The 137,463-nt window shown below is 41.0% G+C and overlaps 8 protein-coding genes and 3 long non-coding RNA genes across 21 annotated transcripts in view; 3 read left to right on the top strand and 8 right to left on the bottom strand.

The window, feature by feature from the left end:
* Positions 1-1,753: 1,753 nt before the first annotated feature.
* Positions 1,754-6,494, bottom strand: PDE12 (phosphodiesterase 12). The gene is made up of 3 exons (XM_032120381.1): positions 5,227-6,494; positions 4,109-4,187; positions 1,754-3,368 (listed from the first exon to the last, which is right to left on the bottom strand). The coding sequence occupies exons 1-3, from the start codon at positions 6,463-6,465 to the stop codon at positions 2,926-2,928; spliced, it is 1,761 nt and encodes a 586-aa protein (XP_031976272.1). The 5' UTR covers positions 6,466-6,494; the 3' UTR covers positions 1,754-2,925.
* A 129-nt stretch (positions 6,495-6,623) lies between these two features.
* DNAH12 (dynein axonemal heavy chain 12) lies at positions 6,624-66,299 on the top strand. Of its 7 annotated transcripts, none has more exons than XM_032120968.1 (75): positions 6,624-7,083; positions 7,192-7,293; positions 8,075-8,276; positions 8,502-8,592; positions 8,869-8,895; positions 9,822-10,011; positions 11,309-11,387; positions 12,268-12,426; positions 12,864-13,059; positions 13,470-13,658; positions 14,470-14,620; positions 14,731-14,822; positions 15,067-15,245; positions 16,533-16,668; positions 17,427-17,552; positions 19,266-19,400; positions 20,205-20,398; positions 21,356-21,572; positions 22,105-22,290; positions 22,653-22,853; positions 23,942-24,136; positions 24,352-24,473; positions 24,605-24,887; positions 25,496-25,615; positions 25,989-26,145; positions 26,369-26,541; positions 27,862-28,014; positions 28,430-28,669; positions 29,147-29,392; positions 29,689-29,808; positions 30,511-30,620; positions 31,254-31,437; positions 32,186-32,326; positions 33,221-33,304; positions 33,388-33,576; positions 34,209-34,328; positions 35,124-35,312; positions 35,974-36,125; positions 36,828-36,966; positions 37,054-37,220; positions 38,290-38,545; positions 38,735-39,034; positions 39,748-39,926; positions 41,475-41,667; positions 41,756-41,917; positions 43,252-43,446; positions 44,271-44,404; positions 44,643-44,805; positions 45,252-45,332; positions 46,408-46,584; positions 46,969-47,100; positions 47,530-47,619; positions 48,601-48,741; positions 48,876-49,117; positions 49,457-49,604; positions 50,451-50,596; positions 50,993-51,207; positions 52,102-52,294; positions 53,126-53,318; positions 53,746-53,918; positions 54,416-54,556; positions 55,658-55,816; positions 56,820-56,964; positions 57,785-57,935; positions 58,201-58,454; positions 58,993-59,133; positions 59,930-60,067; positions 60,937-61,170; positions 61,585-61,770; positions 62,329-62,432; positions 63,547-63,751; positions 63,933-64,070; positions 64,537-64,628; positions 64,867-64,934; positions 65,773-66,299. In XM_032120968.1, exons 3-75 carry the CDS (start codon positions 8,113-8,115, stop codon positions 65,961-65,963), a joined length of 11,856 nt encoding a protein of 3,951 aa, XP_031976859.1. In that variant the 5' UTR covers positions 6,624-7,083; positions 7,192-7,293; positions 8,075-8,112; the 3' UTR covers positions 65,964-66,299. The 7 variants fall into 7 exon arrangements, with proteins under 7 accessions (XP_031976859.1, XP_031976862.1, XP_031976861.1 ...); XM_032120971.1 differs by having other exon boundaries at positions 8,113-8,276; XM_032120970.1 differs by having other exon boundaries at positions 6,624-7,293.
* Positions 66,300-66,561: 262 nt separating this feature from the next.
* ASB14 (ankyrin repeat and SOCS box containing 14) lies at positions 66,562-71,639 on the top strand. Of its 2 annotated transcripts, XM_032120977.1 has the most exons (8): positions 66,562-67,110; positions 67,542-67,625; positions 67,741-67,948; positions 68,455-68,510; positions 68,875-69,006; positions 69,103-69,261; positions 70,994-71,239; positions 71,505-71,639. In XM_032120977.1, exons 3-8 carry the CDS (start codon positions 67,824-67,826, stop codon positions 71,516-71,518), a joined length of 732 nt encoding a protein of 243 aa, XP_031976868.1. In that variant the 5' UTR covers positions 66,562-67,110; positions 67,542-67,625; positions 67,741-67,823; the 3' UTR covers positions 71,519-71,639. The 2 variants fall into 2 exon arrangements, with proteins under 2 accessions (XP_031976868.1, XP_031976867.1); XM_032120976.1 differs by having other exon boundaries at positions 70,994-71,639.
* Positions 71,640-72,892: 1,253 nt separating this feature from the next.
* Positions 72,893-77,785, bottom strand: LOC116449379 (PHD finger protein 7-like). Its single transcript, XM_032120843.1, has 9 exons — positions 77,478-77,785; positions 77,064-77,155; positions 76,878-76,979; positions 76,469-76,593; positions 76,230-76,392; positions 76,033-76,143; positions 75,708-75,817; positions 75,462-75,580; positions 72,893-75,306 (listed from the first exon to the last, which is right to left on the bottom strand). The coding sequence occupies exons 1-9, from the start codon at positions 77,518-77,520 to the stop codon at positions 74,369-74,371; spliced, it is 1,803 nt and encodes a 600-aa protein (XP_031976734.1). The 5' UTR covers positions 77,521-77,785; the 3' UTR covers positions 72,893-74,368.
* Positions 77,786-79,490: 1,705 nt separating this feature from the next.
* LOC116449381 lies at positions 79,491-79,946 on the bottom strand. The gene is made up of 2 exons (XR_004242360.1): positions 79,731-79,946; positions 79,491-79,529 (listed from the first exon to the last, which is right to left on the bottom strand). It is a non-coding gene; the product is annotated as an uncharacterized LOC116449381 (long non-coding RNA).
* Positions 79,947-80,523: 577 nt separating this feature from the next.
* Positions 80,524-86,587, bottom strand: LOC116449377 (PHD finger protein 7-like). The gene is made up of 11 exons (XM_032120841.1): positions 86,280-86,587; positions 85,866-85,957; positions 85,680-85,781; positions 85,271-85,395; positions 85,032-85,194; positions 84,839-84,945; positions 84,510-84,623; positions 84,264-84,382; positions 83,125-84,108; positions 82,370-82,771; positions 80,524-81,465 (listed from the first exon to the last, which is right to left on the bottom strand). The coding sequence occupies exons 1-9, from the start codon at positions 86,320-86,322 to the stop codon at positions 83,171-83,173; spliced, it is 1,803 nt and encodes a 600-aa protein (XP_031976732.1). The 5' UTR covers positions 86,323-86,587; the 3' UTR covers positions 80,524-81,465; positions 82,370-82,771; positions 83,125-83,170.
* Positions 86,588-88,135: 1,548 nt separating this feature from the next.
* LOC116449382 lies at positions 88,136-88,747 on the bottom strand. The gene is made up of 2 exons (XR_004242361.1): positions 88,532-88,747; positions 88,136-88,330 (listed from the first exon to the last, which is right to left on the bottom strand). It is a non-coding gene; the product is annotated as an uncharacterized LOC116449382 (long non-coding RNA).
* A 577-nt stretch (positions 88,748-89,324) lies between these two features.
* Positions 89,325-95,387, bottom strand: LOC116449378 (PHD finger protein 7-like). Its single transcript, XM_032120842.1, has 11 exons — positions 95,081-95,387; positions 94,667-94,758; positions 94,481-94,582; positions 94,072-94,196; positions 93,833-93,995; positions 93,640-93,746; positions 93,311-93,424; positions 93,065-93,183; positions 91,926-92,909; positions 91,171-91,572; positions 89,325-90,266 (listed from the first exon to the last, which is right to left on the bottom strand). The coding sequence occupies exons 1-9, from the start codon at positions 95,121-95,123 to the stop codon at positions 91,972-91,974; spliced, it is 1,803 nt and encodes a 600-aa protein (XP_031976733.1). The 5' UTR covers positions 95,124-95,387; the 3' UTR covers positions 89,325-90,266; positions 91,171-91,572; positions 91,926-91,971.
* Positions 95,388-96,936: 1,549 nt separating this feature from the next.
* LOC116449380 lies at positions 96,937-99,824 on the bottom strand. 3 transcript variants are annotated; one of them, XR_004242359.1, is made up of 4 exons: positions 99,809-99,824; positions 98,678-99,420; positions 97,333-97,415; positions 96,937-97,131 (listed from the first exon to the last, which is right to left on the bottom strand). It is a non-coding gene; the product is annotated as an uncharacterized LOC116449380 (long non-coding RNA). The 3 variants fall into 3 exon arrangements; XR_004242357.1 differs by lacking the exon at positions 99,809-99,824 and having other exon boundaries at positions 98,678-99,802; XR_004242358.1 differs by lacking the exon at positions 99,809-99,824 and having other exon boundaries at positions 98,273-99,802.
* Positions 99,825-100,373: 549 nt separating this feature from the next.
* LOC116449195 (dynein heavy chain 12, axonemal-like) lies at positions 100,374-124,417 on the top strand. Of its 2 annotated transcripts, XM_032120424.1 has the most exons (19): positions 100,374-100,767; positions 101,928-102,081; positions 102,526-102,683; positions 103,047-103,135; positions 105,940-106,027; positions 106,643-106,697; positions 109,742-109,833; positions 110,065-110,132; positions 110,970-112,307; positions 112,740-112,823; positions 112,939-113,146; positions 113,653-113,708; positions 114,073-114,204; positions 114,301-114,459; positions 116,192-116,437; positions 117,149-117,320; positions 118,186-118,729; positions 119,758-119,911; positions 120,006-124,417. In XM_032120424.1, exons 11-19 carry the CDS (start codon positions 113,022-113,024, stop codon positions 120,197-120,199), a joined length of 1,782 nt encoding a protein of 593 aa, XP_031976315.1. In that variant the 5' UTR covers positions 100,374-100,767; positions 101,928-102,081; positions 102,526-102,683; positions 103,047-103,135; positions 105,940-106,027; positions 106,643-106,697; positions 109,742-109,833; positions 110,065-110,132; positions 110,970-112,307; positions 112,740-112,823; positions 112,939-113,021; the 3' UTR covers positions 120,200-124,417. The 2 variants fall into 2 exon arrangements, with proteins under 2 accessions (XP_031976315.1, XP_031976316.1); XM_032120425.1 differs by lacking the exons at positions 100,374-100,767; positions 101,928-102,081; positions 102,526-102,683; ... (10 more) ...; positions 114,301-114,459; positions 116,192-116,437 and having other exon boundaries at positions 117,153-117,225.
* Positions 121,095-137,463, bottom strand: part of APPL1 (adaptor protein, phosphotyrosine interacting with PH domain and leucine zipper 1) — a 26,076-nt gene continuing 9,707 nt past the window's right edge. Inside the window, exons 8-22 of the mRNA XM_032120423.1 lie at positions 137,309-137,455; positions 135,801-135,883; positions 135,537-135,695; positions 134,579-134,767; positions 134,062-134,104; positions 133,373-133,429; positions 132,753-132,844; positions 132,013-132,195; positions 129,573-129,622; positions 129,034-129,208; positions 128,894-128,930; positions 127,428-127,574; positions 127,161-127,211; positions 126,720-126,809; positions 121,095-126,537 (exon numbers count right to left, since the gene is read on the bottom strand). Of these exons, the coding sequence (XP_031976314.1) occupies positions 126,388-126,537; positions 126,720-126,809; positions 127,161-127,211; positions 127,428-127,574; positions 128,894-128,930; positions 129,034-129,208; positions 129,573-129,622; positions 132,013-132,195; positions 132,753-132,844; positions 133,373-133,429; positions 134,062-134,104; positions 134,579-134,767; positions 135,537-135,695; positions 135,801-135,883; positions 137,309-137,455 (1,653 nt within the window). The 3' untranslated portion in view covers positions 121,095-126,387. The remainder of the gene's footprint in view (positions 126,538-126,719; positions 126,810-127,160; positions 127,212-127,427; positions 127,575-128,893; positions 128,931-129,033; positions 129,209-129,572; positions 129,623-132,012; positions 132,196-132,752; positions 132,845-133,372; positions 133,430-134,061; positions 134,105-134,578; positions 134,768-135,536; positions 135,696-135,800; positions 135,884-137,308; positions 137,456-137,463) is intronic.

A 137,463-nucleotide genomic window follows, 5' to 3' on the forward strand; every position in this document is an offset into this window, starting at 1 on the left:
CAGGTGTAATGGATTGCTACTTAAAAATGAGGAAAGTAACGTTCTTTCAAGTTACAAGGGGAGCTCAAGTAGCCAATGTAATACAATCTCACTTCCAAACTTCACAATTGCAATCTTACTGTTCCAAGTGACTGAGACATTTTTCTTGCCAGCCTACAAGCCTGCATTACTCAGTGGAATTTGTTATTTTTCCCTCTCAATTTTTTTCAGAGCTGGCAATTTGTAGGCCTCTATATTTCTGACTCAGCTGTAATGCAGTCATTCTCAATGTTTTCCCTGGTCTTGATACTGAATTTTTCTCTGGAACAGATCTTCCAATTAATCTTTCTGCCCTTTAAGATGCCATATGCTTGCAAATTTTACATCTTCAGGTGAAAGTGCTCCCTCCTTTACTAAATTAGTAAAAACTATTTGCCCAGATGGGGGTTTACAGCCTCCATTCTGTTTGCAAGATTTTCTCCTCACACCTCTATCTTGAAGTTTAGTTGTGAATCACTGATACTTTTATTATCAACTTTGCGGTCTAGAAGAATACAGACCTCAACTCATGCAAGACTGAATTACACTTTATTTTTAATTAGATTTAGAACAGTAACTGATCAAAGACCCCACCCAAATTATTTAGGGTCCAATTTTTCGGGAAGAATCCACTAGTGCAGTGATGTAACATCCTTCATTGCCACTTTTATTGCCACATTCCATTTTGCTTCCCTTTTGTATCCAAAGGTGCTTAGCTGAAGTACTGACTTAACAAAACCAGAAATCTGAGGGTTTACATATAAGCCTGGCAAAGCTGTTGGAATAAATGAGGACCCTTTCATTGAGGTATTGTGTTATGTTTTGAGGTGGAGCTGCTGGAGCAGGTTTTTGTCTTGCTTCAAGCTTGCATCACCTCTTTCTACCTCCAAGCCTGTATCTTGTTCTTTGGGCACAAATGGCTTTAAGGTAAGTAAGTTCAGGACATAAAGACCCACTAAAATGTTAATACAAACAAGAGAACTAAAGACCCTGTATTTTTAACAGGATCATGTCCCTGTTTTAGTTTGGTGTGGCATGAGCAGGAACAAGGAGAGCAGGATCAGGTAAGAGAGTTTGGGATAAGAGAGAAGGTTAACTGCTTATATTGCTGAAAAAAAGCTACTTGCAGAGGACATTCACATGAGCTCTTTAGCAACACAGGCTTCTACAGACTCAGAGTAGTGGAATTTGTCCATTTCCCTTTATCTGTGTGCAGAGTTGGTAATAAAATAGGGGACAGTTCATGAGCTTTGTCTTCTCACATCATGCTGTTTGAAACACATTTGGAGATTTATGGGCCTGTATCTTTTTAACTTTGTATGATCTCTGAAGGTAAACCTGCCTTGAGGGCTTTGCTACTGCAGTTACCAGCATCATGTCAGATGCCCAGGCACTACAGTAGCAAAACACAATAGTAATTGTATTGGAAATAACAGAAAAGAGCAGATATTTACAAGCTTCTACAAAGCACCACCCTTCACAGCATAGCAAGTACTATGGCAAGAGACAGCACCAGCAAGCCTCAGAAATATCCCACTTGAAAGTGGCTGCCTGGTTTGAGTAGCATTTAAACAGTTGAGTGAGTCCCAGCTACAACTACAGTGCACCAGAATGCAGGGGAGGTGAGCAGGTGTGCAAGTAGAGTACACAGCTTTTATCAACCCAGGCACACTTGTTTTGCCATTAAAGACACCAGTAACTAGAAAAGAACCCCAAACAACTGACAACAGTGACAGACAATTGATAAAGAGAGTTTTATTAGGTGAAAGAGGAAGATCTAGTGAATGGTTTCCAAATGCTCTTTGTTTCCTGTGGACTAATGATGCAGGGCAAGAAGCTTGTTAAATGATTAAGCCCCCTCCAACACATTCAGTGAAGGTATGGATAAAATACACTTCCCCACATTCTACAAAATAGGGAAAACCAGGCTATTTATAGAAAGAAAAAGTGCACGTAAAAACACTTAAAAAGTCGGGTTGTCTTTGCACGAGAGGAACAAAATACAACCATTGTGATAAAGGTTTGCAAGTCACTTGTGTTTCTTTGTAAAGATTTAGGCACAGATAGCTAATGCACCACACTATTCTGTATCTCTCCCCACCTGAAAACAGATGATATTGGTAAAAAGCTCCTTCCCATCCAAAGCTGGTTGTCCTAAATTCCAGTATTTCTCTTCTTACCGATGACTCAAACCAAAAGGAGCAGATGTTCAAAGTAGATGCTGTTTCTTCATGTAGTCCAGTTTCACCAGGCATTAACATTATCCTCATTACCCATGTTACGTGGGCAGACAAATTCCTTCCAAATCAATTACAGCCTTGAATTTAACATGGTTGGCTATTGACAGTCTATTCACTGATAATTAAGAACATCTTTTCAGAAGTTGGTAGGTACAAGTACATTGTTCATGCAACTTACCAAAAGTTGGGCCATAGTAATGGTAAGTGAACAAGACAATTTCTGAACTTAAATTATCATTACATTAATTACAGTGAAGTTGAGTCAACTAGATCCATTTGGGTTTGGGTTCTGTGTTTGGTTCTGAATTAAGCAGGGTTCAATGTGTACACTGTCTTACAAATCAGATTAAATTCATATTTTTTAAATAAAATAATTATTAATCCTTTAAAAACACCACTAGAAAGGTATATGATAATCCAATTTTTAAAACCCTGTCTCAAGTATATTTTTTCCCATTACCATATAAAAAAGGAGGAAATTGTCATGCAAATATTCTGAGTAGTGTCATAATATTCAGTAGAGCCATTAAACAAATGAACTCTTCATTAATCGTTTTGGCTTTCCTTTTAGTAGCATACAAGTCAGGGTCTAACCTTAGCTCCCCAGCAGTACATTAAATTAAATTTCTTGTTTGAAAACCTCCAAAAGCAGCACGCCAGAGCTGCTCTATTTCCACTTCAAGTCACATATTAGTGCTATATGATCAGAAGGATGTGAAACACTTGGCAAAGCCTGATGGGTTGTTATTTCTTCATGACTTGGCAATGGAATGACTTGTTCAACCTCTAGAGCATTTTTGTCAATGAAAATGTAGTCCAGACATCCATGAAACCCACCAACATAGTTTGTATAAGCAGGTTCTCCACAAGCACTTAGCAGTTTGAAAGGATGGCTTAGAGACATACTGCACCTTTCTTCCTCGCCATTTGAGACCCAGTCTTCATGATCTTCAGCAATGCCACCTCTGCTGATAAAACTGTAAGTTCCTGACGAAGGTGTGCTATTAAAATCTCCACAGAATATGACTGGGATATTGGGATACAAGTCACATGCTACATGCTTGATGTGAGACATGGCTACAGCAATTTGGATCAGACGGATGTTCCCACCTAAGGATATAAAAAAGTATTATTTCAAATAGTAATTTCAAAGTAATATTTCAAATAATGCAGAACAGCACTGGAGGTGCTCACTGGATTGCTCATTTAAGCATATATAGCTCTGAAACAGCAATCTTGCATTTTAGAATAGTTTTCACAGATTAAGAAGCCTTTAAAGTTTGTGACTATGAAAGTTTTTGAGAGGCAGACAATTTTAACTTAAACTTGCACATGCAAGAACTCTGAAGTTTTAACACCCATACCCATAGTACAGCAGTTTTCCATTTCATGGCAACCATCCTAATAATATTCCAAAAAAGGCACAGAACCAAAAGAAAACTAATTGAGAAGAGAAGAACTCTTCTAACAGCTTCTGTAGCCCAGTCTGGTTGCCCTCGTGGCAGTACCCCAAGAGAGCTTTATGTTCAACAGGCCTGGGAAACCACAAGCACACACAAAGCTCTCTCTATTTTATGGTCTGCTTTTTGGGTGAATTGTGTGTAATGTGACTTGCCTTGCTTTCAGCTGCATTCTACTGAATCCCAGGCAGACTAGAAAATAAAAAATAAATATATAACCAGACCTAGGAGTCTGGCTTGATTTCATCTAGATAAGAAGTAAGGCAGGAAACCCTCAGTTCCAGAAGAAAAGGCTATAGCTGCAAAAGAATGGTGGGAAATCTGTTCTCCCAAAGAACAAAAACCTTTCCAAACCCAGTTATCCTACATGTAGGAATGTGCCAAAATTACCTTTGGGATGCCAGTATAGGTGGGTATTTGCTACACATAGCTTCCTGGGAGGATCAGTTGTAGACTGAAGAACCGAAACCTTTAAGAGAAAAAGCAGTCTTTGTTAAAGTCTTAAATAGAGAGCTTATATATTTTAAAATGCACTAGTCAGCTTCTGCCTTTATGGCAATCCAGTTCAAAGAATCTGAAGCTCATAACAAATAAACTCAATTTAGGAGCTGTGCTTTTCATTAATCATTTGTATAAGGTCTGGGTATCAGCCAAAATATTACCACTACATCCAGGTATTTCACAAACATTCTTTTGACTGTGTCTGGTTTGGCCGTATTTTTTCATAAGTTCATGCTGTACCATTCTTAAATACGTTTATTTTCTATTCACCAGTTCTCTCTGCAATAGAACTGGAGCTAAATCTCAATTTTTGGCAAGCAAATGTGGCATTCCATAATTGTTAAATTGAACATAAATTTGGAGGTGATTTTAGTTATCAAGGAAATCCTGTAAGTCGTACTCACTCCACAAGTAGGAAACTTTTACCAGTGTTTCTGCAATTCCTGACACAGCCTTCTATCTTACACACTTGTACTTGCACAACAGCTCTGTGGGCAGACCCACTGGCATTAGGAAGCGCACACACATGTCCAACCTTATTTGTCTCCCTACTGTCATTTCCTAAAGAGGCATTATAAAGCATACTCAACTTATTTAAAAGTGATTTATATGATTTAAGTTTCATAAAATACATTCTGATATATGAGAGTAAGTAGTGAAAAACTTGGCAGCCAAAGGAATCACTACCTGGCCCAGAATCTCAACAGCTATCTTCATTTTAAAGCAAAATAATATTGCCTTTTTTAACCAAATTTTGGTAATTCCATATATCCAGTTCAGTATGGTCTCAACGTTTTGTTCTTGTTCCTAAGTTGCTCTTCCGCTGTATCCATTACCCCAGCTAACAGAGAACATAGTTCCATGTTTCAAATTGTTAATCCCCCACCTCCCTTCTTCTGCTTAAGGCTCAACAAAGCTGGCCCGGCTACACCTGACTGGAGATAGTGGGAGGAGGAGAAAAAAAAAAGAAAGAGGGAAAAGAGAAGAAGGCATGTCAAAGCTGGTACCTGAAGCACTGATGACCTCTGCAGCACCTTCTCCTGCACCACGGGGTACTTGGCCAGCTGCTCACACAGCTCCTTGTGCAGCGGCTCTGAGAGCAGGGCTTCGCTGAAAGTGATGTCATGCTGGCTGAGGAGGCTGAACTTGTCCCTTCGATAGAAAGTGGCCAGGCCTTCGTGCTGCTTCTCCTTAATCCTGAACAGCCCTTCCAGTCCAAAAGCATCTAGGGCCGGGGCCAAGCTGTCAACGAAGACAGATTTGTCCACCTCTTGCAAGCAGATAAGGTCGGCGCTGTAGCCCGCCAGCTCCTTCTTGAGCAGGTTCTGGCGGTAGTCGATCTCCAGGGCGTAGGGAGCGCAGTAGGGGTAAAGCACAGTGCGGGAGAATTCCGTCTGCGCGTAGGTGTCGGCCAGGATGTTGTAGGAGACGGCGCGGACGGAGCCGTGGCCGCAGACCTTCTTGGTGTAGAGGTGCCGGGCGTCGAAGGTGCAAGCGCCGGGCCCGGCCTCCACGGGGCCGCTGCTCTCCACCTCGCGCGCCGGCCCGTAGCGCTGCTCCCCGTCCCCGGGCGTACAGCGCAGCTTCAGCCGCAGCCCCACCAGCGCGTTGGACGGCGTGAACACGCGCTCGGCCGCCGCCGTCTCCACCCAGGCCTCCCCCGCCGCGTCCCCGCTGCCCGCGGGGCGCTGCTCGCGGAACCAGCGGAACAGGCAATGCTGCGGCGCGGCGAACTCGGCGCTCACCTTGGGGCACACGGGAAAGCCGGCGAGGAGAGAGCGCGGCAGGCGGAGCTCGGTGAGCGCGGGCGGGTTACGCTCCACGCGGTACCGCGCGTCCCCGATGTGCAGCACGGCGCCGTCCTGCCAGGCGGCCGCGTTCGGCACCTCCTCCGCCACTGCCGCGCCGTCGCGGGAGAAGAGCCGCACGGCCGGCACCGCGGCCTCGCCCTCCGCGCCGCCCTCCGCCCGCGCCTTCTTGCTCTTTTTGCTCGCCTTGCCGTGGCCCTTGGCGGCGTTGGTGGCGATGCGCGCCAGCGCCCGCCCCAGCGGCTCCGCCTGGTCGCGCTGCATGTGCCGGGCGCTGCCATCGGGCAGCACGAACCGCAGGCTTAGCTTCGGCTCGGACGGCACGCAGCGCACCACGGCGCGCTCCATGGCGGCGGGAGGGCGGCCGCCACTGCCGGGCGGGAGTACGGCGGGGGAGCCGCGGAGGCTCCGGAGGGCGGAGCGGAGCCGGCGCCACATGGACCCGGTGGCGCTGCGGCTTCCGCGGGGCGCGGCCGGAACCGCCGGGCGGGGCGGGGCTGCGCCGTCACCGCGCGCGACGGGGGGCGGGGCCGCGCGGGAGGCGGGAAGGGGGCGGGCGCGCGCCGCTGGCCGTGAGGCAGCGCCTCCTCCCGGTGCCCCGTGCCCCGCCCCGGGCTGTCCGCTCGCCCCGGTGCGCGCGCCCCTCTCCCGCCGTTAACCCGCCGGCACGGCGTGAGTCAGGCCGACCGGGGAGCCAGCGGGTTCTGTTCCCTCAGCAACGAAACCCCCTCTCCTCAGCGCAGCTTCCTGGCCAACAGGTGTCCGAGGCGTGGGCGGGTCTCCCTTATAACGTCCCGATGCTAACTGCCTATGGATAAATCCTTTAACGTCAAGGGTTTGGGTCTGTGTTCTGTTCGCGAGAAAACATTTCATGTCTGAGTTGAGACTTCACGCCGAATAGTCCCGAGCTGTGACAGCCGCGCTAGGAAAGTGCCCAGGACTTTGGAAAACACACATAAAATTCCGTCCCGCTGCTTCCGCAGCCTCTGCGCGTGGGGCTCTGCCCAAACAGACACTAAATTAGGGTTTTAAAGCCTCTTTGTCAAGTGTGGGCAGGTGAGTAGCAAATCTCTGGAGTTCCTTAAAATTTCCATTTATAGCTGTACAAAAAGCAGAAGCTTAGCAACAGCCACCTGATGCTTGAGGGTATTAAATTTTCTCAAGGATTGTTGCTGTGATCCGCTTGGTGCAGGCAGAGGCTGGAGCAGAGGGTCTTTCTGACTCGTTCGGGTTGTGCCAGTCCTGTGGCAGACCGGGACGGTCAAGGTAAGGTTTTCCAAGTCTCTGCTTGTTTGTTTGTTTGGGGGTTTTTTGTTTGTTTGGTTTTTTTGTTTGTTTGTTGGTTTGGGGTGGGGTTTTTTTGGGTTTTTTTGTTTCTTTTTTTTTTTTGTTTCTTTTTTTTTGTTTGTTTCTTTTTTTTTTTTTTTAATCGCGAGAGGCACTGATCTCGGCCAGGCAAAGCCCCGAGCCCGCCGCCCGGCTCCGGGCCAACCGCGCTGTTGTCCTGGGGGCGCCGGGAGAGGTGAGAGCGGCGGGGCTGAGGGAGCGCCGGGAAAAGACGGGAGAACGTCGCGGCTGTCCGTAGCTGAGCTTTGTGTCCTGTGGTGCATCCACCACCGCCCGATTTAGTGCGTTTTTAGGACATACCGCTGATGTAGGAGGTAGCTTTGGCTTTCTCTTCCCGTGTGGGAACCTGTTGAAATGCACTTGTGAGTTTGTGCATCATGTTTCCAGGGGAACCCGACCGTCTGTCTTTGGAATAGCCATTACTCAACCGCTTAAACCGCCATAGAAGGGTGGTTTTTTAGTTGAAGCTTAGCCCAGTCGCACAACACAAATTTGTTGGGCTTTCTTTCTTTCTTTCTTTCTTTCTTTGTATATGCACACTTTCCCTTGAACTTTGCAATTTTATAATATAAACTATTGTTCTCTTTTTTTGAAAGCTGAGTTGTCATACCTAAACTGTGGAGATCCCTGAGGTGACCTCATTTTATGTCTTATGTACATTCAACTTAATATATGTCTCTGTTAAATTCCTTCTGGACAGGATTGTATTCTAGAATCTTGGTTTGGTTATGGTTTTAGATGGAGCACTCAGATGAAGCAACTTCCAATAAACGCACTTTGAGAACTTTGTTTCGTCCCGCTGCTTTACCTCCACCAGTCATATCTGAAACGTCACCATCACAGAAAAAACTATTCGCATACCACAGAGGCAAGGAGCAGCAAGAGGTGCTTAATCAGTTACTGTGAGTTTCATGTAATTCAAGACATGTTGAAATTCAAGTGAAAGAGACAATGCACATTTGACATTTGACAAATAATAATGGTGTTTTTTTAATGTAATTATAGTGAGATTTAGTGATCAAGGAGTTGGTAATGAAAAAATAGGTTGGATTGATTAAAGTGTTAGCACTATTTTTAATATATTATTTGTAGTTTTTCTGTGCTTCTGATTCTGTGTTTTACTTTAGAATTGATCGAGCTCTTGAAGTCTATTACATAACCATGGATGAAACAGATAAGAGAGATGCTGCATCTCCTATCACAGAACTGCCTTCCACTGTGAGAAAGTATTTCTTTATTATTTTAAGTCTCACCTATTTAGTTCTTAGTTATTGGGACATTTATTTTACTTCTTAGAATCTGCTTTAAGATACTTCTTTCATTCCTCAGTAATTTGTAAATGTGTTTATATACTCAGGTAATCCAACTGAAATGTATACCTGTATATCTACAGAATAAAGTCTTTGTTTAGGAATAATATTTGTAAAATTTTATATTTCTGGTATTTTTTTTTTGTACGTTCTTCATAACAATTTTCTGTTTCTTTTTATACAGATGGTTGATAAAGAAAGCCAACAAAGAGTGAGTTAAATTCTTTCATTTGCTTATTTTGGTGTAGAAGAGTGAATGGTCCTTATTCAGAGAAGTTGAGTATGTCATGTGGAATTATTGTTACTAAACAAGAAAAAGTAGTCTTGGTGGGGAAAAATGGAATAGGAACGAAATAGGAAACTTGTCTTGTGGTCCTGTAGAGGGAAATTATTTTTCTGTTATAGAAAGTACGTCTATCAATATTTAATTTAACCTTAGTTAAAGATCATTACTTAGGAAAAAAACCTAACAGGCTTGAGGATTTTTTCAGTTGACATCATAGATTGTAACTTAGCCTGTACAAAAAGTAGTCTTTGACATCGTTCCCTTAATCCTTAGAACATGCACTAATCCTGAAATTTGTGTATAGCTTTTAAAGTAAGACTTCATCTCTGAAAGCCAGTTGAAACTCAAATTAGTATTGAAATATTTATATTAAGTAGCCTAAGGTAACACCAATTTTGCTTAGCTGTTGTGAGATAAACTCATCTGTAGACTGTAGAGATTTTATAACAAAGCTGTCAATCAAAAGCAGAAATACCTATTTCTTTGGCCAAGACCCACTCCCCTTATGGGGGATGTTTGTCCACATTTTTTGCCAGATAAATGTTTGTCCAAAGAGCAATAACCTTAACCTTGAACTGTTTTATTGTCAGCCATAAACTTCAGCAGAGAACCAAGGATAATGCCATACTGACAAAAACAATATTTTATATTTAAACATTAAGACAAAGAGAGACCATGTTACCAACCACAGAGTAGCTTTGAGGATATTAGTCAGCGAATACTGAAAAGATTAGATTAAATACCCTACCCTTAAGGATTAAAAATTGTGAATAAAAAGAGATTTTTGCCAAGCCTAACACAAAAATGCATACATAGGCAGTTATTGACCTCTGACAATCTTGTCCTTTCAGGCAGACTACCTCTTTATGAAGACACGTGTGCAGAGGAATCCGATGATTCCCATCCAGCAGCAGTGGCTGAGGTCCATGCTCGCCCTGGTGCCACAGTCGCTCATGGAGGGCAGGGATAGAGAGCTGCTCACTGAAGACCTTTTAAAGGAGATAGTAAGGGATTATGAAAAGAGCATGCAAAGATGTGTGTGTAAGTACTACAAATTCCTCAGCACTTATATTAATGTCAGTATATATATTATAAGCTCCGTATTCTCCTGCTGAAAATAATTGTTCCAGTTTGTTCTTTCAGCCAGGCGTGATCTTTGTAATTAACTACTGATTTAGCTTTTTTTGCCTCATCAGATGTGTGTTGGCCATAAGGTTTAAGGCAAAACTTGCTTATTTTATTTGAACCAGTAAAAAATTAACCAGCTGAAAGTACAGTTCAAGCAAAGACAGCTATAGACCTCAGGTCAAAAAGGTTGATGGCTGCTGATGATATTTCATTATGTCTTTAACCTGTTTAGTTAATTTAAAGCAAGAATGTATTGCTGTCTACTGTTAAAGAAAGGAGAAACTTGTTATGTACTAGTTATTCTTTCTCCCTCTTCAGGAACAGCAGCTTTTTTAAGATGTTCATGTACAAACACATCCATGAGTTTTCTAATGGTGCTACTGTTGCATGAAGAAGCTTTCAGTAAAAGCCTGCGAAGATAATTACTGTTTTCAGATATCACTCATACAACTCACTTCTATTTTAAAACCTTTTAAAAAGAGTAATGGACTGGAATTTCGAAGGTGTTTTCCCTTGAAATCATGTCTTGATTTCCTTTTATTTACATTTCTAGTTTCTGGAATCTGAAATTGAGCCCAATTTTGTTAATATTTTAGTGGATGGCTGATCTTTTTAAAATGTAGATTGAAAAATACACAAATTAACATGGGACTAGCCTCTTTGCAATGTCATCAGTGGGATAATTATAGTTTCTTACTGTAATTATCTTAAACAAAGTTGCCGTAGATTCTTGCAATCATCGAATATATCAAGTCGGAAGGGGCCCGTACGGATCAGAGTCCCACTCCTTGCTCCTTGCAGGGCTATCTAAAACTCAACCATACAAGTGAGACCCCTGTCCTGATGGTCCTTGCACTCTGGCAGGCTTGGTGCTGTGACCACTTCCCTGGGGAGCCTGTTCTGTGACTGGCCATCCCCTCAGCAAAGACACTGCCTAAGTATTTAATTATTTAAACACAAACCCGTCTGAAAACCTTCAGGAACAGGGGCCAGAATTGGAATTAAGGCACCTGAATCTGTATAAATATTTAACAGAAGCTGTTGATTTTGAGTGACCTTTAGGAGAATGTGTTTTGGAGGCTAGGGTGACACAATTGCTTTTTCTTCCTACTGTGTGCTTGGTTCAAGCACCTGGAGAAACACCAAGGAAGTACAGTGACTATTGAATATGGCCTAATTTTCTTCTAACATTCATGTATTTTTTTTTTAGTGAGAAGAATTCTTGTTAAACCAGACATAAAAGAACTTGATAAATTGGAAGAGGAGGCACCTTTGCCTGTGTTACCTCTGTAAGTGGATTAAGTTACCAAGTAACCCTCTGGCAAAACACACTGAGTTACATGAGGGAAATTCTTGTTGAGCTGTGTGAACAGAGTTATGGTACAGTATTAATTCTGGAGCCCTTCAATGGGACAGTTTTAAATCTCTGTAGCAGATCTTGCATTTGAACACCTCTTACTTGAATGCTCTACTAAGTTTGAAAGCTCTTACTTGAAAGCTCTAGTGCACCGACAGTGTTTCATTACTGCTGTTACAGTTACATAGAGCAGTGCTCATGACTGCAAATGAAACCTGGCTCTGAGTGCCCAGACGCTAAAGTCATAGTGCAGCTGCCTTTGGAATGAAGTGTGTGTGTATGGGGAAGTTTTCTGGCTAATAGCAGCATTGTACAGCACTTTGACATCCTAAAACTGCGTATAATGCCAAGGTTTCATGTTATTTTGGTTTTATGAGGTGAAACCTTTGAGACTTTAGGCAAATCTATAATGCCCTCCCATCATGGAAAAGGAATTCAGGTAGATAGAATATAAATACCTGAACTGCACAATTTGCTGATGCATCAGAGTGTGTGCTATCAAAATGTGGTGATAAATGCTTCCTGATAGCAGCTGGTGAAGTTCGGAGTTTACATTGAAAGAGCTTCTGGAAGAGCAGGTGATCTGAAAATACCATGGAGGATAAAGGATGTTTTGTAAGACAGAGTGTCCTTATGACTTCGACTGCATGATAGTTAGGACATGTGTGTGGCATTTAAGTAACAATTCATGCTAGAGAATAAGCTTTTGAATACTATCTTTTATATATAGTACTTTATTCAAGTGTGCTTGAGCTCTTAATTTTTGTTTGTTTATTTGTTTTGGTTGGGTTTTTGATGTTTTTTCTTTTTAGAGGCCTGGATTATTCTAGTACGTGGCATAACAGTTATATGAAAGCAAAACAGCAAATCATTTCCAGCTTACATATTCTTCACCCCACAATGAAAACTCTACTGGATTTCGGTTATACAGCATTCTTTAACTTTCTTCTAGTGGGTTTCTCTAGTTCCAGGTAAAGTCTGTTCTGATGAATTATTGACCCATATAGGTTTTTGAAGCTGGCAAAGATGAGTTTGTTCAGTTCTATTATTTATCATAGGGGATATCATAGGGAATTCTGTACTAATCCTGAAGATCAGTCTTCTTGCTGGTTTTCATCAGTTGAATTTTCTGTTTAATCTTGGAACTTTACATTTTTGTAGTTTTCAAAAAGATAATATTCAAAATATTTTTCCTCATTATTTTTTCTGGTAATTGTTCTGTATTTCGTGGAGTTTGAGGTAGGCTTTTTCTTTCCTTTTAGTCTACTGAAGCAATGCTTAAGTTCCCACTCTGCTTTCTGGTAGAGAAAGACTGGGTTTGTAATACAAAAGTTTGTATTGTTACCTTACTCCATGTTTGGTTTGTTTAAATTTTGTCTATGAAGTTGCAAGTAATTTTCTTTTCTAGACTGAAAGGACCAATTGACTGTAAATCTCTTAAAACTGATGCATCTCTAAGCTGTTCAAAAGCAGAAGAGGAGATAATGAGTACGTGGTACCAAAGAGTTGTTGGCCTCTTTAGTCAGTCAGAGGCCTTGGATGGTGTAAAGTTGGATCAGCTTGAGTCTTTCTATAACTGTGTGGCTGTTCTTATGTCTAATCAGGTAAATATCTTTCCTCCCCATGATAAATTTAATGGGATTAAACCACTGCTTACTTTGTAGAAAAATAATGGAACAATAGTCTAATCAAATCATTGTAATTTTTAAAAAAAGAGAGGAAAATGCTTTCAAGATATTTCATTTCTACATACATGTATTAGTAATAGACATACTTTTGTAGCAAAAATAAATGCATGGACTTTACTGAAATGTTTACTTGTTCATTAGTTTTCACCATTTAAGGGTTTGAACTAATACCCACTGGAGTTATTAGAAAAATTCACACTGATTCAGTTATCCATGAATCAGACCAGAAGTACTAAAATGAATGGAACTCCTGTCTTACTGGATGAATGGAAAATGGGTTTGGCCTTTGTTATGTCAACTAATAGGTGATCTATGTTATTACCTAGCTGAAAGGATTACTGCAAAGAACAACTGAAGTTTTTGTGAAACTTTTTGATCCTGAAGACAGAAGTCGTCTGCCGTTATTTAAGATGGACTTGACTTATGATGAAAATAGAATGGAGTTTTATCCAAGCTTACAAGACTTGGAAGAAGCAATTCTGTTTGTAGTAGATTGTATAGGACAGACTCTCCAGGTGTGCATTTGTCTTTATTTAAATACATTATTGTTAAGATGCTCAGTATGTGAAAATATTTGTGATTTAGGAGTCTGACTACCCTGGCAATGGGATCAGAATGCAACTTGTATTTATTTTCCACAATTATTCTACAGGTCATATCATGAATCTTGATGTCCAGTGGCACTCCAGGCTCTGAAAGTAATTTTGTAATTCCTTGTTTTTAAAAAATTGGTGCACCTGCTAGTGATGGTTTTAGTTTGCTCTTTGCATCTGCAATTATAATAATTACATCTTTAATTATATGTGTGATGATTTGCAATAAATTTGCATTCAAGTTAAGATCTCCAGAGAAAGACAAAGAAAATTAGAGTTGATATTCCTTTTCTTTCTAAGAAAAAGAAAATACTCAAATCTCTAAAAACTAATATGTACAATATCAAAAGATTGATGTCTTGGGAACCCGTCTGTGGTTCCAGGCAAGAGAGCCATTCTGGGGGCCTTAGATGTGAACTGAGTATTGGTCACTAGTCACATGTGATGGTACTTTCAGAGAAGTGTTTTGGGGTTGGTTTTCTGTATTTGCATATATGATGTAATTTAATCTTATGCAAGGCTGGATAAATTTTTTTTCCTTTTACATATTTTCTGTTCAACTTTTTGCTTCAGGAAAAGTCATTCTACATGTGTATGAAGCACCTGAATTTGGTCATATTTAGGGTCTCATTTTGTGATCATGTCTTCTGCAGATTGCAACTTACTTTTAAAGTATATGTATCCTTGCACCGCTTTTTAAAATCTAAATAATCAACACTTGCACTTCTCTTAGAACGTCCAAACGATGCGTTCTTGGCTAACAGGAGGCACTGCAACTGTGGATGCTGAGCTTCCTGCTCACACTGCACAATGGGCCAAATCCACTCTGAAGAAATCTGTCAGAGACAACTTAGAAGGCCCGAAGGAACATTTTAAAGGCTATGGTAAGTGATGGAAGAGTGTGTAAATATCTGTTTCACCTCTTTGTAGTGAGTAACTTGCTGTTATGACATGCATATTTTAGTAATATAAATATGTTGTAATTGAATTGTAGTTGAAAGTTATGGCTGGCTTGTAGATGGAACTGCAGAGGAACGTATAAACAGATTTATAGCAGAACAACCCAGCTTTGATGAATACACTACTGTAAGTTTCAATTCTATACTTCATAAATAATTTTTACTATACATACAGCAATAATAGAAAGGTAGCAGAGGACAACAGGTGCTTAGCTTTTAGCTAAAAATTATATGGACTACCTACAACATAACTTGATTTTTCCCCTAAAAATGTGTGGTAAATAGAAGAAATACTACTTATTTTCTTCAATGTCTAATACTTACTCATGTAGCAACAGCTCTGAGCTTTAAAGTCTAATGTTTTTCTGAAGTTCATAGATGAATTCTTCACCCTCAAGAAGGAAATCATGAGTTTGCCAGAGGTGATTTATTTCCCTATGATCTGTTTGAATTGTGAGGATTTAAAGCAAGGTTTGGCTAATTGTGCAAACAACTTTGCAAAAATGCTAATGGACAAAATATTTACAGATTACAGAGAAGAAAATGAAAGGTAAGTAGAATTTTGCTGCTTGTGAATGCTCTATGTTTAAATGCGTAGTAGAAACATGTAGAAGAAATGCAAATATACCATACTTTTGTTTACTGAAGGTTCTTGGCTAACTAATGATCTAATGCAGTTTGCACCAGCTGTTGTATTTTTTCTGCTGTTTCAGTCTCAAAAAAAGGTAGGAGAACATTTTAGTATAGACTTGAATAATGGAGGAGCTAAAAGATCAAAGAACTAAGATCAAAGAACTTCATTACTGTTCTGGATTTTTAAATGTGAATTACGGTATTACTGCACTGTCAAAGGAAAGGCTGGTTAGACTCTCTTATTACCTAATAGATACCTCCGCAGGGCTGCTCTCAAGCCATTCCTCCCCATTTGTGTTTGTGCCAGGTGTTACTCCATTCTGGGTGCAGAATCTGGCATTTCAACTCATTACATTGCATCCCCTTAATCACAGTGAAATGTTTCATTCTGCAAGGTGTCCCATCCTTCAAGAGAGTCAGCAGCACCTCACAGTTGTATGATGAGCAAACTTGCTGATGATGCATTCAACTCCTGCATCCAAATCATTGATAAACACATTGAACAGAAGTGGCCCAGAAGTGAATCCCGAGGAACACTTCTGGTAGCAGTCACGAGCCATTTGCTACAAGTCCCTTTGAGCTCTGCACTTCACCAGTTTTTCACCCAGCACACCATGAACCCACTCATCCCACACCTGGACAACTTGTCTAGAAGGATTCTGTGAAGGACAGTTATCAACAGCCTTATTAAAACTGAGAAAAATTATATCCACCACCTTCCCTTCATCCTCTACATGGGTGAACTTATCATAGGATATCAATTTAGTTAAACAGGAGGTTAATTTGCAGGTATGGATTAAGTCATGAGGAAACTCTTACTACATTTTTTAGTTAAAATGAACAGTTGTGGCCAAGTTATATAGTGATTCCACATTACCAAAGAGAGAAAATATTTACTAGAGTAGTATTTGTGTGTACACTAATGATACTTTTCTGAAGTCCTTTTACTAACAACAGGTAACCAAAGCATTTCTTTCAGAAGAATACCCCAAAATCCAAACAAAGCAATTATTGCAAGTCAGAAACCAGTATTTGTCTAGTCTGACTTGGTCATATTCCCTTTCTAATTTCATAAATAATGGAATTTGTGTGGGGATAATACTTAAAGAAGTAATTTGAATTTTTAATTATATTAAAGCTGAGCTTGAAGCCAGTCAAACTAAAATCTTAAAATGTTGGTATTTTATGTAAAATAAAACTATAGGATATGCAGTGAATTTGAAACCATTAAGGAATGGGCATTAAAAGTTCCTGAGTCAACAGAAGAAATGGTAGAAATAATGGATTACATAAAGAGGGTCAAAACCAAAGATATTTGTGACCTGGCGCAAAGGAGCAAGGTAAATGACTATCCTTTAATTCTTGATCTTTTATTAAATATGCTGGCCTATACAAATAGAGAATTCATTCTGGAGTGCAGACTTTTGTCTGCCTGTGTGAATAAACTCAGTGTAACTTCAGACAGAAGTGGGAAGTCCAGATTATTCTTTGCCATATGCCTTTGCTTCTTGTTCCCATTCCCATGTGTTCTGCATGTCCGTGAGAAAATGCAGCTTTTAATAAATCACTCAGTTTATTTTTTGTATCTTACTTCAGTACTGCTTAAAAATCTATTTGTGAAAATGTAACAGACAAGTATAAGGAACACTTTATATGTAAGAACAGTCAACAGATTTTGAACACATGAGAAACAATTCGCTCTTTGAGCAGAGTACAGGTGATGTTACATTAGGAGTAGTTTGTGTGTGTGTGTGAATATGTATCAGATTTTCTGTTATGGTAATAGGTCTATAAATATAACATGTTTATATCTGCAGAAATTATATTTTGTATATTTTTAATAACATTAGTGTTTCTGCATATAGATTTACAGACCACAGGAGTCATATTTAGAGAAACAACTCATGATCAGGGGAAGGATTTGAAAAATATTACACATATATTTTGAACGTTAATATTCTATTGGCTGAAGTAGCTCTGAATTCTGAAAAGTTCATGAAATGTAGATTTCTATTTTATCTTTGTGGATAATATTGTCCTACCCCATATTTTAAACAGACCTATGATACCTAAAGTTTTGTGAAATCTCTTTTTGTAGGAGTGCTGTCGGCAAATGAGTTACTTGATAGATGTTTTTCCATTTGCTCCTGAAGACATTGAACTAAATTCAACAGCTATATTATGGCCAAAGAAGATCAACCTCATTTTTAAAGAGCATGATATTGTAAGAGCATTTTCTTAGTTTGTGGTATATTTTGGCTTGCTAGACTTCTCACTTTCCTTGAGCTATTTGTTTCCTCAGCAAAATGTATATACACATATAACATAACATATATAATGTATGTACACATATAACATAAACCATACTAATTTAGACATGCATGAATAACATATTTCCAGATTTTTGTAACAAAAGTGGACTTTTTGTGGATAAATTCTAAAACTGTCACTGTAACTTAAAAGCTTCACCAAGTCTTGTTATCCTAACATGCTTGTGGTCAGTACTAGGTTATATGTAGGTAGATGAAAATTCACTACACTGCACATGTCTAGTACTGAAAATGTATTTGCCAGGCCCTTAATGAGACTGAGTGTCTGGACAGGAAGTTATTTAGTTAAAAAGGTATTTTATCCTGTCAAAAAAAGAACAGTGGGAGCAATGTTTTCTAGCAATCATCAACAGAAGATACACAACATCTCATTTTCTCTGTGTGACTGTAGATCAGTTTTCTTCCACGGTCTGTATTCATCTTGCTTGGCATGCTTTGTCTCTGTCTATGACGCAGTCAAGCCTTTTAGGGTTCTCTTGCCTCTCTGTAGTAATTTAGCATAGATCTAATAATTTCTTCTAAAATTTTTAAAGAATTAATAATTAACATTTAAAAAAATCAGTATCTTTTAAATATTACAATTAAGGATTTCTCCTTTACTAAGTTTTGTTTAGATACCAAGGCATATGTCCAAGGGTAGTAAATATGCCTCTGACTGAAAAGATACCCAGCTTGGGAGACTGCTTTGTCTGTAAAATAATTTGTTTGCATGTTATCCCCATGCAAACAAAGTATTCTTTTAACCCTCCAAAAATAAATCAATAAAATTAATTTTCTACTTCTGCACAGAGAGTCCATGATGCTTGTTCTACCTCTTTTTAATGAAAATGGTAGTACAGAGTGAATCTCACTTCTTAGTTGGAGTCCCTCAGCAGTGGGACCCTGTAACTGGCTGTCAAGTGACTTCCATTGTCCTAGAGGTTGAGGACAAGAAAAGTTTCACATGGAGTTTTCATGAGTCTGTATATTTGCATTCTATGCTCTCAGATATGAGTCTGTTCTTATTCTAATGCAAAAGGAAAATATTGATTCCTCCTTTGGAGAAGTTCTGTTTGTCTGCTTCACAAATTTTGCATGGCAAGTAGGTGTACTTGTCTTAGGAGATCTCCTCTCTCTTGACTGATTTCTTTCTTTGGTACCTTAAAAGAAACCCTTGAGTGTGCAGACTCAGTGCTATAAGGTGGTCTTATGTTGTAGAATTTCTGCCTTTTACAACCACAGGTACATGTGGGATAGCATTGGCTTTCAACAACTGTAGGTGTCCTTTTTGACAGTAAAATACTGAATCCCAGAGATGAGAATATCTATTTTTTTTCTGTAATGCTTTCCTTTCTGTTGTCTGACTCCTGAAGGAGGCCTTTAAGGCAATCCTGATTGTTCTGATTGAGATGAAGGTTCCATGCTAGCATATAGAGGTTGCACACACTTAAGTGGGACATACGAAAAGAAATTTCAGTTGTTGTAAGGATAATAATTTATCTGCATTGTTTGTTTTCTGTCTGTTTGCACTAAATGTTTAGATGGTAGTGTGTATGTTAATCATTGAAAGAACTTACAACTGCCTTTGCATTGCTTTTTTGTCATGAAAAAAATCAATTCTTTTGTAGCTGATTGAACAGTCTAAAACTAAAGGAGAACGAGAAGCGGTACAGAAATGTGATAACCTGCATGTTGAATTAGACAAGCTTTATAATTCTGTAATAGAATTAGAAGAATACTCAGAACTGGATCGCATGCAACAGGTTTGATTAATAGTATAAAATCGGTAGAAATGTTTTCTGTGTTTAATACACAGGGACCATGGAAAAAAATTATAATTAAAAGTAATCAGTTTAGCAAATGTGAACTGAAACATTTATTATCCTCTTGCACAGGGAAGAAGCTCATAAAATTACACTTGTCTCCCTCCCATTTTTGTTTTTCATTGTCAATTAACATTTTATTTAGAGGAAAGTTTGCTATAAAGTTGTGCTTGAATTAGCTGATAGGTAATCATAATAGCAGTTCAGAAAGAGTGTTTGGTAGCCTTTAGATATTTTTTTCCTACAAACCTCAAAACTTCATTGTTATGCTAGTGAAGAGCAGGCCACTGACTCCAAAACTTTGTGAATTTCTAGCAGTATTTTTTAATTTTTAGAGCATGTCTTGTGCTTTAATTGGAGGATATTGCATAGTAAGAAATTTTGTCTTTTAAAAAAACAAAACACTTCAAAGCACAAAACAGAAATCCTAAGCTAATAAATCCCAGTTGCCAATATGATTTGCCAGGTAATAAAAAAATATGTGCCTGCCTCCTGGAACAGTGAGTTTTAAAGCACAAACAATTTGGAAATACTCTAGAATTCAGTAATGAGAACCAATTTTATTTTTCATAATGTTCATCTGGGTTCTTCACAGTTTATGTACTCATCAATAAGCAGACAAGTTTTTTAATCTTGTTTTCTAAAATTTTAATATCAAAGTTTATAATATTTTGATATCTTATTTTGATAGCTGTTCAGAGCATAATTTTGTTATTTCTCAAATATACTATTATTTGATTTCAGTATGTGACTGACCTGAGGACATTGCAGAAAACAATACAGGACACTGATGAAACAGTAGCTGCTCTTAATAAAGAAGAGACTTTGCTTGGATGGAAACCAAGTGAATTCTCACTCCTCAACAACTTAAAAGCTGAGATAGAACCATACCAGAAACTCTTTAATCTTATACTGAAATGGCAGCGAACAGAAAAAAGGTAATTCCACTCCTAATTCTATAAGAGGGAGAGTGAGAAAAATGCTTATGCTGGTCTCCTCCATGTCAGATGTAGAATATGGATTTGTTTTCTTGTTAACGTGTTTTTAGCAAGTAAAATAAAAGGGTAATACACGTATCAGGCTTGCTACTTTTAATTCAGCTAGAAAAAATGTTGATTAGTTTTTATTTTAAAAATGTAATCATGGAATCATAAAATCATAGGATTTCCTAAGTTGGAAGGGACCCACAGGGATGATTGAGTCCAAGTCTTGGCCCTGCACAGAAGAATTACACCATGTGCCTGAGAGCAGAGGAGCATATCTCAGACTAGGTTCTAATTGTATTGGTCATGCTGGTGTAGCCTGTAATAAGACAAGCTCTGTGAAAGAAATGTATTAAGAGAAAAATTGTTTTATGAGCCATTTTGTGTTCCAGAAAAGGAAGAAATTCAACTAGAAAGCTCATCATCTATATGTAACCAAAACTGGTTTTAACCTAGCAGCTGTCCAAAATGGTGGGTTCAAATTATTGTGTTGCTGTCTGGTGGCTAGATCCTACCACAAAACTGTGCTCTGTGTATAAATTAAGGGAGATTGTTTATCATTTAATGCATTCTTCAGAAGTTATAATGTGCTATGGCTGAAAGTGGGGGGGGTTTGAAAATACAAGACCTAGTGTATTTTTAAATGTCATATGTCGATCTCTATCCAGAGGTTAACTTAAATATTTCCCCATTCATGCAGTTACTCAGACTTAAGAGAACTACACAAATACACAGAAGAATGTGGTTGAGCCACTTCTAGTTGGGCATTAGAATTTTGCGAAGAATAACAATAATATGGAAGGAGAGCTTTGCTTTAATTTAAATTGCTATTAATGTGTTGCAAAACAAAGTGATAATTATTTGTGGGTTACATTTGTTATTCTGTTTTGTGACCTTATGGTTTTTTCTCAGATGGATGGATGGGACCTTTTTGGAACTAGATGGGGAAAGCATGGAGGCTGAGATGGATGAGTTTTACAGAGAGATGTACAAACTGTTAAGACTCTTCCAACAAAAGCAGAAGAAAGCAGCATCGGACAAGAAAAAGATGCTGCGACGCAAAGCTGTAAAGGGTAATCCAACTCTTACAATGTGTTCTACAGTTCTGGATCAGATTAAAGATTTTAAGGTAAGAAAATGTGAGGGATATTAATATCTGATGCTGAGGGACAAACGCTAAATTCAGGGCTCAGTACATGTAAATGATGCGGTGTCAGAAAGAGAGAGAGAGTGTGTTCTGAATCCTCATTTCCAGATTTTACTGTCCCATTCATTTTAATAAAATTGGATTTTTTAGTATTTTTTAAATAGTTTCTGGAATTGTTAATGACTGAACACATACAGGAGAAAAGTAATTTTTGGTTTGCAGAAAAGGATGTAGTTGGGAATTTTGAAATGGGACTCTGTTAATAGAAGCAAAGTTTAGCATCACTGAAAAATTATACTTATGCTTAATAGTTTTCTATATTTCTTCTTTGGTAGTTAATATAATTATTTAGAAATGGAATGGATAACTGAATGGAGCCATCTGCACTTTTTGGAAAAGATTTTCATGTCTTCGGCTACTGTAGCAGAATTTTAAATGCACATGAAAGGTTATTGAAAAATTAAGAAATAATGTATATGAGAATATTTGCCTTAAAATGTCTTTTCTGAATTAGGAGAATATTCCGACTGTGGCTGTCTTTTGTAACCCTGGCATGAGAGAACGTCATTGGCAGCAGATGTCAGATATAGTAGGGTATGATATAACACCAGATGCTGGAACTACCCTGAGAAAAGTTTTAAAACAGAATCTATCCTCTTACTTGGAACAGTTTACAGCAATAAGTGTAGCTGCAAGCAAGGTAAGCACAGAGATTTGATAGTGACAAACACGACGTCGGGTCTCTTAGTGAATATTTTTATGACTTACTGGCATTTTTTGTCTTTGCCATTATGCAACAGAAGAGATTTGGTGAGACTTTGGCCCATTATATGTCAATGATGAGTGTAAGCATTTGTATCTCATGTGACATCATTAGTATTTCCAAAGCATGCTGCTTTCTGTGTGCAAGAAAAGGATATACTGAGGAAAAGTAATAGCAAGTAGTTAATTTGTGCTGCTAGAGCAAAATAGCTTATTCAGCTAGATAAGCTTATATATTGAATTAGTGAGTTGGAAAAAACCAATTCAGTCACTAGACCAAGCTATTTTCTTTTTAAATAGGAATTTTCCTTGGAGAAAGCAATGCATACCATGATGGAAACCTGGGATTCAATTTCCTTCAACACAAATGTGTATCGTGAGACTGGTATTCATATTCTGTCTTCAGTGGATGATATTCAGGCTCTTCTCGATGATCAGATTATGAAAACTCAGACAATGAGAGGATCACCTTTCATCAAACCATTTGACAAGGAAATCAGGGTACAATGACTACTTTTTTCAGCCATTTTTATTTGTAGGATAAGTGTAGTGCAATAGTATACCAACTGTTTTACAACTTTGTTGTTTGAGTTGTTAATGAAATGCTTTCATTAATTTTTCAGCAAGAATCTTTTGAGTTTATATGAGTCATACTTACCTTATTTCTGTTTTGGAATTCCATCTTCCATTCAGATTCAAGTGCAACTGAGAGAACATGATTATTTTTTCTCATATTTTCCAAAATCTTTATTTCCATTGCCCTTGCTTCCTAATAACTGGAAATTATATTTCTGTTATTGCTAATAAGAACACTTACTAATTCTTGAGTTTTGGACTCAAATTTTGAACTACAGTGTTTTCCTCTGGGCAAAGAAACTTCTTGATGGCTGGGAGAATGTTTGTTAATCAGACCTCAGAGCAATGATGGCAGCACTTTACACCTGATTTTGAATTTCAGGGCTAGAGTAGTCTTTGTGGTGCTCACACCATGGCTATTGACAGGAGAGAAGCTGGTGGAATTGCTTTGCAGTTACCCTCCGCAGTTCTTTGTTAGTTTATGTGGGAAATGTTCAGGCTCAAGCAGGCTCAGTGAACATATATAGTATTTACACTTTACAGGCAGCCTCTCCAGCCTGCTCCAGTGGTATCTGCTATTGTCCACTTAAGGAACAGGATGGTGGACTTGCTGGATCTCTCCTATGAGCTGAGGTGGCTTTTCTGGTATTGTGTCCCTGCTGCCATTCAGCTACAAGAGCCCATGCTGTGGGGAAATGAAACAGAATTTATCACTGGTAGCCTCCTGGCTATTGCTTAACAATTAAGTTGTTCATAGCAGTAAAGTGATAAATGCATTTTGGAAAATAATTTCCAAGTAAGTAAAAATGCCTGAGGTCCTTTGGCCATCTGTATATGTGGAAGAACTTAAATACTCCTAAATATTTTTCTTTCATTTTGTTTATTGGTAGACTTTTTTTTTTCTCTTTGGGAGCTAGAATAACACAATGTCTACCTTTCCTGAAGGTTGTTTGTTGTCTCTAACATTATTTGCTTGGAAATGTCAAGTTAACATTCTTTAAACATTTATTAAGGAATGGGAAAGACGCTTAATTCAAATTCAGGAGAACATTGATGACTGGCTGAAAGTGCAGGCCCAGTGGCTGTATTTGGAACCCATCTTTTCTTCTGAGGATATTATGCAACAGATGCCAGAAGAGGGGCGGCAGTTTCAGACTGTGGATAGGCTGTGGAGAGAGATTATGCAGTTTTGTGCCGAAGACCCAAAGGTAAGGGAAATGGCCATTACTAACAGGAAACAGTAGCTTCCCTTCCCATTTTTTTGAGGGGCGGGATGCTTAGTTTTCAGAATATATACAGTGAACTACAATTTCAGTTCCCTAGGCTTTCTAGAAACAAAGTTATGTTGTTCCTTATTTGATTAACTTCTACTGTTTGAAATATCTCATTTATAGCTGACAGTTTGCACATATTTGTTGTACAGGTTCTCGCTGCTACTTCCTTGCCAGGATTAACAGAGAAGCTTCAGACCTGTAATGAGCTTCTTGACAAAATCATGAAAGGGCTTAATGCTTACCTTGAGAAAAAACGTCTCTTCTTTCCCCGGTATGATGAGCTTTGGTTATTTAAAACCCACAGATTCTGAATGGTTTTTTTGTTGTGAATAAGTTCAGTCTTAAAAATAGCTTGATAATGCAGTTGTATTTCCTTTTTTTTTTTTTTTTCTAATTTTTTAGCTTCTTTTTCTTGTCTAATGATGAAATGTTGGAGATCCTGTCGGAGACTAAGGATCCTCTTAGAGTTCAGCCTCACTTGAAGAAGTGTTTTGAAGGCATTGCTAAACTGGATTTCCTTCGCAATTTGGATATTAAAGGAATGTGTAGTTCTGAAGGCGAGCATGTACAACTGATTTCAAACATTTCTACTTCTGAAGCTCGAGGTGCAGTGGAGAAGTGGTTAATTCAAGTAGAAGATATTATGCTGAAGACTATACGTGATGTAATTGCCAGATCAAGAATGGTATGGGGTTTGTGATAATTTAAGATCTGTCGCACCTATCTTTGTCTTATGGCTGTCTCTTGGCTTTCTAAAATTCTTCCTCAACACAGGAGTTGATGAAGTTATGGGGCTAGGACCAAGTTAACATGACTTGTATTTATAGGCCAGTGATATACACTAGAGTTTAGTTTGAATAAGAAGCAAGTCGTTTTCCTCTAACACTGAATATAAATTCTTCTAAAAGTTTCTCAGCAATACTATTTTACAGGATATATCACCTGATGTAATAGTTCAGGTTTCTTATGAATTAGAAATACGACATTTGTAATATGCTTACTTCCTCCTAAAAGAAAATCATTAGACAGAAAATGTTTCTTTGTATGAAGTTAACAAGTTGTGAATATTTCTGTAATATGGAAGGATAATTCTGAGAATATTTTAAATTATTGGGTAAAAAATGGTAAACCTAAGGGGAAAAGAGCATTTAAAGCTCCATTTGGACATTGCAAATAGGAAAATAGTATTCTTTTAGCAAAGAATATTAATAGGATTACATTATAAGCTTCTGTATTACATTGTGATAAACATACCCAGACACTGTGTTTCTGTAATGTATTTACCTGTTTCAGGCATATCTAGAGACTGAGAGAAAGCTCTGGGTTCTGGAGTGGCCTGGCCAAGTAGTGTTGTGTGTGTCTCAAATGTACTGGACAAGTGAGGTACATGAAGTTCTTCGCGATGGACCCAAGGTACTGTGTAATGCATAATTTAAAAAAAATCTTTCTTATTGTTTCATTTCAGCTGATGAATTTTGTTTAACCAAACAGTTTTTTACAGTCAAAATAAAATTTGAAAAATTATGAGCATGTGTGTTTGACATCCATAAATTAATGTACAGTGATTATACTTTTCATTCAAGTACTTGAATATTCTTATGTAGAGCAATCATAGTTTAAAATGTAGCTTTGCAACATAAATGCATAATTGTGGGTAAGAGAGACGTTGATGCAAAACTGTGACAATATAAAAGAGTAGCTTAATAAGCAACCTCTGTTAAGCTATTTAGTCAGAATGAAGAAGCCTGAAACACTTGAAACTGTGATATAACCTCTTCTCTCCTAGGGCTTAAAGGGTTATTATGATACACTTCAGCTTCAACTTAATGATATTGTAGAGCTGGTGAGAGGAAAACTGTCAAAGCAAACAAGGACTACACTGGGTGCCTTGGTTACTATTGATGTTCATGCTAGAGATGTCATCAAGGAAATGATTGAAAGCGGTAATTATATTTTAAAACATTTTTCTTAACACGTAGTTAATGGAAAATTGTTCATCAATCAAATTTTACTGCCTAAAACAGCACAGTACTAAGATGGGTTTGTGAGTATTTGGATACGAGCATCAACATTAATAATTTCAAAGCTGTTTTAAATTTAACCATAATAGAAAATCTGGTTATCTGCAACATCTTTTATGATTCCTGTCAACTCTGTGTTTGTCAGGTGTGCAGAGTGAAACAGACTTTCAGTGGCTTGCACAGCTGCGCTATTATTGGCAGAATGAGAACGTTCGTGTGTGCATCATTAACTGCAATGTGAAATATGCCTACGAATACCTCGGGAACTCCCCACGCCTGGTGATCACTCCTCTCACAGACAGGTGTTACCGCACCCTGGTATGAGCTCCCTCCTGGGCTGCTGCAAATTGTATTTACTGTGCTGTAGTATTGCTTACACTGTTCAGTGCAGCTGTCCTTTTAGGGCTTATGGTTATTGTCAGACTCTGCTATTTCTGCTAGAATGAAGTTTGTAATTTTTACAGAATGCTAAACTAAAAATCACTCATAACAACAAATTTGGACAGCCCGCCAACGTGGCTGAAACATTAGTGGGTTGTTCTGTTGTGGCTGTGCTTTTTTAAAACACACAGGAAAACCAGACAATATTTGATTGCTGTACAGATTATGAGAACCCAAAGTGCTCTTCTGGTGTTCTGTGGCTGCTAAATTAAGTGGAGAAGGATGCACTTGTGATCACACTGTTCCTAAGAGTAGTACAAATTTGGCAACCTGTTAGTATCTCTGCTCTTGGCAGAGGTGTTTATTATTGTACTGGTTTAACCTCAGCTAACCTGACAATTGAAAGTTACCAAAGTCATCTCAGGTACAGCTTTTCTCATTATCATTTACTGCAGTCTCTTTGCTGGAGTAAGTTTTGCTAGGCACCCATGGTGTGGCTGTAGCTGATGCTTGGTAGCTGTTTGTCAAGACATCGAGGTACATTGATGTGAGAGGATGATGCAGCTGCTAGTCTGTTTCGGTTTTAGGCTCACAAACCTTGAATCAGAGCACAGCAGGTGGAAGCCTGGCATTCTGGCAAATGGAAGTCTTGTTCTTTGCCCACCAATGTCTTAGTAAAGTATTCCCAGAACTTGTCAGTCAATGTAAACGTGGCCCTGTAACTGTTTGGTTAAAGCCTGCAAACTGGACTGTTTGTTAAAAGTCTGCAACTTTTTTGTTTTCTGTCAGATTTCCTCCTACTTCAATAGAATATAGGAGAGAATATGGAATTGTCAATGGAATGCACATGCTACAAAGGGGGATGGTGTGGGAAAGAAAAGAAAAGAGGAAAAAAGTATATTAAAGGACAAACAGAGAGAGCAAGGAGTAGCAACAAGTAACTGCAACAAATTTAACTTGAAAGGTGTATCTAAACAAGAACTGAAAGATTGGGTACAATAAAGTTTGAGTAACCAATCATGGTTATGATAGTAATAAAACTAAACTCTGTTAGGGTCAAAATTAAATTCTCTTGCATCTTTTTCCCAGCTGTAAGTATATTTCAGATTCTTTTTAATTAGTAAAACCATACCTTTTATGTTAGATAAAATGAGTGTATGAAACTATCAGGTGCAATTTAATTTTACCATTTTCATTCAGAATAATTTCATATGAATGAAGTACAAATAATTTCCATAAACTATTTCTGTGCTTTAGATTGGAGCCTTTTATTTAAACCTCGGTGGTGCCCCAGAGGGTCCAGCAGGAACAGGTAAAACGGAGACCACCAAAGATTTGGCTAAAGCTCTTGCTGTTCAGTGTGTTGTCTTTAACTGCTCTGATGGCCTTGATTACCTGGCAATGGGAAAGGTAAATAGAAAATAAATGTATGCTGTATTTTTTTTTTAGCCATGAAAATTTTAGGGTCCCTACTTTGCAGACACAAATAAATATGGCACCTGTGCTCTGCTACCCTTGGATGCTATATGCTGTTCTCTACATGTTTCATTTTCTGTGCTTTATGAAAGCCTATTAAGTTGCTAATTAAAACATGAAAGAAACAAGAGTTCATGGGATTGGGAGCTTCTGATTTAGCTTGCTTTAGAACCAAGAAAAAACTTTGTTCTTCAGTACATCACTGATCTATGATCTAAACAGGTTAAAGCATTATTATCATAATTGTATTTTTTAAATCTAATTAAACTTCCAACATGACAGTCTTAATTTCTTTTGAATCTTCTAAGGTTCTGTTAGCAATATGATTGGTTTCTTTCTTCATTTGCAGTTTTTCAAAGGTTTGGCTTCCTCAGGTGCCTGGGCATGTTTTGATGAATTCAATCGCATTGAACTGGAAGTGCTGTCTGTAGTGGCACAGCAGATCCTTTGCATCCAGAGAGCCATACAGATAAAGCTAGAAACATTTATTTTTGAAGGAACTGAGCTGAAGCTTAACCCCAACTGTTTCATAGCAATTACTATGAATCCAGGTTATGCAGGACGTTCTGAACTTCCAGATAATCTGAAGGTAAAATAATAAAATAGATGTGTCTGTGACCTTTGAGATGATTGTTTTTGACCAGATGAGCTGTTTCCATAAGGAAGCTTTACTAACTGAAAGCAGAGATAGTGCCGCATGAGGAGCACACCAACTGCATATGCTTAAAGAAAGGAAGTGCATTCTCTCACCTGCCATAGACCACATTTTCCTTCCTTACTGCTGCCTGTATCTGTGCAAGGGGCAAATGGCATTTTTGTATTCTGGAGACACTGCTGAGGGAAAAGAGCTGAGAGGGACAGTGTCTTTTCAGCACTGCATTGTACATTGAGATGGATATTGATGGTAGCTCACTTAGGTTAACTTCCTAGGGAGTCATAAGCTGCAAGTATTGATAATTCTGTTTCGTGATGGGATGGATACTGATCCATCACCTGTAAAAGTTCTGAATTACTTTCCATTCCTAAGTTAATTATTTAAAGATATTTCTTTGGGTGTGTATTTCAGGTTCTTTTCCGAACAGTAGCCATGATGGTTCCCAACTATGCTCTGATAGCAGAAATTTCCCTCTATTCATATGGATTTTTGAATGCTAAGTCACTGTCAGTGAAGATAGTCATGACCTACAGACTATGTTCAGAACAGCTTTCCTCTCAGTATCACTATGACTATGGCATGCGGGCAGTCAAAGCTGTGCTGGTGGCTGCGGGGAATCTGAAGTTAAAATTTCCTACAGAAGATGAAGATATATTGGTGAGTTCCCGAGGGAATATTTGTTTAAGGAATTTCATAGATGCATGCCATTCTGAGTTCTGAAGGCAGTTCCAGCCCATCTTCTCACATCACTGATCTGTGTTTTGTGATTTGTGAAATGAAGATAATAAAATACATGCTGCATTTTCCAGGGCTGTGCTGGGAATCGCACAGTTCTTGTCAAAGGCCCCATTTAATGAATTCATCTTTGTTACATACTAGGTTATTTTAGTCGCTGAACACCTTATGCTTTGTCTCTTAATAAGAACAGTAAAATGCATATTTGTTTCTTTTAGCTTCTTAGATCAATTAAAGATGTGAATGAGCCCAAATTTTTGTCACATGATATACCTCTGTTCATGGGTATAACTAGTGATTTATTTCCTGGAATCAAGCTTCCTGAGGCAGACTACAATGTAAGTAGTCTTGTAATTTTTCCTTGGTCATGATCATTGATTGTTTTGTGGTGATTTGCTTTTTAATCAAGTGCAATTAATGCAGTGAGGTATTTCAAGATGAGGAAAATTGCTGAATGCTTGCAATGAAACTTTGTAGCAAAGGGAATTCTTTATCTCTGCTGAATATAATCCACATCTGAGTTCCCTTACATTCTGAAGGGTTGTGCCTTACAGATTGGGAATTGACCTGCACATTTGCCAAATTTTAGGCTTTCTGATTTCTTTCTTAATTTTTTGACATAATTAAATGAGATTAAGCTTTGTGCTTGTATTTTATTTATAGCAACACTTAAAGCATCCTTTGTAGGAGGATGGCTGGAAAGAAGGATAAGTATGTTGGAAAAACAAATTGGATTAACTTTTAAGTTTTAAGTAAATACTGCAATCTTGATAAAAGTGTGTGGTTCCAAAGCACACTTCTGGTTTCCTGAGGGTGATACACCTTCTACTCAAGATAAAAATTGTAGTTAAATCCTGTTCTAGCACAAGGTACAAAAGCGTTTTTTTTTCCCGCAGGAAGTTTGCTATATTCTGACTAATAATATTTCACTTACTAATTAATTTGAAACCCTTACTGATAAGCACAAACTCTTCTACTGTAGTGCAGAACAGTAATTTAAATTGTAGCAAGAATAAGATTATGATTTGTTTTGATTTTAGGATTTTCTGGAATGTGCCAATGAATGTTGCACTCGACATAATGTCCAACCTGTAGAAACTTTTATGCAGAAAATGATACAGACATATGAAATGATGATTGTTAGACATGGGTAAGATTCTCATCACCGCACTATCTGTTGTAATTCTGACTTATACTGTAGCAATAATTTATATGAAGTTATAGAAGGTTTTGAGGGTGCCAAAATACTCCTCTTTGTATTGGAACAATTGATTACTGATACTGCTTTTGCCTGTTCCAAAATTCTTGTGGATGTATGTCTGGGGAATTGTACTCTTTCTGGTATCAGAAGTACTCTCATATGTATAATGATTTTAGGTGCTGATACCAGTATGGTGAAAACTTAGGACTGTAAAAGCTGATTTGTATTAAAATATTGGTTGTCAGATCTGTGCCATTTTATTCCTAGCTTTTATTACAGAATAGCAACTGTGTGCAGAGAATAGGTACAATATGACATTAGCCATATGATGGTTAATATTCAGTTCATTAATTAATTCTCTCCATAAGACATCATGCAATCAGATTTGCATGTGCAAATAAACTAGGTTTGTGGAAAAGATGTTTTATACATACAAAGAAAATTTACTTGCTTCCCTTTTTGAAAATTAGGTGAAAATTAGCTTTAAACATATGTTTGATACTGTTGGCTTTCATGTGAGCTGTAAAAGTCTAAACTGCAAGACAAATGTGTTAATAGCAGGATTTTTTTTCCATCTAACAGCTTCATGCTGGTGGGGGAATCGTTTTCTGGGAAGACCAAAGTTCTACACGTGTTGGCAGATACGTTGTCTCTTATGAAGGAGCGTGGTTATGGTGAAGAAGAAAAAGTCATTTATAGAACTATGAATCCAAAATCAATCACTATGGGCCAGCTTTTTGGGCAGTTTGATCTGATATCCCATGAGGTAACGTATGTTTAAAAAATAATGTTCCCTGTATATTGTGTTTCTATTATTATGGATAGTAAACTGTTGAATTCATAATTTTATGATTTAAAACACAGATAAGAACACAACTGTAAATTTTATTTTAACTAATGCATTTATGGTCTGTTTTTAATTAAGATATAAAAAATGCAGTACCATGTGTGTATGCGGTTATATAGGTTTAAATATACAAAAAAAACCAGTACCATTTTGAAGGTCATTGTCCTCTTATAGTTGCATCCATGCTAGGAAATCATATCAAACATAACTGCATTCATTTCTCTGTCTGTTCTTAACCAGTATAATCAAAGTAATGCAAAAACTATCTAGAAAAATCTATAAACTCATGAGTTCCCAAGTGTGAAACTTAGGCTTGGAGAAGGAATGATATGAAGTAGTAAATGTGAAATAGTGAAACTTAGGGTGACTCTGGAGAGAAACAGATGCAAGACAGAGCAGAAATGCTTCTAAGTTTCAGTAAAATGAATTGCTGATCTTTTTTGTTACAATATTTTTTTCAAGTGAAAAAAAATCTATTTTAAAATTTGCTGATGTTTTAAGACCCTCGGTGAAACTCCAAAGTTACATGTGCTCTCTGCAGCATAAGAGGAGAATAATTAAAAGTGAGGGATAGTGGAAAGCAAAGAGAAGGGTTTCTGTGACTGGCAGTTCAGGTTGTACTCTGTGTTCTTTGTCTCGCCCCCCATTCCCACATGTACCCTGTCAGTGGACAGATGGGGTCGTCGCTACAACCTTCAGGGAATTCGCGTTGTCCGAGACCCCCGAGCGCAAATGGGTCATCTTCGATGGCCCCATCGATACACTGTGGATAGAAAGCATGAACACAGTTCTGGATGACAACAAAAAGGTATCAGTCAGTGAAATAAATGCTTGAATAAAATTGTGTGACATTTTGCAAATACCCTCCTACATGTAAAACCACAAATACAAGCTGCAGTGCCTGACTTTTGAAAAGAGCAAGTGCAAGGTGGCATTGGTGACAAGTCGTAAGGGTTTTTTTTAGAGGTTTTTGATTGAAGTTTTTTCGTTTGTTTTGTTTTACTTTATTGGAATCATAATCACAAAATCAACTCATTGCTGAAAGACATGAATTCTATAGTATTTCCTGATGTCATAATGTAATTTTCTAACATAAATAATTGAAATTTAAACATCAGAAATTACAATTAATTATATATTATAAACCCCATCATTTCTAAGCCTTGCATTTCAAAATAATCCCAAGACACAAAGGTTTGCATTTTCAAAATAATGGCTTCTGCAGTCAAAATTGTAACACCACTTTTGTAAATGGGCCCTAGGAATCTCAAAGCAAATATAAAAATGAGAGACAACATTGGGACTTTTAAGTTCTGGATGATAATGTTTCAAAATACTCAAGCTGCACTCTTACTTTAATATGAGAGGGTAGTGTTTCTCTGGCTGGAATGCTTCAGCATTAGCAACAATATCTGCAGGTATCTTTTGTCCTTTCTTCTTTTCTTTATCCTGTTAAATGCAAGATTGATTGTAATGAACCTACTGGTAGGTTACTATGGAGTGCTATGGTTTAAGTGAAGAATTTAGCTAAAACTTGATAAAAATCTATTGCTACAAGTGGTTCAACATTTTATCTAGTTGACCTTACCTTTGATTTTACTTGGTTTTGCCAATTTTCATACAGAACTCTCCTGAGATAGGAAGTGTAATTTACAATAATTTTTTTTTTTCTAACCTTGCATGTTATTTTTTATCTTTCAAGCTTTGTTTGATGAGTGGGGAAGTCATCCAAATGTCCCCTCAGATGACTCTTATTTTTGAAACAATGGATCTTTCCCAGGCATCAGTAAGTTTTGTATTTAGTGAAAATATGAAACAAAATTCAGTACATTAAATGCACAATAAAATGAGTTTACCGTTTTTCCTTAGCCTGCTACGGTCAGTCGTTGTGGCATGATTTATTTGGAACCTTCTCAGCTGGGCTGGAGGCCACTTGTTACCTCTTGGCTGAGTAAACTGCCTGAACCTCTGAACTCAAAGGAACATCAAGCTCTTCTGCAGGGACTTTTTGATTGGTTGGTACCGCCAGCATTAAGAGTCCGTCAGAAACAGTGCAAGGTATTATTTGACATTTTTTCCTGCAGTAGTTAGTGGCTATGTCCATTCTGTTACCCTTGGTAGGAAGTGACTGTTCTCTCATGAAAAGCACAGTTGGAATGAATATGTGGCTCTTGGGACCAGTTTGGAAAGTTAAAATGAGAATGTCAGCTAAGACTTGAAACTTGATCATCGTTTTCATCTTCTTATTTTTGAAAGTACAGTTTGTATTTAAAACACTGATTAAAAAGTATTCCCAAGAGAATTTTGTACATTTTTTTTCTTTAAAGATCTCGTGTTGTATAAGGAAGTGCTTTTTTAAGTTTTAGGGGAAGGTTGTAGTTCCTTGCAAGCTCAGTGTGGCAGTGCTTAGAATTTTGCTCATGTTTTGCTGCAGTTACTTCTGTGGGTTTTGGTTTGGTTTAAGATGTATAATTGTAGTGGTCACGTGGTAGCCATGAACATGGTTAACAAGCTAAAGGTCTTGACATTTCAATGATTGAAGGGGGCAAATGATCTTTTGGGTAAAAGTCAGTGTATACCTTGCCTTCTAATATGTGTTCAGAATTAGCTAGTGATCTAATTAATTTATCTCCAAAAGATAAATTAGCTAAAGATGTAAAGTATGACATCCAACCTTTTGAATCTCTTAGGAACTGGTACCTACAAGTGATATCAATGTTGTAGTAGCTCTCACACGGATTTTTGAAATGTTGATTTGTCCAGCTGTGCAAGAAGATCCCACCAACAAAAGCATCCGTGCCTGGATTATGGTTGGTTTTTTAACATGTAGTGAAATGTATATTTATTTCTGTATGTGCTGGTTTTCAAAACAATTGTACTAATCAAAGTAACTTTAATTTGTGAATGGGAGACGTGAAACAATTTTACTACCTCCTTGCTCTCTCTCCCCACACTCTGGAGGTGTCCAGATGAGATGGAAGTCTTAAAAGTGACAAATATGATTAAAAATTCTCCTATTTTTCCAATTAATTGGGATAGTGTTTTTATTAAATGTGCTTTTTAAGTAACCAAGAAGTTAGCTGAAGCAAAGTGTCGTATTTCTCTTAAAGGAAATAAATATTCATGCAACACCGATTGGCTTGTTTGTTTGAGCAACACTTCCTTGGGAGAAGGTTTTCTGACAGTTATATTAGCTGAATCCTCTGTCTGACCTTATATGATTGTTCTTATGAAAAACTGAAGAAAATAGAATATGAAAGTAGTTATTTAAAATTGAATTATAAAATTCCTAGATCCTGGTTTGTCATTAGAACTCTTCTCAGGCTTTGTCCTGTGACATACTGCTGTAGTCAGTGGCCTTTATTTTTTGTTATCTCTCTCTTTCTCTTTCTCTTTCTCTTTCTCTGTCCTTGAGTAAGACTTTTTTGTGTGCTCTGTCTATAGTCAGATTTCTAAATCTCTTTAGGCCAGGGATATTGAAGGGCAATTTCTAACATCTCTCTGCTTAACAATATTTTTTAGAATTATGTTTGCTAATCAGACTGTACAAGGTTTGTGTAATATGTCAATTTATGAGACAGTTACTAATTTTTTTGTTCTTGCAGGGTTGTTTTGCTTTTGCCACAATCTGGTCCATTGGTGGGACTTGTGATGGTGACAGCAGGACAATTTTTGATAATTTCTTGAGGGAAACTTTGTCTGGAAAATCTAAAACAAATCCTGTACCGGAGAGTTTGGGAAAGTGGGAGTGTCCTTTGGAAGAGAAAGGCTTGGTCTATGACTACGTGTATGAGGTAGGATTGGCTTCTGCATCCACTAAATAGATTATTACTGTCATAATAGAAGGAAAATGCAGCCAGATGGGTATTTTAACTTTTTGAAGCCCGTTGGATGTTGTAGAGTGTTGGTTGGATTAAATCCTACAATGCATTTTTATTTCCTTTTCAAATACCAGTGTACTGACCATTTTTTTAATGAAATACCGAGATGTACATTTCAGTTATATTTGTAATACTGCCACAGTATAGTTCTTCTGTAACTCAAGCTCAGTTGGCAGATTAAAAACTGCTTTTGTATAGAAGGAATAATGTGGACTGTTCAGAAGGAAAGCAGAATATTAAGCCCATAGGCGGTTTGCTTATGTTACAATTTTTGTTTGTAGTGTCTATTAGAAATGTTCTTCTCTTGGTTTGTTGTTGTGGTTTTCTCTGTGTGTGGGTTTTTTTGTTTGTTTTCACTGAACAAAATTTTAAAGAAAAGAAAGGATTCTAAGTTTAGGTATGTACTTTAATACTTCATTAGTGAGGTAAAACAAATGAAATGTGTGATCTTTTGAAACATCAAATATTCATTAATTTATTAAAATCCATTATTTTAATTTTTGAAAGTGAGGTAGTAGAGAAAACCCTTCATATATATAACACCAGTCTGTTCTACATCTGTGCTTCTTCCTAGCTCAAAGTCAAAGTAGGTTGGGCTCACTGGAATGACTTTATTGAACAAATTAGTTACAGTGATAAAAATGTGAAGATTCAAGATATTATAGTCCCAACCATGGATACAGTTCGCTATACCTATTTGCTAGACCTGTTCATTACCCATGGAAAGTAAGTTGCTTCACTACAAATTTCTAAAGTGAAATTTGATCATAGGCAGAAATATCTCCTTTTTTTTGAGTTCATTGTTTGTATCAAACCCTCAGTTTATTCGGCTGTTTTAAAACAGATGTTTACTACAAACAAAAAAATTTGCCCAGCAGTCTGGTTTTATTTTTTTTTATGAAACCTTATTATAGTCTAACTTTTGTATTCTCATTCTGATGATGATGTTAGGACAGCCCAAAATTTTTTGCATCCTCTTTCTACTTTGGCAATTAAATACATATTTTAATTTATTTTCTTTGATTAATCCTATCAAAATCAGTTATATTAGCCATGATCAGATCATATAAGAGAATGAAATAAAAACCAGCCTCAGGTTCCAAGGCTGAAAGATTTATGAAGTTTGAATCAATGCAAGACCTATCACAAGAGCTTTAACTCCCATGTGTTCATATACTTCAACACCAGTAGAATGAGGGAATGAGAAATGTTTATTTCCCCTCCCATTTTCTTGGTGGTGGAAGCAAACTAAAATTATGAGAGGGTTTAATGAATGCATTAGAACACTCTGGTTTCTTCTTTAGGCAACTAATGTTTTTAGAGGTAGAAAAAGAAGGGCCAGCTAGTAAAACCTTGGACTTCCAGCTGCATTTAGTTTACAGTGTTAGGTTTCTGCAGTCTATGTGCTTTATTTCTCTCTTTGTGAAGACCACTGCTTCTAGTGGGACCAACAGGAACTGGGAAATCTGTGTATGTCAAGGACAAGTTAATGAACAACTTGGAAAAGGAGCGCTACTTCCCCTTCTTCATTAATTTTTCAGCTCGAACAAGTGCCAATCAGACCCAGGTTAGTAGAACAGATCATTTATGTCTCAAGGAGATTGTGGATATGAATATTTAATCTGTGTTCTGAATGATCCTGTTTGCATTGCAGAACATTATTATGGCCAGGCTGGACAAGAGGCGCAAAGGAGTCTTTGGCCCTCCAATGGGAAAAAAATGCATTATTTTTGTAGATGATATGAATATGCCTGCTTTGGAGAAGTATGGGGCACAGCCTCCTATAGAACTTCTGAGACAGTTCTTTGACCATGGATTTTGGTAATTATTGGAAACACAACTGAAATTTTTTGTTGCTGTATTTGCTGTTATACTTATTTATTCCTTAGAATTTTATTTTCAAAACTTTTTTGAAGTGGTTTGTAAATGTTAAGGTAGATTTAGTTTATATAAAAATCCATTTTTTAAACTTGAAGCAACTTGTATATTACTTTCTAAGGACTTCTCAGTTTGGGAAATTGATGATCAAATTTGGTTTAAGTTTTTTAGAATGTTCTATTGCTAAACTTTTGCAGAGTTAGTATACATTAAATAAAATGAATCATTTATGCCTTTACTGTTTTAGTTTTTTTTCCAGTGCAGTTTCTTGTTCTTTTTCTTTCTCTTCCTCCTTAGAGTTGGCAGCTTTCTGTACACATCTATATATATCCAGTTATATAAAACTTCTGATTTTATTTCTTATGTTAGTTTTCCCTATTATCCATTATTCTGTTAGTCATTAAAAGTTTTTTAACAAGATTTCAAAATGTTTTTTTTAAATTCACAATGAAATCAGATCTGATAATAGGCATGAAATAAAATAAGTTGAGAGTCTTCCCTGCTTTTGAGGTTTTTGGCTTTGCTTAGATTGGAAGACTGGAGCAGGTGTTTTCCTGAGTCTGGATCATTCTACAGTTCCAGGCACTTCTCAAATACAGCTACTCTTGTGATTCCAGGCACTGCTCAAATATCTGTTGCTCTTAAATAGAGATAATATATCTTGACAAGTTACACTTTTAATACTCATGTCAAAATTTCATATCAGGTTTTATGGAGTGCAATTTAAACAATCAATCTTTTTTTTGGGCCAGCAAATGGTATGTTAAGATTAACTGGTACACAGTTACAGGACTAGTTGTTTTTTGTTTTTTTAGGGAGGAGGGATTGTTTGTTTTTAAAAATATAAAATATATAGAAATACATGTTATATTATGTAATGCCTATTATTTTAAAAAATATTTTTAAATACTTTTTTATGCATGCAGAGAGTAGTCTGTCATACAGCTGCATTGAAGGTGTAACAAATGTGTTGTATCCATATCTAAATGTCACATGGCATTTTATTTTGAAGGTATGATTTTAAGGACACCTCTAAAATCACCCTTGTTGACATACAGTTAGTGGCAGCTATGGGGCCTCCAGGCAGTGGGAGGAATCCTGTCACCCCTCGGTTCCTGCGGCACTTCAACATTTGCGCCATCAATTCTTTCAGTGATGAAACAATGACGCGCATCTTCTCTACTGTAGTGGCTCTTTACCTAAGGACTAATGACTTCCCTTTTGACTTCTTAACAATTGGAAATCAAATTGTCACTGCCACTTTAGAGGTAAGAGGCAAATACCTTAATGGAAGTTTCCTTCAATTTGTTCATTAATATTCCTTTGGCTCTACAATAATGTAGTGTGAAGGGATTTTTTTGAGAAATAACATTTTAGAAGACATTTAGGAGTTATGGTAATAATGCAGTCAGTGTTAATTTTTTTTAAATTTTGTTCTCTGTTCTTTTTGTCTGAAGGTGTATAAGAAAGCCATCAAAAATCTTTTGCCCACACCAGCCAAATCTCATTATACCTTCAACCTGCGTGACTTTTCACGGGTTATCCATGGCTGTTTGCTCATTAAGAAAAGTGCAGTTGAAAACAAACATGTGATGATTCGGCTGTTCGTGCACGAGGTGTTTCGGGTCTTCTATGACCGTCTGGTGGAAGATGATGACAGAGCCTGGTTGTTCAATCTAGTGAAAGATATTGTGAAAGAACATTTCAGAGAAGCATTCGATAAAGTTTTTGCACACCTGAAGGAAGGATCATCCCCTGTGAGTATCATGTTTAACCTGTTGCAAAATAATTCCCGTATTGCAAATTTAGGACTAGAAATTTAATCATAGGTGAAATTCTGATTCAAATGTGCATGAAAGTTTGAGTTGAATTTGGCAAAATGGCTTAATGAGGAAAAAATGTAGAAATGGGAATTGTTTGGGAGGGTTTAACTGTTGTATATAAGCATTCTATTCAAAAAATATTACATTTAAAATGTGAGTAAACTTACTAATTTTCCTTAAAAGAAATTTGGGCATCTGCATCCTGTTATTGTTACTAGATTTTACTATCCAAAATCCTGTATAGTTGTGTTATATTTTATGCCTTGTCTTCCTTTTTTCTGTTGTTTTTTATGTCCCTTGTAATTTCATTGAAGTATAGAAGAAATAACTTTGTGGTCTTAGTTGTCCATTTCATAATATACATCTGTATGAATTTGGTGTAATCTGAAGGTCATGATTATGAGACGGTTAGTGGCTATTATTTGAGCCAGTTGTTTTCCCAGAACAAATTAAGAATAAGTGTATAGTTCAACGCAGGAAACATAATTTTGAGGGGGGTGTTGTTTGTGAGTCAAAATATTTTGGAGTGCTTATTCTTTTGTCTGGGGTATTTGTCTAAATTCTCCTTTGTTTTCTAAAGTTCCAATGAGGAATACATTCATTAAATATTAAACTTGACTTCATAATTTGTTGAATATTTACCATAGGTAACAGAAGAAGACATGAGAAGTTTGTGTTTTGGTGACTACATGGTTCCAGAACTTGAGGGAGACGAAAGACTTTATGTTGAGGTTCCAAGCATTGAGGAGTTCAGTGATGTTGTGGAGCAGTGTCTGGATGAATATAATCAAACCCAGAAAACAAGAATGAATCTTGTCGTTTTCAGGTGTTTATGATCTGTGTTATTAAGAGCTTTAAGCAGTAGTTGATAATTCAGTATATTCAATTTTGTGGACTGTGGTTTTTGGTATATCTCCTCCCCTTCATGCATCCTTAAAAGTGTTTGTGGTGTAACACCTTTTCGGATGGAAGCAAACTGATTTTTCTCTTATGCCTCTCCCTATCTGAAAGTAAATAATAAGAAGCTTTTCTCTTAAGCGGCTTTGAATATTTGTCTTAGTTGTTATGGAAACATTGTGCACTGCCTCAGGTAGTTGCTGTACTTCTCCTAGGCCTCTGTCACCAGTGAAGATGGATGTCACTGGACTTTCATTTCCCAAGGACAAGCATCCCAAGAGTGAGATGTTCACAATCATAGCTGTTTGTCTACTTTGTTGTTACTCAGCACAGCTGGTGCTGCAGCTAATCCCGTGAAATTTTAGACTCTGCAAGGCATTATTGTTACCTTAACTTGTGATCATGCAGAGCTACAACCGAGAGAGATTAGGAGGTCAAACTCCTTCCTCCTCCCTTTTGCTAGAGATTACTGCCTCTTCATATTTGCCAGGGTGGCTTGACACATAAGTATTTCGTGAAGGTGATTAGGATTACTTAAAACACTTCTAATATCAGCTTATTTTAGTCTAGGTCATTTTGCCAAGCTGGATTTGTGAGTGCCTGTATATACTGCTAGGCTGGGACTTTGAAGAGCTGGCAGCCTCTGATCACAGGCCACTTCCTGGGTATAGAAGCAATATTGCAGTGACCTCACTGAACAGCAGCCAGGAGAGCATGTTTGACTGTAGCCTTAAAGTTCAATCTCATAGATAACATCTGAATTTGTTTCCTTTATTTATCTAACCAATAAAAATAAACAGAGTTTATCTTTCTTGAAATGCTTGGAAGTTTTTTTGAGACCGCTTTTGATACTTGCTCAGCTTGCTTTAATTACCCCATGTCCTATGCCTAAGCAGGTGAGCTCCTATAGGCCTTGCTGCATATTCTGAGATAAATCAGGCTTGAGTTTTGACAAGGACTCTCAGTAATGTGCAGATACTGCTTCCTGAGGATGTTCCAACGTCAATTCCACACATAAGTTATAAATCACTGTCAGAGGTAGAGGGGAGGGAAATGTTTGTTGATAAAAACCATGTTCTCCCAGTGGTTACTTTAAAAAGCTGTTTAGGTTGCTATACTTCAAGAAAGTTAAAACTGGTAATACTGCTGTGATCTTGAAGTAGAGAATTAATGTTTTTCTTTGCCTTTAAGACATTTATCCTTATAGTGCTCCTGTTCTTATCTCTGCACATTCCTTTTAGTAATTTGTAGTAATTTAGCTAAATACTGGTATTTGTAAAAGAGAAGAATTGTAAGTTTTACTTTATTTTGTGGTTCATGCCCACTCTCTTTCTTCCTCTTCCTCTCTACCCTGCCCCACCCTGCATTCAGAGATTTGTTTTGGGGATGCTACTCCTTGATTTGTTTCCCAGGTTTATAGGTGCATAAATGTACAGGTATTTCTGCTCTTGTTGTAATCAACATATTCCCAATGCAGGTACATGTTGGAACACTTGTCTCGATTAAGCCGCATTCTGAAGCAGTCAGGGGGGAATGCTCTGCTGGTTGGAATGGGAGGAAGTGGACGGCAGTCTCTGACTCGCCTGGCAGCGTTCATGGCAAGAATGTGTGTTTTTCAACCAGAGATTTCTAAGACCTATGGTACAAACGAGTGGAGAGAAGATCTGAAAGTGAGTATTAATAACCTGTCTACATTTTGACTTAATTTTGAGGAAGGATATTTTGGAATGTACAATTTTAACTGTCTTGCATTTTCAGAGACTTCTGAAGAATGCAGGTGTAAAAGGCTTGAAAACTGTATTTCTAATCACAGATGCACAAATTAAAGAAGAAAGCTTTTTAGAAGATGTTGACAGTCTCCTCAACACAGGGGAGGTACCCAATCTTTTTCCAGCAGATGAAAAACAAGAAATTGTAGAGGTATCTTTAGAAACTCTCTTTAATTTCACCTCCCTTTTAATCTACTTGGACAGTTCAGTGTGAAATGTGGCTTTTGTATATTTGCACGTAATTCTGTGACTTCTTTTTGAGACCTTAGAAAAATAAACCAGTTATTAGTAAACTTACGCAGTAGCTTATGCCAGCTACAAGCTTTAATTCTGACCTAGCACTCTGTTCACAAACACATTAAGTTGTGCAAGTAGAGAACTTGGGTTGTCCACAAATACCCTATGGCTGTAGTTATTTTTGTAGGATATTGTATAGGAGAAGAACGTACATCATAATGTTTTCCTTAATCAGTGAAGTGCGAAGATGTGATGTTTTTATTAGAAAACATGGCCTGCCTTTCTCAATAGACTCCTACTGTCTGAGGCACTAGGGCATTGTTAGGCAGAATTTCAGTGTTCTGACACTTCTACTCAGAGACGAGGTGGGCAAAGGTGCTCCATGAATCTAGGATTAGAAGTAATGATGCAATGTACTCAGGCAAATTTAAAAAAAAAAAATTAACTGAACTCAGACTGGGATTTTCACAATAGCAGTCACAATTTGGGAGGGAGGGGCATCAATCTTTATACATCAAGTTGGAAACTTAATGTTAGCAAACAATATTTGGAAATGTATGCTGTGCTGTCTTCCTATCTCTGTGGTGTTTTTAATAAATTACTTAAGTATGCTTCTAGTTGACTTTCAAAGTGGTTCTTAGTACACACAAATTTTCTTTATTGCAATATCTGTATCACTTGATAGATGTTACTACATGGTTTTTTTGCACTTAAGTTATGGAGCATGTTGATACCTGGATTTGTGTATCTTTCAAAGAAGTTAGATTATAATTCTTGTGATCTTTGTCTATTAGTATTTCATTCTTGCCAGGTACATAGTGAAAATATTAAAATAATTTGGCTCTTTTCCAATTTTACAGTTTGTGTGAACATATTCAGTGGGTGTATGCTGGAACTTGGTAGCTATCCACAATGAGCAGCTGGACCAAAGTTGGTTTTTACTCATTTAAATCTGCTCCCTTAAAAGAATTCTTCTTTTACTATATTGTTATGATTTACTCTCAGTTGCTCAGAGCAGCAGATGATCATTTCTAGACTGAGTTGTCAGGGCCACAGATAAATAGTGCAATCCTGTTCTCTAACAGTATTTGCTACTTGTTCTGGCTTTCTACTTTATTTTGCCTGTTTCATTTCCACTAAAAAATTTTATTTCCTGGTGATGCTACCATTAACAGAATTGCTACAGGACTTCAGATGTGCTTAATGACAATTTATATAACATTTTTTATGCTATGTATTACTCCTAAGGGTGTTCGTGCAGCAGTTCAGGCTGGTGATAAAGGTGAAGAACTCAGTCCCTTGGCCTTGTTTGCACTTTTTGTGAACCTCTGCAAAGAAAATCTCCATATTGTGGTGGCATTCAGCCCAATTGGAGATGCTTTCCGCAATCGTCTGAGACAGTTTCCATCACTCATCAACTGCTGTACTATTGATTGGTTCCAGGTATGGGAAAATACTTACATTATTTCCTCAAAAATCTGCTTCAGTTTTCTAACACTCTGTATTTCTAAGTGCCATCAGATTTTCTTTTGTCTTCCTTGTAGAAGTACTCGTTGTTTTTCAAAATTTTAAAATTCCATAGACCTTTTCTGTAATATTTTGGGAGCTCTTTGATGTGTGATCTCAACATTTCTACAACTAAATAAAGTTAAATTTTTTTGCTGTAAATTTCTGAAGTGTGAATAGTCTTAGTTTGATGATGGCAATTTGTAATTTTATTACATAATGTGTATGTTTTAAAGGACTAGAGAAAACATTTCATTGTGACTGTAAAATGATTTTAATTGTGGCTGCTTATTAAGCAGGTAATTATATATTCTTCCTTCCATCCATTATAGGAATGACTAGCAAATACAAATCCTGTTGCTTATCAGTAGATATTTGATAGCAGAATAGAACTTGGAGAAGCAGTATTGGTGTAAGCAGTATTGCTCTCAATTAAGCACAGTTAGCTCTATAACTTGGCCTCGTGCTGATGTCAGTGAATTTTTCTGCCAAAGGATGAAATAGACACAGAACTGTTTAGATGGAATGTTAATGTGTAGCTTTGAACTAGAAGACCAGCCAGGAGTTGCCAGAAAATATTGCATGGGTGGTGACCTTGCTGCCTGAGCTAATTGACCTTTAAATCAGTTCATTGTTCTTGTAGCACACCTGGGACTAGTGTGTCTCATTCTGGTGGTTTGAATGGTAAAAACTGATTTTGACGTTTGAAGACTGCTAACAGTTGAATTTTACAAATTCTTCCCTCCTCACTTCTCCCTCAGCCATGGCCTGAAGATGCCCTTGAACATGTGGCTAGTAAGTTCTTAGAAACACTTCAGCTCACAGACATCGAGCGTCAAGGAGTTGTGCCCATCTGTAAATACTTTCATACTTCAGTTTTGTCACTCTCTGAAAGGTCAGTCTATTGCTTTTCCAAACAATCATAAAATAGTAGGTGATTGAGTTTCATTATTACTCATTTATGTATTAAAAGTTAACACAACTATTTGCCTCCATAGCAAGGATATAAGTCTGTTGAAATTGTTAACTCCTATCAAACAGTTACATCACTTTGCTAACATTAAACTAAGAAAATAAATCAAAAAATAAATCAAAATTTAAAGTTACTCTTTCTTTTATTTCTTTTTTAATAGGTTCTTACAAAGTCTGGGACGCCATAATTATGTTACTCCTACTTCTTATCTTGAGCTTATTGCTGCATTTCAGAGACTTCTTACTGAGAAACGAGACAGCGTAATGAAAGCCAAGAAGAAATATGTGAATGGACTAGATAAACTAGCTTTTGCTGAGTCACAGGTGAGTTAGGACAAATATGGAACTGAAAATGGAAAATATTTGTCAAATGCAGGGTTTTTTCTGGAGAAGTCAGTCAAAAGTGTTACTTCGGGTTTTGTTTCGCTCAATCTGCAACAGTAAAACTAAGAAATGTATTTCACCTGTTCTTTCCTACAATCACAGAACTTATGCTAGAGGCCATCTCTAAGCATATATTGTTAGGTAGATATGAACAGAGCTTCCCTTTCCTTGGTGGTTAACAGGGGACTGTAAGTGAGCATAGTTCTTAAAATTAGACATTGTAAGTAGGAGATAAAAATAAGTCTTGGAAATGTTTTAATTTGAAACGGAATGTTACATCCTTCTATCAATAAATTAGTCATTAGGGAAAATCTAGGTCTTAAAAAAATTGTTGGAAATTGTGCTTGACCCTTCTGATCCCACCTGATTCTTTTGCATATGCCTAGGTTGGTAGGATGAAAGAAGAATTAATTGAGCTACAGCCCAAACTGGAAGAGGCTAAAGTGGAAAATGCAAGCATGATGAAGGTAGAGTTGTACAAATACAGCTTTGTGGCTTTTAATGTAAACATGTGTCTTATTTCATTGATGTGTGACTTTCAGAAAGTAAGAGTTGAGGTTTTTGAGCTCACTTCTTGTTTACAGAGGTTTCCAGTATTGTGAAACTTGCTATTTATGTTTATATCCTTAGAACAGAAAGAAAATTTCATTCTTTAGATAAAATACATTCTCTGGATATACAGTCCTTGCCTAAGCTCCATGCTGAAGAATGTTAGAGGAACTTTCATGCTTATAGTGGTTAAATCAGGTTTCCCAAGTTGATTCACAAACAATGTGAAAACCTCAAATAGTTTTTCCATATGCCCAGCTATGACAAAATAAACAAGAACAGTTTTGCACAGTCTGTCTTTGCATGCACAGGGATTATATGTTTGATTTATAAAAGGACCCTAAACCCAGTTAATTTCATGGGAATTTAGTGGGATTTAGGATCGAAAATCTTGGGTGTTTTGAGAATTCTGTTATATGAAAATATACACATACTTGTCTTGTAAAACGTGACTGTTGCATCACCAAAAAAGCATGATTTAATTGACATGTTATGCACTTGTTTCTGATTCCTAAGTGTTTTTACAGATACAGTGATACCTCTTCTACCTCTAAGAAAACTAAATCTCACTTCCCTAGAACTGCAAAGGGAGTTGGATAAAGGCTTGACTTATCCCTGAAAAGAAAATAAATTTCAATAATCAATGTTAAAGGCTGTGAAGCTATGAAAACTCCCTATAAAAGCTAGTCATTTTTAGTTACAGCCTGATGCACAAACATGAAGAGTTTCTTGTCTCCTGAACTTCAAACATATTTTAAATAGCTTTTATTGAGAGTAATCTGATACCATGCAGTTTATCTACTGTTGAAACCACGATGTTGCAATATGCTAAGAAATTTTTCCCTTAACATAAATTGAAATTATGTTAAAATATTTTAAAACTTCAATATTCTCTTTATGTTTTACACTATTCCATGAGTCCTGTAGTAGCTAATTTCAATTTATTTGACCATTCATGGTACCATATAAAGCTCACTCATGTTTTTTCTTTAGACTATAGAAGTAGAATCTGCAGAAGTAGAAGAAAAAAGAAAAATTGTAAAAGTGGATGAAGAATTTGCTACAGCAAAAGCTGAAGAAGCTCAGGCACTGAAAAATGAATGTGAGAGTGACCTGGCAGAGGCAATACCTGTCATGGAGGCTGCAATTGGTGCTCTTGACACTTTGAAGGCAAGCTGATCTAAATTTCAGCATTTGAAAGTGTTGTTTAACTCTCTAAAATGAACTAGGAATTTAGAAGAATATGAGATAACTTAGATGACACAGAAGTGTATAAAAAATATTCTGACCTGGAATTTTTAAAACATAATTTTATTTAATCATTAGTTTACTGTTTATTAGCATTTATTTAGTTTTTATTTTCCCTGCATAAGGGATATTGATGGATATTGTTAATCGTGATGGTAACACTGTATCATCCCTTCTAAAAGTCCTCTAGTACCACTCGTTCATTGGTAATGGTGTTATAATTCCTCTTTTTTTCTGTCAGTTCATTTATTGGGTGCTGAGACATAATACTTGTCATAATTTTTTTACATGTATTTTTTATTTTAGCCTTCTGATATAGCAGTTGTCAAGACAATGAAAAATCCTCCATCTGGTGTCAAACTTGTCATGGCTGCTGTCTGTGTCATAAGAGAAAAAAAACCTGAAAGAATTTTAGATCCTTCAGGATCTGGAGGCAAGGTAAAATGGCAGACAATTCTCTGAAATAAAAATTTAATTCATGTTCTTCTCAACACTTATCCAAAATACAAGATAACCCATGGTCCATTAAAGTAGTCAAGTACTTATAGCCTCTACCCAGGATTTTACTGAAAACTTTCAGAATTCCTTATTTTCCAAATTTTGTAATGTGCCAAATTTAATTTGCTGTACTAATTTCTTGAGGATAGATAATACATAACTTCCCTGAGGCACTGTTTACTTTTTGGCTTTAAGTATGATTGGAAGGAAATGTTTGATCTGACAGACTTTCTGCTTTATTGGCTTCTCAAGGAGATACCAAGTTATCATTATTAAATATTAATGAGTTTTGATTAAAAGAGGTTTGTAATTTTTTGTATGTGTATTTGTTTTAAAGCCTGAAAAGGTATTTCCTACTATGTTTTGTAGATTTTGGATTATTGGTCTGCGAGCCAGAAAATGCTGGGCAACATCAATTTCTTAAAGGAGTTGAAAGCCTGTTCCAAGAAACCCATTCCAGTAAGGCTTTTTCAGTAATTTTTACCATGCAGACACTTTCTTGCAGGGGAAGAAAAAGAAAATGAGAAGATACTATAGTGGAGAGATCATTTGTCCAAATTCAATTAGTTTATTCTGAACCTGTGTCCTCTTAGCCTCATTTCACATATTGTGTTTTGGGAGTTGATTGGGGTTTTTTGGTGGAACCAGTGGACGTTTGATCCACATCCACCCTTCCTATGCCTTTTTCTTTTGCTAGTTTTTCTAGATCAGTCATTCAGCATTATAAACTTCTTTTTGTAATTGACTGCCCATTGCTGCCTTTCTTAACATCTTTTTCTAATTGTATTCTTTTGATTGAATGAATGATGACAAAATGGGTAATATTTTGTTAATTATACTGAAAGATATAATAAATGCAGAAATGTGCTAGCTATATAACCTTTCAAATATGATTGTTTCTCCCAAAGGTCTTGCTATCCAAGAGTGTGATTTGTGCTCTTTGCTGAATTCACTGGAAATGGAATATGCTTTGTCCTTAATAGAATATGCTTTGCCCTTTATAAAACTGATCCCCAAAAGTAGGCACAAACAGTTAAATTTTGCATTACATTAGGAGAAATGAATTTTTATAGTGATCCCCAAAGTTGTGTATTGAGAAGGAGATAGCAAATATTGAAATTGGTGTGTTTTACACAAAGGGCTGTGTAAATTAAGGCTTCTATGTGACTGTAATGCTCTTAGCACTTAGGGAGCTGCCACATGGAAGATACAGCAAATGCGTGATTAGAAAGGATAAGGATTGGATTAGAAAATGAAAACGGAAAAAGACCATGAAACATGATAGGAAGATCAAAAAAATCAAATGAGCTGTGATTTCTACAACAGTTAATGCTGAATAGTTCTTTCTTATTTCATTGTGTAGAGAAATGGCAATCACTCAGTTCAATTTTGAAGTGTCAGCCACGAGATCTGATGGGCTATAATGCTTTTGTTATCCAGGAAGCTGTCATGCAGAAGATTCGGACTGAGTACCTGACTAATCCAGAGTTTGATCCACAAGTGGTGGCTAAAGCTTCCTCGGCAGCAGAGGGTTTATGCAAATGGATTAAGGGAATGGAAGTGTTTCACAGGGTGTCAAAGGTGTGGTTTTGATCCTTGCCCCTCGGTGCTATGGAATCTTCCTTTGCTCCATGTATTCACCCTAAGCATTTTAGTTAATAATAAAGCTACAAAAATGTACTGAAAGCATTTGTTTATTGGTTGTGATTGAATAGGAGATTGAACCCAAAAAAGAACGTTTAAAAGTGGCAGAGGAGTCCTTGGCAAAGACAGTGGAACTATTGAATCAGAAGCGAGAAGAACTTGCAGCAGTTGAAGGCCGTTTGGCTGCTTTGCAACAAACCTTCGCTGAAAAGACGGAAGAAAAGGCTCGTTTAGAATTCCAGGTTGATTTGTGTGCTAAAAAACTGGAACGAGCAGAGAAGTTGATTGGAGGCCTTGGTGGAGAGAAAACAAGGTCAGGTTAAAGTTCAAATATCAGATAAAACAACCACTGTAGAAATAGAATTTGAAATTCAGTTCTCTAAGCCTTTAATGCTGTATTTCTGTCTGAGGACTGTAACACTAAAGAATGTCTGGGCCCTTGAAATATTCCTAATTGTTTGTAACATAAAAATAAGGGCAGCAACATTGGGAGAATTGTAGAGAAAATCTCTTCCAAATGAGGTTTTCATATTCTTCACCTATTCTCACCTAAAATGAACAAGGTAATTTTTAACAAGTTAATTTTTAACATCAATATCATTAATGTGGAGGTTTCAGCATGACTTTTTTCTGTATTATCTGCTTGTCATAGATGGAATCAAGCTGCACATGATCTTCAAGAGGAATATGATAATCTGACAGGAGATATTCTGATATCAGCTGGTGTAATAGCATATCTGGGAGCTTTTACTGCTGGCTTTCGACAAGAGTGTACCAAAGATTGGAGCAAACTATGCAAGGTTAGAAGGTTATCTTAGAGTTAAATAAATGTTTGGGTTTTTTGAGACTGCTGCAAAAGGCTTCAAAAATCCCTTGTAATTTCTTTTATATGAGCCTAATAAACCTCATGGGTAAAGCAATGGGATCAATTCTGCTGATCCAATATTTTGTAGATTTGAATTTAATTAAATCAGCGAATTTCCCCCACGCTTAAAAGTAGGATATCAGAAAACTAGAGACCATCATTGATTTTGTAAGGCTTGATTGTTACTGAAGTAAAATCTCATCATTTTCTGTATTTTGCCTTTAAATGAAAGAATTAAATTTAAAATGCAATTATGTGTAATGTAAAATGTTCTATAACTTAACCATCAAATATTTTTTTGTTAATTAGATGGTTGATTGTGCTGTTTGCAAAGGGACTCTTCCAACATACTTATATGAATGCCATAATTCATCAATCAAGTGATTTGGAATCACTTAAAAATGCATTAAACAGTAACAAATCAGCATTGGACTGCTGTACTGAGTTAATAGAAGATACAATTAGATATTTCCAGCTGTGTATGAATTTCTTGGGTCATAACTTTATGTAACAAACCTCCCACATTATGAATGTACCAAAAACTGGACAAATCTTACAAAACTTGAGGAGAGAGTAAATATTTAGTGGGAAAATGTAGTTAATTATTGAAGGTATGGTTTTATTTTCCCCAAGATTTTTACTTACACATGACCTATTTCAATCTCTTAAAAGAAAATGCACATCGTCATTTTTGGGTTGAAGAGGCATTTAATAAAGATGCAAAGAAACACAGAATAAAGACAAATGTTTATTTTGTGGGTTTTTTCCCCCTCTTTTTCAGGAGAAAGATATCCCTTGTTCTGAGAATTTCTCTTTGAGCAAGAATCTTGGTGACCCAATAAAAATAAGAGCCTGGAATATTGCTGGTTTGCCAACTGACGTATTTTCTATAGACAATGGGGTCATTGTTGACAATTCAAGACGTTGGTAGGTGACAAAAAGGTTTAATTTTCAAATCCAAATAAATTCCCACTTTAAAAAAGAAATCTCAAAACAATGTAGCTTCTGTAGAGCAATATAATTGAAAAAGGAGTGGGATCTTTATATTCCAGGGGGGAGGTAGAGCAATATTTTACAAGAATTCTGCATTCTGGTTATTTTATGAAAAATGTTAAACGTTTTTTGCAGCTTTTAAAAGTATTTCTGCTATTACTTTTCAAATTATTTAAAAACACTTATGCATCCATTATTCACTGATGTCTTAAAAAACCGTAATTAAATTGTATCACTTCTTCTTGACAGTCTGATACAGAAACATGTTAAATCGTTTAAAATTTTGAAAAATGCCTGCAAGCACTGAGAAAACTGTCCTGTATTTTCTAGGCCATTAATGATTGATCCTCAAGGTCAAGCAAATAAATGGATCAAGAATTTTGAGAAGGACAACCGTCTGAATGTTATCAAGATCAGTGACACAGATTATATGAGAACCGTGGAGAACTGCATTCAGTTTGGGACTCCACTGCTGCTAGAAAATGTTGGAGAAGAACTAGACCCATCTCTTGAACCTCTGCTGCTTAAACAGACTTTTAAACAAGGTACAGCAGAATTGACTTAGAAGCCTGAAGGAGAGGACATTGATGTTCAGTTTACAGTCTCTGGCACTGCCTGATGTATTTCATATTGCTCTTCTCTTGCCTTACTTCTGCCTCTGGTAAGAGCAGGGTAATTGCACAAGAGCCTGAAGTTTTACTTTTTAGTAAATGTCATTTGTGTCTATCATGATAATGGTTTTATGTGAAAACCTTCACCATATCAGTATAGGAGACTAAAGTTCTGCGAAGGGAACATTGTCAGTGAAATTGTTTTGCTTGTTCATTTTGATAATATTTAATTATTAGCATTAATATTTGCTAAATTTTGCACAAATCAAGAAAATCTGTCAAGGCATTTTGCTTAAGGCATCGCTTTCACTGTACTTAGCAAGTACTATGAATTTGGTTTTCGACTTTTCCTCCTATTAGATGACAGAAAAGGGCACAAAAAGAAAAGTATTCCTTCCTTCTTACCTAGTTTGTCTTTATTGGTTTTCTTGTTCAGAATTAAAAACAAAAGGAAAGTAAAGCTCAAACACTTTTTTTTTTCCTTGTGGTTTCCTCTTTCAGACAAGTAATTCAAGGAAAGAGTAGTCTGTAAGAATATAATATTTGGGAATAACTCCACAGCTCTCTGTTGCCATCTCTAGTTTTTCTATATGCAAATTGGAAATACAGTAGTAATTGGATTGACTTGATTTCATCTGCCAAGGGTGATCAGTGGCCCCACTGAAGTCTGTGAGAATTTTTCAGACTATCAGATATATTTACTTATTTTTACTTTTCAGGAAATTTGTCATCAATGAGATGTTTGCTTCTATTTAATGACAAAAGTATTTTTTGTAATTAATAATTGGAGTAGATAAGTTTTCTTAATGTTTCTCTTCTTAACTTTAGGAGGTGTGGAGTGTATTAGGCTTGGTGAGAGTGTTATTGAGTATTCCCATGATTTCAAGTTTTTTATTACCACAAAACTAAGAAATCCACACTATATGCCTGAACTTGCTACAAAAGTTTTATTACTCAATTTTATGATAACACCAGAGGGACTTGAAGACCAGCTGCTAGGTATTGTCGTAGCAGAAGAGAGGTAAGTCTCTCTTTATGGTAAACAGCCATTAAAGGTTTTTATGGCGTAATTCCAAGGAAATGAGAAATTAATTTATTGTATAGAAAAATGAATGTTACATGGTGTAAATGTTGCTCAGAAACAGCTTTAACTAAAAATGTAAAAGTTTATTAGGGAAGTGTTAGGGGTAAGTGTCCACAAGTTAATTAAAATGGCAGATGTGAAGTAGTTGTTTTTTCATGGCAATTTTCTCCTGAAATATTCCTTGAATGCTAGAAAACTATGTAAATATTATTTGGAGTTTAAATCATTACTGTTATTTTTCGATGTGACTGAACTGCCAGACAAGGGTGCAGAATTATGAGGATTTCATTTTAATTTTGTATGAAATAAATGCAAAGTACCTCTGAAACTGATTATGGATCATACGTGAACCCTCACAGAGGCACAGAGAAGTAATATCTGGGTTGAACAGACATGTCTGTGCAATTGGGCTAAACTCTGTTTGCTAACAAAAGTGTTTCCAGCAGTAAACTGGCTCTGCATATCACTTGGTGGGTTTTTTTCAGGCAGTAGGGATATAGTAAAGGAGAACTAGGATGCACTGTCATTTGCAAAATGCTAAGATGTTAAAGAGTAGATCATAATTTCCAAATACTGAGTAGAAGTCATGCAAAGAAATCTGTACTCACCAGTATAAATAGATGTTAAACAGTAAAACCCTGCTTAAACTGAAAAGAATATTCACAAATAACTTCTTGTAGGAAGAGGGAATAATTTTCATGGGCTTCTTTTGTAGCCAGTGCAAGATGAGCATTGACTGATTTTGGGTTTTGTGTTTTTCTTCATTAGACCAGATTTAGAAGAGGAAAGAAATGCTCTCATTGTTCAGTCTGCAGCCAATAAAAAGAATCTACAAGAAATTGAGAAAAAAATTTTAGAAACTTTAGAGTCATCTGAAGGTGATATTCTGGAAGATGAGACTGCCATCCAGGTCTTGGATTCTGCCAAAGTCATGGCTAATGAGATCACAAAAAAACAGCAGGTAAGGAGTGTGTATGTGTGCTTCCCTCAATAATACTGAGAAATTAAATGTTAAAATTTGCAGCCAGCAGAAGGTCTCTGAATTAGATGCATAGCACAAGGAGCAAATTCTGTACTTGTGAAATGGGAAGAGAAATAAAATTGGATCTGTTCTAGAATCTTCACTGCTAGTTTGTTCAGCCTTTAAAATGTTTTAAAGCATGTGCATCTGTAGTGCAGGTAAATAGATCAGGCAGTACTGGGGTAGGGCCAAGTGCTCATTTTACCTACTGGGGTGGTGCCTTGTGGAGCAGAAAAGTCACGTTACTCTGGTGTGACCATGCTGTATAGAACCGTTTCAGTACTATTACTAAATAGTAATGTTTCTGTAGAATATTAAGAGTATTAAGACTATCAAAAGCTGTTTGTCCCCTGCTGTTGATGTGCAGATTGCAGAGAAGACGGAGCTGAAGATCGCGGAGTCGCGGGAGGCGTACCGGCCCGTGGCACAGCACTCGGCCGTGCTGTTCTTCAGCATCGCAGACCTGGCCAACATTGACCCCATGTACCAGTACTCCCTCAGCTGGTTTGTTAACCTCTATGTCAGCTCCATTCATGACAGGTAAAGAGAGTCTGCTGTAAAAAAAGGGGGTTTTGTTCTCTTCTTATGAATAGTTCTCTCCATTTGGAAACAATTTACCTCCTTAAATGCAGGCTTTTGAAGGGTTGTAATTATTAATGAATTAATTGCTCTTTTTAGTTACTGTTAAAGTAAATGATGAACTGTAAGCACGTGCCATATTTAAGTATTTTTAAGAATGTGACTTAAAATGTGAAGTCGGTTTCTGACATAGGCTCCATTATGAACACTAAGTGCCAGCATTTAACTGTGGCAAATTGATTTCAGCTCATTATTTTGCTTGGGACTCTTAAAAGTCTAAAGTCTTTCAAAAAGACAGGGAGTATAGTTGAAATTTTGGAAAAATTGGCACCTAAGTCCCTTGTGGAGCATGTGGATCTAATAGAAATCCTCCACAACCCTAAAGAGATGAGATTTCTCAAAAGATTGCCCATGTTACTCAGTTTGAAGTCTCAGTTTCTCACTTCTTCTCTTCTTAGTAATAAATCCAAAATTTTGAAGAAGCGACTTCAGCATCTAAATGACCACTTCACCTACAATCTGTACTGCCAAGTGTGTCGTTCCCTGTTTGAAACAGACAAGCTGCTCTTCTCATTTTTGCTGTGTTGTAATCTGCTCATGTAAGCTCATTTTTGTGAAGTCTCTTACTAACAGAAATGAATGATTTTCTTATCATGGAAGCAGGTACTGATGAGCTGGGATGTTATTGTGCACACTGATAATAATGCCTTTGAACTATGGTCATGAATACTTTGGGTTTCCTAAGATGTGTAATATTAACAAATGGAAGGATATCTGCATGTATCACTACTAAGGACACATTATGAAAAAAAAGTGTGTCAATGGTTCTGTCAATGATAAATCTGTCTTTAAAGAATCTGGGTAGTGTTACATAGCATCCTTATGTCAAAAACAATTGCTATTATTTAAGAAAACATTTTAGAATAGGCAGCAATGTGCAATGCCAACAACTTCTAGGTTTTTGTTTTTCATTTTTCTCTTCTCTCTCTGTTATCTTTTTGCAAAACATCATGAGATCTCAGATGGAGTCTTCTCCTTTCCACCATCTTTTTAGTTTTCTCTTCCTAATTTTGTGTGAATACATTATGAAAGGAATGATATGCTCAAAATTGCACAACCATAATGTGCATACTTAATTAATTGCAATGTGTACTCATCTGTACATGGATGTTCTTCCTGGGCCAGTTTGTAAGCCTACTGTAATTGCAGAACACATTATTTTCTGCAAAGCCTTTAAAAATCAGGAATAACTGCACTTAAAAAAAAAAAAAAAAAGGCAAGCATTAGGAATAAGTTCTTCACCAAAAGCGTTGTCAAACACTGGAACAGGCTGCCCATGGCAGTAGTGGAATCACCATCCCTGGAAGGATTTAAAAGCTGTGTAGAGGTGGCACTGAGGGACAAGGATTAGTGGTGGCTTAGTAGTGCTGGCGCAACAGTTGGACTTGATGATCTTAAAGGTCTTTTCCAACCTAAAAGATTCATTGATTCTAAGATTTACCTCTTGAAACCCTTACTTTAGTCTGAATCAGACATTTTTACCATGCAGTTTTTTAATAATATAGAATATTAAGATCTGATCTCAGCTCTTACTGAAGTAGAAACATTTCTAAAGAGCAGTGAAGTGTAATTAAATTAACAACTATTCATATTATGTAAAATTGTATCTCAATTACTGATTTTTATTTTTTTTAATATAGGGCTAATAATGAAATAGAACATCAAGAATTTTTGTTCTTACTAACTGGAGGTGTGGGTCTCAAGAACATTCACAAGAATCCAGATCCATCTTGGCTATCAGATAAGAGCTGGGATGAATTATGTCGTGCAAGTGAATTCCCAGCTATGGAAAGACTGAGGTATAGTAAAATACTGATGTGAATCAGCCTGAATTGGTTTTGACCAATACATATGTAACGTGCTGAAAGAAATGTTTGCTATATGTTTTCCAAATCAATGCCAGAATGCCAGTGGGATAAAACCAGCCCCCTTTTTTCATTATCATGTTCGTTTCACTTACTCCAATCAGTCAGATCACTAATGATAATATTATTTAATAAAACTATTTTTTCTAAATTATTGAGGCATTGCCTAACGAAACTTTTCCTTTGAAATGTCTTCTTGATAGGGGAACAGTGTTTTAGGGGTTCAGTGAAAGCCAGAGGTGGTACATGTAGCAGAATTCCACTGCAGTTCTGGGGAAGGAGTTTTTCTAGTAAACTCTGTTCTCCTGAACTCAGTACAATTTCACCCTGGGTTTAAATAGGATTTAACCCTAAATGCTGGAGCCAGCGTGGCTGTAAAAGACTTCTATAAAACAGCTAACTGAGTGCAAGTATTTGGAGCATTTGGATCTGAGTGCAGTAACACTGCTCTGTTAGAAGTTCTTTGAGGTTTTGTGCTTTGCCCCCTTTGGAGTTTTAGTAGCAATGTGGATGATGATCCAGCCTTAAAATAGCCTGAGGGTTTTCCCATTGCAGAGGACATATTCTGCATGTTGCATGAAGGAAAAGAATTTTTTTGCCTAGTTGAATTTCCTGGTAATTTTCTTCAGTTAAAGTGTGGTGTTTTCCTGAAAAAGTGTAGGCATAAAATTCACCCAGACCTATGAAGGTCCAAGCAGTCCTGACTGGAGGAACAGACAGAACTTATTGTCAGCTTGGAGCCTTTCAGGTGGAGTCTCTCCTCAGCAGCATGGTGGAAAGAGATTTTTCACCGTTCAGTTAGGAGAAGCTCAACTGTGGGATTATTTTCTGATACAGATATGAGGTGGCTTAAATGACAATACAGTGTAGTTTGCCTTTGATAAATGTAAAAGAAAAGACTCCAGGTATTTATAGTACTTGTGGTTTTTTTCTCTAGGAGTCATGTCTCTGAAAATATAGGTGAATGGCAAAAAATGTATGATAGCAAAGAGCCTCACAACTTTCCTCTACCAGCAGAGTTGAATGATACATTAACTGAATTACAGAAGATTATAGTTCTTCGGTGCTTAAGACCAGACAAGGTAAAATGATCCATTATGGAGTGTTTGTAGACTGTGCCATGCCTTGTAGCATAGTTTGCACTGCCTGTTCCAGTAACTCATCTGCTCTTCATCATATTTATTAAGGAAGTAAATGCTGTTCTTATTTTTCAAGTAACCAATACAAACACAAGCATCAGCTGAAATCTTTTTTTCTGATGTAATTTAATGAACCTTTTGGAGGATTCTAATTTTTATAGTTTTCTTGAAGTATTTGTTTGTGGCCAGGCTGTTCCCTGGTGCACCCAATATGCTTGAGAACAGGACATACTAGTCTGAAAAAAATACATAGGGTACCTACTACCATGTGCTTTCATACAAAGGATTTTTAAGGCAAAAAGAGATAAAGTGTGTTGATTCCAACAACCAAGATGAACTTTTAACAAATTGTCTTTGGTGCACTTAACAAATTGTGTTGCGTTTTCTTTATGAACTATCAGTGTTAGAATTTTAGGCATGTTGCAATTGCTCTCTAGAATTAATTAAAAATAATTACATTAATATTTTCTAAGGGAGAATACGCTTGTCCTCCACATCAGGAAAAGCCTGAATCAAAGTCTTAATGTTATTTGAAGTACATTATTCTTTTTTTTCTAAAAGCATTATTATTCCTATTGTAAGGAAAAATTAAGGGGGGAGGTGTCAACAAGAGGTGAAACCTTTGCTTCTGGATCATTCTGCAAGACTCAAATCTCTGGATATCAGAGAAGTGTCTGTAGCTTTAGGAATTTGGCATAAAAGATGGTGTCAGATTTGCAGTTATGTCTATGTTAACGGTTTGTATTTGCCTTTTTTCTACCAGATTGGTCCAGCTATAACAACATTTGTTACTGAGAAACTGGGAAAGAAATTTGTAGAGCCACCGCCTTTTGATCTAGCAAAAAGTTACTTAGATTCAACTGCTACAGTCCCTTTAATATTTGTGCTGTCTCCAGGAGCAGATCCCATGTCTAGTAAGTATACATAGAAAGAGAGAACAGAAATGTAGCACAGCTTTTCAATTTATAGGCCTGAAATTCCCCTTCAGTGCACAATGAGGATTATTTTGCACTTCTGCAAGTAGATTTGAGTGCATTATGTCAGAGTGGTAGAATTCTGTGCCCCTTAAAAATGGGAATTTGTATGTGCGTGTAAACAAAATAGTAATAGAAGCTTTTCAATATTTTTTTTTCTGACATAACTTCTTTTTAATGAAGAATCTTGTGCTTTCTGTTCAAGGCCTCCTGAAATTGGCAAATGACAGAGAGATGGTAGGAGATAAGTTTCAGTCCATCTCATTAGGACAAGGACAAGGACCAATAGCTACAAAAATGATTCAAACAGGAATGGAAGAAGGAACCTGGGTTTGTTTACAAAATTGTCATTTAGCTGTCTCCTGGATGCCAATGCTGGAGAAAATATGTGAGGAGCTTAACAGTGAAAAATGTCACCCAGAATTCAGACTTTGGCTTACAAGTTACCCTTCACCAAAGGTATATGTATTGCCCAATAATCTCTGTTTAGGGAAAGTTGATGGCATTTTTAGGGAATTTTTATATACCTGAATGAGCTGATAATACAAAACTTCTCTGAAATGTAATGAGGCTTTGAAGAGATAATTTAACCAAAAAAGGAAATTTAAAAAATAATTACAAACATGATAATATCAAGCTTCCTTTGTAATATTTTGATACTGTGATGTGCAATGTTTTGTGTACTACTCAGTGGAGCTGCAATCTGTCAGCATATATGATTAAGAAGGTTTTTTTGCTCTCACACAAATTCAAAAATTTAATCTTGCGTTTCATTTGTGAAGTGTTGAACACCAATAAAACATTCTAAAATACAGGTTTGTTATTTACAGCAGAGTCTTAGTTTCTTGATGCCTTGGAGAATTTTTTATAAGCTGTTGATCTTTAAAATGTAATTTTTTGCAGATAATTGTTTATGTAAAACAGAACAATAATATCTTTTTAATATAGAATCTGTTCCATGCTTTCTGAATGCAGTTTTGCTATTTTTTATTTGTAGTTTCCAGTAACCATTCTGCAGAACGGGGTGAAGATGACAAATGAACCTCCTACTGGTCTCCGGTTAAACCTGCTGCAGTCATTTCTTTCTGATCCTATTTCTGATCCTGAATTCTTTGCTGGATGCCCTGGAAAGGAGCTGGTAATGTGCTTATCTCTTGAGAAGTTTTTGGGGTTTGCGGTTTTTTTATCCACATATATATTGATTTCTGTCCAGTGAATAATTGCAAACTAAAATTTTTACTATGGTTTTGGAAATTAGGTTTTGCAGTGATAAAGTTAGTTAGTTAAGAGTTACCTCTGCCAGGTAATTTAATGTAGCAGTATTTAAAATGGTTTCTTAGGCTTTATTAAATCACTTACATGTTACACACACATAGTACACAATGTACATGGACTCTGAACATTGATGACAAGGGCATGTCTGTCATTATTGAGGTGATAAGCACTGAGGAGACCTTTTCTTGCTACCAGGGACCAAGTACTGCAGTGCCCATACATCTTATTGATCCCTGGTGAACCACTTAGCTAATCATTACCTGTGAAGGAAGTGAAAAACGGTGGGATCAGAGATATGAGTTATCAATATACATAGGTGTGACTGCACCTAAGGACTTGCATCAAAAATACATTTGTACTGTGTGTTTGTCTAATGAACCTTAAAAATAAATACCTGGTGCTATTGGAATTCTTATGAAGTCAGTTGTCCTATACAGGAAAGAACATCATGGTACTTGAGGAACTGGTTAAATGTACTTGCATATGTGGCACTGTGTGTGCACTTGTTCCCAAGGCAAAAGCCACAAGGTACTTAGTGGTGGCCTGGATTTATACCTGGATGGAGCGTGATAATCCAAAGGTGCTCTCTGCACAGCTTACACACTACCATGAGCTTATAGACTAGTTAATAATGATTTTCTCTTTTGCTTTTCTCAAAGATATGGGAGAAGCTGCTCTTCGGAGTTTGTTTCTTCCATGCTCTTGTTCAGGAGAGAAGGAAGTTTGGGCCCCTTGGTTGGAATATACCCTATGGATTTAATGAGTCTGACTTGCGAATCAGTATCAGACAGCTGCAGGTAAAATCATTGATTACCTCCTAAACTCTGATCTTGCCAAGCACAGCTGGGAGTCACAAGGAGCAATACTGTGAAGTGTTCATAGATATTCAAGACTTCAGCTGTAAAGGCAAGGAATGTCAATCATATTATAAATATTTTCAAAATTACAAATGACACAAAAAATTCAGATTTCTACAGACATATGGAATATAATGAATGTATGTGAGTATTATAAAAGTTAAATTAGTTGTGTACAAGAGCTCACTGTTGCTCTACTCACTAAGTAGCACCATGTTAATGACAGTCACCTATTAGGGTGGTTAGTAGGATGAAATATTTTTTACATGTGTACTGGTAGTTAACAGAACCTCAGACTATTCTCCTTCCCTGAGATGAAATGCTGAACACTACTTGACCCTGAACCTATTCTAGGCACTGTGTAGAAAAGTCAGGAGAGTTAAAACTGAATGACAGAAGTTGAGGCTGAAGATTGGAAAGTTACCAAGAAGTTAATGAAAGAAATTGGAGGGTACTGAAGATTAAAAGATAAATTAAGTGAAATGCATGTTTATTTCTGGTGCAGAAAAGTGTCCATCTACAAAGCTTAAACTGGATAAACTATCCACTTGTAAATAAATCAAGAATGACTTGGATGACTGAGTAATTTTGATATTCATAAGAGGCTTTTAGTATTAACTCCTCTTGATTTTAAACAATAATTTAACCTGAAAATAAGATTTCAGAATTTGAATTTCCAACAGCTAGGGAGAAAACTCCATAAACTGCAGCTTACACACTCTATAGCTTCCAGCATTTCAGTCTGTTAGGTCACACTGTTGTTCTGCAGATGTTGCAAGTCTCTAGAATTGCTCATATTTCTGTTTCAGTTATTCATCAATGAGTATAGCCACGTTCCTTTTGAAGCTGTCTCTTATCTAACTGGGGAGTGTAACTATGGAGGTCGAGTGACAGATGACTGGGACAGACGTTTGCTGCTGACAATGCTGGATGACTTCTATAACCCAGATATAATTGAAAATCCTCGTTACACTTTTTCTCCCAGTGGCAACTACTATGCTCCACCCAAAGGCACATATGAGGAGTACATTGAGTTTATTAAGGTAAAAAGTAGCAACGAGATTTTGCGCTGTTTCGATGATGTGCTAAGAAAGCAATCCTTAAAGGCTTCTCTGCCTTAAAAAGGCAGTTTTGCAGCACATTAAATTGTGTGCTCAGGTTCCTGCCTGACATCTTTGTGTGATCCTTGCTATGATCTAGAATGTTTCTGAGAGGGGATTAATAAATAGATTGGAGGACATGTAGCATAGACAATTGAGAATTCCTTGGAAATGGCTTTCTGTATGAGAGGTGGTGGCTCAATCAGCAGTAATTCTGGCTGCAGATACCTGCCACTAAGGTCCTCACTCACCTGCAGTTGAAGTCAGTGGTAGTTTTTCACTCGACTTCTTAAAGAAACCTTGGATCAGATTCCTGCTGCTTAATGTCACACAGACTTCTTTTTTATTTTGTCCTAGAATCTTCCCTTTACTCAGCACCCAGAGGTATTTGGCTTGCATGAAAATGTGGATATTGCAAAAGATCTTCAGCAAACTAAGACCCTCTTTGAATCTCTGCTTTTAACACAAGGAGGAGGCACTCAGGGAACTTCTGGGGGTGTTGACAGCACTCTTTATGCAATTGCAGATGATATTCTCAGCAAGGTATTGTATTATACAAATGACTTCAATTTCTCTTTTTACAAAGTAGAAATTCCTTAACTTGAATCTTGTAAATTCCTTAACTTGAGTCAGTGTAAAGTAGATTTCATGTTGAAGGAAAAGCATTCTGGAAGGAATTTAGTGCAATGTGAAAGTAAGAACTGGTGTGGCTGTAACAGACCACAGCTATATTTCAGTTGAAAGAAGTTTTATTAAATAGGCAGAAGACAGGAGAAGGAGAGAAAACAGCAAAAAGAACTTGAAAGAACAGTTCATTTGTTCACATGAACAAATTTAAAATTAATAAATTGAAACATATTTATAACTTTTCATGATATTAAAAATTCTCAGTTTTTTCTAAAAGATGAACATTAAAACCCCCATAACTTTTATTTAGATTGAACTACTGAACACTGTATTGATAAGATACTAATCAGAAAGTTTAGTGGTATCTAGTGCTCTAAAAATCTTTACATTTGCATACCTTTAATGTAAAATCATAATGATCTGTGGAATGATTTCTGAATGTGTTGTCATTTCTGAATGTGTTGTCATTTCCAGCTTCCAAAGGATTTTGACATTGAAAGTTGCCTAATTAAATATCCTGTGAGATATGAAGAAAGTATGAACACTGTGCTGGTGCAAGAAATGGAAAGATTTAACAAGTAAGAATGTTCTATTTTATTAAATGTACCAGAAATCATTCCATTTATAAAGAAAAATTTCCTACAAATCATATTCTCTAAGCCCTGTTATGTGAAATATTTTTTTTCTTCCCTTCTAATTGCCTGCAGTGATATCTGCAGTCCAAGCACCATTGCTCCTTGTAGACAGTCAGAGTGTAGGATAGATGTCAGGGAAAATGAAGTGGCAAAATTAACTGAAAGATAAAAGAAGGGAGTATGAGGAAGTACTGGGAAAAGAGAATGCAAACAATATTTTATATGCTTTTTCTTTTAACTTCATTTTCCCTTTCACAATCTTTATCTTCAATTTTATTTTATTTTATTTGTATTTCTGGTCTATAGAGTAATAGGGTTAGAAATTGTGATACATGCACAGTTATACTTTATGAAAGCTTTTCCATGATAGACATATTTCTGTGTATTTCTTTATTGTCTCATATGTGCTCTGTTTGACGTTTTTACTTTTTTCCCCCTTTTTCTTATGCCTTTTTTCCTTATGCCTGATTTTCACAATTATTCTCCTAAGACTACAAACCTAGAATTGCATTTATTTTTCTCCTTGGGTCCTCAGTCTCTTTTTTGACTTGTTTTCTAATTTTCTTTCTTATCTTCGCCTGCCTCTCCATTCCTTTTTCTGGTTTTTCTGTGTCCTCCTTCTTTTCCATTTGTCTCTTCACATCTGCTACTTAATTTTCTCCCAAATGCTCTCTGGCCATAAGTCTCCAAGTTATCCTTATTGCAGACCCTACCCACCTCTTCTTTTGCAATCTAAACCTTTTTCCTTCATCTAGTATACGGTGGATACATTTGGAGTTCCAAATTTATCCTCTTGCCAAACAATTCAGAGGATATCAGAGATAACAAAAGAATTTATTACTGTTCCTAGTCTTAAATAAATCTGCACAAATGCACAAATCCATGACTTTACAGACATGGCTTATTGTGCATATATCTATAGAGGTATATAGACATAAAAGCTGTAAAAGTACGTAGATGCCTCCATAATCCACTTCTTTTATTTCTTTCCAGTGACACTGTAATGTTTAACAAATGGGGCAAAATGTGTGAAAATTGTTTTGTTTTTTAATTCTAGTTTAATCCGAACTATTCGCATTACTCTCATTAACCTGAAGAAAGCCATTAAAGGACTGGTTGTTATGGATGCTGACCTGGAGGCTCTGTCTGGAAGTCTCGTTGTTGGAAAAGTTCCTGAGAAGTGGGCACAGCATTCATACCCAAGTCTAAAACCTTTAGGGAGCTATGTTGTAGATTTGCTAGCAAGGCTGAAGTTTTTACAGGTAACGTACTAGTGGCAGGGCTGCCAATTATTTAATCTACTTTTCCATATAATTTTTCTTTATTGGGAAAGGAGTGATAGGCTTTGTTTAGATTTTCTGAGTACAATTATGTAGAAAATAGTCAAAGAGTATGGGATTCCTGTCTTTCTGATTATTCAATGTTTTGCTTTCCTCTCTCTAGGATTGGTATGAATTAGGGAAGCCTGCAGTTTTTTGGCTGTCGGGATTCTATTTTACTCAAGCTTTCCTAACTGGAGCCATGCAAAACTATGCTAGGAAGCACAGGATCCCTATTGACCTTCTAGGATATGAATTTGAGGTATGGACAAGTTATAAATTAATATTTTATTAATATGACTCCTGATGTGGTGAGATGTAGTAAGTAAATCCTAACTGAAAAGTTCATTTTGCAACTGACTGCAGTCTGCAGACATGCAATTAATTATTTGGTAAGGCTGGCAGGACTAAAAAAAACATCTGTAGAAGAGGTATTCTTGACGTGATTAATTCTATCACTGGATACAGAGCTCCGCTCAAGAAAACAGCCTATCCAGTGTGTATTTTCCTGTGTGATTAAAGCCTCTTTTTATAACCTACAAGAAAGGTGATTAACAAACCCAGAGAAGTCTGCTGTCTCTACAGATATGTTTAAAAGTAGCACTGAAAGGAAGGGTTACTGTATTATTCTCAGTTTGGATTGATCTGAAAATTGGCAATTGGCATAATAGTTCAAAAAGCAAAAGAGCTGTGAAGGTTTAATGATGTGGAACACTTATTTCTTGCAGGTTATTCCTCAGGATACTGCTGATCCTGCACCAGAAGATGGTGTTTACATCCACGGATTATTTTTAGACGGAGCTCGCTGGGACAGGGCCAAGTCAGTAGCCAAGTGTTTTATTGTGGTTCTGGAAAGTTTTTTTCAGTGCTCAAACAAGACTGGTTTAAATATTTTAACTGATACTTTTCATATTACTGGAATAACACACCAAGTTAAGTCCTCTTTCATGCATGGAAAATGGGCAAGAAAAACCAAATGAGCAAGCAAGTAGCAACCAAAAAACACCCACCAAACCCCTCAAGCCACAAACAATTGCTTTGTTGCTTTCTCTCTCCAGGGGAATGTTAACTGAGCAGTATCCCAAAGTGCTCTTTGATGCCATGCCTATCATTTGGATAAAGCCAAGTGAGTATGATTTCTCTGATGCCTGAGCTATTCAACAAGAAAGTGCAACAGTGGTTTCCTTTTCTTACTGAAGATCCCTGAGGAGTACTTTTGACTGACTTACAGAGACTGAGTGTTTTACCTCGTGTGATGTAGCAGGGTTTGCTCAGGTTATTTGTAGCTCTGTGATAGCTGTCTTTCCTACTAGGAAAATAATTTTCACAACTCCTGTTTTCTTTGATTGCGAGGACTAAATCCCTGTTTTTATTTATGCACAAAATCAGGACTTACTACTGCAACTGTTGCAACTTAGGTGTTAGCAAATAGGCAGTATTAAAATTTGCTACTTTTTCTGCTTGAGCCTTCTCTTGAGGTTGGATGAATTTGTTCAGACCTGCATGATTTTAGGCTTTTGTACAAGTTCCATGTAAGCAGTCTGGGCATACAAAGAGTTCCTGCAGAGTTCTGTCCTTGGATATCACATGACTTGAATTGCAGTGAGGTTCTCTGGCAACTGGACCAGAATTGTTGTAGAGCTATGAAAAACTCATGCATAAGCCATGTATTAACTAGGTAACTATTCAGATTTTACTGTGTGTTGGAGTATTGCAAAGCTGGTAGAATCACAGGAAGGCATTGAGTCCTGAACACAAATTGTAGCTAAATTAGTTGGGTTTAAGAACCAAACAAACCACACAAGAAGAAAACCAGGTAATTTTGTTCTATTGCTTGCAAAACCATTTTGCATTTTTATTTACCTGTAAAGGTGTTACTGTAAATACTTAACGTTTGCATGTAGATTATGTTTCTGCCAAATCGATCTGCTGAATGTAATGCATTATTTTGGGTTTTTTTGAAGCTGTAAAATCGGACATAAAGGAGTCTAATGCCTATGTTTGCCCACTCTACAAGACAAGTGAGCGCAAAGGGGTCTTATCCACTACTGGGCATTCCACCAACTTCGTCATTGCTTTGAAGCTCAACACGGACCAGCCAGTCCAGCACTGGATCAAGAGAGGCGTAGCCTTGCTGTGCCAGCTGGATGACTGACTGTGGACAGTTCACATACAGACTTCACAACATCTTGTTCTCTTTGTTGGCTTAGAGAGGAAGTGGAACTTAGTGTGTAAAAGAAACATCTGGAGGTTTTTGTATTGTAAGAGGGCATACAAATACTTTCTGACCCTCAAGCTTTTGACTTGAGTATGTATTATTATTATGACCATCTTTAAAATCTGTAAGCAATACAGCTGGGATTTTAGCCCTTGGGAATATTATTAAAGTGTGAACATCCATTTTGTGCATTAGTTGAATATCACAAAACATATTTTCATGGAAAATGAAAGTAGCCTGTCCTGAGAGAAACATTACAGGTAATAAACTTGATTCTGCACTTTTGTTTTCTTTAAAAATAGTTTTTAAAAATTACTGGAGCATTCTTTCCTGATCTCCTCTAGCAAAGAACTGTTTCCACCTTGCATTCAGATACAGCCATCATTAATTCTGTGTATGGATCCCTCCATAAAATACGGTAGGAATAAGTGAAGCCCATGAAGGTCCCACTCCATCCTACCATCACTATTACAACTGGGCATCTGTGTCCCCCATTTCCCTGCTTTTTGGGTGTTAGACCAGTGTAAGTCTGGCTTTCTGAAACTGCTTTTCCCTTTAAAAACTCTATGTTTATTTTTCACTTGCTTTTTTATTTATATTAATGCAAATTGTGATTAAGGAATCAGAAACCTGTAATAATTTTAGTAGAGTTTTTGTTTGATTTTTATTTGCTTGTTTATGTTTACTTTTATTGTTTTAGTTTTTCTGCTGTCTCACTCTTAAGCAAGCTCTTTACACCACCTTCAGTTTGCTCTCCTAGGACAGCACTAAAGAATTTTCTTTTCACAGTGTAGTACTTACTGCTATAGTTCTGAAATTCTTATTTCAAAAATCAAAAGCATTGTTGCAAGAAAACTGGACTTTAAATTCCTTCTTTTGCTGGCACCACTTGTTAGGTCAGATTATTAAACATAACTGACGTGTGTGAAAGAAACGTGGAGAAAGTCCCAGAGTATCTTATGATCAGGTATTTATAGTGAGCTATTAATGGACATGGGCTCTGCAGAGGTTGTTTGCAATCCTGAAAATGTCACTTTCAACTTAATAATCGCTTCTTCAAAGGCTGAGGTCTTCCCTCTTTCAGGTGAGGAAACCCAGGGTATTTTCTCAATTCATAGGAAAATTGGTAGTATCTTTAGGAAAAAAAAGTCGTCTAGATTTAAGATGTTTATGTACTCACTGAGCCATAGTATAATCAATTACTAACAGTTTCTTGCTGTATGTGTTGCTAATATATTTCTCTTTTTTGCTACATGTGCAATTACAGAGCAAGGCCTTGTAACCACATTAGGTGGATCAGGTAACAAATTAAATGACGCAGGTTTGCTGTGAATTACTGCTGCCCAACTTTAAGATGTTTCTAGAATTATTCCAAGCTTTGTAGTTGGCATGTTGACAACTTCCTTAAATTTCCTGTGCTCATTCGTTTTGCCACGGTATTTATTTGCTTCCAGTTTTACTTTTTTTTTTTTTTTTTACCTTGCCCTGTAGTTTTGTTTTGTTTTGTTTTTTCAGGCCAACTCTTTTGAAAGACAGAAGTGGAAGCTTTGATGAGGTAAAACAGATGAGAGGTTTGAGCCTAACAGAACATCTGAGATTGTGAGTATGCCAAGAACAGCATGACTGCTTAAGCATATAATAGCATAGTCATTTATTTAACTGCTTTTCATTTCTCTTTACACTGACACAGTGATTGCTATTTCTATTACTCCAGATCTAACCTGAAGATTTAACATCTGCTTCTAATTAAAAAGCAGTGTTTCCCTACAAAAGTGATCCATGTTGTGCTGATTTGCAATGAATACTTCTGTGTATATGATTGGTGATTCTGATGAGGAAATCCCTACCCAACGAGCTATTCAGGAAAGCTTACAAGATAGGTATAAAATTGAAACAAGTGACAGTGCAACAGAGATTGAAAGGTAGTAAGTTATTCTTTCTATTTGGGGTGTTTTCTGGTCATTATTGTAAGCATTTAGTAGACCTTATTTTCCTTTGTAACTGCATGTGTTGTATTGTGCTGACCTTGTCTCATGGATACTGGAAAGCACTGGTACCCTGAAAAGTGTACCTGTTTCCTTGAAAACATGGGATGTATGAAACTTTCAGATGATGTTTTACATCAATATTTAATTAGTATAAGGCTTTATGAAAAAGATAAGTAGGTGATGTAAAATTAGACTGGTATGGGACCTTCCCCTCATTTTAGCATTTAATTGTTGGCTTTTGTGTGAAAAATTCAGTATTTATTGTGTCAGGAAAGACCAACAAAAAAAGTGTTTCAATGTGTTAAACCCTCACCAAACCAATGTAACTTAGAGAAATCTAACATGTCTTGTAAATCTGAGTATTTAAATTAAGGTATAATTATATCCTGAACTTCACATGAATTTTCACTTCTCATTTTATTCTTGTCCTGTTTATGCAGTTTCCAGTATACTGCAAGCAAAGAACATGGGCAGATCATTGCAGCAATTCGGACAGTTAAGTACAAATACACCACTCTAAGCCTATATCCCAGGAATGGCTGAGCAATGCCTACATTTTATTTGATCACCTGATTTAAGGCCAGGTTTTCTTTATATAGTCTTGGGAGGAGTATGGAAACTAAAACCAAGACATCCAAAAGCTAACTTATTAGATAGGATCATGGAAGTGGGATGGGTTCAAGTGTTACCCCCTTCAGAAATTCCAGTGCTTTGTCTCCTGAAATTAAGGGAAAACTCCAGGCCTTTCTTTTAAAATGAGCAAGATACGCTGGTGGGATAAATGGCACTCAATGTATTAGTTGCCTGAATTTTGTCTTGTGATGAGTAATGGGATATGTGTCTGTGTTAAAATATAACAGGCCAAGAGGAGGCCTTGAAGAAATTGGTGAGGCACAGTTCTGCTTTTGAAGAAGCAGATCAGCAAGGCTGGCTTCCTGTGCATGAAGCTGCAGCACAGCTAAATAAGAACATCCTTGAAATAACTTTACAAGGTACAACGTCCTTCTAGTTTTCCACCAAAAAGTTCTACAAAGCAAAGTTTGATGAATCATTCAACTTCAAATGTGTTCTGCTTTTCTGTATTTCAGCGTCCCGTGACATTACGTGGGAACAGACCACTCTCAAAGGGGAAACACCTCTTTTGGTGGCAGTAAGAAACTGTTTTGTGGACAATGTCCACTTTCTCCTGCTCAATGGCTGCAATCCCAATGTTAAAAATGAAGAGGGAGATTCTCCTTTAGTTATAGGTGAATACTGTTTTTAGGGGTGGAGAGGTGAGGGAATGAGGTGAGAATATAGTTACACATTTTAGGTTTCAGTGCGACATATTTGACTTCAATGCCTAAAATATTTTGCTATAAGGAGAAAAAAATTGTTAATCTAAGCACTGAATGTGTCTATCCCTGTCTGTTTTTCTCACATGATAATTAGCTTTCTCCATGAAGTGCAGAGTGTCATCCTCTGTTTTGCTTGGCATCATTTCTGCAGTGATGCCAGGTAACAAGTCCTTCTGCTTCTTCATGCTATCACTGCTCTTCATGTCTGCAGGCATAAAACATTGATATTCTCTGTCCACATGGTATCTCCTTGATTGCATCAGCCTCCCTTTCTCCAAAACCCGTGGTAATTGGCTTTAATTTTCAAAAATTGTAGCCAACCAGCCTCATGTATCTGCAGTATGTAGAGTGCAAAGTCTCTAAACAGTCCCTATTTAGACATTGCTGGCATTAGTCCAAAGCTGACAAGTGAAGGAGACAGGCTGACATTCTCTGTTTGCTTCTCTTTAATATTTTGTAATTTAGGAATAAGACCCCATACCTAGTATAGTCCTAGTATAGTCTCATACCCACACTCTTTGTGTGAATGCCACTTTAATTTGATCATGCACAAGAACTGTAATTCTTGATTTGTCAAAGAACCATATTTTCCCAAAATGTTTTCCAGAAGTGTTCTGTGTTTATTTCTTCTGCTTCCCTCAGTCTGGGTTATGATGCCTTCATTCTTACTGAATCTAACTGAAAAAAGTAAAGTGTGTTCTCATTGTCTGAATTCTAAAGGAACACTCTTAAGTTTCTTGGATGATCCCATACATTTTTCTGTATTGGAAGGGTGTTTTCTTTTTCAAAACTATTGTTAAAGGAGGAGAAAAAAGCCTACCAATCATCTGTAGGACCCTCAGTCCATCCTTCTGAAATGGCTGCAGCTTCAAGTCAGGGCCATCTGCTTAAAAAAAATGTAGGGAACTCCTAGATACTTTTGAAGTGCATGACATTAAAATGCACCATCCCCCAAGAAGGGGATGCATGGGATTTATCTAAAGCAGCTGTGCAGGTTACAGATAATGGGACATCACAGTTTCTATCACAGAATGCTGTCACTGGTGTTCAAGCAGCTGTGGCACGTGAAGCTGCTCAGCCTAATCTGTCCTGCTGAAGGACATTCTCTATCCTGCACAGCCTGGAAGATCGAAGGGAGAAGGAGGGAAGGGTATTGCCTAATCATTCCACCCACTGGAGCTAATGCAAATTTCTCTTTTAAGATCCTCACTGACTTAAGAGTTCCGGCTTATTAAGCTAAGGCAGCATATGAAACAGTCAGTATGAGCTTTGTTTCACATTATGGTGACTCTTATGGAGATTAAACAGAGTCTGGTGGCAGCTCCTGAGCACCAAGGCCCTGGATGTGGTCTCCATCTAGTGGCAAGGAGAGCTTTGTTCCATTACCAAATGCAGCAGAGAAAAAATGTACAGAGAGAAAAAGAGATTCCCATGAAATTATTCATTTGTATACTTAGTGCTGTCCTGGAAGCAAAGAAGAGACTTGTTGATGAGTTAAACCCTTCAATGTAGGGTGGCATTTCTCCTTGTATAAATAGCACTGCCAGGAACAGCTTTCCTGGGCTGCCATGTAACAGCAGCCATTGTGCACAGAATAGCAGTGAACAGCATCCTGTCTGATTCCTTGCTTGTTGTCCTACAGCAATTAAACTTGATTCCTATGACATTGCCTCCTTGTTGCTACGATCTGGTGCCAGAGTGAATTTGCGCTGTGTCCATGAGAGAACTGCTCTGCATGAGGCAGCCAGACTGGGCAGGAAGGCTCTGGTGCAGCTTCTCCTGGATTCTGGAGCAGATCCTGACCCCCGCAGTGGATATGGGCTCACACCCCTTGCCCTGGCTGCACAGATGGGACATACAGAAATTATGGAGCTCTTACTGCAAAAAGGTGAGACTTTATTATATAGGAGCTCATAGGAAGAGAAGGCTTCAGATACCCCTTCAAAAACAGCAGCAGAAGTAACTCACCTGACTAGAGAAAATTAAATGCTATCTGCTCTGAGGGTTGTTGTGATGTAGTGAAGGCCTGATAAATATCAATTTGTATAATATTAAAATAATATATTAATATGTAAATATTTTAGTGAGCACTTGTAATTTTTTACAAGTGCTTGAGTAATGTTTTCTAAATGCACTATCATTTTCTCATGTAGACAGGTCACCTTAGGGCATGCCTGAGAAGACTTTTTTGTGGGGAATTTTACATGATGGTTCAGCAGCCCTGGAACTGGATTGCATGAACTGTTTGGATACTGGGTTCTCTCACGTTTACAGTTACACCTGTCTGGTTTTTGTAAAATAAAAGAATTGAAATGTATTGTATGTAAGCCAAAAGCAATTGTTTTGATGAATAAGAACCAAACTCTTTGCTGGCCCAGTCCTAGGAGCAATTCTGACTGGATTCAAAGCAATTTGGACCTTCTTGTTCCCAGGATTACATAAACATATCTAAAATCAAGGATCCAACATGAAGGTTTATGCTCTCAGTGGTTCTATTGGTGAAGAATAGAATTCAAAATACCATATCACTGTGGGGTCGGAGATATTAATTACAGATGGATATTTACAGTGACTACTGTGAAAATCCTTGCTGCTTCTTCCCAGGTGCAGATGTTCTTTCACAGGCAATGTGTTGCAGGGGGGGTGGTCCTGGGAGCAGGGGAATCCAGCCAGAGTCACGATACAAACACCAATACAATTTGAGCATTGTGCTCCCGTTTTATTGTTCCGTTACACCACGTTATACTTTTTCCCAAAGTTCACGCCCCTTTCCCATGAGAAAGCCTCTAAGCAGCGGGGGAGCTGACCAGTGTATACCTTTTCCCAAGGCTGTTCAAGGCTGCCTGCTAGCAGGTCCCTTGCAAGCCTGTTTTCAGCCTGAGGCCCCGTCAGGGGTACTTCTGCAACAGCCCTGGGATGCCCAAGCTCTCCTGGGGTATCCTATATTCCACAAGGAATCCCTCTACAGCAATGGATTGTGCTTCTGTTTTACAAGGGGGATTACTGTAACACGACATATAAACAAGACGCCCGTGGAAAAGAAATATATATGGACTGATTCTTGATATATGTTTCAGAGAGATGTTTATTTCTCCAGCCACATGGCCGGGGCTCTGCCGAGGAGCTCCTACAGTCACGGGACCCGAGGGTCCTTGCCCGCACAGGGGAACACGAAACAACCAATGGGGAACAAGGCTGACCAGGGGCAGGGAAACCTCGTGCCTCCCCCAAGGACACCTCTCCCAGGACCACATGGCGGGGGGAAGGGACTCCAATGGCCACTCTGACATCAGCAACGTGCACCCAAAATAGGGGCAACAGTGGCCTCAGTCCCACGCCACCTATTTGAAGGCAGATTTAAGGAGGACAGAATCTTCTCCCCTCAGATTTTCTGAGGTAAATCTCTGCTCCAGTATTTTCCACGTTGTTCTGGGGATCCCCTACGTATTCTTAAACCCCTATGGCTGCATTCAGAAGACACTACCTACCTTCTGAATTCAGCAGAAGTGGGGGGGGGGGGGGGTTGTTGCCGTGTGTTGTTGCATTGGGGTTTTTAATCTTTTGGACAGCTTCACACAGTTTCTTTTCTTTCCTACATGACTGTGGCTTGATTTAATATTGTTTCATCTTAATTTCATAAGGCCTCATTTTATCTGAGGTTAGGACTCACCAATGATCATGTGTCATTCAGTTTCCATTTTCTAAAGGTCCAAGAACAGAATTCAGTAACTAATAAAATGTTCTTGAATCTTGGGGTCAGCTCCAGGGTTTTGCTCTTCACTCTACATTAACACACATTTTCTTTGAAATCTTGTCGGGTTCTGTGAAACTTGCCATGACTGGTGTGTCCCCTTTTTCCCTGTTTGAGAAATTTAGGGGATGACAACAAGCTTTTTCACCACTCTGCAAAGACCCCACTGCCTTCTCAAAGCACACCTTTCAAAACTCCTGAGATGCAAGCACGAGTTACCTCTCGTTAATCTACCACAAGCCTGGCAAGTAGAAATGAAGATCAAAATGCTTCTGCCTAATTACTGGCTTCTGCCGCTGAAAATCCCCCGGATCCTGACCCTCTTTACACCGTATTGCTCTGCAGTGCCTGCCCTAAGCTCTTCCTAGAAACGGCACCCTTAGAAGGGTTCTGCTGTTAACCTTCGTTCATGCCCGACTCCTGTGTGTCTCCAAAGAAGGAAAAGTGAAAGCGCTCGACTCCTGAGCTACGTCGTTCGCAGGCAGAGGTCCCAGATGGTCAGCTGGGGCAGAGTCCTGCGCATCCTCTTTGTCCCAGAGTATGTCCTCCGTTTTTTCTGGTTTGTTCTTTGAAAGTCCAAACAAGTCTTTAAAATCAGCAGCAATAGTCCTCCGTTTTTTCTGGTTTGTTCTTTGAAAGTCCAAACAAGTCTCTTAAATCAGCAGCAATAGTCCTCCGTTTTTTCTGGTTTGTTCTTTGAAAGTCCAAACAAGTCTCTTAAATCAGCAGCAATAGTCCTCCGTTTTTTCTGGTTTGTTCTTTGAAAGTCCAAACAAGTCTCTTAAATCAGCAGCAATATCGCGATCGATGTCTTCAGACACTTGAGGCAATGTCTCACTCTCTTCTTTCTTCTTCCTTTTGGCTTTCCTAAAATCAGATTGTTCAAGGATAGCAACACAGCACATGTCCTTTTCAAAGACAGCTTCCCTAAGAGCCTCCTTGCTCTTCGTGTCTCCCTAAATGTATCCAAACCCATTAAGGAGTGGTTCCCTATCAAGGGGAAAGCAGTGGGGAAACATCTGAGGTTTGAGTCTAAAGGCAGGAACAAGTGTCCTTTTTTAATTAGCCACACCCTTAAGTGACTTCTCACTTAATACGTGGTAACATAGAAATCCAGGTATTTAGCACAGATTTCTTTCCTGCCAATAGCAATGTCAAGAGCTAATACGCTTTTCTCAGAGACCTGCAAATCTCAAGGTCCCTGTATTGACCTTCCTCACCTTCACTTTTGGCAGAGAACAGGAGGACTAGAAAGAAAAGATGACACTACATGCTGCTTTTCGAGGTCTGAGTTGAGGCGCGACGTCGCTGGCGGGAGCGGTTGCTCCTGGTGGATGTCCCTGATGATGTCTCCCTCCGCCTGGGCCTCTCAGCACTTGCTGCTGTCCTGCGGCCCCCGTCACGGCGATTCCTCGACCGGACAGGTGGATTTGGGGCCGGACCTTGCTGGCGGGAGCGGCTGCGTCTGGGGGATGTCCCCGATGATGTCTCCCTACACCTGGGCATCTCAGCACCTGGTCCTGTCCTGCGGCTCCTGTCTCGGCGAATCCTCGACCGGACAGGTGGATTTGGGGCCGGACCTTGTTGCCGAGAGCGGTTGCATCTGGGGGATGTCTCTGATGGTGTCCCCCTGCACCTGGGCCTCTCAGCCCTTGGTCCTGTCCTGCGGCTCCTGTCTCGGCGAATCCTCGACCGGACAGGTGGATTTGGTGCCGGACCTTGTTGCCGAGAGCGGTTGCGTCGGGGGGATGTCTCTGATGGTGTCCCCCTGCACCTGGGCCTCTCAGCCCTTGGTCCTGTCCTGCGGCTCCTGTCTCGGCGAATCCTCGACCGGACAGTTCGATTCAGGGCCCAATGTTGCTGGCAAGAGCGGCTTTGCCTATGGTCAGGTCCAGGACTTTTAGGACGGCTGCCGTCCTCAGGGTCTGGGGAGCTGCTGTCTGATGACCCTGATGTTGCCTCACTTTCTGTGCCAGGGCTGCTGCTCTCCAGCGAGGAAGATTCCAGCAACGGCTCCAATGCTGCATGGTTGGTGCTGCTGCGTTTTCTGCTCTCTCGAGATGGAGATGGAGGAGACAGACCTGATGGCACCGGGCTGCCAGAGCTGTGGCTGATGGCCTCGGATTCTGCGGAGCCATGGGCCGGCTCCAGTTCTGACTGGCTGGTCAGGCTGGGGCCATTGAACTCTGCCTCATGGCTGGAGGCTGAAAAGGGAAGCAGGAAGGTCAAGGGCCTGCCAGGCCGGGGCCAGGGCCAGGCCAGAGCGGTGCCCTCAGCCCTCCAGGAGCGCACGGGCTCTGCCAAGCCCAGCCTGGGCACTGCCCCCAGCCCAGGGACACCCGGGTGCTTTGCCTCATACCCGTGCCCAGACCAGCACAGCTGTCACACTCCCAGCTGGCTGTGCTGTTTCTCAGGCCGGAGCAGCGCCGGTGGCTGCCCTCAGCAGCGCAGGAGGAGCACAGGAGCAGTTCCCAGGGCCTGGGAAAGCAAACAGGTTCATGGCACTGAAGGCAAAGTCTCCACAGCTCGGGATTGTCCAGCTGAGCTCTTCTAGTTCCTTCTCCTTTGAGCCCTTGCCGAGACGGGGTGCAGCTTCCCGACTTACCCCTCTTCCTCTGCCTCCTCCCTGCCTCCTGGATAATGGCACTCTCTGGCATTGCACCGGCTGTGCCTCTCTCCTAATTCAGCAAAGGAATCGTTGTCCTCCCATGTTGGCTGTCTGATGGAGAAAGGAAAAGCCGATTAGCTTGTGCTGCTCCGCCATCCTGGAGGTACAGGCTGTCCCTGCTCTTCCTCCGGTGCTTTTGCAAGTCGTGCATGAAGCTGAAGCCCAGACTCACGGGACAGGGCAGGGCCAGGACTGCCGGGGCGGGCCCTGACACGGCACAGCGCCTGCCCCTTCCTGTGTTGTGAGCCAGGCAGAAGGACACCAACCTGAAGGGGATTCGGATCCCCATGATGAACATTCGGGGAAGAAATGCTCTAATGTCTCTGCAGAGGGGGCAGTGGAGGCATAAAAGACCAGCGCGCAAGGCCTGTCCCTGCAGGCCAAACAGCAGCAGTGTGAGTGAGGCCCCGGTGCTGCTGAGCACCTGCTGTGCCCCGGGGCTGCGGGAATGGCTCCTACCTGGATGCAGTCCCGGTGGAACCAGGCCCTTTTGCACGCTGGGCACACCATGGTGCCATAAGTCTCTCTATCGTCCACGGTCTCCATGCAGATGGCGCATTCGGTTTCCGGCTCCGGAGTCACCCCCAGCTCCAGATGTGGGCGGTGCTCAGGGCAGTAGGCGCTGGGGGAAAAGGAATGGGCAAAGTGAGAAATGCTGGGTCCTTCTGCAGGGGTGACCAGAAGGGGAGAGGAGGTACCTGTACTGTGCAATATACTGTGTGACACAGGCACCATGCTTGGCACAGGGCAGGTGGAACCATCTGTCGCAGTCTTCCTGACAGCACATGATGGTGGCCCCAGTCTCCCCACAGACGCAGCAGTGCTGGAAAGAGCCAAGCAGCCCCATCAGCGGCAGCCTCAGGGCCTCGCCAGGCGGTCCCACGGCTCCGGGCAGGGCGCAGGACTGTGGCCGCTGCTGGGTCTCAGCCCACAGACCCGCCTGGAGGAAGAGGCTCCTGTGCCAGAGGCTCTGTGGAGCCGCTGGGAGCCAGACTTTTGTCCCACAGCTGGTGGGAAGGGAGGGCCGGCCTTTCTTTCGTGGGGTCTGGGCTAAGCTCTGGCAAACCTCGCCTGGCACAAATCTCCCTGCTCTTGTCAGGCTCTCACCTTCTGAGCCGCTCGGCTGACTGCAAGTTGGATATCGCGAGGGCGAAAGCCCATGAGTCCTGTCCGATTATCGTCTTTTTGAGAAAGGAGGCTGGCAAAATACTGCGGAAAAGGCGAGGAGCTGATGAGGAGAGAGTGGCAGGGGCTGCCCACTGCAATGCTGGAGGGAGGCCCGGTGCAACTCACCAGGCAGAAGACGTGGGCACGGAGCCCGTGCTTCTCCCGTTTGTCGCCACAGATGTCCGGGTCAGCCTCTGCGCGGCGGCACAGCAGGCACGCTGCAGGGGACAGAGCCAATGGCACCGGGCACGAGCACCTCTGCGGGGCTCTCAGCCCGCAGCATCGGCCCCAAGGGCTGCTCTGGCCCTGCCTGCCTGGCTGATGGGCAGGCCTGGAGGCCTTGGGGAGCAGGGGACAGCGCGGGCACGGCCGTCCCCACAGCTGCCCCCGGCCCAGCTGGGCCCCCCTTGGGGAGGAAGGAGGCTCCCAGCCCCAGCATGGCTGGGCAGCTCCTGCCTCCCCCTGCCTCCGCTCCGGGCCCCACGCTGGCTGCCCCGACAGCCCCTGCGCCAGGCTGCGGGAGGGCTGCTTTGCCCTCACCTGGCTCTCTGGCATCAGGGGCCTCCTGTTTCCTGTCTGCCATGGTTCTTGTCAGCAGTGAGTCCCTGTGCAGGAACACTGCGGTCTCCTCCAGGTGCTCGTCCTCTCTCTCTATGGGAGAAAGGAGAGTGTGGGGTGTTTGCAGAACAGGCCCAGAGCCACGAGGGCACTACTCCCTGGTGAGCCCTGCTCCTGTCCTCCTTTTCCTCCCGTCACAGCGTCGAGGAACACTGCTGTCTCCTCTGGATGTTCCTCCGCTGCCTCTGGGAAGGGAGAGGCAGGTGAGCCTGCAGCACAGGCCCAGAGCCCCGAGGTGTGGGGCCCCTCTGGCCCCTGGGCAGCCCCGTCCCTGTCCTGCCTTCTCCTCCCGTTGTCAGGCGGCACTGACACACGGCCTGAGCCCAGCGTTCCCTCTTGTGGCCTTGGTCGCACGGGTCACAATGGCCATTCTGACATCAGCAACGCGCACCCAAAATAGGGGCAACGATGGCCTCAGTCCCACGCCACCCATTTGAGGCTGCCCAATTGGGAACCGAGGTTCTGAGATGGGTCCGAGCCTTTGGTCAGAGTGGAACCAGGGCAGGGGTTCCTGCAGCAAGTGCAGGGTCAAATGCCAGGCCCTGGGGCAGCCATCGAGGGTGGCACTGTTGGCAGAAAGGGGCTGCTCACGCAGTGCCACTCCAGGGCTCCTGGCCCTGGCAGTCGGCTGCCCAACTTTTTACACTGACTCCGATGGAAACCCAGAGAATTCAGTGGGAGTTTTCTGTGTGCATCTGACTGGGAGAGCTTGAAACAGTCCTCCACTCAGAAGTCAAATGCAGGAGGGATGCTTTTCCCACATGAAAGGCACTTTTGCCAGTTTGGTCCATGCTTTCCTACTAGCAAATAAATATATTGTAAAAAACAACTAGAAGAGAAGCACAAACCGTTCCTTTGGCCTTTTCTCATTCATGTCTTTGCAAACATGCTCCTGGAAAATCCAGATCAATGGCTTCTAGAACAATCAGCGAGACCCTGGGAAGCAAGGGGTGACGAGCAGGGACACCCTGCGCCTGCCTGATGCCGGGGCAGCAGGAGTTCATCAATTTTCCTGTCTCCATGGGAGAGGCACCTTGGGAGGACAAGGATGCCTTCACTGAACTAGGAGGGAGGCACAGCTGGTGCAATGCCAGGGAGTGCCTTTATCCAGGAGGCAGGGAGGAGGCAGCGGAGGAGGGCCAAGTTGGGAAGTGGCACCCAGAGCTCTGTAGTGATCCCGTGTCTCGGCAAGGGCTGGAAGCAGAAGGAGCCAGAAGAGCTCAGCCGGACAATGCCGAGCTCTGACACTTTGTCCTCAGCGCCATGAACCTCCTTCTTCCCCAAGCCCTGGGATCTGCTCCTGTGCTCCTCCTGCGCTGCTGAGGGCAGCCACCGGCGCTGCTCCGGCCTGAGAAACAGCACAGCCAGCTGGGAGTGTGACAGCTGTGCTGGTCTGGGCACGGGTATGAGGCAAAGCACCCGGGTGTCCCTGGGCTGGGGGCAGTGCCCAGGCTGGGCTTGGCAGAGCCCGTCCGCTCCTGGAGGGCTGAGGGCACCGCTCTGGCCTGGCCTGGCCCTGGCCCTGGCTTGGGGGGCCCTTGACCTTCCTGCTTTCCCTTGGAGCCCCCAGGGATGAGCCAGAGCTCAATGGCCCCAGCCTGCCCAGCCAGTCAGGACTGGAGCCTTCCCGTGCCTCCCCAGAAGCCGAGGCCATCAGCCCCAGCTCACAAACACTGCCGAACAGGGTTTGCCCAGAGTTTTTCCTATTAGATCTTGGAAAGGATTTCCAAAGTAACACTGTTTGGCAGCTTCTTCAAGGAAGAAACATGACACGCTTCTCATCAGAAAAAAATGTTTATTGCTTTACTTTCACTTTTTTTTCTTTTGGCGTCCTTATGCTTCCTTCGGCATTCCAGAAAATAGTGAAAATCTAACGTCTTATTCGGAGAAGTCTCTGAATCCACTCCTAGGAGAAGTCTCTAAATTCACTGTTTCTCTTGAACACTTTCTTGACATGCAGTTAAATAGCTGGTCCTGTAACATACAGAGATTTAGTGGTTTACCTGAGTGACATCACAACCAGTATACTAAACCACTTTTGTTCTCTGGTAATTACAAAGTTTCAGGCTCTTGTCCAGGTCCTGAATTAATTTCTCATGCAGATTCATAGCCGTGTTCCCTCCTCATGCTCAGCTTTCAGCCACAGTTACCAGGGAACAAACGTTACCTACTCACCTCAAGCAACAATCTACGTCTGTCTTCCCAACCGTCTTTCTCTTCACTGGGCTCTGTTGATCTACAAAATAACTTTGGGCCCTCTGCACAAAACAAAGAACCAATTATAAGCGTTAGGCACTTCTGATTATGCTGCTGCTTGGAACACTCATGAGCAACACAGCAATAAAGTCAGCAGCCCTATTCTTCGCGTCCTTCCTATTCTCTTCCCCCCCCCCCCACCACACGTGGGCTCCAACAGAAATGGTCTGTGTTACAGCCTCGTGTACTACGAAAAATGAAAGGCAGCAGCAGTTCTCCTGAACGTGCTGAAATCTAGATTGCAGTGAAATAGCAGCTGTTCCAGTAAAAGCTCAACACCGGGATCCCACATCTCCCCCCAAAACTGATGGCTGCGGACGACTGGGATCTCCGTTTTAACACGCGCTGTAAATCAGACAGGCTGGAAGCACGCGGAACAGTAACTGTATGAACACATCAGTACATTGCATCAGAGTTACCTAGTAAGTCTCAAGAAACAAACATCCTTTAAGCCTGTCCTAATGCTATATTCTATCACATGTAACAAGCCATCCTTTTGGTGGCCTGTGGAATGTTTTAGGGCTGTGTATGTTTTCTTTTGTTGTTGTTTTCTTTGTTTTTAAATACAAAATTTCACTGGATTCAGAAGAGAAAAACCAAGATTCGCGAGGGCAAAGAACCACACAGGCTGCATACGTGGCTGATAAGAATACTCAACATTCTTAATGATGACAGCAGAAAGACAGGAAAAAGTTAAAGATGATATACATGCCTGAAAGGAGGGTCCGAAATGTCTAGGCAACTTGTCCAGTGACTATTTCTTTTGTAAGCTCCAGAAGTCCAGACACTTATTAAGCAATTATCTGGAAGAAAAGAAAGCCAGACAGCTGCTCAGCCTTTATTTTGCCAGGACTTCCTCACGGGCTTCTACCACAGCCTAGACCCCGAGTAAGGATGGCAAATGTTGACTACAAAACATTCATAAGCGGGCGGCATTTTTTCCTCACTGAATTCCAGTAAGAGTTTAAAAGGAAAAAAATACAAAAGGGGTGAATAAGTTCTGTTGTACCTCTTGGGCGTTCATCATCTTTGGAGAAGAAGAAAACTCTAGCACTTTCCGTGTGGGGTAAAGAAAGAAACCTAGACAAGTACAAAGGGATTTTAGCATCCTAAAAGACACTATCAAATTCCATGAACGCGAGTTAAAGCTGTAGCGCTTCAGAGAAATGGTCAGCCTTGAAGAGCTTTACTCCGCAGTAACCAAATACAGCCTTCTATCAAAAACCCCGCTTTTTAAAAGAAAACTGACTGTGTCTTTGGCTTTTGGCCAAACTCCGTTTGGTTGTGGTCAAACCAAAACAACCCAGTTAATTTCTTGTGCTCCACTTCTCTCTTTTCATATTCAACTTCACACCAAATGGGCTGCTGGGAGTTTTGACTCTGTGCAGCACAAAAGGTTTTCCAGGGTGACTTTCACCGCTCAGAGGTGTGCAATGTCAGTTTCCCGTTTCCTGAGTGCTGCTCTTAATATGCCCACAGCATCCAACTACTGCAACCAAGGAGACAACAAATACAAATGGAACTTGCATTTCTTGGTCCTTTCCAATTTCTGATGTCTCGGGCTCATCATCACCCTCGGAACTGCTGTCTTGGAAACGTGGATCCTCTTGCCATGTGACTTTTACCGGTTTTATTGGTCCAAGTATGTAAGGCTCTGCAATAACAGCACCAAAAAAGAAAGCAAGCTGGAATAACCGGGTTATTCCTCTACTTGCAAGGAGAAATTCCCCCTTTCAAGTGAAATACTTCTCTTGGAGAAGGCAGATTTAAGGAGGACAGAATCTTCTCCCCTCAGATTTTCTGAGGTAAATCTCTGCTCCAGTATTTTCCACGTTGTTCTGGGGATCCCCTACGTATTCTTAAACCCCTATGGCTGCATTCAGAAGACACTACCTACCTTCTGAATTCAGCAGAAGTGGGGGGGGGGGGCTTGTTGCCTTGTGTTGTTGCATTGGGGTTTTTAATCTTTTGGACAGCTTCACACAGTTTCTTTTCTTTCCTACATGACTGTGGCTTGATTTAATATTGTTTCATCTTAATTTCATAAGGCCTCATTTTATCTGAGGTTAGGACTCGCCAATGATCACGTGTCATTCAGTTTCCATTTTCTAAAGGTCCAAGAACAGAATTCAGTAACTAATAAAATGTTCTTGAATCTTGGGGTCAGCTCCAGGGTTTTGCTCTTCACTCTACATTAACACACATTTTCTTTGAAATCTTGTCGGGTTCTGTGAAACTTGCCATGACTGGTGTGTCCCCTTTTTCCCTGTTTGAGAAATTTAGGGGATGACAACAAGCTTTTTCACCACTCTGCAAAGACCCCACTGCCTTCTCAAAGCACACCTTTCAAAACTCCTGAGATGCAAGCACGAGTTACCTCTCGTTAATCTACCACAAGCCTGGCAAGTAGAAATGAAGATCAAAATGCTTCTGCCTAATTACTGGCTTCTGCCGCTGAAAATCCCCCGGATCCTGACCCTCTTTACACCGTATTGCTCTGCAGTGCCTGCCCTAAGCTCTTCCTAGAAACGGCACCCTTAGAAGGGTTCTGCTGTTACCTTCGTTCATGCCCGACTCCTGTGTGTCTCCAAAGAAGGAAAAGTGAAAGCACTCGACTCCTGAGCTACGTCGTTCGCAGGCAGAGGTCCCAGATGGTCAGCTGGGGCAGAGTCCTGCGCATCCTCTTTGTCCCAGAGTATGTCCTCCGTTTTTTCTGGTTTGTTCTTTGAAAGTCCAAACAAGTCTCTTAAATCAGCAGCAATAGTCCTCCGTTTTTTCTGGTTTGTTCTTTGAAAGTCCAAACAAGTCTCTTAAATCAGCAGCAATAGTCCTCCGTTTTTTCTGGTTTGTTCTTTGAAAGTCCAAACAAGTCTCTTAAATCAGCAGCAATATCGCGATCGATGTCTTCAGACACTTGAGGCAATGTCTCACTCTCTTCTTTCTTCTTCCTTTTGGCTTTCCTAAAATCAGATTGTTCAAGGATAGCAACACAGCACATGTCCTTTTCAAAGACAGCTTCCCTAAGAGCCTCCTTGCTCTTCGTGTCTCCCTAAATGTATCCAAACCCATTAAGGAGTGGTTCCCTATCAAGGGGAAAGCAGTGGGGAAACATCTGAGGTTTGAGTCTAAAGGCAGGAACAAGTGTCCTTTTTTAATTAGCCACACCCTTAAGTGACTTCTCACTTAATACGTGGTAACATAGAAATCCAGGTATTTAGCACAGATTTCTTTCCTGCCAATAGCAATGTCAAGAGCTAATACGCTTTTCTCAGAGACCTGCAAATCTCAAGGTCCCTGTATTGACCTTCCTCACCTTCACTTTTGGCAGAGAACAGGAGGACTAGAAAGAAAAGATGACACTACATGCTGCTTTTCGAGGTCTGAGTTGAGGCGCGACGTCGCTGGCGGGAGCGGTTGCTCCTGGTGGATGTCCCTGATGATGTCTCCCTCCGCCTGGGCCTCTCAGCACTTGCTGCTGTCCTGCGGCCCCCGTCACGGCGATTCCTCGACCGGACAGGTGGATTTGGGGCCGGACCTTGCTGGCGGGAGCGGCTGCGTCTGGGGGATGTCCCCGATGATGTCTCCCTACACCTGGGCATCTCAGCACCTGGTCCTGTCCTGCGGCTCCTGTCTCGGCGAATCCTCGACCGGACAGGTGGATTTGGGGCCGGACCTTGTTGCCGAGAGCGGTTGCATCTGGGGGATGTCTCTGATGGTGTCCCCCTGCACCTGGGCCTCTCAGCCCTTGGTCCTGTCCTGCGGCTCCTGTCTCGGCGAATCCTCGACCGGACAGGTGGATTTGGTGCCGGACCTTGTTGCCGAGAGCGGTTGCGTCGGGGGGATGTCTCTGATGGTGTCCCCCTGCACCTGGGCCTCTCAGCCCTTGGTCCTGTCCTGCGGCTCCTGTCTCGGCGAATCCTCGACCGGACAGTTCGATTCAGGGCCCAATGTTGCTGGCAAGAGCGGCTTTGCCTATGGTCAGGTCCAGGACTTTTAGGACGGCTGCCGTCCTCAGGGTCTGGGGAGCTGCTGTCTGATGACCCTGATGTTGCCTCACTTTCTGTGCCAGGGCTGCTGCTCTCCAGCGAGGAAGATTCCAGCAACGGCTCCAATGCTGCATGGTTGGTGCTGCTGCGTTTTCTGCTCTCTCGAGATGGAGATGGAGGAGACAGACCTGATGGCACCGGGCTGCCAGAGCTGTGGCTGATGGCCTCGGATTCTGCGGAGCCATGGGCCGGCTCCAGTCCTGACTGGCTGGTCAGGCTGGGGCCATTGAACTCTGCCTCATGGCTGGAGGCTGAAAAGGGAAGCAGGAAGGTCAAGGGCCTGCCAGGCCGGGGCCAGGGCCAGGCCAGAGCGGTGCCCTCAGCCCTCCAGGAGCGCACGGGCTCTGCCAAGCCCAGCCTGGGCACTGCCCCCAGCCCAGGGACGCCCGGGTGCTTTGCCTCATACCCGTGCCCAGACCAGCACAGCTGTCACACTCCCAGCTGGCTGTGCTGTTTCTCAGGCCGGAGCAGCGCCGGTGGCTGCCCTCAGCAGCGCAGGAGGAGCACAGGAGCAGTTCCCAGGGCCTGGGAAAGCAAACAGGTTCATGGCACTGAAGGCAAAGTCTCCACAGCTCGGGATTGTCCAGCTGAGCTCTTCTGGTTCCTTCTCCTTTGAGCCCTTGCCGAGACGGGGTGCAGCTTCCCGACTTACCCCTCTTCCTCTGCCTCCTCCCTGCCTCCTGGATAATGGCACTCTCTGGCATTGCACCGGCTGTGCCTCTCTCCTAATTCAGCAAAGGAATCGTTGTCCTCCCATGTTGGCTGTCTGATGGAGAAAGGAAAAGCCGATTAGCTTGTGCTGCTCCGCCATCCTGGAGGTACAGGCTGTCCCTGCTCTTCCTCCGGTGCTTTTGCAAGTCGTGCATGAAGCTGAAGCCCAGACTCACGGGACAGGGCAGGGCCAGGACTGCCGGGGCGGGCCCTGACACGGCACAGCGCCTGCCCCTTCCTGTGTTGTGAGCCAGGCAGAAGGACACCAACCTGAAGGGGATTCGGATCCCCATGATGAACATTCGGGGAAGAAATGCTCTAATGTCTCTGCAGAGGGGGCAGTGGAGGCATAAAAGACCAGCGCGCAAGGCCTGTCCCTGCAGGCCAAACAGCAGCAGTGTGAGTGAGGCCCCGGTGCTGCTGAGCACCTGCTGTGCCCCGGGGCTGCGGGAATGGCTCCTACCTGGATGCAGTCCCGGTGGAACCAGGCCCTTTTGCACGCTGGGCACACCATGGTGCCATAAGTCTCTCTATCGTCCACGGTCTCCATGCAGATGGCGCATTCGGTTTCCGGCTCCGGAGTCACCCCCAGCTCCAGATGTGGGCGGTGCTCAGGGCAGTAGGCGCTGGGGGAAAAGGAATGGGCAAAGTGAGAAATGCTGGGTCCTTCTGCAGGGGTGACCAGAAGGGGAGAGGAGGTACCTGTACTGTGCAATATACTGTGTGACACAGGCACCATGCTTGGCACAGGGCAGGTGGAACCATCTGTCGCAGTCTTCCTGACAGCACATGATGGTGGCCCCAGTCTCCCCACAGACGCAGCAGTGCTGGAAAGAGCCAAGCAGCCCCATCAGCGGCAGCCTCAGGGCCTCGCCAGGCGGTCCCACGGCTCCGGGCAGGGCGCAGGACTGTGGCCGCTGCTGGGTCTCAGCCCACAGACCCGCCTGGAGGAAGAGGCTCCTGTGCCAGAGGCTCTGTGGAGCCGCTGGGAGCCAGACTTTTGTCCCACAGCTGGTGGGAAGGGAGGGCCGGCCTTTCTTTCGTGGGGTCTGGGCTAAGCTCTGGCAAACCTCGCCTGGCACAAATCTCCCTGCTCTTGTCAGGCTCTCACCTTCTGAGCCGCTCGGCTGACTGCAAGTTGGATATCGCGAGGGCGAAAGCCCATGAGTCCTGTCCGATTATCGTCTTTTTGAGAAAGGAGGCTGGCAAAATACTGCGGAAAAGGCGAGGAGCTGATGAGGAGAGAGTGGCAGGGGCTGCCCACTGCAATGCTGGAGGGAGGCCCGGTGCAACTCACCAGGCAGAAGACGTGGGCACGGAGCCCGTGCTTCTCCCGTTTGTCGCCACAGATGTCCGGGTCAGCCTCTGCGCGGCGGCACAGCAGGCACGCTGCAGGGGACAGAGCCAATGGCACCGGGCACGAGCACCTCTGCGGGGCTCTCAGCCCGCAGCATCGGCCCCAAGGGCTGCTCTGGCCCTGCCTGCCTGGCTGATGGGCAGGCCTGGAGGCCTTGGGGAGCAGGGGACAGCGCGGGCACGGCCGTCCCCACAGCTGCCCCCGGCCCAGCTGGGCCCCCCTTGGGGAGGAAGGAGGCTCCCAGCCCCAGCATGGCTGGGCAGCTCCTGCCTCCCCCTGCCTCCGCTCCGGGCCCCACGCTGGCTGCCCCGACAGCCCCTGCGCCAGGCTGCGGGAGGGCTGCTTTGCCCTCACCTGGCTCTCTGGCATCAGGGGCCTCCTGTTTCCTGTCTGCCATGGTTCTTGTCAGCAGTGAGTCCCTGTGCAGGAACACTGCGGTCTCCTCCAGGTGCTCGTCCTCTCTCTCTATGGGAGAAAGGAGAGTGTGGGGTGTTTGCAGAACAGGCCCAGAGCCACGAGGGCACTACTCCCTGGTGAGCCCTGCTCCTGTCCTCCTTTTCCTCCCGTCACAGCGTCGAGGAACACTGCTGTCTCCTCTGGATGTTCCTCCGCTGCCTCTGGGAAGGGAGAGGCAGGTGAGCCTGCAGCACAGGCCCAGAGCCCCGAGGTGTGGGGCCCCTCTGGCCCCTGGGCAGCCCCGTCCCTGTCCTGCCTTCTCCTCCCGTTGTCAGGCGGCACTGACACACGGCCTGAGCCCAGCGTTCCCTCTTGTGGCCTTGGTCGCACGGGTCACAATGGCCATTCTGACATCAGCAACGCGCACCCAAAATAGGGGCAACGATGGCCTCAGTCCCACGCCACCCATTTGAGGCTGCCCAATTGGGAACCGAGGTTCTGAGATGGGTCCGAGCCTTTGGTCAGAGTGGAACCAGGGCAGGGGTTCCTGCAGCAAGTGCAGGGTCAAATGCCAGGCCCTGGGGCAGCCATCGAGGGTGGCACTGTTGGCAGAAAGGGGCTGCTCACGCAGTGCCACTCCAGGGCTCCTGGCCCTGGCAGTCGGCTGCCCAACTTTTTACACTGACTCCGATGGAAACCCAGAGAATTCAGTGGGAGTTTTCTGTGTGCATCTGACTGGGAGAGCTTGAAACAGTCCTCCACTCAGAAGTCAAATGCAGGAGGGATGCTTTTCCCACATGAAAGGCACTTTTGCCAGTTTGGTCCATGCTTTCCTACTAGCAAATAAATATATTGTAAAAAACAACTAGAAGAGAAGCACAAACCGTTCCTTTGGCCTTTTCTCATTCATGTCTTTGCAAACATGCTCCTGGAAAATCCAGATCAATGGCTTCTAGAACAATCAGCGAGACCCTGGGAAGCAAGGGGTGACGAGCAGGGACACCCTGCGCCTGCCTGATGCCGGGGCAGCAGGAGTTCATCAATTTTCCTGTCTCCATGGGAGAGGCACCTTGGGAGGACAAGGATGCCTTCACTGAACTAGGAGGGAGGCACAGCTGGTGCAATGCCAGGGAGTGCCTTTATCCAGGAGGCAGGGAGGAGGCAGCGGAGGAGGGCCAAGTTGGGAAGTGGCACCCAGAGCTCTGTAGTGATCCCGTGTCTCGGCAAGGGCTGGAAGCAGAAGGAGCCAGAAGAGCTCAGCCGGACAATGCCGAGCTCTGACACTTTGTCCTCAGCGCCATGAACCTCCTTCTTCCCCAAGCCCTGGGATCTGCTCCTGTGCTCCTCCTGCGCTGCTGAGGGCAGCCACCGGCGCTGCTCCGGCCTGAGAAACAGCACAGCCAGCTGGGAGTGTGACAGCTGTGCTGGTCTGGGCACGGGTATGAGGCAAAGCACCCGGGTGTCCCTGGGCTGGGGGCAGTGCCCAGGCTGGGCTTGGCAGAGCCCGTCCGCTCCTGGAGGGCTGAGGGCACCGCTCTGGCCTGGCCTGGCCCTGGCCCTGGCTTGGGGGGCCCTTGACCTTCCTGCTTTCCCTTGGAGCCCCCAGGGATGAGCCAGAGCTCAATGGCCCCAGCCTGCCCAGCCAGTCAGGACTGGAGCCTTCCCGTGCCTCCCCAGAAGCCGAGGCCATCAGCCCCAGCTCACAAACACTGCCGAACAGGGTTTGCCCAGAGTTTTTCCTATTAGATCTTGGAAAGGATTTCCAAAGTAACACTGTTTGGCAGCTTCTTCAAGGAAGAAACATGACACGCTTCTCATCAGAAAAAAATGTTTATTGCTTTACTTTCACTTTTTTTCTTTTGGCGTCCTTATGCTTCCTTCGGCATTCCAGAAAATAGTGAAAATCTAACGTCTTATTCGGAGAAGTCTCTGAATCCACTCCTAGGAGAAGTCTCTAAATTCACTGTTTCTCTTGAACACTTTCTTGACATGCAGTTAAATAGCTGGTCCTGTAACATACAGAGATTTAGTGGTTTACCTGAGTGACATCACAACCAGTATACTAAACCACTTTTGTTCTCTGGTAATTACAAAGTTTCAGGCTCTTGTCCAGGTCCTGAATTAATTTCTCATGCAGATTCATAGCCGTGTTCCCTCCTCATGCTCAGCTTTCAGCCACAGTTACCAGGGAACAAACGTTACCTACTCACCTCAAGCAACAATCTACGTCTGTCTTCCCAACCGTCTTTCTCTTCACTGGGCTCTGTTGATCTACAAAATAACTTTGGGCCCTCTGCACAAAACAAAGAACCAATTATAAGCGTTAGGCACTTCTGATTATGCTGCTGCTTGGAACACTCATGAGCAACACAGCAATAAAGTCAGCAGCCCTATTCTTCGCGTCCTTCCTATTCTCTTCCCCCCCCCCCCACCACACGTGGGCTCCAACAGAAATGGTCTGTGTTACAGCCTCGTGTACTACGAAAAATGAAAGGCAGCAGCAGTTCTCCTGAACGTGCTGAAATCTAGATTGCAGTGAAATAGCAGCTGTTCCAGTAAAAGCTCAACACCGGGATCCCACATCTCCCCCCAAAACTGATGGCTGCGGACGACTGGGATCTCCGTTTTAACACGCGCTGTAAATCAGACAGGCTGGAAGCACGCGGAACAGTAACTGTATGAACACATCAGTACATTGCATCAGAGTTACCTAGTAAGTCTCAAGAAACAAACATCCTTTAAGCCTGTCCTAATGCTATATTCTATCACATGTAACAAGCCATCCTTTTGGTGGCCTGTGGAATGTTTTAGGGCTGTGTATGTTTTCTTTTGTTGTTGTTTTCTTTGTTTTTAAATACAAAATTTCACTGGATTCAGAAGAGAAAAACCAAGATTCGCGAGGGCAAAGAACCACACAGGCTGCATACGTGGCTGATAAGAATACTCAACATTCTTAATGATGACAGCAGAAAGACAGGAAAAAGTTAAAGATGATATACATGCCTGAAAGGAGGGTCCGAAATGTCTAGGCAACTTGTCCAGTGACTATTTCTTTTGTAAGCTCCAGAAGTCCAGACACTTATTAAGCAATTATCTGGAAGAAAAGAAAGCCAGACAGCTGCTCAGCCTTTATTTTGCCAGGACTTCCTCACGGGCTTCTACCACAGCCTAGACCCCGAGTAAGGATGGCAAATGTTGACTACAAAACATTCATAAGCGGGCGGCATTTTTTCCTCACTGAATTCCAGTAAGAGTTTAAAAGGAAAAAAATACAAAAGGGGTGAATAAGTTCTGTTGTACCTCTTGGGCGTTCATCATCTTTGGAGAAGAAGAAAACTCTAGCACTTTCCGTGTGGGGTAAAGAAAGAAACCTAGACAAGTACAAAGGGATTTTAGCATCCTAAAAGACACTATCAAATTCCATGAACGCGAGTTAAAGCTGTAGCGCTTCAGAGAAATGGTCAGCCTTGAAGAGCTTTACTCCGCAGTAACCAAATACAGCCTTCTATCAAAAACCCCGCTTTTTAAAAGAAAACTGACTGTGTCTTTGGCTTTTGGCCAAACTCCGTTTGGTTGTGGTCAAACCAAAACAACCCAGTTAATTTCTTGTGCTCCACTTCTCTCTTTTCATATTCAACTTCACACCAAATGGGCTGCTGGGAGTTTTGACTCTGTGCAGCACAAAAGGTTTTCCAGGGTGACTTTCACCGCTCAGAGGTGTGCAATGTCAGTTTCCCGTTTCCTGAGTGCTGCTCTTAATATGCCCACAGCATCCAACTACTGCAACCAAGGAGACAACAAATACAAATGGAACTTGCATTTCTTGGTCCTTTCCAATTTCTGATGTCTCGGGCTCATCATCACCCTCGGAACTGCTGTCTTGGAAACGTGGATCCTCTTGCCATGTGACTTTTACCGGTTTTATTGGTCCAAGTATGTAAGGCTCTGCAATAACAGCACCAAAAAAGAAAGCAAGCTGGAATAACCGGGTTATTCCTCTACTTGCAAGGAGAAATTCCCCCTTTCAAGTGAAATACTTCTCTTGGAGAAGGCAGATTTAAGGAGGACAGAATCTTCTCCCCTCAGATTTTCTGAGGTAAATCTCTGCTCCAGTATTTTCCACGTTGTTCTGGGGATCCCCTACGTATTCTTAAACCCCTATGGCTGCATTCAGAAGACACTACCTACCTTCTGAATTCAGCAGAAGTGGGGGGGGGGGGCTTGTTGCCTTGTGTTGTTGCATTGGGGTTTTTAATCTTTTGGACAGCTTCACACAGTTTCTTTTCTTTCCTACATGACTGTGGCTTGATTTAATATTGTTTCATCTTAATTTCATAAGGCCTCATTTTATCTGAGGTTAGGACTCGCCAATGATCACGTGTCATTCAGTTTCCATTTTCTAAAGGTCCAAGAACAGAATTCAGTAACTAATAAAATGTTCTTGAATCTTGGGGTCAGCTCCAGGGTTTTGCTCTTCACTCTACATTAACACACATTTTCTTTGAAATCTTGTCGGGTTCTGTGAAACTTGCCATGACTGGTGTGTCCCCTTTTTCCCTGTTTGAGAAATTTAGGGGATGACAACAAGCTTTTTCACCACTCTGCAAAGACCCCACTGCCTTCTCAAAGCACACCTTTCAAAACTCCTGAGATGCAAGCACGAGTTACCTCTCGTTAATCTACCACAAGCCTGGCAAGTAGAAATGAAGATCAAAATGCTTCTGCCTAATTACTGGCTTCTGCCGCTGAAAATCCCCCGGATCCTGACCCTCTTTACACCGTATTGCTCTGCAGTGCCTGCCCTAAGCTCTTCCTAGAAACGGCACCCTTAGAAGGGTTCTGCTGTTACCTTCGTTCATGCCCGACTCCTGTGTGTCTCCAAAGAAGGAAAAGTGAAAGCACTCGACTCCTGAGCTACGTCGTTCGCAGGCAGAGGTCCCAGATGGTCAGCTGGGGCAGAGTCCTGCGCATCCTCTTTGTCCCAGAGTATGTCCTCCGTTTTTTCTGGTTTGTTCTTTGAAAGTCCAAACAAGTCTCTTAAATCAGCAGCAATAGTCCTCCGTTTTTTCTGGTTTGTTCTTTGAAAGTCCAAACAAGTCTCTTAAATCAGCAGCAATAGTCCTCCGTTTTTTCTGGTTTGTTCTTTGAAAGTCCAAACAAGTCTCTTAAATCAGCAGCAATATCGCGATCGATGTCTTCAGACACTTGAGGCAATGTCTCACTCTCTTCTTTCTTCTTCCTTTTGGCTTTCCTAAAATCAGATTGTTCAAGGATAGCAACACAGCACATGTCCTTTTCAAAGACAGCTTCCCTAAGAGCCTCCTTGCTCTTCGTGTCTCCCTAAATGTATCCAAACCCATTAAGGAGTGGTTCCCTATCAAGGGGAAAGCAGTGGGGAAACATCTGAGGTTTGAGTCTAAAGGCAGGAACAAGTGTCCTTTTTTAATTAGCCACACCCTTAAGTGACTTCTCACTTAATACGTGGTAACATAGAAATCCAGGTATTTAGCACAGATTTCTTTCCTGCCAATAGCAATGTCAAGAGCTAATACGCTTTTCTCAGAGACCTGCAAATCTCAAGGTCCCTGTATTGACCTTCCTCACCTTCACTTTTGGCAGAGAACAGGAGGACTAGAAAGAAAAGATGACACTACATGCTGCTTTTCGAGGTCTGAGTTGAGGCGCGACGTCGCTGGCGGGAGCGGTTGCTCCTGGTGGATGTCCCTGATGATGTCTCCCTCCGCCTGGGCCTCTCAGCACTTGCTGCTGTCCTGCGGCCCCCGTCACGGCGATTCCTCGACCGGACAGGTGGATTTGGGGCCGGACCTTGCTGGCGGGAGCGGCTGCGTCTGGGGGATGTCCCCGATGATGTCTCCCTACACCTGGGCATCTCAGCACCTGGTCCTGTCCTGCGGCTCCTGTCTCGGCGAATCCTCGACCGGACAGGTGGATTTGGGGCCGGACCTTGTTGCCGAGAGCGGTTGCATCTGGGGGATGTCTCTGATGGTGTCCCCCTGCACCTGGGCCTCTCAGCCCTTGGTCCTGTCCTGCGGCTCCTGTCTCGGCGAATCCTCGACCGGACAGGTGGATTTGGTGCCGGACCTTGTTGCCGAGAGCGGTTGCGTCGGGGGGATGTCTCTGATGGTGTCCCCCTGCACCTGGGCCTCTCAGCCCTTGGTCCTGTCCTGCGGCTCCTGTCTCGGCGAATCCTCGACCGGACAGTTCGATTCAGGGCCCAATGTTGCTGGCAAGAGCGGCTTTGCCTATGGTCAGGTCCAGGACTTTTAGGACGGCTGCCGTCCTCAGGGTCTGGGGAGCTGCTGTCTGATGACCCTGATGTTGCCTCACTTTCTGTGCCAGGGCTGCTGCTCTCCAGCGAGGAAGATTCCAGCAACGGCTCCAATGCTGCATGGTTGGTGCTGCTGCGTTTTCTGCTCTCTCGAGATGGAGATGGAGGAGACAGACCTGATGGCACCGGGCTGCCAGAGCTGTGGCTGATGGCCTCGGATTCTGCGGAGCCATGGGCCGGCTCCAGTCCTGACTGGCTGGTCAGGCTGGGGCCATTGAACTCTGCCTCATGGCTGGAGGCTGAAAAGGGAAGCAGGAAGGTCAAGGGCCTGCCAGGCCGGGGCCAGGGCCAGGCCAGAGCGGTGCCCTCAGCCCTCCAGGAGCGCACGGGCTCTGCCAAGCCCAGCCTGGGCACTGCCCCCAGCCCAGGGACGCCCGGGTGCTTTGCCTCATACCCGTGCCCAGACCAGCACAGCTGTCACACTCCCAGCTGGCTGTGCTGTTTCTCAGGCCGGAGCAGCGCCGGTGGCTGCCCTCAGCAGCGCAGGAGGAGCACAGGAGCAGTTCCCAGGGCCTGGGAAAGCAAACAGGTTCATGGCACTGAAGGCAAAGTCTCCACAGCTCGGGATTGTCCAGCTGAGCTCTTCTGGTTCCTTCTCCTTTGAGCCCTTGCCGAGACGGGGTGCAGCTTCCCGACTTACCCCTCTTCCTCTGCCTCCTCCCTGCCTCCTGGATAATGGCACTCTCTGGCATTGCACCGGCTGTGCCTCTCTCCTAATTCAGCAAAGGAATCGTTGTCCTCCCATGTTGGCTGTCTGATGGAGAAAGGAAAAGCCGATTAGCTTGTGCTGCTCCGCCATCCTGGAGGTACAGGCTGTCCCTGCTCTTCCTCCGGTGCTTTTGCAAGTCGTGCATGAAGCTGAAGCCCAGACTCACGGGACAGGGCAGGGCCAGGACTGCCGGGGCGGGCCCTGACACGGCACAGCGCCTGCCCCTTCCTGTGTTGTGAGCCAGGCAGAAGGACACCAACCTGAAGGGGATTCGGATCCCCATGATGAACATTCGGGGAAGAAATGCTCTAATGTCTCTGCAGAGGGGGCAGTGGAGGCATAAAAGACCAGCGCGCAAGGCCTGTCCCTGCAGGCCAAACAGCAGCAGTGTGAGTGAGGCCCCGGTGCTGCTGAGCACCTGCTGTGCCCCGGGGCTGCGGGAATGGCTCCTACCTGGATGCAGTCCCGGTGGAACCAGGCCCTTTTGCACGCTGGGCACACCATGGTGCCATAAGTCTCTCTATCGTCCACGGTCTCCATGCAGATGGCGCATTCGGTTTCCGGCTCCGGAGTCACCCCCAGCTCCAGATGTGGGCGGTGCTCAGGGCAGTAGGCGCTGGGGGAAAAGGAATGGGCAAAGTGAGAAATGCTGGGTCCTTCTGCAGGGGTGACCAGAAGGGGAGAGGAGGTACCTGTACTGTGCAATATACTGTGTGACACAGGCACCATGCTTGGCACAGGGCAGGTGGAACCATCTGTCGCAGTCTTCCTGACAGCACATGATGGTGGCCCCAGTCTCCCCACAGACGCAGCAGTGCTGGAAAGAGCCAAGCAGCCCCATCAGCGGCAGCCTCAGGGCCTCGCCAGGCGGTCCCACGGCTCCGGGCAGGGCGCAGGACTGTGGCCGCTGCTGGGTCTCAGCCCACAGACCCGCCTGGAGGAAGAGGCTCCTGTGCCAGAGGCTCTGTGGAGCCGCTGGGAGCCAGACTTTTGTCCCACAGCTGGTGGGAAGGGAGGGCCGGCCTTTCTTTCGTGGGGTCTGGGCTAAGCTCTGGCAAACCTCGCCTGGCACAAATCTCCCTGCTCTTGTCAGGCTCTCACCTTCTGAGCCGCTCGGCTGACTGCAAGTTGGATATCGCGAGGGCGAAAGCCCATGAGTCCTGTCCGATTATCGTCTTTTTGAGAAAGGAGGCTGGCAAAATACTGCGGAAAAGGCGAGGAGCTGATGAGGAGAGAGTGGCAGGGGCTGCCCACTGCAATGCTGGAGGGAGGCCCGGTGCAACTCACCAGGCAGAAGACGTGGGCACGGAGCCCGTGCTTCTCCCGTTTGTCGCCACAGATGTCCGGGTCAGCCTCTGCGCGGCGGCACAGCAGGCACGCTGCAGGGGACAGAGCCAATGGCACCGGGCACGAGCACCTCTGCGGGGCTCTCAGCCCGCAGCATCGGCCCCAAGGGCTGCTCTGGCCCTGCCTGCCTGGCTGATGGGCAGGCCTGGAGGCCTTGGGGAGCAGGGGACAGCGCGGGCACGGCCGTCCCCACAGCTGCCCCCGGCCCAGCTGGGCCCCCCTTGGGGAGGAAGGAGGCTCCCAGCCCCAGCATGGCTGGGCAGCTCCTGCCTCCCCCTGCCTCCGCTCCGGGCCCCACGCTGGCTGCCCCGACAGCCCCTGCGCCAGGCTGCGGGAGGGCTGCTTTGCCCTCACCTGGCTCTCTGGCATCAGGGGCCTCCTGTTTCCTGTCTGCCATGGTTCTTGTCAGCAGTGAGTCCCTGTGCAGGAACACTGCGGTCTCCTCCAGGTGCTCGTCCTCTCTCTCTATGGGAGAAAGGAGAGTGTGGGGTGTTTGCAGAACAGGCCCAGAGCCACGAGGGCACTACTCCCTGGTGAGCCCTGCTCCTGTCCTCCTTTTCCTCCCGTCACAGCGTCGAGGAACACTGCTGTCTCCTCTGGATGTTCCTCCGCTGCCTCTGGGAAGGGAGAGGCAGGTGAGCCTGCAGCACAGGCCCAGAGCCCCGAGGTGTGGGGCCCCTCTGGCCCCTGGGCAGCCCCGTCCCTGTCCTGCCTTCTCCTCCCGTTGTCAGGCGGCACTGACACACGGCCTGAGCCCAGCGTTCCCTCTTGTGGCCTTGGTCGCACGGGTCACAATGGCCATTCTGACATCAGCAACGCGCACCCAAAATAGGGGCAACGATGGCCTCAGTCCCACGCCACCCATTTGAGGCTGCCCAATTGGGAACCGAGGTTCTGAGATGGGTCCGAGCCTTTGGTCAGAGTGGAACCAGGGCAGGGGTTCCTGCAGCAAGTGCAGGGTCAAATGCCAGGCCCTGGGGCAGCCATCGAGGGTGGCACTGTTGGCAGAAAGGGGCTGCTCACGCAGTGCCACTCCAGGGCTCCTGGCCCTGGCAGTCGGCTGCCCAACTTTTTACACTGACTCCGATGGAAACCCAGAGAATTCAGTGGGAGTTTTCTGTGTGCATCTGACTGGGAGAGCTTGAAACAGTCCTCCACTCAGAAGTCAAATGCAGGAGGGATGCTTTTCCCACATGAAAGGCACTTTTGCCAGTTTGGTCCATGCTTTCCTACTAGCAAATAAATATATTGTAAAAAACAACTAGAAGAGAAGCACAAACCGTTCCTTTGGCCTTTTCTCATTCATGTCTTTGCAAACATGCTCCTGGAAAATCCAGATCAATGGCTTCTAGAACAATCAGCGAGACCCTGGGAAGCAAGGGGTGACGAGCAGGGACACCCTGCGCCTGCCTGATGCCGGGGCAGCAGGAGTTCATCAATTTTCCTGTCTCCATGGGAGAGGCACCTTGGGAGGACAAGGATGCCTTCACTGAACTAGGAGGGAGGCACAGCTGGTGCAATGCCAGGGAGTGCCTTTATCCAGGAGGCAGGGAGGAGGCAGCGGAGGAGGGCCAAGTTGGGAAGTGGCACCCAGAGCTCTGTAGTGATCCCGTGTCTCGGCAAGGGCTGGAAGCAGAAGGAGCCAGAAGAGCTCAGCCGGACAATGCCGAGCTCTGACACTTTGTCCTCAGCGCCATGAACCTCCTTCTTCCCCAAGCCCTGGGATCTGCTCCTGTGCTCCTCCTGCGCTGCTGAGGGCAGCCACCGGCGCTGCTCCGGCCTGAGAAACAGCACAGCCAGCTGGGAGTGTGACAGCTGTGCTGGTCTGGGCACGGGTATGAGGCAAAGCACCCGGGTGTCCCTGGGCTGGGGGCAGTGCCCAGGCTGGGCTTGGCAGAGCCCGTCCGCTCCTGGAGGGCTGAGGGCACCGCTCTGGCCTGGCCTGGCCCTGGCCCTGGCTTGGGGGGCCCTTGACCTTCCTGCTTTCCCTTGGAGCCCCCAGGGATGAGCCAGAGCTCAATGGCCCCAGCCTGCCCAGCCAGTCAGGACTGGAGCCTTCCCGTGCCTCCCCAGAAGCCGAGGCCATCAGCCCCAGCTCACAAACACTGCCGAACAGGGTTTGCCCAGAGTTTTTCCTATTAGATCTTGGAAAGGATTTCCAAAGTAACACTGTTTGGCAGCTTCTTCAAGGAAGAAACATGACACGCTTCTCATCAGAAAAAAATGTTTATTGCTTTACTTTCACTTTTTTTCTTTTGGCGTCCTTATGCTTCCTTCGGCATTCCAGAAAATAGTGAAAATCTAACGTCTTATTCGGAGAAGTCTCTGAATCCACTCCTAGGAGAAGTCTCTAAATTCACTGTTTCTCTTGAACACTTTCTTGACATGCAGTTAAATAGCTGGTCCTGTAACATACAGAGATTTAGTGGTTTACCTGAGTGACATCACAACCAGTATACTAAACCACTTTTGTTCTCTGGTAATTACAAAGTTTCAGGCTCTTGTCCAGGTCCTGAATTAATTTCTCATGCAGATTCATAGCCGTGTTCCCTCCTCATGCTCAGCTTTCAGCCACAGTTACCAGGGAACAAACGTTACCTACTCACCTCAAGCAACAATCTACGTCTGTCTTCCCAACCGTCTTTCTCTTCACTGGGCTCTGTTGATCTACAAAATAACTTTGGGCCCTCTGCACAAAACAAAGAACCAATTATAAGCGTTAGGCACTTCTGATTATGCTGCTGCTTGGAACACTCATGAGCAACACAGCAATAAAGTCAGCAGCCCTATTCTTCGCGTCCTTCCTATTCTCTTCCCCCCCCCCCACCACACGTGGGCTCCAACAGAAATGGTCTGTGTTACAGCCTCGTGTACTACGAAAAATGAAAGGCAGCAGCAGTTCTCCTGAACGTGCTGAAATCTAGATTGCAGTGAAATAGCAGCTGTTCCAGTAAAAGCTCAACACCGGGATCCCACATCTCCCCCCAAAACTGATGGCTGCGGACGACTGGGATCTCCATTTTAACACGCGCTGTAAATCAGACAGGCTGGAAGCACGCGGAACAGTAACTGTATGAACACATCAGTACATTGCATCAGAGTTACCTAGTAAGTCTCAAGAAACAAACATCCTTTAAGCCTGTCCTAATGCTATATTCTATCACATGTAACAAGCCATCCTTTTGGTGGCCTGTGGAATGTTTTAGGGCTGTGTATGTTTTCTTTTGTTGTTGTTTTCTTTGTTTTTAAATACAAAATTTCACTGGATTCAGAAGAGAAAAACCAAGATTCGCGAGGGCAAAGAACCACACAGGCTGCATACGTGGCTGATAAGAATACTCAACATTCTTAATGATGACAGCAGAAAGACATCTTACCTTGTGCACACACCTTGTACAATTCTGCTTTACAGTTACGACTGTTCGGTTTTACCATGGGCAAAATACCCATGCAAAGGGTAACTCAGGTGTTACAACATGAGACAGTTTGGTATAAAAATTCAACTTTCTGATTATGTCACACTAAACTTTTCCCTCTAACACTTACTTCTGCATATCTCCTGAACTTGCATCTTTTTTCAACATCTCATCCACTTCAGCTTAATTTTCCTCATCGGAATCGAATATGATGTGTTTGTGCTTTTCATGCTGGCTGCTTATCCTAGGAAAGACTCATCAAGTCAAACACATCAAATACTTGCTGCCCTCAGACGTGACTCTCTGAAAGACATTTCCATGACACAAAAAGAGGAATCTGCTATTCCTCTTGCAACTCTACAGGTGTTCCAGGGATGGGGTATGCAGCCTTTTGTATACTCTCAAAAGAAAACTGGCAATGTCATCAGAAATTCCAGACTGATTTTAAAGCATCTTGCTCCACATGTATTAATTACCCTCTTCCTTCTACTGTGCTAGTACCTTGTATTGAGGTAGAAGTTGTGAGTATAATTACCAGATTAGAAAGAGCTCCTTGAATGAGTTTCTTCTGTAATTCTCTCACTTTGTGTCTCTCTTCCAGAGCTGCCAGCCTCCTCTGGTTGTCCTGGAGCTATTTCTCTATAGTACTGGGCTCTTTTGAGGCAGCAGCATGAAGACAAAGCTCCTTATCTTCCAGAAGGCTTGTCTTCCCATTCCCACCTTTATTACCTTCACATTCTGGATTTTTTCTGCTTGTATTCCTCTTAAATGTTTTGGAAACCTGTTTTGGGCTCTTCAGCTGCTGTTTAATGTGTTCCTGGGCCCCTGCAGCATCACTGTCCGTGTCACTCCTCCCATCACTCTGATCAGTACTGGCAGCAGCAGCTCCATGCTCTGAGTTTTGGTCTTGTAGAGAACTCACACCTTTGTTCTTCCCTTGCAAATGAGGCCTGGAGCCAGCTGCTGAGGAGAAAGCAGCTGACAGTTCCTTGTGCTGTTCACAAGGCATTTTGTGTCTCTTTTCGCTGCTGACTTCAAGTGAACACGATGGATGGTTCTTTGGCTGATTTTTGGATGACTCCTCCCCACAATAAGATGTACAAGCTTCAAGTCCCAAGCTTTCTATAGACTTCTTCTTTAACCCAGTGCTGTCCTTACTTAACTCTTTTACACAAAGGGACCCCATTCCTCTAAAGGGCATACAAACGTTTGGAAACCTGTTCCTTCTCCATGCTCAGAAGCCAAGGTGTGATACCCAGAACACACACTCTAGTTTCTCTGCAAGGAGACAAAACAGATCAATGACACAGAAGTTAACGTGATTAGAACAACGAATCAGGGACAAATCAGCGCATTAGAAAGCCATGAAGAACCCTATAAGCAGAGCACTCTTTGATTTGCAGTAGGTAACACGCTCTGCTCCAGCGCAGCGACAGTAAATCCCGCGCTGCTGCAGGAACCGGGGTTCAGGCGCTGGGGGGTTTTTAAAACCCTGAACCACATAACCAAATGCGCGAGAGTAAGTGCAAACGGCTCTTTGCAGTATAACCCAAGGGTTCCCTATGGAGGGAACGCGAGCCGCCCACAGCCCAACCCTCCCCTCCCGGGAGATGCCAAGGGACCCCCGGACTGAGGAGCCGCGCAGGCGGCTCCGGCCCCGCCTCACCGCCGCCATCTGCAAGCCCCGCAGCGCCACCAGCTTACCCTCCCCCTCGCAACTCTCCCCAGCCCGCACTCGAAAAATGGGTTCCGCCTCCTGCGGCCGCTGGATTCTGATCGGCTGTTCGTCTCTGCCGGGTTCCTGTTTCCGGCCGATCAAATGTGGTGGGAACACAGGGGCTGGCTCGTGTAACAGCGGACGCTTTGAACGTAACTAACCAGGAAGAAAAGCAGGGGTGTTTTCTGGAACACGTGAGCAAAAATTAACGTAACCAAGGGAACAGCCGACAAAGCAAGGCTTTTTCCTTTCATTTATAATAAAGAACTCGGGAATTATCCCCCAGCAGCTCTGTTGTTTGACCGGGAAGGGGAAGGAAGGCGTGGCCAGCGCCCCCCGCTCGGGCAGCAGCTGTGGTAGCACCCGGGCTTGTGGGTTGGCGCGCGGTTCGAACGGCGCGGGGCGCGCGCGCTGCGTCAGAGCGCTCCGACCGCTCCTCGCTCCGTGCCGGGACTGTCGGGGCCGCGTCAGAGCGCTCCGACCGCTCCTCGCTCCGTGCCGGGACCGTCGGGGCCGCGTCAGAGCGCTCCGACCGCTCCTCGCTCCGTGCCGGGGCCGCCGGGGCCGCGTCAGAGCGCTCCGACCGCTCCTCGCTCCGTGCCGGGGCCGCCGGGGCCGCGTCAGAGCGCTCCGACCGCTCCTCGCTCCGTGCCGCCGGGGCCGCGTCAGAGCGCTCCGACCGCTCCGTGCCGGGGCTGCCGACTGCGCTGCTTGGACACTCCTCCCGCCCTCGCGGCATCTCTGGCACCTGCGAGCCTCGGTGCGGGGCAGCACCGGCTCCTCGGACGAGTCGCGATTTCAGCATCGCCCTGCGAGGTTGGAAGGTCCAGTTCGGTTCTCACAAGCGCTCCAAGGCGCTTGCTCTTGTGGCAGCATAACATCAAATAGTCGGGGGTATAAACGGGCAGGTGTGTAGAAAGGTGAAAAATGTGCTGTTAATGCACAAATATTTATAAATATACACGTATATACACGCGTATGATATACGACAGGAGAAGTGTTTGTAAAAGTTTTGTTTTGCTTAGTTAAAGTATAGGGTTTTTCTCCCAGATATAAAGCTCTCTGAAGTCATAATTAGTGCTTGAGTCTTCTGCAGTCTGGTGAAGTCCTTGAGTTCAAGTAGCTGCACGTAGTTTGTCTTGTGTTGCTGCTGTTAAAAGAGGGACCAGCTGACCTGGAGTAAAGTTCTGGCTGTTTTAATGTTTTTCTTTTTCGTACCATACTCTTTATTATGACCGTGACTTTCTTCACTGTATCCAGTTAAAAAAAATCTGGTGGTGACTGGATAATTATTTAGTTGCATATACTTCCTTTATTCACTAAGCAAGTCTTTGATGCAAAGCATGCTTTGGATGTTGTTTTCTTATGTGTGTTATAAAGGCACTATTTCTTACTAAATAAACAAATAAAATCCTATTTCCCCCTCATCCCTTTTACTGAACCATGCTAGTGTGGAACTTGCACATAGAATAGGGGTGGTTTAAAACCACACAAAACTAAATGTTGGGTTTTTCCTGGTCAAAAGTATTAGTACATTAGTTTTGAGCTGCATAATATCTCCGACAGACTTTTGAATGTGTTGTAGCTAGGCTGAATGTCAGATTATTATCTTTCCTGAAAACTGAGGTTTATCTATTTTTTAAGTTACTGATAAAGTGTCTTTGCGATTTGTGTCTCTTTACTGCTGTTTACTCTGAAGGCAGATTGTGTTAGGAACAGTGTTAGGAGCAGCTGTGCCTCGTCTGACCAGGTGAGTCATTAGGTCAATTGGTCAAAGCTGGGTTCAATTTTTATCTCTAATTGCAATTGGTTTTTACCTGTGGAGCAGCTTGTTGTTCTATTACAGCAAATGTAAAACAGCTGGATGTGCTCCTGGATCAAATTAGGATTAATTAAAAAGGTTCTTAAAGCCCTTGACTGCATTAGATCCCTGATTTAAGGTCTGTCTCTGGAGGCTGTGCACTGGTCTGTATCTTCAAACAGTTACCTAATGTTATGCTTGTGTTGTTAAAAAATTAATCCCTTGTTTGTTTGTTCCTGAGAAAAATCCTTATTTTGTTTTATGCAGTAACACTGATCCTGAGAAATGGACAAGAGCATTTATCAAGCTTATGAAGGTGAAATCCGGGCACTGGAAGAAGAAATTAGGTTATTGACAGAAAAGTATGAAGATACCTGACAAGAATCCACTTTTTTTCTGATGAGGAGATACTGAAGTCAATGTATGCCTTTTATTCATTTTTAGATTAACAGAGTTTCTTTGACAAAATCGTTTGGGATAAGTTTTTGCCTCTATGTTAGAACTTTCCTTGTGTTAGTAAATGTAAACTCAGTGGATAAAATAAGTCACTTAGATGAGTAAAGGCATCTTAGGGTCCCTTTTGTTGCACGTTCCTCAAAAGGGACACTTGCACCTCCAGACTTGGAGTAAAAGCTGTGTCTACCTGGCAGTGAATGGAATGAGTTTATGTAAGTTAGAATAGTTTGCTGTTTCCAGCAATGTGATCCAACTGAAATTTGACTCCTTGAAAACTGATTTGGGTCTGAAAACCATTAGATCCCATTCCCAATGCCTTTTATTTAATGATATTGCTGTACTGACATGGAAAAACAAGTTACGTCTGGGTATTTTGCCCTTTTGATTTTATTCTTTTTTTCCATTCTAGAAAATCGTTCCAAAGAGAAACTCAGGGAGAAACCAAGGGACAGGAATATCCATCAGACCTGAAAGCTCAACTTGAAAGTCTAGGAACAGATCTCCCATTTTTCATGACATTTACTGGTTTCCAGTTCATAAGTTGTTCCAAGAAAACAGTGGAAAAAAGTAAGCAGTTTTGTGCCCTTTACTGAGTATACTGGTTGCAGTTCATCTGCAAACCTATGTTCTACTTCACTGTTAGCAGAAAGACAATTAGATTTTTGATATTTGAAATACAATAAGATTTGGTTCATTGACAAAACAGTTTCTGAGTAAATGTAGTGCTTTGCTTAGTGGGAAAGTGACAGACTACTATTGTGCTTTGCATAGGGGGAAAGTGGAGTTAGTTGTTGGGGTTTTTAAACATGTTAAACTTCTTTACATGAGGAATTGTATCAGTTGGTACTTTAAATATGATTACGGGAAGAAATGCAGTAGTCATTGAATAGAAGTGTAATTGATTATTTTGTTAACTTGATTTTATAACAGCTGAAAACAGGACAGTGCAGAAGTACAGATTATCAGAGAAATGTCACTCCCTGTCTTTTCAATTGGAATTCCAGCTTCTTGAAATGCAGGTAAGGGTTAATGTATGTTTGAAAAAAAATCAACTACCAAACAAACAAAACTTCAAATGGACAAATGTCAGTACTTCCTTTTCCAGCTGAAACCTTTAACTGTTTCATCTAAGCTTCAGTGGGTTCTTTGGACTCTTTAACATCTTTGGAACTTTGGAATTCTGCATGCATCCATGCAAGATAGTTCTGAAGGTCTGGTTTAGTGTTTAGCCACAAAATGGTTACCATAGAATGATTTAGGTTGGAAAAAACCTTCAAGATCAAGTCCAGCTATTGAGCCAGCACTGCCAAGTCTCTATCACCCTTCCTTCCCAAAACATGGTCCCTGCAGGATGCTCTTGCAGACTAACACTGAGGTAAAACCCTGAGAGCACTTGGTGTCCCTCAGCTCTGTCAGGTACCTGCTGGGGCCTCATCCTGACCCTGCACAGCTTTCATCCCACACAAATCATTCTCCTATAGTCACATATCTTATTCTGGAAAATGCCAAATGTTACCTCTCTGGAAGAAGCTGGGGAATAGCTAAAACACTACAAACACGAGCAGCTCTTTGTTGGTTTTTTTTTCCTTTTTTTCCTACACTTGTGTGTGCATAGTTAATGTGAGTAGTCATTGCAGCACTGCCCACAAGTTACACTAATGATTGCTGGTTTTCTGGGAGGGAGCTCTTTCATAAGACTCTATTCTTAGCACAGAATTTAGGGTGCTAAACAGAGGAAGACAGCTACTACCCCAGTTTGGAATAGTATTTTTCTAACACTGTTGCACTTTGTAATAGTATTTCTAATATCAGGAAAACTTGATTTTCAGCTCAGCTTTAAAGTTGTTGATTTTTTTGGTTGTTTTGGGGTTTTTTTTTAACTTAATGACATGGGACTGAGAGTAAACAGTAAAGATGTCCTTCCTATTCTTTAAAAAAGCCCTATTATTAATTTGGGAATTGAATATTTAGGTAGTCAAACATGGATTTTATCCTTGAAACTGCAGTAGTTCAGCTGAACGAGCACCCTCTGAAGTCCATTTGTGACTTGAAACTTGTGGTCTTTGTGATGCCTCTTTACATTTGCTTGTATGAAACTGCACTTAGCCTTGAGTGGAGACACGGCCCACACCAATTATGCAGCTTGGTGAGATGAATGTTTCTCTCTCAGCTGCATCTCCTGCAGGATGATGACATCTTTTGGTGTCAGTGGAGCTCAGGGTAACGCGTGTTAAATTTACCGCCGACGGCATCGGTGCTGCTTAAAGCCGTGGTGCCACTGTGCGGCAGCACTTGGCTGCCTAATGCCTAAAATTTGGGCTACTTTTGAGTGCCGATGAGATCCCCATAGTGAGGGAGATAGGGAATTCCAGGTGTATATGTACTTTAAAACCCCCACTTCAGTTGTAAAAGTATAATTTTGAGCTAATTTTTGCACGGGTTTTTTTTTTCTAGAAGTACATTGTATTCCAAATAACCTGCACTAACATTAGCATGGGCAGGGTAGTACACAGTTACGACTAGTTTCACCTGTCATGAGGAGTAAAAGGTGACAGCTGTTTTTGGGAAGTGCCCAGCAGGTAACAGGTCTGTTGGTATGCAGCAGAAGATTAGGAATTTTTTCTCACACTGCTAACTGTAACTTTTTATTCTAGTAGTGAAGTCACAATAGAGTTAACTCAGCTCCATGGTATTAGGTATTAGAGGAGGACGTGTGCAATGGGCTTGAAAATCAGCCAGAACAAGTCTAAGCCTTTTGAGAAAGCAATCACTTAAAAGTTTATTTCATGGCAGGAGCTTTCCTTTTAAATCTTTTTATTTGGCCCTACAATGGCATTTTGGCATGTTAGTAACCCACCCATTGGCAAACCAGTCCCTTCAGAAGGTGGCACATTAGCTTGTGACTGCTGGCAGCTTCTCCACAACTCCATTCCCCTGTTGAGCCTTTTGCTCTAAACCTGAAATGATTTTTCCTGATGTTATTTAGTCCATCCACTGATCTTTGTAGTGCCTTGCTTTACTTTTCCCATCTTGAGTGATGGCAGTGTTAGCAGGGCTTCTGTCCAACCAGTTCAGGGACTGCTGAGATGTGTGTGCAGTTAACTCCAGCTTTCCTCTCTGGCCATTCCCATTTGCTCCTAGTGACTTGGTATTAGAAGTTTAAAGTGAGGCATTTTCTATGGGCTTCAAACCATGATTTTAAGCTCTTTCATTCACTGTCATCTAATCCATTACTTTGGTATGTTCAAGAATGCATAGAAAAAACAATTCTTTTATGGCTTCATTTCTCCTCTTTGTCCTTCTTTTCTCATTCTTTAAGAGCTTATTAGTTAATTTAGAATAATTGTATTATCATGCACGTGTTCCTGAGTAACAGTTATTGTCAAAAGGGACATGATTTTGAGACAAAGCTATAGTCTTTAAAATAAATTTTTTAAGAAAGGAAAACTATCAGATAAAACCTTATATTTGGATTTTCTAGTATATGTGGCAGCTAAAGGTTGTGTTGGAAAATGAGAAGAATCTTAAAGAAGTGGAATTGATGTGAAAGGAAGCAATGAACCTTCCTTTATATGTATATATTCTCTCTGCTGACAAACTCGGGTATTATTCCGAAAGCATTGTTGTGTGGGTAATAGTGCTACTGTTGAAATGAAAGAAACTGTTCACACACACGAACTGTAGTTTAAAAGATGCTATTTTAAGGATTGTAGTGCTTAGCAGCATTTATATATACTTTTTTCTGCTTTAGATGCAAATAGACACATTTTTGTCTTTGCTAGAGAAATTTCTAAAATACTTTGTTGTTACTTCTCCAATCTAGAACAATGAGAAAGTGTCTGCTGTTGTTAGTGACCTCAGCATTGTAATGGAATCCGAGAAAATTCAGATGTGAGCAAGTTTGTGTCAAGGTAAGGTGGAATTTTTTGCTCAAAGAAAGTTATTGTATGGGATACTAAATGCAGTACTGAGTTTTCATGTAAATTGCTGGCAGTCATTGTCTTTGTTATGTGATGTGTCCTTAGCCCAACCTGAACACTCCCAATCCTTTATCTGTGTCTTGGAGAGAAGATGAAAGGCATTATAACTTTTATGATCTGTAAGGACCATTACAAATTCATGTTAAACTGAGCCAGGTTTTGGATTATAATGTGCTTTAGCTGTTTGAAGAGAAAAGTAATCTCAACTATTGTGTTTTAATTAATTGTTCCTCAGGTGTGTGAGCTGCAGATGTGCAATGTGGGTAATGCTTAAGTGCACATCCAGAACCCCTCTCCAGTATTTGCCTGTTTCTGATTCTCAGCTCTCAATTCCATTTCTCTTCTTGACATCAGAATTTATTTCACTGATACCTTGAAACCAATATAATTTAAAAACATGGAATAACGTATTTGCACAATGGCTTAAGAAAATTAACATACTAAAACTTAAATGTATCAATGAATGCTGGTTTTTTATTATTTTCTGGAATATGCCAACTTCTTGTGGTACCATGATGAGTAAATGATCAAATTATTTGTCTGCAGTATTCCACTGGATTCTGCTAGCAGGCTGTTCTGAGAACAAATCTGTTATTGCTAGGTAGGTGATTTAATCTTACTCCTGTTTTTTAAGTAGTTTCTTGTGTTTTGTATTATTGTTTGGTCTTGGAGAGGGAGGAGGGCCAACAGATGGGTGAAGAGACAGGTCTATTGAGTTACCTCAGGCTTCAGTAGTCTGTACTGAAAACTCAGGTTTTTACTTAAGGGCTTTGAGATTGCCATATAAATCTACTAAAGCTAGTGGTGTAACTGGGAAGAGTAGTTGACTGCTCTCACAAAGTGGGATTTAGAAGAGGAAATTGCCCTGTTTAATTAATGAGTATTGTATGACAGCAGAAGTGTATTGGAACTTAAGAGTCACACTGGAAAGGAATGTGTTGAAGTAGTGGCAGACTTTATTTCATCCTGGCTGGAGCACTGCTGTTTTGTCCCTGTCTCTCCTCCTTTTTCACCTTGTGCCAGTATTCATAAATAGGCACAAGTTTTCATGAATGATAGAAGATGCCAACAAAGCAGGCAGTGCTTTCCCCTCTCTTTGCACGTGCCATCTGTTGGCGTTGTGTCCCTAGCTACCCTTGCAGCCACGTGGCCAATAGGACCCATGGGGTCATTATGTTGAAAAAATACTTTGGGGGGTTTCTTGTTCCCCCACAACACTTTCAAATTTCATTTTTCCTGTGTGCCTTGTCCTGGCCACAGTGGGTGCTGCCAAAGGAAGGCAGTGAGGACATGGCTGGGGTGGGGCTGATGCTGACAGTGCCTGTTTGAGAGCACCTCACTGTTCCATTGCCTGATTCTGGGATCTCCCTTTAGGGCCTGTTTTCTCAATCCCCTTGCTATGCTAGTCCTCATTTTTCTCCAACTTGTCATTTGCTCATGTCCAGTTTCAGACGTTTCCCAGCTTCCCTTTGTTCTTTCGTCTGCTCCTAGAATCTCGATTCCTACCTCTTCCCTCCTTTTCCCTCTGTTCCTGACCAGCTGAATCTGGTCTCCTGCTGTTTCGTTCATTTTCAGCCTCCCTACCAGTTTGTTTTCTTCTTTTGCTTCCTTGGCCCAGTCTTGCCAAATCCATTGTCTAGTTCTGTTCTGTTTTGTCTCCTGGCTGGTTTTTTTTTTTTCCTCCTCAGTTTTCTAATTTTTTTTTGCTTTGTTTTTTTTCATAATGTCTGTCAGAAAATGGTCTTTAAGAGCAGCAGAATTAAAAACTTGGCATTCAGTTCCTGTTTTGGAAGAAAATAGGGGAATTCTAGAACACTTGAGCAACATCTTTTTGAATGAAGCAAAATTCAGCAGTCTGCAGGTACTGCTGCAATATATAAATGGTACATCTCTATATAAAAATTGTACATCTTTTAAAAGTGGGTATATCTTTATGCAATTTCTTAATTATTTTGTGATAATAAGTGATGTATGCAAATGGCATCACAATATTTAGTAGTCTTTTTTTGGATTGTACTTGTGTCCCCTTTGCACCAGCTATCGCTTATTTTATACTGTACTAGTGTTGAGAAGCACAGTATCTAGGAAAATTCTTGTCAGTACTTTTTTCCTTTTTTTGACTTGACACCCCATTAATTGCTGAGTTAGTTAGCCTTTGCATGGATTACTTAGGCAAATGGAGATTTTAAGCAGTATGAAAACTGCACTTTTTACTAACTGACTAGTTAGAGCCTATAAATCAGAGTGTAGGGTTTGGGAAATACACATTATATTAAATGCTGCATGGGCAAGGTCTCTTGCAAATGAAGGGAAGCAGGAATTCTGCCCCAAGCTTTGAGTCTTTGGTTTTCTGTGCTAATGTAGGAAGTCTTGCATTCTGCAGTGAGTTAAAATAGATAAAGGAACATATTAAAGAAGGTTTAGATACTTCTACAGCAGTAAAATTTCTTATATACTCCTGTGTTTTGTTGATGGTGTATTGTGAAAGTGAAAGGGTGTTTGGATGAGGAGCCCGTGCTTTTAACCTGATAGTTACTCTCTGCCTGAATATCTTTTTAGCTGGTTTTGGATGACTTTTCTGTAACATGGATGTTGGCATTGGAGATGGGTGTTTTCTGCTCCGAGTGGATTTTTGTAATGCTAAATTCTTTAGAAATAAAAAAAAAAAGGCTTGAATTTCACCATCCGTTCTCTTAGTACCTTGTTATTTTATACCATGTTTTCTTGGTATTTTAGCATTTGTTGTAGTTGACTTCAGCAGGAGGAATTAGGCTAATTTGGGCTAATTAGGAATTACTGTTTATGGGTAGATTAAATGCTGTGAGACAGTTCACTGAACTGGTGCTCTTCTGCAAACTCTTACTCCTTTGCCAGTATGGATTTACATACAGCTGTTCTTGGCGACAGATTCCCCCTTCTAAACCACTGAATTCAGTTTTCTATCTTGAATTTAGCCACTGCTATGTGAGAAAAGTACATACTCAGATATATTGGTTAAGTTCTGCATTTGAAACTAGTTCTTTGAGCTTCTAGCCAAAACTTTGTTTCTGTTAATGATCTAACCTTGAAAATTTTCATTTGCTGCATCACCTAAGAATGATTTTGAGGGAAAAAAAGAAGTAAACTGAAAACAATGCTAAAACAAGGTCACAATGTTTGAGATTGTATTTTAAATAGCATAAAAGTGGATATTTATAAAAATTGCCAAGTTTTTCAAAAAGAATTTCAAGTATGTAGTTTTGTAACAAAGCTTTGTGTTGCCCTGCTCCACGTGTGGAGGTTGAAAAAGCCCAATGCAGTTTGTGTAGAATCTGTTCTCCAGCCATGGAGAGGTGGGCAGTTGTTATTAAGTCTCCACAGTTCCTATAGAATGTGTAGATTTCTACATGTACCATTCCAAGTTATGGTTAAAAACAGCTCCCAGAGCAGAGCCAACAAGCCTCTTTTTATAACTTACAAGAAAGGTGATTAACAAACCCAGAGAAGTCTGCTGTCTCTACAGATATGTTTAAAAGTAGCACTGAAAGGAAGGGTTACTGTATTATTCTCAGTTTGGATTGATCTGAAAATTGGCAATTGGCATAATAGTTCAAAAAGCAAAAGAGCTGTGAAGGTTTAATGATGTGGAACACTTATTTCTTGCAGGTTATTCCTCAGGATACTGCTGATCCTGCACCAGAAGATGGTGTTTACATCCACGGATTATTTTTAGACGGAGCTCGCTGGGACAGGGCCAAGTCAGTAGCCAAGTGTTTTATTGTGGTTCTGGAAAGTTTTTTTCAGTGCTCAAACAAGACTGGTTTAAATATTTTAACTGATACTTTTCATATTACTGGAATAACACACCAAATTAAGTCCTCTTTCATGCATGGAAAATGGGCAAGATGAAAATGAGCAAGTAGCAACCAAAAAACACCCACCAAACCCCCCAAGCCACAAACAATTGCTTTGTTGCTTTCTCTCTCCAGGGGAATGTTAACTGAGCAGTATCCCAAAGTGCTCTTTGATGCCATGCCTATCATTTGGATAAAGCCAAGTGAGTATGATTTCTCTGATGCCTGAGCTATTCAACAAGAAAGTGCAACAGTGGTTTCCTTTTCTTACTGAAGATCCCGGAGGAGTACTTTTGACTGACTTACAGAGACTGAGTGTTTTACCTTGTGTGATGTAGCAGGGTTTGCTCAGGTTATTTGTAGCTCTGTGATAGCTGTCTTTCCTACTAGGAAAATAATTTTCACAACTCCTGTTTTCTTTGATTGCGAGGACTAAATCCCTGTTTTTATTTATGCACAAAATCAGGACTTACTACTGCAACTGTTGCAACTTAGGTGTTAGCAAATAGGCAGTATTAAAATTTGCTACTTTTTCTGCTTGAGCCTTCTCTTGAGGTTGGATGAATTTGTTCAGACCTGCATGATTTTAGGCTTTGTACAAGTTCCATGTAAGCAGTCTGGGCATACAAAGAGTTCCTGCAGAGTTCTGTCCTTGGATATCACATGACTTGAATTGCAGTGAGGTTCTCTGGCAACTGGACCAGAATTGTTGTAGAGCTATGAAAAACTCATGCATAAGCCATGTATTAACTAGGTAACTATTCAGATTTTACTGTGTGTTGGAGTATTGCAAAGCTGGTAGAATCACAGGAAGGCATTGAGTCCTGAACACAAATTGTAGCTAAATTAGTTGGGTTTAAGAACCAAACAAACCACACAAGAAGAAAACCAGGTAATTTTGTTCTATTGCTTGCAAAACCATTTTGCATTTTTATTTACCTGTAAAGGTGTTACTGTAAATACTTAACGTTTGCATGTAGATTATGTTTCTGCCAAATCGATCTGCTGAATGTAATGCATTATTTTGGGTTTTTTTGAAGCTGTAAAATCGGACATAAAGGAGTCTAATGCCTATGTTTGCCCACTCTACAAGACAAGTGAGCGCAAAGGGGTCTTATCCACTACTGGGCATTCCACCAACTTCGTCATTGCTTTGAAGCTCAACACGGACCAGCCAGTCCAGCACTGGATCAAGAGAGGCGTAGCCTTGCTGTGCCAGCTGGATGACTGACTGTGGACAGTTCACATACAGACTTCACAACATCTTGTTCTCTTTGTTGGCTTAGAGAGGAAGTGGAACTTAGTGTGTAAAAGAAACATCTGGAGGTTTTTGTATTGTAAGAGGGCATACAAATACTTTCTGACCCTCAAGCTTTTGACTTGAGTATGTATTATTATTATGACCATCTTTAAAATCTGTAAGCAATACAGCTGGGATTTTAGCCCTTGGGAATATTATTAAAGTGTGAACATCCATTTTGTGCATTAGTTGAATATCACAAAACATATTTTCATGGAAAATGAAAGTAGCCTGTCCTGAGAGAAACATTACAGGTAATAAACTTGATTCTGCACTTTTGTTTTCTTTAAAAATAGTTTTTAAAAATTACTGGAGCATTCTTTCCTGATCTCCTCTAGCAAAGAACTGTTTCCACCTTGCATTCAGATACAGCCATCATTAATTCTGTGTATGGATCCCTCCATAAAATACGGTAGGAATAAGTGAAGCCCATGAAGGTCCCACTCCATCCTACCATCACTATTACAACTGGGCATCTGTGTCCCCCATTTCCCTGCTTTTTGGGTGTTAGACCAGTGTAAGTCTGGCTTTCTGAAACTGCTTTTCCCTTTAAAAACTCTATGTTTATTTTTCACTTGCTTTTTTATTTATATTAATGCAAATTGTGATTAAGGAATCAGAAACCTGTAATAATTTTAGTAGAGTTTTTGTTTGATTTTTATTTGCTTGTTTATGTTTACTTTTATTGTTTTAGTTTTTCTGCTGTCTCACTCTTAAGCAAGCTCTTTACACCACCTTCAGTTTGCTCTCCTAGGACAGCACTAAAGAATTTTCTTTTCACAGTGTAGTACTTACTGCTATAGTTCTGAAATTCTTATTTCAAAAATCAAAAGCATTGTTGCAAGAAAACTGGACTTTAAATTCCTTCTTTTGCTGGCACCACTTGTTAGGTCAGATTATTAAACATAACTGACGTGTGTGAAAGAAACGTGGAGAAAGTCCCAGAGTATCTTATGATCAGGTATTTATAGTGAGCTATTAATGGACATGGGCTCTGCAGAGGTTGTTTGCAATCCTGAAAATGTCACTTTCAACTTAATAATCGCTTCTTCAAAGGCTGAGGTCTTCCCTCTTTCAGGTGAGGAAACCCAGGGTATTTTCTCAATTCATAGGAAAATTGGTAGTATCTTTAGGAAAAAAAAGTCGTCTAGATTTAAGATGTTTATGTACTCACTGAGCCATAGTATAATCAATTACTAACAGTTTCTTGCTGTATGTGTTGCTAATATATTTCTCTTTTTTGCTACATGTGCAATTACAGAGCAAGGCCTTGTAACCACATTAGGTGGATCAGGTAACAAATTAAATGACGCAGGTTTGCTGTGAATTACTGCTGCCCAACTTTAAGATGTTTCTAGAATTATTCCAAGCTTTGTAGTTGGCATGTTGACAACTTCCTTAAATTTCCTGTGCTCATTCGTTTTGCCACGGTATTTATTTGCTTCCAGTTTTACTTTTTTTTTTTTTTTTTTACCTTGCCCTGTAGTTTTGTTTTGTTTTGTTTTTTCAGGCCAACTCTTTTGAAAGACAGAAGTGGAAGCTTTGATGAGGTAAAACAGATGAGAGGTTTGAGCCTAACAGAACATCTGAGATTGTGAGTATGCCAAGAACAGCATGACTGCTTAAGCATATAATAGCATAGTCATTTATTTAACTGCTTTTCATTTCTCTTTACACTGACACAGTGATTGCTATTTCTATTACTCCAGATCTAACCTGAAGATTTAACATCTGCTTCTAATTAAAAAGCAGTGTTTCCCTACAAAAGTGATCCATGTTGTGCTGATTTGCAATGAATACTTCTGTGTATATGATTGGTGATTCTGATGAGGAAATCCCTACCCAACGAGCTATTCAGGAAAGCTTACAAGATAGGTATAAAATTGAAACAAGTGACAGTGCAACAGAGATTGAAAGGTAATAAGTTATTCTTTCTATTTGGGGTGTTTTCTGGTCATTATTGTAAGCATTTAGTAGACCTTATTTTCCTTTGTAACTGCATGTGTTGTATTGTGCTGACCTTGTCTCATGGATACTGGAAAGCACTGGTACCCTGAAAAGTGTACCTGTTTCCTTGAAAACATGGGATGTATGAAACTTTCAGATGATGTTTTACATCAATATTTAATTAGTATAAGGCTTTATGAAAAAGATAAGTAGGTGATGTAAAATTAGACTGGTATGGGACCTTCCCCTCATTTTAGCATTTAATTGTTGGCCTTTGTGTGAAAAATTCAGTATTTATTGTGTCAGGAAAGACCAACAAAAAAAGTGTTTCAATGTGTTAAACCCTCACCAAACCAATGTAACTTAGAGAAATCTAACATGTCTTGTAAATCTGAGTATTTAAATTAAGGTATAATTATATCCTGAACTTCACATGAATTTTCACTTCTCATTTTATTCTTGTCCTGTTTATGCAGTTTCCAGTATACTGCAAGCAAAGAACATGGGCAGATCATTGCAGCAATTCGGACAGTTAAGTACAAATACACCACTCTAAGCCTATATCCCAGGAATGGCTGAGCAATGCCTACATTTTATTTGATCACCTGATTTAAGGGCAGTTTTTCTTTATATAGTCTTGGGAGGAGTATGGAAACTAAAACCAAGACATCCAAAAGCTAACTTATTAGATAGGATCATGGAAGTGGGATGGGTTCAAGTGTTACCCCCTTCAGAAATTCCAGTGCTTTGTCTCCTGAAATTAAGGGAAAACTCCAGGCCTTTCTTTTAAAATGAGCAAGATACGCTGGTGGGATAAATGGCACTCAATGTATTAGTTGCCTGAATTTTGTCTTGTGATGAGTAATGGGATATGTGTCTGTGTTAAAATATAACAGGCCAAGAGGAGGCCTTGAAGAAATTGGTGAGGCACAGTTCTGCTTTTGAAGAAGCAGATCAGCAAGGCTGGCTTCCTGTGCATGAAGCTGCAGCACAGCTAAATAAGAACATCCTTGAAATAACTTTACAAGGTACAACGTCCTTCTAGTTTTCCACCAAAAAGTTCTACAAAGCAAAGTTTGATGAATCATTCAACTTCAAATGTGTTCTGCTTTTCTGTATTTCAGCGTCCCGTGACATTACGTGGGAACAGACCACTCTCAAAGGGGAAACACCTCTTTTGGTGGCAGTAAGAAACTGTTTTGTGGACAATGTCCACTTTCTCCTGCTCAATGGCTGCAATCCCAATGTTAAAAATGAAGAGGGAGATTCTCCTTTAGTTATAGGTGAATACTGTTTTTAGGGGTGGAGAGGTGAGGGAATGAGGTGAGAATATAGTTACACATTTTAGGTTTCAGTGCGACATATTTGACTTCAATGCCTAAAATATTTTGCTATAAGGAGAAAAAAATTGTTAATCTAAGCACTGAATGTGTCTGTCCCTGTCTGTTTTTCTCACATGATAATTAGCTTTCTCCATGAAGTGCAGAGTGTCATCCTCTGTTTTGCTTGGCATCATTTCTGCAGTGATGCCAGGTAACAAGTCCTTCTGCTTCTTCATGCTATCACTGCTCTTCATGTCTGCAGGCATAAAACATTGATATTCTCTGTCCACATGGTATCTCCTTGATTGCATCAGCCTCCCTTTCTCCAAAACCCGTGGTAATTGGCTTTAATTTTCAAGAATTGTAGCCAACCAGCCTCATGTATCTGCGGTATGTAGAGTGCAAAGTCTCTAAACAGTCCCTATTTAGACATTGCTGGCATTAGTCCAAAGCTGACAAGTGAAGGAGACAGGCTGACATTCTCTGTTTGCTTCTCTTTAATATTTTGTAATTTAGGAATAAGACCCCATACCTAGTATAGTCCTAGTATAGTCTCATACCCACACTCTTTGTGTGAATGCCACTTTAATTTGATCATGCACAAGAACTGTAATTCTTGATTTGTCAAAGAACCATATTTTCCCAAAATGTTTTCCAGAAGTGTTCTGTGTTTATTTCTTCTGCTTCCCTCAGTCTGGGTTATGATGCCTTCATTCTTACTGAATCTAACTGAAAAAAGTAAAGTGTGTTCTCATTGTCTGAATTCTAAAGGAACACTCTTAAGTTTCTTGGATGATCCCATACATTTTTCTGTATTGGAAGGGTGTTTTCTTTTTCAAAACTATTGTTAAAGGAGGAGAAAAAAGCCTACCAATCATCTGTAGGACCCTCAGTCCATCCTTCTGAAATGGCTGCAGCTTCAAGTCAGGGCCATCTGCTTAAAAAAAATGTAGGGAACTCCTAGATACTTTTGAAGTGCATGACATTAAAATGCACCATCCCCCAAGAAGGGGATGCATGGGATTTATCTAAAGCAGCTGTGCAGGTTACAGATAATGGGACATCACAGTTTCTATCACAGAATGCTGTCACTGGTGTTCAAGCAGCTGTGGCACGTGAAGCTGCTCAGCCTAATCTGTCCTGCTGAAGGACATTCTCTATCCTGCACAGCCTGGAAGATCGAAGGGAGAAGGAGGGAAGGGTATTGCCTAATCATTCCACCCACTGGAGCTAATGCAAATTTCTCTTTTAAGATCCTCACTGACTTAAGAGTTCAGGCTTATTAAGCTAAGGCAGCATATGAAACAGTCAGTATGAGCTTTGTTTCACATTATGGTGACTCTTATGGAGATTAAACAGAGTCTGGTGGCAGCTCCTGAGCACCAAGGCCCTGGATGTGGTCTCCATCTAGTGGCAAGGAGAGCTTTGTTCCATTACCAAATGCAGCAGAGAAAAAATGTACAGAGAGAAAAAGAGATTCCCATGAAATTATTCATTTGTATACTTAGTGCTGTCCTGGAAGCAAAGAAGAGACTTGTTGATGAGTTAAACCCTTCAATGTAGGGTGGCATTTCTCCTTGTATAAATAGCACTGCCAGGAACAGCTTTCCTGGGCTGCCATGTAACAGCAGCCATTGTGCACAGAATAGCAGTGAACAGCATCCTGTCTGATTCCTTGCTTGTTGTCCTACAGCAATTAAACTTGATTCCTATGACATTGCCTCCTTGTTGCTACGATCTGGTGCCAGAGTGAATTTGCGCTGTGTCCATGAGAGAACTGCTCTGCATGAGGCAGCCAGACTGGGCAGGAAGGCTCTGGTGCAGCTTCTCCTGGATTCTGGAGCAGATCCTGACCCCCGCAGTGGATATGGGCTCACACCCCTTGCCCTGGCTGCACAGATGGGACATACAGAAATTATGGAGCTCTTACTGCAAAAAGGTGAGACTTTATTATATAGGAGCTCATAGGAAGAGAAGGCTTCAGATACCCCTTCAAAAACAGCAGCAGAAGTAACTCACCTGACTAGAGAAAATTAAATGCTATCTGCTCTGAGGGTTGTTGTGATGTAGTGAAGGCCTGATAAATACTAATTTGTATAATATTAAAATAATAATATGTAAATATTTTAGTGAGCACTTGTAATTTTTTACAAGTGCTTGAGTAATGTTTTCTAAATGCACTATCATTTTCTCATGTAGACAGGTCACCTTAGGGCATGCCTGAGAAGACTTTTTTGTGGGGAATTTTACATGATGGTTCAGCAGCCCTGGAACTGGATTGCATGAACTGTTTGGATACTGGGTTCTCTCACGTTTACAGTTACACCTGTCTGGTTTTTGTAAAGTAAAAGAATTGAAATGTATTGTATGTAAGCCAAAAGCAATTGTTTTGATGAATAAGAACCAAACTCTTTGCTGGCCCAGTCCTAGGAACAATTCTTACTGGATTCAAAGCAATTTGGACCTTCTTGTTCCCAGGATTACATAAACACATCTAAAATCACAGATCCAACATGAAGGTTTATGCTCACAGTGGTTCTATTGGTGAAGAATAGAATTCAAAATACCATATCACTGTGGGGTCGGAGATATTAATTACAGATGGATATTTACAGTGACTACTGTGAAAATCCTTGCTGCTTCTTCCCAGGTGCAGATGTTCTTTCACAGGCAATGGATTGTGCTTCTGTATTGTTTGAAGCAGCAGGAGGAGGAAATCCAGATTCCGTGAGTCTTTTACTAGAATATGGGGCTGATGCCAATGTACCAAAGCACTCGGGTCATTTGCCAATCCACAGAGCTGCGTATAGAGGACACTTTCTGTGAGTTAATACACTTAAAAATCAAGTAATAGTGACACCAGAAATATTCATTTTACTAATTTTACCTTATTCAAAGCAGGCAGCAAATCTGTTGTTTTGTACAAGGAATTCTTTTTGACTGTGTAAATAGGTCTGTTCTGTGTCTGAATGTAAGTGACCAGTCAGGATAAAATCTTCACGATTTTAGGATGTACATCTCAATCCCTACAGTATTTCCCCATTTGTCACAAATAGTAACACTGTCCAGTCTGATGCTGAGGTTCTTGGGACATCCTCACTCTCTCTCAATGTCTTATCTCCACCCCATCACAGAAACGTGAATGGTAATTGTACTAAATAGATAAATAGAGAGTAAGGGTTATCCCTATTTTAAAGAGAGTAAGACTACTGGAAGATATTTATGCTAAAATCACAACTAACAAATGAGAAACAAGTATCTGAGGATTCTTAATTTCTGTATTAATATTTTCTATATATTAATTGTTATATTTGTTATAATATATATTGTATTAATTCCATGATCCCTATAGGTTAAGCAATAACACTGTGCTTTCAACATTCAGGAAAAACTTTTGTTGAGAAGGAATCATTAATTCCTGAAGCAAGGAATGGGTTGTTCATGAATAATAGTATATAATATAATAGTATTCTATGTGTAGTAGGTGTAAAGTCGGTATCCATTCCTGGCGAACAATTTCATTGTTAGCAATTCAAGTCAATGCATGCCATGGTACTGATTTGGTATATTAAGACTATTCTAACAGCCGGGATGAATTCTGAAGCCCAACAACACAGAGAAATTCAGAAATGAGTTAGGTGAACCAAAATGTTTGATTCTAAGATGTTTCTGGTTTTAATTTTTCAGAGCCCTAAAATATTTAGTTCCAGTGACTGATTTTGCTGCCATTAAAGAAAGTGGGATAAGTCCAGTTCACTCAGCAGCAGCAGGAGCACATCCTCAGTGCCTTGAGTTTCTCCTCCAGTCTGGCTTTGATGCCAATTTCATGCTGGCTCAGAGAGTTCGCAAAGGCTACGACGACCACCGGAAATCAGCCCTGTACTTCGCTGTTTCCAACGGGGATATCTGCTCAACACAGCTGCTGCTGAACGCTGGAGCCCTGACAAACCAAGATCCCATCAACTGCCTCCAAATAGCCTTAAGAATGGGCAACTACGAGTTAATGAATCTGCTGCTCCGCCATGGGGCCAACGTCAACTACTTCTGCCGCGTGAACACCACGCATTTCCCCTCAGCTCTGCAGTACGCCCTCAAAGATGAGGTCATGCTGAGGATGCTGCTGAACTACGGCTATGACGTGCAGCGCTGCTTCGACTGCCCACGGGGCAGCGGGGCCCACTCCCAGTACGTGACTGACGGCTGGACCTCCACTGTTATCAAGGACACCATGGTAAGTGTGTTACAGGGTTTCGAGTGCTGTCCTTCCTAAAACTAAATGGAAAGGTGCTTAATGCACTGTCAGAAAAGGAAGTTTTGAAGACAGCTGACACATAAAAAGAGGAATAGACAAGGCTTTAAAATTGAATAGATCACAGAATCACAGAATGAACTAGGTTGGAAAAGACATTTGAGATCAAGTCCAACCTATGACCTAACACCTCCTCATCAACTGGCACTGAGTGCCACATCCAATCTTTTTTTGAACACCTCCAGGGCTGGTGACTCCACCACCTCACTGGGCAGACAATTCCAGTGCCCAGTCACTCTTTCAGTGCAGAATTTTTTCCTGGTGTCTAACCTAAATGTCCCTTGGTGCAGCTTAAGATGTTGCTATAAAGCCTGTTTCATGACAGCAAATGATTGCAAACAGTAATTTTAAATTGTGAAAATATAGCTGATGATATGCTAACGATCAGTATGGAATTGGCTCTCCAGGGCAGTCTTGTCCATGCTGAGAAAGCAGAGATTTGCAGGCTCGCTCTCTGCATTGTCCTGTACAAGAACACCAAGACTGGAAAGCTGTTGAAAGGACCCCGGGAGCTGGTGGGATAAGCATGGAGCAGAAATTAGCAAACCAAAAGAGGTTCCTAGAGACACTCATCGGTGTCATTGTTTTGCAATTTGTAAAGTCCATTTGAACCTAATAAACCCTTCTTTAACCTAAAGATAACGGAATGATGCATGCACAGGGCGGGTTGATCTCCCTTTTAAGCACTGGGACACAAGTCTAAATTCTACAGAGTGGTAGCACTTCTTTTTAAGCACCAAGTTCCCAAATATACAGCTGCTTAAGTTTATTTTTGGATCTACTACAAAATAACCATCTCTCAGATTTTTAGATTCTACTAGCGAGGCTTACGCAAGTTGTGGCAACCTCTAAAACCCTGCTCAAGTTAGTTAATTGTTCTTGTCCTCGGAGACAGAAGTCACTTACTGCAGTATTGAATATTACCCTACTAAATGTTTTGTTTCTATCAGTTTTGTGAAGTGATAACCTTGGCCTGGCTGAAGCATGTGTCTGGGAAAGTGGTGCGAGTCATGTTAGATTATGTTGATCACGTTAAGATCTGCTGGAAGCTCGAAGCAGTTCTCAAAGAACAGGAACTCTGGCCAGATATCCATTTCGTTTTAAGTAAGGATCTGCTTACATTTTTAATAAAAACAAGGTGGTTTGCCATTGGGGCCTTTTTCGTTGGTAGCATTTTAATTTTGCTTGTCTTTTCTAGCAAATCCTCGCTCTCTGAAGCACCTTTGCCGTCTGAAGATCCGGGCGTGCATGGGCCGGCTGCGTCTCCGCTGTCCTGTCTTCATGACCTTCCTTCCACTGCCAAACTGCTTGAAAGACTACATACTGTACAAGGAATATGATCTTTATGGGCAGGAAAACTTCACAGGGATCTACAACCTCAACTGTGCCTAAGTATTAGTCCTGTATTTTGAAGAGAATGTTAATGTGGATAAGACTGTTGTGCTTTTCTCTTTCGGGATTTTCTCTCCTCTGCACATTAAGGAATGCCAACGTTCTCCCTTTACCCCCTGAAGAAATTGGCGAGAACCTAAAAATGTAAGTAGTGGTGATCCCATTCTATGGCTCTCCTGGACTATGACCTATCTGGAAGTTATGGTAACAGTATTTTAGATGCCTAGTGTGACAAGTTAAGGAAATGTAAAATACAGCGCTACAAGCCTTGTGTTACGGCTAAGTTAAAGCCTGTTGTATCACATAGCACTACCCCCAGTCCAGGGTTAAACTCAAGGTTTAGTTAAAGGTCAGGGATTTGACTAAAACCAGGAAGGGACGTAGTTCTTTTTTCTCTTGTCAAGGGAAGGGAGGAAAGTACAAGTAGTAGTTTCTATTTGTGAAGTCCTACAGTGAAGTTCTGAAGAACAGCTTAAGTATTTTTTTTTTCACCCAGTAATGCAATGTCCCATTCTAAGCAATGACATGGGACTAAGCTTGAGAAATCTCTGCTTCTCATAGCAGCTCGTGTGACATACCAATGTTTCAACAAGGTGGCACTGCTGAAAGCTGTGTTAGTTCTGCAGCTCCTTCTCAGGTACTGATATATCTCATCCACCATGGAACTTTGATGATTCTCTCTAGAACTGGGTTTTCCTTTTACAGCGCTGTCCCCAAAGCCAGGCTTGCAATTTTTGGAGTATCTTGCTATGGAGGTGGAGCTTAAGCTTTTGCAGCCCTGTCAGTGTAGGAAGTCTTACAGAAGTCTTAGAAAGACTTACAGTATGCCTGTTCCTTCTAAAAATACTGCAAATGTCAGTCCTTATTTTAGAAAAAAAGAAGTTCATCAACACAGTTGGAATTAGTAGTATTTATTCCTTCATAATCAAGTAAGCATAGATTTTTTTTTTCTAGTTATACATGCATCTTTTATCACAGAAGTTACAGAATTCAAAAGTCTGCTTTTTCCCAGAAAAATCTAGAAACCTTATAAAATACAAATTCATAATGTGGTTATGGCCCGTGGTTTTTTACATGGTGTTTATCACATAATAAACTAACTCGCCCTGTGAAGATCTGCCCAGTGCCCATGGTGGTGGTTGTGCTGGTAGAGCCCCTGCACTCAGCTTGTTCCACAGAGCCCTCACTGCCCTGTGTCACTGCCCCACCACGGGCCCTGCCCAGCCAGCTGCCACAGCTCCTCTCACCCTTCAGTCTCTGATTGTTGCAAAAATGAGTTATCAGCATTCCCAAGTGTAACAACTTCTTCTGAGGTTATCTGGCTAATACTATAAAAATTAAGAGAACTGAGCTACACTTGACAATAGAGGGCTATAACTGCATGTCAGAACTTTGCTTAATGGAAAGGAACAGATCCTGTCACCAATAATGGTACTTCCTGAAAGTCAGTATGATGAAGAATGCAGGAGGCTTTTGCATCAGTACAAGCCCACCCAGAAAGTTACTATAGTTAAGCTTTTATTTAATACACGAAATGCTGACTGGAACCCTGGCACAATAGGATTACTATCCATGTTTCCAAGATTAAGACACAACAATCAGAGTTGACATAAATATGCCATTGGTGGTTTTTAATACAGCTATTCAGGGAAAATGTGCAAGTCAGTCTCAAACATTGTAAAAATCACTTAGACTTCACCAGAACAGGACCAATCCAGAACACCATCATAAGAATTTGACCACTCTATTATAAAAATGACCAGAAAGATTGTACAAAATCCTCGGCTTGCAATATAAACTTCATTAGGAATACAAGTGCATTCACAATGACACACTGACTTACTCTTGTCATGACAACTTAGATACCATTGGGGCAGGGAAAAAAAATGTCGATTTAGTGCTTAATTAAAACAAAAAGCCTTGGGGACTAATTAACTTGCAAGAACTTTTGTAATATAGAGCAAGAGAAAGCATATAAAGTATCAGCTTATGCTGTTACACTAGACATATCTCTACTAAATTCACTAAGCAGTGGCAGTTTTCTTTCTCTAGGTGAACTATTTCCTAAATAATAAGAGATGATATTGTAGCATAGTTTTCACCATTGGCTTATCCCAACTGCTGTGCAACTAATGAATCAGAATTTACCTTAAAGACAGACAGAATTTACCTTAAACAGTCAAATTTGTTTCTTTATATCCATGTACATCAATTACAGCTTCATAAATAACTTCAGCTGTTTCACAATTTTCAGCTCTGGGTTTACATCCATATAAAGAGGAAATCTGGACAGCCCTCTAGAAGGGGAATGTTTTTTAACTCTAAAATATTACTTTACTGTTAGACAGTAAATTGTCTTGATACAATTTCCAACAGATTAAGGAAGTAAGACTATGACATTCAAATGACTTTTCATTACCTGATCATACCCAGTTAGCTATGTTTAAGTTGTACATGACTTTGACCTTGTCCTCTGGTTCAGATTTGGCCAAATCTGGCAGTGGCCAGAGAGGAGTGCCAGCTATCATCTGTAATGCAATAAAATGCATACCCGTAAGCACACCTGCTATATTTCTATATTCATGCCATTACATACACAATGTATGCAGCTTGAAACAACTGACAGCAAGACTGGCTTGGTCTGCAGTGTGTAAATCTACACAGTGTAACAAGCTTCATATCCTCTTACCTAAAGGATAAAAGCGTGGCAGTAATTATGAGGCTGCAATTAGCAACACAAGAAGTTAGTCCTGAACAACACTGCCAATTCAGTACCTACATGAAATCACTTCAAAATCATGGACTTAAGAAGAATATTTTCAGGAGTGACTGAACTGTGTACATGCACATGAAGCAAACTACAGCTTCAGCTGAAAGTGCTTGAAAGATCAGTTTGTGAATAAAAGGCAATAGGAAATAATAAAACAGGAGTATGTATTTAATCTCCTGTAATTTAGGAGAGGAAGCCAACTAGTAATTTAGTTACAATAATAAAATACTCACGTGGTAAAATCCTACCACAGCAGTTCCCAGCAGACCATGAGGTGTTCCCACTAACAAGGAAAATTCCAAGCATTCTGATTTTTTTTCAACGAAGCTGTTTTCTAATGAAGCAGCTCTAAACCTTCTAGGAAAAAAGGTACCAAATAGCTTTTCCTTTTAGGAAGAAGGGCATGGATAAAACCTCAGCAGCTATTTTTGCCTTGAGAGAGTTCTAATTACAGCCTGTGGCATCCTCCCCCCCTTAGGCAAAGCTCAGTAATTCTCACCCACTGCTAACTCAATCACCATTCCTGTCTGCCTTCCCCAGCTCTGCTGACATGCCCTTTGCTCATGCAGCTTTCATCATTATCCTAGATGCTTTTATACCTTCTTGCTCATTTTACACCAGTGGAATTCCCCTAAATAAGCATAAAAACAACCCCTACATTTCATTCATGCATATCATTCTTGTAGTTGTTAAGATGAGGATCATCCAACATAAATGAAATGTACTTCACTTCTACTCTGTTTTAGAAAGCTACATTTAATGGCATATATGAAAAGCCTGAAAAGCAAATGGAATAATTCCAACATTTATTGCTAAATCCAGAAGATCCTATATGACAGCAAATTCACCTGCCAACTTCATTATTCCTCATCTTTGCAGATTTGTATCTTTAAGAGTAATGGTAGTTTTAGAGAAAAATACAGTAATTCCATTTTCTGACATTTCTTCAATAAGGCTAATGCAAAACAGGCTATTGATCAGAAATGGTTTTTCATGAGAGTGCTTGTCTATTATCTGTCTTCCCCCTGGAGCCTGGGCTACAGCAGCTCCAGTGCTTAACACAACCAGTCCTTCTCTGACAAGCTGAGGACTGGATTCCAGACACTGGAAATCACTGATTTCATAGGCTCCCTTCCCTGTGTGCTGTTTCAAAATTGCTTCATCCTCAGTAAATACTTGAGAAAGATACAAGTAAGACACAGTGACCTTGAGCTACGCTGTGATATTATTTGATAGAAAACAGAAATATCAGTAAATAAAAACAAACACAAGCAAATGAACGTGAACTGGAACAATCTGCAGAGAGAAACTGTCTGCCTTACCACTCTCTGTAAGCCTTGATTTAAGCACAGAAAGGGAAAAAACTGGATTTGGTGTGCCTCTCTGTTAGTTTTGTTGGCAAGAGTAAAAATAGTCTCTTAAAAATAGGAGCTGAGAATGGAGGCCTAGATATGAAATAAAAATGCCACTGTGTTTTGAAAGAAGCCTCTGGTTGGTGTGGTCCATGTGGCAGTGTGCCAGCCAAATCTGGCCACAGGGCAGTAATATTTGATCTAACTGGACAACTGCAAAAGCAGGTATTTCTACAAGTGACTGGCTACTCTGGGGATGAAAAAGGCACTGGAACAGCACCTGGTAACTAAGTCAGGAAGAGAACACCTGGGGGCTCTCTGCTCCTCAGCCTCCCCCCTCCTTTTTCAAGGCAGGGCCCTTCGGGCTGCTCTACCCCCTGCCTGGGCTATGGTGCAACCTCTGCCCAGAGCTGCTGCAGCTCCAGCTGCCTCTGCTGGTCCTGCCCCGGGCTGTGAGGGCAGGCACTGCTCCCCTTCTCTCCTGTCACAGGAGCTAAGGCCACCAACTCTTGCACACAGTCACATCTGCAGCACCAAGGGCAGGAGGAGGCTGCCAGCTTTGGCCAATGCAGGGCACTCCCAGGCGTCAGATGAGCTCTCTGTGCACCTACAGCCATCCAGCAGACACGACCTGAGATTCCTCACTTACTTTATCAGCACTGAGCAACTCCAACTAGGTAGGGCTGGGCCATCACCAGCTGCTGAGGAGATACTCTGATAATTGCTTCCATTCCTGAACACCAGAAATGCCCTGCAATGAACTGTAAATCACTCATAACTGTTATATTATAACTTGGAATATAAGTATATTCTTTTCTCTCTACATATCCTGTAATTTTCATGCCACTATTAGAGAGCTATCTTCTGTTCCACTGGATTTTAATATTTATAGTAATTAGTGCAAAAATAAATATTTCTCTTCAAACAAGATTTCTCTTCTGGATCAAAAGGTGAATGCACATCTAGTACTATACAAAATAAATATTACACAGGGTATGGAATATGGAGTGCAGATTACAAGCTGTAAACAGACATCACTTTGAAAAATGCTTTCCGGGACTGATTCTAGGATGTAGGATTAGTATCATCTCTTATTTCAGAACCAGTAAATTCTGTTTGCAAAATCATTTTCTATAAAAAGACTAAAGAGTCTCAACTCATTTTCAGTAGATGCAGTGTACTGGCAGCAAGGCTTTTACATATGTAGATGATTTTTCACATGATGGAATTCAAGATGTTCCTGCAACTGTAAGCATGTTCTATAAAAATGAACTTGAAGGTTTACAGCTTTTTGTTCCAAGTACTGAGAAAAAACCAAGAACATGGCACTTGTGCTACAAGGCTATATACACTACTCTTATAATTTGATGAGGAATGCTTTTCCTCATGCAGCAAAGTTCAACTGCATCTCATTAGCTCTTATCAAGGTCTGACAGTATCTTTTTCTCCTGTTGAAAGAAGTTTCTCGGCATTGTATTCACCAAAAAAAAATAGAAATCAAGACAGTATCATACAGTGCAAAATGAAACAAAAAAGATCCTTCTGTTTAGAACTATTGCACATCTCACTGATGTTAATGAGCATCCTTTCTAAATTTAAGAACAGCTATGTGCAACAAATTGGGTAAAGCTTAGCACTGTCTTATTTGGATATCCACTTTTGTTTCCAGCAAGGTGTTGTCCATAGTGCAGTGTAAGGAATGAATTTCAGTGTTACTGCTGAAGCCCAATGAGTTTTCATTTTTGCTTCCAAAGCAGTCAATTGCACAGAGGTAAGTGGGGAAAAACCCCACATTTTTTCCCATACTGCACAGAAGCCTTGAGAAAACATGTTTGACATAAACATGGCAGCATCACCACGCTTCACCTGGCATACAAGAGAAATTATACTGACAGGAAATGGAAATCACTTAACTGAGAAAGAAAAATCACGGCATAATAGGGTCCACATATTGTGAAGTCTTTTCTATAACACGACAGACCCTCCCACCTACGTTTCGATCTTGTAGAACTTGTGCCATTTCACCAGATATATCCAGGATTCCAATTTTAATGAAGCAGGCAACCTTAGGCTTCAGATTCTCTCTTCTTCTTTCCATCTTCTCCTAAATCACTGTCTTCTGACTGACTGCTGCTAAGGACTACAAACTGTCCTTCTGCACTGCTCTGGTTGGATCTGCTGGAAGCTGCTATCAACCGGCTCTGCTCCTCCAAGTCCTAATGTGGGAAGGGGGGTTGGGAAATCAGAAAAAGACTATTACCCTTAAAGCCATCTGCAGTTGACACAAGATACCATTATGATGATTTCTAAATGATCTATCAGTGGACAGCTTTGGACAAAACTGCAAAAGAAAGTAAGTAGAAAAAACCTAATATGAAGAAATAATGATGAAAGGTACCTTCTCAATTTGCTTTTGTTTATTCAGTTCTTTTTGCTGTTTCTCTTTGACTCTATCTATTTCTTTCTGCTTTTCTGAGGCTTTTCGATCCTGAAGGGCAAAAATGTAAATAAAGTTAATAACAACAGCCTGAGATGTCGGATACACTACTGATTGATACGAGCTTGCTCAAGACTGACATCACTGTTTTGATTATTCTGCTTTTAAAGGACTCGTATGGTTGTTAAAAGTAGCAAAATGAATCCTATATTGAATATTGTTCTACAGTAGATATTGACCAGTCTTTTCATTTGAATTTAAATTCTAGGGAAAAAATCCCTTAAAATACACAATAGTATTACTGCCTCTACAAGCATCTTGCAGAATACAAGCTATTAACCATATTAAATATACCCCCTTCCTTCCACTCCCAAGTATCCCTTGCCCCAAAAAGATTCTTACCAGTTCTGCATGAAAAGCTATCTGTTTGGCCAGTCCAACAGAGTCACAAATCTAAACACAAAACAGATAGATAGGAAATAATTTAAAATGCCTTTAAATTTATGCCAGCATCAGAATTAGATATAACAGCACATTAAAGCACTTGCAGGTACTTAAACTGACAGGTTTAACATTTTCAGTACATAAAAAATCCCTTAGACAGCTTGAATGGATCTAGCATCTTGGAATCCAGATTCACAACTGGTACAAGTCAACCATCACCAATACCTTCTCCCCTTCATTATTTGATTCAAATATATAGCAGATGGAAGTCTGGCGGCTCTCCGCTCTCCCTCCTGAAGTTCTAAGCACAAATCCAAACAGGCGCTTGTTCTCCTGGTGTGTAGCATACAGAACTACATTGGGCAAAGGAAACTGCCAAAAGGATCAAATATGGAGAGATTAAAACTGATTCCAAATACTTTCTACATGAGGTTTCAATATATTGCACATTAATTAATGCACAACCACAGCACAAGAAGTTACCTCACAAATGTAATTATGAAACACAAACAAACTGGACAGCAAGGACTAAATTCCAAAGACAAGCAAATGTCAGAAAATACACTCCATGTAAGAAGAGGTAATTTGCAGTGTGGGTCAGGCACCTTCCTAAATGTGGATACACTCCTTTTTTGTTTTAATCCTTCATTATAGTTACATTTGTGACTAAGTTTTCAATACTTAGTTCCATTTAAAGGCACTACTCAAAAACCGTTACTGCAATTAGCTTAGCTCTCCTAATTGTATAAGCAAGAAAAAAAACCCCAACTCATACAAATCACATACCCTCATTAGTCTGTTAGAAGAAAACTGTTTTGCATTCTTATTCCTAAAAGAGGTTGGACTTCAAATTATCTTTTTAAGACTTATCGTTTGATAAAATTTTTAAATACTGAGAGCCCCTACTACAGCTGCTATAAACTGACAGGATGAGTTTTTCCTAAGATTAGGTGTTTGCATTTAGCATATGGGACATACCCTCAGTTGATTTATCTCACCTGTAAAAGGTTACAGGTTTGGAGCATTTTTGAACAATGTTAAACTTTAAATATCAAGATATTTTTCTATGTTCAAGACTTCCTTTTATGAAAAGGAAAGCAATTCAGAGCCTCCAAAAAACAGAATGTTTTTAAAAACACGAAGAAATTAAATGACATTAAATTGTGCATAAAAAGGGAAAGAGGGAATAGTTTTGAAATATGAAGAATAAAGACTGCTATTACTGAAGAATTAAGCTGGCCTTCTTTGATATCCTAACATGAATTCCACTTACTCCTTTCAAGTGCATTTTTTATAATGAAGTAGAAAAACAAGAAATCAAACTAGAAACCATCCAACAACTTCAAGGTAATTAGGCATTAAAAACAAAACCAAACAGAGAAACCAAACAGCAAACAAACCCTCTTGGACTTCAGAACTAATGTGACTCCATCATTAATGTTCTCTCTTTACTCTTTTACCCTCTCAGAACATGGGGAGAAGGGAGCCTCAAAAGCCAATTTGGCGTATTGAAATCACTCCCGTAAACCTGATTTGCACGTGTTTCCAAATGTCTTGCTCTCCTAATTGCACTTGAAATTTGGCTGGAAATCTCATGCAATCAGTGATTTTTGCTATCATCTAATAATAGTATTTTTAAAGTAAAAGAATTACATTGCTGGGTATTTATCTTAAAATGGAAAGTTACTTACTCGTAGTCTTGTAACTTGTGTCTGTGGATCAATTAACCTAAAAATTTGTTTTTAAAGACAAACCAGAAAGTAAATTTTACCAAAGTGAAAGAAGATCATTCTGTAAATAAACAGCAGTAGAAGTCAGGAAGCAAACTTACTTTAAACAGTCACAAGTGACTAGCAAGTGTGATTCTGTCATCCTGAAAACATTATGGATGGCGCGAGCTGCGAGTATTTGACGCATTGTTTCATAAACAACATCTGGGCTTTCATCAGACTTCACTTCCATAGAGCCAAGAAATCTTACAATAAATAACTGATGAAGAATTGAATCTATGAAAAAAGAAAAGCATTGAAAAAAACAAACTCCATTTTGGGTTTCCCATTCAAAACCAAAGGTGGACTGCAGTCAAGAAAACTCCAAACTCCTCCTAACTTGGAAAGAGATTGCTCCTACTTAGCAATTAGAGGTGTAATTACTACACAGCATGTCACACATCTTCTCATTTGGTTAATGAACACATTTTTACAACAGATCTTCAGAGAGTAGTTTGTTTTAACTTATCAAATATCTTGCAGTGTAATTAAGCATTTTAAAACTGGTGTTAAATTAGAAGAGAGAACCTAGAGATGAAAACAGAACTACAATTTTCAAAATTTATTTTCAGTTTGCAATGAAATAAAATTTTTGTTTTACCTTCTGTTTCAGGTTTTGAGCCTCCAGATTCACCAAAAGGATTTGTGCGTCTATTAAAAAACGAAAACATTAAAGCAGGAGTCAGATTAGAGGAACCATTCATGGACAGTGCAGTAGTCTCATGCTGTGTCAAATACCAACATATAGTGAGTTCAACAAACTTGTCATCTGGAGGAATAATGTGTCATGAATCATAAGGAGAAGCAATTTCATGAGGAGTGAGACAAATTGCTGTATTTGAGGACCCACATTATTGGAAAAATACCAGATATTATTGTCCTATTGCTGCCACAGAAAGTTTTGCTCACATGGGATTTTTTTGTATTTTAATTAAGCCCAAACGAAAACCTTGTTCATGTTTGAAAAGGTGTAGTTTTAGGGGATGAAATTTCACAGAACAGCTTCAGGAAGCACAGCCAAAAGCCGTTTCAGTACTCCATAGGAGCACCCACTTCTCATCACTCTCAAGATACTGAATTACTTACTCAGGAGAAGCCCCTGGGTTTGTTTCAAATGCAGCTTTCTCAAAACATCACTGGGGTTTTACTCCTAGAGGGTCAAGAGAAATGTGGCTATTTCTGGCTCTTGAAGACAGAATTACTATCAGTTACAAAGAAAAGTGAAAATACTCTAGGCTTCCAAGTCTGCATTTTTCAAAAACAGTAACGGAATGAGCACAGGAAATGGGGAAATTTTATTTAAAACTTGTAGAGGAAATCACCCTTTCTCTTTGGCTAACTGGTAGCTGAAAAGCTATTGGCAAGCGTTCAGTATACTTCAAATTAGGTTTTTTATGGGATTAGTGAAAGTGTCACCTTAATAGGGTTCTAAAAGCAGATTTCAGAACTATGAGGGAAAAAAAGTTCAGTTACACATCATACTGACTGCCAGTTTTATTTCATCAATTATCAAAAATCTTTTAACTAAGAGATGTCTGGTTTAAAGTACTAAAATTTTTCTAGATCAAACTCTGAAGTCAAGATGGCATTGCTACAATGTTTAGATACCATGGACTCAATCGATTAAGAACCATCCCATTAAATGCTGACTTGTGTAATTACAGTAAAAGCAAATTCCTTCTACTAGCATCTTCTACTGCTCAGAGTTCCCTTGTCATTTAATATTAAACTGGAAAAGTAAATGCAAAATCTCACAGGATCTCTTAAAAGGCAAAGATAAAATTTAAATATGTCATCAGTATCAGAAACCAAGGAAAGTACTTCTTTTTTAGTAACAGATGTGTTACCTATCTGTACAAACACTGCAGTTCTTTATTGAAGGTGATGGTTAACTGAAAATACTGAGCTCAACTCTATCATTTCTGCTATGAAAAATACTATTTTCTAGACTAGAATTATAACTGATGACATCACAGAATATTCTGAGTTGGAATCATCGAGCCCAACTCTCCAGTGAATGGCCCACACAGGGATTGAATCCACAGCCTTGGTGTTACTGGCACCCTGCTCTGACCAGCTGAGCTAGACCAGGCTACCACAGGAATTCAGCTAAGTCTTAAACTTTCCACTTCCTGCAATACAGTTCAAGTCTAGTTTAGATCAGTATGTTCTGAAAGATCTAGTTGGCCTCCTGTTTATGCTGCTATACCAAACAACAACAAAAAGAAAACTGTCAAAAAAAAAAAGAAAAAATAGATATAATTTTACCTCTTACATCTGTAAGATGCAATTCAAAATTCAAACATTTTCCTAGAAGGCAGGGGCATATAACATTTTTGTGACCAGAGTCACATAAATTAGTTTTAATCTCTTTGGCTGTTTTTGTTGTTGTTAAGAGCAGCTGGATCTGCAAATACATTTTCTTAATATCTGAATTCTAGAAATGCAGTGATGATTTACAGATCTTTGGGTTTTAGTACATCTCCCACTCAAATACAATAACAAGTAGGAGAAAATGTTTTTATGTTTTGGGATGAACTCTTAGATGATTTTAACTTGTCTGTATGTGAAATTACTCTAGAAGCCTAGATCATTTTCACTCACCTTTCAGCTTAAGAGGAGTGTCATCATATGCCATCATCACCTGGAGGCAGGGCTACCAAATTTCTCTTGAGTTTCCAAGAGGAAATAACCCAAGCTGCTGGGTGAGCAAGCAATAGGAAAGGAAAATACTTCATGAAACCAAAAGTTTAAAATAAATCAATAAATAAAAGCATTGGCTGTTAAAGCAAGAAAAGCTGCTGCAAAATAGAAAACTACACCTTGACTCTAGTGATGTAATTAAGCCTTTTTTTACAATTCCATTTAACAGTTAAACAAACTGTTTTGTTTCACTGGCCACTGCAGAATTTGTGACATCAGTCAGGGAAAAGGCAATGTGTGTGCTGGAGATGCATCTTAAATGTGGTTCTCTTGTTTGTTTAGTTTTGAATTAGTAACATTAACTTTAGGGATCTTTTCCTTGTCTCTCCATTTCCTACCTGCCCGATTGCCCTGAAGATTTTGCTTGGCCAGGCAGATCTTCACTGACTGGAGATATTATGTCAAATTGGATGGGAGTGTCAGGGGCAACAAGGGAATCCAAGGAAAGTGCTGAGAGAGCTGCTGAGTCAGATCCCAGTGACCCTGTGCTGCTGGTACGAGCTGCAGGAGGACGAGATTGTCTACAACAAAACCAAAAAGGCAGAATTAGGGAGGTTGGTTGATAATAAATTAAACCACAGGGGACACCAATGCAATATTCCAGAACTCAGATGTAAAACAAACCAAAAACTAAAAAACCTGAAGATCAAGGTATAGTAAACAAATACATGTACCTAGTCAAATTTAAGTTAAAGTTATTACTTCCATTAATAATTGCATCAGATTGTTTTAACATCAATCTATAATCACATATTAAGTATAATACAATCTGAGGTCTGCTTCCAGGAGTAGGATATATGAAGAAAAATCTCATCATGAAATCATGCAACAAAACAGACATGATGAAACCAACCAAACTGTCCACCTGCTGGCATTGGGATTACCTGTAACCATGGATGCTCAACAGTGCTTCAGCAGTGAAAGGTGTGTTCAGGAAATTTTCCTCTGGCCTATCAAAGATTTAGTTCTGAACACAAAGTTTTGTAGGTTTGTTTGGCATTTTTTTCCCCCCTGGAACTTTATCTAGGATTCTTTTTCTATATGTGCACTTCAGATGCCCTCTGGTTGCTTCACTTACACAGCTGGCCTCATGCTCTCATGCCTCTGCTGAAAGGAAGGAGAAGGAGTGACAGCCTCCAGAGCTGACTGGTTCACACGGGCAGCAATTTCCTGCAGCAGAGATGGGAAAAAATAACTGAAAACATTCTTCTCAAAATAAGATTTTCGTTTTATTTATATGCAGTTGGCAGAAGTTACAAATTCAACCCTTCACGAGAATCTTGCATTCTTAAATTTTCACCAACACACCTGCAGCATTTTCTTCTCATTTTTTTTCTAACACAAATCCTGATGTTAAGTTTCTCAATTTAAGTGAACACACTGGCTTTACAATACTGCCAATGTTAATAAAAGCCAGCAATAGAGAAAAGTTCCTATGGTAAGTCTGGTAAAACAAGCAAATGTAGCCAGGAAAGAAAAAAATCTCATTTGACAAATGCAGCCCTCGACTATGAACTAAAACCCATGAAGACACACTTCATATATAGATACGTGCTCTGTTATAAAACAGTTTTTATTGGGCCAATTCCCCTGATTTAGCAAGTAAAAATCATTATGTAAGTTTGTATCAATATGAATTTACTATAGAAATATAAATATAAACATATTACTGAAAACTATACATTTTAGTAAAGTTACCTCAGGGTTTTCACTTAGATATATCTGCTTAGATATGTTGTTTATGGTGCATATCCACTGAAAAAGAGGAAGAAAAAAGAAAATAAAATCATTTGTCATGTTTTCTAAACAAACTTGATTGAATTCCTGAATTGCTAGTTTCAGCACTTTTTCTACTTCCTTTGTAAATTCAAGGAGCCAAGTATTCTGCACACCCAGCTTGTCATTAAATTTGCTGCCACCTGCATACTGCACCTTACACTTTTAGATTTTACTCACAAAAATTATTTTAGTCATACTAAAACTAAACTAAAGAAAGTTTAACTCACAACTCTGAGGATTTAAAAAAACCCCTCATCAGGATTCTCTGTAACTCATTATTCTGTGCTGCAGATGACATTGTTTCCTCAAGACATTATAAAAATTCAATTTGGCTTTTGTGGAGTTTGCTCATTTCTTGCATCTGCAAGCTAGAATCTCCTTTCTCTCTCTGCTCTGGAAAACCATCCGCTCCTGTTCCTGGCTTTTCAACTTTTCTCTGAAGGAGGAAACTAACTGGAACACTAAGATAAACAAGGTGTTATTAACAAAGATAATCTATTAATAAGAAGAAACAGAAAAAATATGCAGTATGCAGCTATGGTTAGGAATGTATTCTTTCTGTACAGCAGAAAATCACTGGGCTCCATGCACACCTCCTATAAGCTTACCTCTTCATAATCTTTTTTACTTTCTGCCTGTAAGATTGAAGACCTGAAAGAGGAGAATGGAAAAGACAATTTTGTATATTTAAAACGCCTCACAAATACAGTCAGCCAGGAAACTACATTTTCATGTTTACACACTGAAGAACAAGTTATGAAAGGCTGAAGATTGTGTTTGTGCTGAGTGCAGTCAGCAGTTAATTACGGAGGGGAGGAACCTATGCTTTCCTTTCAACTGGAAACAGAAAAGCAACAAAATTCTAATTGTGCCCATGTAATACTTCAGTATTCACAAAATGCAATAATACATGACTGTCAACTGATTATCATAATCTTATTCTGAAATAGTACTCTGCTACATCAGAGCGCTTATAAACAAAAATCCAGACATCAGACAGTAAAAGGACATCCTAGATTTTGCTTCTAAGTAACCACAAAATATAGCAAGCTAACATCTGGCTAAAGACAGACCATCTTTCTTTTCTCTATTTCCTACAAGAAGCAGCAGTGTAAGACCACTCACTTTTTGCCATCAAAAGACGTTATCTGGAAACAGTACCGTCTGTCCTCACAGTCCACAGCCATCACAGAGCAATTGTCTATGTCCATGACAAGTCCCCCAGCCACATCACCTCTTGCCTGGCTCATCAGATTTCCACCTTGAGTGAAGTAAAACTGTCTCTCCCAACTGGAAGATACCAGCCCTGTCTTACTAAAAGATAAAGAGATCCTCAGTTAGCCTCACTTTTTGCTCACTCTATAATATTAATTGCTGCAATTGTGTTCTAATACAGAAATTCATGCCTCATTCAGTGAGTATTTTACTTTAATTGTTGTTGTAAAAGTAATCTACTTTTTTTTTTAATTTCTTGGGGCTTATTATATAAATTACACTGAAAAAATCTGAATGTTATAACTTACATTTAATAACTCTGAAAAACAGCTGTTGGACTTCATTAGAAGCAAAGCTCCCTCCTGTGGACAAGGAGCTGCTACTGCATGGAGTCCAGAAGCTCCTCCAAAGGGGATTTTAGTTAAGAGTGTTTTGCCTTGTTTACGTCAAGATTACAATGCTTTATTAATAACTTGGATCCCAAGGCTTTAAGACATTTAAAGACAATCCATCTCAGACACTTCTAGAACAATCCTAATAGACAGAATCTTGTTACTTCCCCATTAGGATGCAGAGAAATTACACACTCAAAAGCTTTCTTTTTAAACTGTAAAAATTCAGGCAAAATTAGACTGAAATCAGGATAATTATGCTTTGCACCTGAATGACATTACATCAGTGTAACAATGAATTTAATATTAATTAGATTAAGAAGTCCAAAGAAAGAAACAGAATAGCTCCTATGTGACTTATTCAACTAAATATGTAAAATCAGCATAGCTAACATTAAAAAAAAAATTTCAACTTCCTTAGTTTTCCTTTCCCAAAATTAAATGCTCTGGATTTTTAAATAACAAGTTAACCTTACTTTCTTGCATTGAGATAGCCAGCTTTCCGTGTCAGATTCCTATGAGCAGGAAACTTCGTAGGATCAGGATCAGGCAAATACAGTGGATCACTGGCCACTTCCAAGTCCTCTATAGTTTGTTGCATGTTTTCTACTTCACAATCCATTTCCCTGCGAACACTAAGATAAAAAAATGCGTTATTAACAAAGATAATTTATTAGTAAGTAGAAACAGAAAAAATAATTGTCTTGATAAAAGTTTGAAATTCAACAAAGCCAACTTACTTCTGTACACTTGTGCCAATATTGGTCAAAAATTCTTCCAGTTGCTCAGTAAGATTTTCTGAACCCATTTTAAAAAAGCTTATCTTTAGGAAAAAAAAGGAGGAAAAGGGAGAATTTAGTCATCAACAAAACTACACTAACAATTAACAGATGAAGTCATAGGAGGTTAAAGTTTCTCACAGAAATCTGTTTTCATCCCTCATTCCCACCCAAGCCTCTTACTAAAAGCAGCAGAATGTGTGTTTGTGGCTGCAGGTAAAGGCTGCTGCTGGCCCTGCAGTGGGATTTGTGTCACAAGGATGTGCCCAGAGCTGCCTGGAGGAAATACAGAAACACACAGGAATTGCCCTGGAAAAAACTCCCAATGCCTCTCTGTCCTTTTTCAAGCCCACCACTCTGCTAACTGCTGTTATGGGGATGTTATTTGGGGCACATAGGAAAGAACAAACCTGTGAGGATTTGTCCAGGGCCATCCACAGGGAACTAACAATATGTATTTTAAGTACAGGGTATTCCACAATGGGCCAGAAAATCTGCCACAGCTAAACTGAGGTTAGCCAGGAGAAATTTCAGGACAGGAAGCCCTGGGACATGGCCCTACCCTTCCGCTTCTTAGATTCAGCAAAAAGCTCCACCTAAGCAACAGGTTGCACTGGATTGCTGCACACAACATGCAGAGCTTGGTTCTTAAATACAAGCTGCAAAGTTTCAAAAGAAAGCAAGAGTTCTTGCCTTTGGAAAGCTTTCAGACAATGTGCAGAAGTTAATTTCTACTCAGGTCACGTGGCAGTGCCAGATACTGGAAAGTCTGACTTGCAAAAAAACCCAAATCCCATGCTTAATGACATACTTCCGAAAATACAAATAAAGTCTCTCCAAATAACTTATCATGGCTGTATTTTCTGTTACATCCATCCTCCAGTAAACCAATGAGGAACTTACTTATATTAAGCAAAACCAAACCAGAATGTTTTTTAGCATTCTGGCTCTTCCACAGCCTTGATTGAGAACAGTGGTGATGTGGCTTTTGATGATTATCTCATTTCAGAATAGCTGCCATAGGAATGAATTTACCTGCCTCCATGTTACTTGCTGAGAAGGTACACTTCCATGTGACCTTGCAGGAAACCTCTAATCAGCTCTTCCCTTTAGTGGAATCAAATGCCCAGCAATGAAAATTTAGGCATTATATCAAATTCAGCCATCTAGGTTTTAAGGAAAAATTAACCTTTTTATTTGTCACCCAGGCTTTGCTAAAAGACTCTCTGATGGCAGTGAGGACAGCTCATGAAGAGATTCCTGCAGTGAGTGGGCAATGACCAGTGCCAGCTAATGGCACCATCAGGGCTGCAGCTTTGGCAGCTCCAAGAAGTGGATGGGTGGGTCTTTTTCTCCATTTCCTTCCTTGGATTGCCAAAGAGGTCTTGCAATGGATTTCAGTACATCAACCTTCATGAAATACTTTTACATCTTCTTTCAGACCTATAGCTTTCAGAATCTGAAATTACCTGAGCTTGCATGTATCCTAGCAAGGGTTCTAGCAGAGAAATTTTCTTCTTGTACTGGAGAGTATTTAATGCACAGAAATAATGCATCATAGTCTGATGCTGTTTTTTCCTTGAAGTATATACATCTTCTGTAACTTCTGCCTTGATCTGAAGAG

The sequence above is a fragment of the Corvus moneduloides genome, chromosome 11, assembly GCF_009650955.1.
Source record: "Corvus moneduloides isolate bCorMon1 chromosome 11, bCorMon1.pri, whole genome shotgun sequence".
Classification (NCBI taxonomy): Eukaryota; Metazoa; Chordata; class Aves; order Passeriformes; family Corvidae; genus Corvus; species Corvus moneduloides.

What these genes read in the sequence shown, in the direction of transcription:
- PDE12 (XM_032120381.1), bottom strand. Translation starts at nt 6,465, where the DNA reads ATGTGGCGCCGGCTCCGCTCCGCCCTCCGGAGCCTCCGCGGCTCCCCC. An exon ending in AGAGGTCATCAGTGCTTCAG is followed by an intron (nt 4,188 to 5,226) that starts GTACCAGCTTTG and finishes TTTCTCTTAAAG; the next exon opens with GTTTCGGTTCTTCAGTCTAC. An exon ending in CCTATACTGGCATCCCAAAG is followed by an intron (nt 3,369 to 4,108) that starts GTAATTTTGGCA and finishes TTATATCCTTAG; the next exon opens with GTGGGAACATCCGTCTGATC.
- DNAH12 (XM_032120970.1), top strand. Translation starts at nt 8,113, where the DNA reads ATGGAGCACTCAGATGAAGCAACTTCCAATAAACGCACTTTGAGAACT. An exon ending in TAATTGCCAGATCAAGAATG is followed by an intron (nt 24,888 to 25,495) that starts GTATGGGGTTTG and finishes TACCTGTTTCAG; the next exon opens with GCATATCTAGAGACTGAGAG. An exon ending in ATTGTCGTAGCAGAAGAGAG is followed by an intron (nt 52,295 to 53,125) that starts GTAAGTCTCTCT and finishes TTTCTTCATTAG; the next exon opens with ACCAGATTTAGAAGAGGAAA.
- ASB14 (XM_032120976.1), top strand. Translation starts at nt 67,824, where the DNA reads ATGAATACTTCTGTGTATATGATTGGTGATTCTGATGAGGAAATCCCT. An exon ending in AGTGCAACAGAGATTGAAAG is followed by an intron (nt 67,949 to 68,454) that starts GTAGTAAGTTAT and finishes CTGTTTATGCAG; the next exon opens with TTTCCAGTATACTGCAAGCA. An exon ending in CCTTGAAATAACTTTACAAG is followed by an intron (nt 69,007 to 69,102) that starts GTACAACGTCCT and finishes TCTGTATTTCAG; the next exon opens with CGTCCCGTGACATTACGTGG.
- LOC116449379 (XM_032120843.1), bottom strand. Translation starts at nt 77,520, where the DNA reads ATGGCAGACAGGAAACAGGAGGCCCCTGATGCCAGAGAGCCAG. An exon ending in TCAGCCGAGCGGCTCAGAAG is followed by an intron (nt 76,594 to 76,877) that starts GTGAGAGCCTGA and finishes GGCTCTTTCCAG; the next exon opens with CACTGCTGCGTCTGTGGGGA. An exon ending in GAGGAGGCAGAGGAAGAGGG is followed by an intron (nt 75,581 to 75,707) that starts GTAAGTCGGGAA and finishes TTGCTTTCCCAG; the next exon opens with GCCCTGGGAACTGCTCCTGT.
- LOC116449377 (XM_032120841.1), bottom strand. Translation starts at nt 86,322, where the DNA reads ATGGCAGACAGGAAACAGGAGGCCCCTGATGCCAGAGAGCCAG. An exon ending in CCCTGATGCCAGAGAGCCAG is followed by an intron (nt 85,958 to 86,279) that starts GTGAGGGCAAAG and finishes TGTCCCCTGCAG; the next exon opens with CGTGCCTGCTGTGCCGCCGC. An exon ending in CTGTGCTGGTCTGGGCACGG is followed by an intron (nt 84,109 to 84,263) that starts GTATGAGGCAAA and finishes TTCCCTTTTCAG; the next exon opens with CCTCCAGCCATGAGGCAGAG.
- LOC116449378 (XM_032120842.1), bottom strand. Translation starts at nt 95,123, where the DNA reads ATGGCAGACAGGAAACAGGAGGCCCCTGATGCCAGAGAGCCAG. An exon ending in CCCTGATGCCAGAGAGCCAG is followed by an intron (nt 94,759 to 95,080) that starts GTGAGGGCAAAG and finishes TGTCCCCTGCAG; the next exon opens with CGTGCCTGCTGTGCCGCCGC. An exon ending in TCCACCGGGACTGCATCCAG is followed by an intron (nt 93,747 to 93,832) that starts GTAGGAGCCATT and finishes TTTGGCCTGCAG; the next exon opens with GGACAGGCCTTGCGCGCTGG.
- LOC116449195 (XM_032120424.1), top strand. Translation starts at nt 113,022, where the DNA reads ATGAATACTTCTGTGTATATGATTGGTGATTCTGATGAGGAAATCCCT. An exon ending in AGTGCAACAGAGATTGAAAG is followed by an intron (nt 113,147 to 113,652) that starts GTAATAAGTTAT and finishes CTGTTTATGCAG; the next exon opens with TTTCCAGTATACTGCAAGCA. An exon ending in AGATTCTCCTTTAGTTATAG is followed by an intron (nt 114,460 to 116,191) that starts GTGAATACTGTT and finishes GTTGTCCTACAG; the next exon opens with CAATTAAACTTGATTCCTAT.